Raw genomic sequence first — 144,179 nt, 5'->3', positions numbered from 1 at the left:
TCCACCTGTTTCAACTTTAGCAGGGTGAAGGATGGAGAGGATGCGATCTCCCCTCCACCGTTCGCTGTCCTATAAGGGAAAGGAGTGGGAGGAGCTTCCACTTTATTCTTAACTTGTCACCAACTATATTGTGAGACATGGGATGGAACGATTTAACGGGTTGGTAAAGTAGTTGGCGGAAAAATGGCAGTCCCAGGAATATGTCTCCTTCTTCCTTTACCTCTTCCATCAAAACAGGTATTTTCCTGTGGAGAAAGCGCCGGTCACCGGCGTTACGGTAAAGGGGTGACCTCGTAGTTTGTTGTGGGTAATCGTCGAAGTATTCGGTATGGTCCCTGGAACTTTTTGAGCAGTTTTCTCACACTTGCCTGGCACGCGAGACGGTGTATTTAGGAGAACCTCCTCACAGACCTTATATTCAATCGGGGTGTGAGTAGCAGAGTGGAGGGGAACTTGCTCTTGATCGGCCAGACTCCACTCGAAGTTAACTCCGTTACGGAGCAACCGGTTAAGCGGTTCGGCAATATCCGAAAAGCCGCGAAAGTATGTACCAAGACAAAAAAAAGAGTCTGTACATTTTTTACTTTTTTGGGGGATGGGAAATTTGAATACTCTCTGGAGTTCTTTGAGGTTCCGGGCGCACACCCTTATAACTAATGAGATTGCTCAAAACACGAATTTCGCGGGCTTCAAAAGTACACTTCTTGGAAATTAGTTGCAACGCAGCAGTACGGAAGCATTCAAAGAACTTGACGGAGCTTCTATAAGTGGTCGGTGAATGTGGTGGAAACGACGACAACATCATCAAGATAACACAAGCACATGGTCCACGTTAGCCCACGGGCTAATGAATCCATCTTGCGCTCAAAGGTTGCGGGCGCATTACAAAGGCCGAAAGAAATTACGGTGAATTAAACACCTTGAGATGTGACAAAAGTAGTCTCAGGCTTGTCGGCATCGGTAAGAGAGGTTCGCCAGTAGCTACTTCGTAGGTCTATCGATGCGAAATAGCAAAAGCCTTGCAGAGTGTCGAGCGTGTCATTGATTCTCGTTTGCGGACTACACGCATCGTTGTGGCGCTTTGTTGAGCCGCCGTTAATCAACACAAAAGCGTCTTGAAACTGTATCAAGAGTTTACAGTGTACTCGGGGTTATCAAACCAACGAAGTGTTTTGGCCTTTAGAAAAAGACAGAACGTTGGCCAGCTTGAACGTGTCACCAGTTGTTTTGGCGACTTAAAAACTACGTTCATAGTCTTTAAGCCAGTCATCGACATACTCATCTGCACTTCCGGAGAACGTGGTAGGGTCACTCCAGCTGGCGGTGTCTCGCGGTAGCGGTTGGAGCGACGCGTTCGACGGTAGGTTGATCGGTCGTGTGCCCATTTGCTTCCGGAATAGTTGGTAGCACAGTTCGGCCGCTGCGGAGCTCCAGGACGTTAGCGAGAGGTTTGAAACTTGTTCGCACCACCCCCATCCTGTAAGACTTGGGACGAAGTGATTCAACGAGGTGATATAGTTGGCGTAAAGATAGAAGTCCCAGGATTTTGGCTTCTTCCTCAACCAATTCCATCACAGCAATATTATACAATGTTTTTTGCTTTGAAAAACAACCAAATCACGTAAAATGCTTTCACTCTGATTGTTGACGGGCGTGAACGTCCCTACCTAATTTCGTTTCTTGGTATTGGAGTTTCTACAAAGAACCACCATCACTTTGTGAACTGTTTTAAGCTTTTATATGTGCTGTACAAAGGAGTGTGTAGGAAATTCTGGTGGCAGAACATGTTCATGAAAATCCTGAACATAATTGCCATTATCTTTGTACACGAATTTTTATATGTTCTGCTTCCCTTCAACACAATGGAAATACGGCGCACCGCCACAAACGAAGAGAAAACGAAAACAAAAACGCCACTCCTAATGCGTAGCACCAGACCAAAAACAAAATGGCCTGCTCGTCCTTCCAAATTGTTTTCGAATTATATGCCGGGGTTGCCACTGTCTCCTGTTTTCTCCGGTCTCCGTTTCCTTTTCGTTCATTTCTAATTTGAAGGTCGCACAAAGAGGACGGGGCACTCTAAAATAGCGTGCACCTCATTGTTTCCACTCGCTCAACAATAGGGACCGGCGGGTCGCCTTGAGCGACCCGACAAGCATTCCGCCGTCCAATGGACGGGAACAACAACCTCCCGGTCCCATCCGAGCGCAACCACAATAGCGATTTCGAGAGCGCCGCACTCGTCAATGCCCCGCCATGCGCCGAGCTGTCGCGCCCCGAAAGAGCCCCCCGAAATACGACCCGAACAAACGCGTAGCCTTCACTCAGCATCCGGTTCGAAGCGCGTGTCGGCTTCCCTGCGTTTACCCCTAAGCTGACCGTGCGGTGGAAGCTACTTGCTCGTTGGACCAATCAGGCGTCTCTATTTTGCCTCGTGATCACGTTCCCACCCACACACACGCGCAGACAGTGGGCTCAGGTGCAGTAAGGTAGGCGTTTGATTGGTTTAGCGAGCGCGTAGCTTCCACCACACAATCAGCTTGGAGTTGAAAGACGTCTACAGTTCATTCAATCTCGTACAACGGAGAGCAGAGGACGCTACCGACCATCCCAGCCAATCCAAAGCAGCGTAAGCATCACGTGACAATACGGGAGGAGTTTCGAGCGACGAGCAGGACGGGTAGTCACGTGACAAGTTCAAATGCTGGATTGGCTCAGACGGGATCTTAGCCTTCCCTGCGGTCAGTTGAACGGCGAAGTAGGTTTCGCGAGGTCCTTTGAAAACGGTTGGCGCCACACGTGTGTTAACGCCGGCTGCTCTCTCTCCATGAATTTAAGAGCGGGGAGAATTCGAGCAGCCGTACAAAACGATTTTGGAAAAAGTCGGCGTCTCGTCGTGTCTCGTGTTCCGTCCGCCTTGAACGAGCTCCTAAATGGACGGTGCGGTGTTTGCCGACGAAATTAGCGGCTCCTTTCAGCGTTCCCCTGCGCGTATAGCGCTGAAGCGACAATGGGGTTCTGCTTCGAACAGACCGCTCTGCCAAAGTGCCGAGTCGTTATTCAAAGCCGGCTTTCAGAGACGTTCGAGTTTCTTGTCACCTCCCGGCAGTTCGCTTAATTATAGTGCGTGTTAAGAATGACGAGAGGCCCCAAAACACGAGGATTATTTTTAAGGAAAACAAAAGGTCTATTCGGCGATGCCTCAAGCTGAAAACTTGTGACGGTAAAGTACAACATAAAAAAGCATTATAAGCTTTATATTTGGAGTGAACTAAAATACCACGATTATGGTATCAGTGATAAGACACAGGGTGCTTCACAAAACGAAACCCAAATTTTTTACGCGCAGAAAAAAAAATTGATTAGCGATCGGGAATACAGAACGTTTTAGACATATGCGTAGTGTTAAAAACATTGAATTGGTTATTTCTTAATTAGTAATCAACCCAACATTAGTGAAAAGAATGCTCAGATTAAGATTAACATCTTAGGAGACGAAACGAAATTAACTGAATAGGTAACCGTTAGAACGAGTTAAGGCGCGTTCACCGTTTTAGGCACGAAATAAAAACATAGACAAATAAAAAGAAAAAGTTCAAGGCTGTATTTGGGGTGTCGGCGTCTACACGATCTCGGCGGAAAGATGCAGATGATAGCAACTGACGAAATAATTAACGCGGGGCACGCCAGGTCTCAAATGTCTTCATATCCCTCCGCAACCAATAAAAATACAAGATTAGCGCATAAAAAAAAAAAAAAGAAAATTGAAGCACGAGTCACGATCCAAAAAGTGTCAACATAATAAAACACTTGATCTGCGATTATGAAACTGTCAGCGCCCACCCTCGGTTGTGTTTTCGATAGACTTTATTATATTTTACGCGCATTTTTTTGGGAAGTACGGGGTGCGGAAATAAGATCTGGCCCAGTGGCGTTTTGGCCGGGTTGACGCAAAAGACATTCGTGTACGCGAAGCTTGTTTTGACTGCATATTGTTTGTTCAATTTTAGTGAATAAAAATGATCAGTTCTAGATGTCAAGCCGTCCTAGTATACTCACAGCTATGGAAATGCACGAGGACTATTATCTATAAGGGAGGGTGGGGGGCACTCTACGTGGAGATTCCAAACCTTACTATTCTTCCTATTCTTAAGCGCGTTGCACATTATATTTTCCCCAAAACGTCAAATCGTCCGACAGCTCCCCCTGGTGTCTGCTCCAAGGCGCAGAAAGACGGGTGGGTCAAAACCTTTGATTCAGTTTTTAATGTAGAAATTGGCGGCCCATGAGTTTAATTTAGTTTTTGTTTGGGATGTTTCGTGCTTGTAGTTTGAGTTATCACTGTAAATAAACGATCTCAGAATTTACTTTGCTGCCCCTTTAAAAATGAGATATTAAAATTAAAGGAGCGGTGCAACGATATTCAATTGGAATGATTTTCATTGACGCGAGCTTACTGGCACACCTGGGACTCAAGGATACTCACACGCAACGCCACTGGCCAAGAAACTCCTTTGTTGCGGTGTAATTTCAAGGACAAAAGCGATCATTTTCATTCAATCTCTCCATTGCAAAATTTGATGACGTAACGTGGGGATCGCAGTACACTCCAGTGACGATATTTGAATGGGGTTCATAGATTAGACCTAGGGATGCCGCGAACTTTTTTCGAATCGAAGTTTCGATGATCGAATCAAGCGGTTCGAAAGGTTCGAAAGATTTCGATTTTTCGAATTGTTTATATCGTAAAATTCGACGGAGGTCGAATTTTCGAACTTGTTAAGCTAAGAAGTTCGACGCTTTTCGAACCGTCGAACTTATTACGCTAAAAAATTCGATCTTTTTCGAACTTTCGAACTTATTGCGCTGCAAGGTTCGATGCTTGTCGAACTTTCGAACTTGACTGACCAAAAAATTCGATGAATTTCGAAATTTCGAACTTATTTATCAAGAGGATTAAAAAAGTTTCGAACTTTCGATTTCTGAAAAGTCAGAAGTTCGACGAACTTCGAACTTTTAGGGTAAAAGTTCGACGTTCGTCGAACTTCGAAAGACCGGCGGACGGTTTCATTTGGTTTCAAGTAGTGGGGTACATTCGTAATTTTTTTTTCTCGAACTTTTACGCGCGGTGCTGCGTTTCTTACGAAAGACAATGCCATTTATTTCAATGTTCTGGCATGCTTAGGTTTAAAGAAATAAATCCCCGAAGGGGCGAGGAAGGACGACGGGTTTTGGACGATTATCGTTTGTGCCAGATTTGAAGCACGCTGCAGCCGGAGCTATTTATGGTAGATATGTTATACTTTTTTTAAGAATGATCTATGTATAGCCTAGGTAAGTGCCGTCTTAAGATGTGATTATTGTTATTCAACGTGAGTTTCGAAGAAATGTCCAAACGTGTATCGGCATACAATTATAACCTAAACTTGATATTTATTTTCGTCGAAGTTGTTTGAGGTATCGCATTTAAATTAACACCACAGACAGTACATATCATTGCCATCTGCAGAATACGAAATAATATATTTATTGTTTTTTCATGTTAAGGAATAAATTAACTCATGGGAGAAGATTTCTAATAGTGTTCAAGTTCAGCACGTCATTAAAAGAAAACTTTTTTTTTTTTATCGCTTCACGTTCCTGGGACGTGTTTCTTTTAGTTTGTGCACATTTTGGTAGAAGAAACTTGTTTCGAAGTTTTGAACCTCTGAATATGCAATAATAGAACTCTTCCGACAAATTCTTGATAGTTTTTTTTTTTTCTCCTGCTTTTTATTCCCGCATTTATTCCTTTTTTTTTTTTTTTTTTGTTACTATCGGCACAGGTGTTTAGATCGAAAAGACAGCTTTGAACTTCCGAACCACTAAGCATGTGACGAGCAGTGCCTTCTGACAACGAGTTTCTAACAATGACCATCTACGCAACCTTTTATGCAGTGAAGAGCGACAGTAGCTATACATATGCATAAATAATTTCAGATTAAAATAAGCACCGGATCGGATTACTACCAGCGTGCAAGAGGTGGCGAGCTAGTTTGCCGGGTCGCTTCAAGGTTTCTCTGAGCCTCAACCTCCTGCTCGCCCCTGGCCGTTTCGAACTGGATGAGTCTCGTAATACAGTGTGTTCGTGCAATCACTACTGCGTGATAAAGACACCCCCTCCCCCCTCCCCCCGGGGCTGGCGGTCACAATTCTGCACTGGCAAATATTCTAGCACGTCCGGGACACTCGTCGTCTCATTTAATTGCCTGACCAACTTCGCAGAATCTAGATATCACACCCTAACTTTTCTAAACTTGATTTTGTGAAAACCAGTGAGTCGTGAAAACGTTATTTGAAACCAACTGTGGAGGAACTTGAAAACCGTGCTTCGAACTTTGAAAACTTGGATTAGAAAAAAATTCAAAATCTTCGAATTTTTTTTTTTTTTTTTTTTTAATTTAGCGTTAGAAAAGAATCGAAACTTTCGAACTTTTCGAACTTTATGCAAAAAGAAATTCGAAATCTTCGAATTATTCGAACTTCATGTCTATAAAAATTCGAAGCGTTCGAAGTTTTCAAATTTTTTTTACAAAGAATTTCGAAATCTTCGAATTTATCGAACCTGAAGTAAAAAATATTCGAAATATTCGAATTCGAAATTTTAGAAACCGTGAAAGCTTCGAAATTTTCGAATTCGAAACTCCGCAGTGGACAAAAGTTGCGAATTTTTCGAAATCGAACCTCGGTCGGTACGAAAATATCGAAATTTTTCGAAATCGAACCTCAGTTCGCTTCGCAAATATCGAAACCTTTCGAAATCGAACCTAGGGTGGTTCGCGACATTCCTAATTAGACCCGAGCATTGCGTGGGCACTCGACTTGGGCTCGTGATAATTGCTAGCTCGAGAAGTATTCGGGTAGTGACCCGTGTCCAATCGCTGCAACGACGACAACAGTCGAGCCATAACAATGTCTGGAACTCAGAGCGTGTCCTGCGCTTTGCCAACCCCAGCGCGTGGCTATGATCAACACTGGCGGCATATAATCGGTTCCAGATCACGTGGCCGCTTGTTCTGGCTGCGAGTTGAGGGGGTGAACGCTGCTGGTTTTTCTTTAATTTTTTGGGGGGACTTCTATTGCGTGGGGTAAAAAACGAACGCGTGTTTCTTAGGTAATTAACGCTGAGGATCCGTTTTACGCGGTATTTGCGCAAAGTACAAAATTGTTGCATCGCTCCTTTAAAGACCACATTCTTTGCTTTCGCGCTGTGGCGGTCGGCTTCATTACTTATCATGTTGAAGGCAGAATTTTTAGCTGTTTTGGCAAGAAGAAAATTAGTTCCGCTCATAAAACCACAGTCTGTACGCCTGCAGGTACCTTTTTATGTTTCAGAATATCTGAATTGCCTACTGAACAAGACGTCTTATGCGCTTGTGTCGGAGTCAGTGTCACAAACGCGGACTGCTTTTATTTTTCTTTCTAAGTTCTAAATCTAAATTTAGACAAGACATTCACTGCGCTTCCTTAGTAAAGTTGAGCGACCAGGAAGTTTTCCTAGACCACTTTTCTTCCTTCGTTATGAAATCGGCAACGGAGACGCCATTATCCCGCATGTGCGCCCTTCGTCTTGTCTGCAGGACGGCGGTAACGATCTCCGAATTCTCCATGTTAAGCAGTTTTACAACAGCGTTCTGATGACTCCGATATTGATACCCGATACTCCGCCCACTCCTTTGAGCATGCATCGTATCGTTATCGGGTATTGTTATCGGGAGTATCAAACGATCTACTAAAACTCTCTATAGCCAGCTGGCAACAGCCAGGTGTCGCCATCAGAGCGAGAGCCCACGGTTATACTCTGCCTCGTTGTAACTTGAGAAATAATGAACGATAGGCCTAAACATTGTGTGCCGACCGGCTCGATATGCTCTACGTGTACGAGCGCAACGCACGTAGGTTGGGGCATAACGCAGTGAAAAGCATGATACTTCTTCGCAGTAAAAGCGCACTCCGGTTATTCTTAGTCACGTTCCGAATGGCGCGCCAAGGCCGTAGCTTCCGCAGCATTTCTTGCTTCTGTGTCCTGACACTAGGCTCAGCGGTGCCACGAGAGTAATAGCTCACGTTTGAACAATGCAGCCGCCACTACCAAGGATACCCAATATTTCTTTCTTCAGTCTTCAGTCCAAACCAGACAGCATTGCAGGTTGGCTATTTACCCTCAAGTGTTTTTTCCAGGAAAGTAGACGCACAGGAGTTTTTACAATGTAGAGTTGAGTGGAATTGCCGTCTTGCAGTCTTAGTTACAATCGCTGACACGCTGATTTTAGGACTCCAATTACTCATTTCTTAAAGGATGTTTTCGGGTGGTTTTGTATTTTTCTTTTGGTTTTTACTCTTATTTGTATGTTACAGCGCCCCGCTCTTCTCTGCAATGCACTTCGGCCCTGAAGGGGAAATAATAATGCAGTGAGTGTTGGCGGAACTTGGAGTTGTGCGGTAGCCATTTCAACTAAACAAATTACTTGTAATCAATCACTTTTTAAAGTAATTTTCATATCACTTCATTACCCTTATTTTATGGGAATATCAAAATTAATCTTATTACTTTTAAAAGAAATTAAATCACTTATGACCGTTACTATGCTTTCCTCCCATTTCTAAGGGCCCCTTTGGTTTCCACAGTTTCCTAAGAACTAATCAACTAGCCAAGTACTCTAACCATCCTGAATGGCGCGATTTGTTACGAAGAGTGGTTAATTTAAAATATTGTTGTGACGAAGTAGCGCCTGCAAGGCAGCGCGTCTTTAACCGAGACGGAGCTCGTGTTTTAGAATCCACCTTTAGTGATCTCGAAAACCATCTCTCTTTCCTTGTTGTAGAACTAGAACAGGAGGGATCGGTGGCCGAGTGGGTTGGCGCACACCAGCTCGCAGCACGTTGAGCGAAAGCTCGCGCTGCAGAACCCAGGAATTCCTCGCTCAGTTCCCATCCCTGCCCGTTTCGATCTGGATGAGCATCGTACCGGTGTGCGGTTGTGTATCACTACTGCGTTGTGGGCGTTACAGACCCCAGGCAAGCGTTTCTGATGCCCCGGCTAAATTTCTCATTTACAGCTGAGAGACAAGTCGCCCGTTGAGGCAGACTAAGTTCAGGTTGTATAAACATTCGCATACGCCAATATATATATATATATATTCACGGGCTGTGCACTCGTTACCTGATGAAGAGCGGTCCCCGCTCCAAACGTCGTAATAAACTTCGAATTAGTAACTGCCACAGTAAGCATTTTTGACTTATTAACTTTTCCCGGTCCATTGTTTTTATATTTACCATACTTCACCTATATTTAAATATATATAACTGAGAAGAAAAAAGCCTGAGTGAAATGAAAACATCAACAACGGACGATTTATTCTTTACGTTTATATATATATATATATGTGTGTGTGTGTGTGTGTGTGTGTGGTGTTTTCTTAAACTTAACATATTTCTTAAAAAAAAAACCGTGAAAGTTAGACTTATGCCGCTTGTGGAGGTGAGTTATACTGCCAGGGGGACATATTATAGGGGGCTAATCGTAACAATCAGTCGACTAATTTACTAAAATTCGTTAATTAATTTTTTAATTAATAAAAATAGACATATGGTCCCAAATAGAAACTTGCTCAGCGTCATCGACAACCACTAAATAAGTCATTTTCAGAAAGACTTGGAGCGCGTGAGAAGCATTGTAGTGCACTAAATTTACCACTCGTGGAGCAGGTACAAAGCCAGCGGTTGCGATAAGGCGCCCGCGCGATTTTTCCGTCTCTTATCAAGCCCCAGCCTTCTACCTGCTTCACGAATGGTAAATTCAGTACAATACTACGCTTCTCACGCGCAGAAAGTCTTTCTGAAAATGACTGAGTTAGTGGTTTTCGATGACGCTGAGCAAGTTTCTAATTGGAACCATATGTCTATTTTCATTAATTAAAAATTTAATTAACAAATTTGAATTGATTAGACGTCTGATCGTTACGATTAGCCCCCTTATAATATGTCCCTCTGGCCGTACAACTCACCTCCAAAAGCGGCATAAGTGTAACTTTCACGGCTTTTTAAAAAAAAATATTTGTTAAGCTAAAACAAAAAAAAAAAACCTGTATATATATATATATATATATATTAAAGAGCGGAACACTTTTTTTGTTTGATAGAGGTGCGGAACTGACTCCTCCAACTCGAGTGCCTTCAATGCCTCTAGCTGGGACGCCACCCGTCCTAACCTTCTGGTGGCGCCGACCTGGATTTACGGGACCAAACTCTAGACATGCTTGGTATGGTGACGACATCTACGTTTTTTCCAAGTACCTCTTCAACACGCGCACCCAGACTGCCTACTCCAACCCTGAGGACCCCGATTCCATCCGTCCTACAACATTCGGCTCTCCTCTTGCCTCCAGCATCTACCATTCTAGGTACTTAACCTTCGGTACTCCTCGTCTGCTTGCCTTATCGTCTCCGCGACCCTCGAGTCTTTTCGGTGCTCGGTGTTGAAGACATTGAGGAATAGGCCGACTACTACGCGGGGGTGTGTCTTCAGAACCACTGGGACGACCGAACAAAGCTGGCGGACGTCATGTTCTATCTGAGTGATGTCGCCAAGACATGGTTCCATAACCCACGAAACAGAAATGCCCTCCTGGGAGGCATTCTTTAATCGCAAAAGAGAACTATGTCGCCGCCCTGAAGACCATAAGGCAACTGCCCGAAAGAAACTGGCTACACGGTCATAGCGTCCTTCAGGACGATACATCCTCCATTGAAAATGTTCTCACCCCTTACATAAAAAAATTTAAAAAAATTATCCAAACACGCCAGAAATTGAAAAAGTTAGACATGCGCTCAGGGGCATCGTGGATGAAGCCGTGAATCATTTCGTACTTCAACTTCCCGCCGACATAACTGCAATCGGGACATCTCTCAGTCACTGGAAGCAGCTCGCAGGCAACGTGTTTTATCTAGTATTGCTGCACTTGTTGATGCCAACGTCATTTGCTGCCTCCAAATGACACTACATTGCAAGAAACAAATTTTCAGATTTGTCCGCGAAGAACTTACTCGATTCTTTCCAACCCCATCACTGATGCGATGGTCGCTTAGCAACGAATTCGGAATTTAATCCGAACGGAGCTTACACAAGCACCTACAGTATCGTGCGCACTTTGAAACCTACCATTCCCATCAACGTGTGCTGAGGTTCTTCGCCGCGTACCTACTCCATTGTCAGCTCCAACGCAACAACAAATAGAACAGCCACAATTCGCTGTTGCGATGACAGACCCTCTTCATGGCAATGTCCCCAATCATGCAACGTGGCGGACACCAAACAACCATCCTATCTGCTACTTCTGTGGAATAGGTCGTGTGTCTTTTCCCTCGGAAAACTAATATCTGAAGTTTCCGGAGGTGGAAATGCTAGCTGTCACTCGCAGCCGAATCTTCCATCTTCATCAAACAACCTCATTAACGATACAATTGATCAGCACCAGATCACAGCACTTGTAAAAGCCGGAACGCTCATGTGTCCCTTATGCACCATAATGTATGTAACAGTTTATTTCAAGTCAAAGCACCTCCAAAAATCAAGGTACTGAGAGGTGCAGGAACCAATTCCACAGAAACGACCGCCTGCTGGACCACTTGAATAGCAATCCAAGTACAAGTACACATTGTCAAATTCCTCATTCTACCGCAATGTACATACGATATCATTCTTGGCTGTGACTCCTTAAGGACAACTCAAGCTCTCGTTGATTGCGCTAACTGTGAACTACAAGTGACCCTTTCGTCCGAAGATACCACTCTGGGTACATTCCTCGAACTCTGTGCAACTGACGACAAAATACTTTTACCACAAACAACTCTTGTTGAGATATTGGCTTCGTCAAACACTTCCGTCGATGCCCTCCTGAATCCACATTACGAACCACTTTGACATAATAGATTAGTTCTTCCTCACAGCCTTGCATCATACAGCTGGGATTGACGACTATCCTTCTCACTTACAACGTAAACAACACTCTTTTTTACCCAGAGGGTTTTGTCTTGCCCGAGCTCAACCGTTTGAGGAATCAAACATTGCTGCTCTTGTTCTAGATCCATTTACGAACCATTCGAAAAAAATGCTGTCATCCTCCTCATTCAGCGAAGTTTTTGAAACTATTGACAAATCCGTGGCGGCAGAACAGCGCCAACTTCACGCTCTTCTTGAACGCTTTCACGACAAATCGGTTCAGGCCTCATTTTACGTGAGAAAAGCCACTGCCATGGCGCATCATATCGAAACCAGAGATGCAGCAGCTGTCCACCGCCGGCCACATCGTGTATCCCTTAAAGGGCATGAAAAAATTCCGAGGACACCTAAGCATTTCTTAGAAGTTGTGAATGCTACAGCATGAACGTTGTTCTTCAGTTCCCTTAGTCCGTTCTGCGGTGTCCTGGCGTGGACGGCCACGTTTCGCTGCTGCCAAGGTTGCCGAGTTCGCGCTCTTGTGAACCCCTTCCCCCCCCCCCCCCCCCCCCCCCCCCCCCCTCGGCAACGCCTGCCACGAGAGCGGCGGCCGAGCGCGAGCTCTCGGGAAACGGCCGCCAATGGCTAGCTAGGAGCGGTTTCGCTCATCTAATAAGAAATTAAAAATTTGTTTCGTGTTTTTTTTTTTCTTCTTTTTTTTTTGGGGGGGGGGGGAGGGGGCAGGGGGGGACGTAGAGACGCCGTTGGTTTCGCTCCATGGCTTTTACGTACGCAATACGCAATAGTATAGCGTACTCTAAAAACTACCCGCTCGGACCGATTTTAGTTGTGCGTTACGTTTCCGAGTGAACACCTCGCATGATCTTGGTTAAATTTGCCAGAGTCGCAGAATTCCGCGTGCTTATAACGCCACCATGCTCCTGAAAATGAATATCGCAAATGAAAACGTGTCCAATCTTTTTATTCAAAGTCAAACCAAGCCGCAGCCGCCTCGTCCAGCGCCCTTTTCTGCGGGGTACAGAGGCTACGGGTACGGGTGCGTAGCCGAATTCGATCACGGAGCCTCCGTCACTAGTCCCGTGGAAATGCCACCTTTCATCAATGCTATCGCGGAATGAAATCCATGACCTACTGAAGTCCAGTGCATAGCGAGAACTTTGGCGACTTCTTGAAGAGTCGATCGTTCGTCGACGATGAACTGAGCGAATAGGGGGCATTCACTTAACGCCATATTTGAGGGTGTTGTTGACAGCGCATGCTCAGAACGAGCTCACATTAATAGGCTGCTAAGACCGGCAATCTTGACGGTGCGGAATGCACGTTACAAAAGAACTGTGGAAGCTTGTCATCCACACGCGCTCAGCATTTGCGCACACGGCTATGGCCACCAGTGAATACTCCCTATAGGCCTAGCGTCAAGCAGATTGCAGCGTTGACGCACAATTCGAGCGGTGAGCACTTTCACTGTGCACTCTTTCAGCTGCACGGCGATCTGATTCGACCACGGTACGTCCCGGAAAGAGGTGCCGCACTGAACACTACGTTATTTCACCGTTCGCGTAACACAGAACTTAGAGAACACCACGACGCCCTTGCTGCGTCAGTCAAGGTAACCGCCATCTTGAAACTGGCGCTCTCGTTGGGCCCGAGATCTCTCGAGTGCTTCCCGCAAGGATCGCTAGCCCGCAACGCAACATCCCCAACGTTGCGTGTGTACGCAATACGCTAGTCCTTCTACTGCGTTCTGAGCATACGCACTCACGACCCGCAATTTCCTTGCGTACGCAAAGCTATAGCGTACGGTCCACTAAAACTGTCTAATAACTCAAGAACACGTCAGGGATATGCTAGGGAAAGGAGTTGTCCTGCCATCTTCCGGTCCCTGGTCTTCACCAGTAGCACTCACCATAAAAAAGACGGCTAATTTCGTTTCTGCGCCGACTACCGCAACTTAAAGAAGGTTGCCCGCAAGAATTCTTACCGGTCGCCTGACACTGATCACGCTCTGGACACATTTCAAGGGTTATACTTTTTCTCGTATCTTGATTTGCATTTTCGATATTGGAAAACCCCGATGGCTAAGCAACACAAAGAGAAAACAGCCTCCGCTACACCAGATGGCCAGCATGAACTTAACGTCATGCCTTTTGGTTTCTTTATTGCACCAGCTACATACAAAAGGATGATTGACTGCGTTTTATGGGGCATGAAATGGACCACTTGCTTATGCTACCTTGATGACATCATTGTTTCTTCTGCCAAATTTGACGAACATTTATCACGACTGTTCTAATTTCAAACTTGCGCAACGAACACGGGCCTCCAACTAAATAAAAGAAAGTATACTTTTGCGACCAGAAACGTCAAAGGGCTTGGTCACGTTGTCACGCATGTTGGTGTAGCTCTAGATTCTAACAATATTGGAGCAGCCCTTGAATTTCTATGCCCGAAAAAAATTAAGAAACAACTAAATTTCTTAGGACTCCTGTCACACCTTAGTCGTTGCATTCAAGACTTCGCCACCAACGCCGCACCTTTGCATTATCTGCTTCGCACTGACATATACTTTGACTGGACTCACGCTTGCGGCCATGCCTTTATCTCTTTTCGCAGGGCCCTGGTGTCACCACCAATCCTGTGCCTTTTCAACCTGCATGCACTGACTTACATACGCACAGACGCCAGCGGCTACGGTTTGGGTGAGTACTGCATAAAAAAAACCTTGAAAATAACCAAGAGCAAGTCATCGCGTATGCAAGCCGCGCCTCAAGACAAGAGATGAATTACTTTACAACAGAACGTGAGCGCCTCGGTGTTGTTTGGGCAATTACTAAATTTCGACCTTATCTTTATTGATGAAAATAATCCCTGGAGAAGGGGAACAAGAGGGACAAGGGACAAACACAAATCCCTTGTCCCTCTTGTTCCCCTCCTCCAGGGATTATTTTCATCATTATTGTCCAGCTCGCTTGCCCCTTTGCATTTAATTGCATTATAATTATCTTTATTGCCGCCATTTCGAAGCTGTAAGTGACCACCACGCTCTCTGTTGGCTCTCGTCACTTAAACATGTCCGAACGCCTCGGCCGATGGACGCTTCTCCTTCAGGAATACGATTTTACAATTCGATATAAGTCAGGATAGACTTCATAGACTTTAGACTTTATAGACTGATAGATTTTACCGTTGCCCGTTTCCCTAGGAAATTCCAGAAGATTTATTACATCACAATATTGACCGATTTCCAGTACTTGCGATGCTCAATCTTGACCAATATTGAAAAATTTGACTCTGGGCAAAGATTCGATACTTGGATTTGGCCAATCATTGCGCACATTAACGGGACAATCCCTTCCAACAACCGCTGTTTTTTGCATAAGACCCGTGACTTCGAAATTCTCAACTAACTCTTGTACAATAATAACTATGCACCTGATGGAAACCGTTGGTTTCATGTCGTTTCAGCTTCAAAGCGCAAGGAAATTTTACTATACTTGATGATAACCCAACCGCTGCTTATCTTGGAGTCTTCAAGACTCATGCGAGATTTCGACATCGTTATTTTTGGCCTGGAATTAATCGTACAGTCGCCAAATACGTCAATTCGTGCCATCAGTGCCAACATCCGCATCATCTCCCAACGATCTACATAACCTCTCCAGCTACTACGGCATCCTTTCGAAGTTGCCGGTATTGAGATCTTTGGACCACTACCTTTATCGACAGCAACACCGATATACTATTGCGGACATCGACCACGTCACCAGGCACGTCAATACTGCACCCCTTTCTGATGCCACAGCCGAAACCATAGTACAGTTCATTCTTCAGAACGTCATCTTACACCTCTGTGCTCCTCGGGCAATCACCAGCGACCGTGGAAAAGCATTCTTGCCTCGAACTGTGGAAGCCTTGTTGCAAGCTTCTAATTTGGATCACCGATTGGCACCGCCATACGACCCCAAAAAATCACCTTACACAACGCTTCAACAATACAATCGCAAACATTATCTGCATATACATTTCCGAGATCAGCACCGATTGGGACCTTCCGTCACCTATGCCTATAACACGGCTTCCAGTTAAAATTTTGTACTCATGCACTTCCCTAATCGCCAAAATGACCGTTCTGAGAAGCTCCTTCCGAAGTACCAAGGACCCTACCGAGTTATTTACCAAACTACACATGTGAACCACTTAGTGGAGCCTCAACAACCTGCGCATCATCAGCGGGCCCCTCGGTCGTCACGTCGTGCTCATCGGTCGCCTCAAGCCAGAACACTCCACGCGACATCAACTTTAACTTACTGCACCCAACGCTTCGCCTCTTCTCTGAAAAGGGAGCATCTGTGGCAGCGAAGTGTCGGGCGCAAGGCAGCGTGTGTTTGGCCAAGACAGAGTTCGTGTTTTAGAATTTACTTTCGTTGATCTCGAAAACCATCGAATATTTTTCATCATTTTAGAGACAAAAATACCCCTGTAATATGAGTAGTTTCGAATCCGGTAATTCTAGTCACGGAGAGCACAAAAAGCTCGTGTTAAAAACCGGCAGAAAGATATGCGGCTTTTAATATCTGGAATAATAGAAAAATAACTATTACTTTTTTCAAGTATACTTGAAAAAAGTAATAGTTATTTTCCTCTGAACTAATCAAGAAATCTATTGAATTATTGTATTGAAGTATAGTAGTATTGATTCAAAAGTACTGAATTAGTAATTCAATACTTTTCTAAACCAAAGTAATAGTATAGTACCTAGAAACGCGACCCTGAAGCGTGTTCACCGCGACCAAAAAAATGGTCCTTCGATTTCCACCTAATGACATAATCATTGTCATGCTGTCGTCGACCGCGATTCTGGCGTTGTCACAATGGTAATGGTAGACGCGGTAGGCGCCTTGTCTACGGTACGTCGCTTTCCAGCTTGAGAGTCCACGGAAGCTTCACTAGAGAGAAGTTAGGACCCCGCTACGGACAGCGAAACACGAGTTCTCTCGCGCTTCTGCCAGAACGTCTACGACTAACCGCCGAATCGTGACATCCAACCGTATGACACTCCGGCTTCTGTAACGTCATTTTTTCCCATTCCAGCGCCACTTTTTACAAATGCGCAAAGAAGGACGCTGCTGCGATCGGCAACAACGGCGACGACAAGCCGTCAGCAACCTTGATTCATCGTCTCATTTTGCGCTCACGGGAGCAGTCAGCTGAAGCGCTCGATTGACGTCATGGTTCAAACTTCAGTCCGCAGAACAAAGGAAGTGTCGTCTAACTTTTTACCACTTAAATAACGTGGCCTCAAAGCATCGAACCGGCCGTATGTCTTCCCTTCTTGGAACTCAAGTCGAGATATTCAAGCAAGTTCAACCCAGCGAACCTTGGACACTGCGAACATTACGCCAGTATCTCGTCGAGCCCGCCCCCCAAGACAACTGGAAAGAAGTACCATTCGAAAAGGAGTGTGTCATCGAATGACGGCACCGAGAAAGACGATCTCTTCGGTGCGGTGTGCGTAAACGTGTGACGTCACCTGGACAGAGAATTCTTCTGAAAAGGTGTCGGTGATGGAGACTGGTGCACCACCGCGATTGGCTGCCACCTGACTACATGTCAACCGAAAGACTTTAAAAGGAGCGGACTACCGCTGCTAAGGAGCTCACCTAGATCAAGACTTATTGCTGCTAGCTTCTGTAAAGTCATGAGAGCGTCATGAGTGCTCATTGCTCTCATGACGTTTATATGTGTAAATAAAGCGGAGTTGTAATTATCGTCATCGTCGCTTGCTGAGATTCCTGTCCGGAACTCTGTCCGGATCAGGACCTCAGGCGAGCCTGGTCCATCCTGGAACCCACGACGGTCACGGTAACGCTAAACACCCCAGTGGGAGACACGTTCTAGGCACTGCATGCATAGTAATACTAAAGTTAAAATCGAGTCCCTTTTAAAGTGATGTCTACAAGACGGGCGGAAACCACATCGAACGGCCTCGACTCACTGGCTCTGACGTGGACGTCCCTGCTCCCGACGGTGCCGGCGGAGTTGGAGGCGAGGCAGCGGTACGTGGCGGCGTGCACGTCCTGCCTGTAATCCTGGGCCCGGAACGGCGAGAACACCAGCGTGCCGTCGTAGCGCGCCGCCAGGACTCCCGGGACGTCCCGCACGGGGTGTCCCGTCGCCGCACGCACCCAGTGCACGTCGGGCCTGGGCTGTCCGACCGCTGTGCACGGCACCAGGGCCCCCGTGCTGTTGTAGAAGGTCACACGCGTCGGAGGCTCCACCGAGAACGAGGGGCCCGTAAGATGCTCTGGCGTCGTCAGGGCCCTACCTGCAAGCGGTTGGAACGGGAAAAGAATGGAACTTCGTACCGTATTTTTTGGACTATTATACGCCCACGGAGATTGGTCTGCAAGATCTAATGTTGGTTGATAACGAAGTGGTTCTTCCTTAGCTACAGTCAAAAAAATCTGAAGTTTGCCCTTCCCCACAAAGCGCTTGGTAGAACCAATCGCTGCAATCTACGGAGAAAACTCAACAAATTAGAAAACTCTTACTATAAATAGACCTAAAAAGAAAACGGTTCGCGCTGTGCCATTGAGCATGGTGTTACACCGTTATCAGTGGAACGGCGCAAGCTGTTTTTTTTTTACGTCTAAGCATAATTTCGGCCTCTTCATTTGCTGAGTTTCTTCGGTAGATTGCTGCGATTTGCTCTTCCATTTGTTTTACGCAAAAGTAGACATACCCGAACTTTGAAAATGTAGGATAAAAGTACGTCAATTTTTTTTTTAAAGTTGTTGCTTTTGTACGCGAATCGCGCTTTACGACTTGGAAACTCAGAAAACGCAACCAAAAAACACTGTCCAATAGGCCGCTAAAAAAGAGGCAGAGAAAAAAAAAAAAAAAAACTCAAACGAGTCTCAAAGCACGCCCGCTTGATCACTGTCGCATTGACACAGCCTGCCGCTTCAGAGAGAGATGTGTAAAAGAAGTGATCCCAGCTGAGGTTCCCGAATTCGTCGATGGAGGCTCGACCCGGCGGAAACGAAGTGAAACGACCGACGCTTTTGCGTTTCTCGGACATCGCGCCGCTTGCTCTTATTCGCCACCGCCAGCCGCTGTGGCCGCTGGGCAGTAAAAATATAAAGTCCTTCGATACTTTTTTTTACAAGAAATGACCACCAACACAAATGCCAAAGCACATTCCGCTGGAACAAAATGGCGTCATTCAGTTCAGACCTCTGCTGTGCTCCGTCATTCGCTTCCTAAAACCTGCACCGTCACGCAGTCGGCGCCTCAAAGGATGTCGCTACTTAGGAAGCTTTTCTTTAGGGACTTTATACCAATAGTCTGAAAAGCGCTCGCTGCGGCCAGTCGAAGAACTTTCGTTTTCCCGGGCAAAAAGAGCCACTCGACAGGCCAATCTCGGCAGAGCTAGAACCACAATCCGGGGACAGCGCACGAAGGCACCAGGCGTGACCACGGGAGACTTTATTGTTAAAAAAGGGAAATATAAAAAGATTAGCTACATTTTTAAGACGTTTAGGTAGATTGTTTTTGTTTATAAGTTAGTTACTTACACTGGTATTATGGAAGGCGTGACAAACACGCTGTAACCGAATCTCACTAAGACGATATCGGATATTGTTTTATTACACTCCTGTTCGGATAATTTCAATGTTATTTATGACTGTCATTTTTTGAAAGTTATAGGTGATCATGGACTTAAATATATTTAGAATTGTCTACAACATTTAAGATGTACAAAAGTACCACTCAAGCATAAAAACGTGCGTGAATATATATATATATATATATATATATATATATAACCACAATTGTATAGTGAATATAAAATTAAAAGTACAAGACACATAGGCCACAACGTTTACGACTCAGACAACACTGACATGTTGCCAAAACTTAAGAGCCTACCTATCTGAACATGCGAAACGTGCGGGCCACCCTCGAACGTTTCTTAGTTCCGAAGTGTGTCGGTACACTAAGCTTGCCTTTGTTTAATATTAAACTACCTCACATCATATTAGATTGCACCGGGTCTTCTTGCTTCACAGGCAACTCAGAGACTTTAGAGAATCGCACATTAGCTCGGGAAAACCAAAGTGCGCCTGCCGCATCGACATGTGCTAGATGGTGGATTCTCTAAAAGCCTTCGTTCCGAACACTTTTGAGTCATACATCTACATAGCTATTATATCTCCAAAAACAATAATAATATATAAAATTATTCTCCTAAACGTTCAACCCAACAACCGCACCCCCAGGTATAATGGCTTTTTTTCTCCTACAGAACCCACACGATCCTAAAAAGAAGAAATGTTCACAACATATCTTTGATATTGAAATCAAACTCCATAGCGCAACGTTCAAGCCTTCATGTCTTTTGTCTTGTAGCTCTTTTAAGCACGAAAAGAGACTTTGACATTGCACATGTCTTAAAACACACAGAGCACGTTTGCGTAGCGTCCGTGTTGATTTCTGTTTTGATGTGTTGATCAGGGTACCTAGGTTAGACATTTACATGTGCGTTTTAAAAGGTCACGAAAGAGACGTACTCGCGTCCGATTGGTAGAGGTAATTGTCTCCACCAATCATAGGCTAATAGGTCACTTCCGTGACCCTTTAAAACATACATGTAAATGTTCAACCTAGGTACCCAAATAGAGCTTTTTGGTGCCGAGTTTTCAAGGAGCTTGTTCTCAATTAACGCAGCGACATCAGAGAGAATCGTCGATTAACCACTTCAACGCGACTTCGTATCGCAGTCCAACGAGCGTAAGACGGCGAGTGCCGTTGCGGTCTAAATGGACTTCTTACGTTCGAGTCGCCATCCGGGAACCATTTAAGCTTCACCGAGAGAAGCAGTTCTCAGGCTATATCAATCGGGAAAAGGGCCTGCGCAAAACCGATAGCGGTTATGACGCAAGCCATTTTTTGCACCCTTTTCATTCCACCTCGCGGATACTTTCCCCCAAGCCGTTTGCGCCGATTGGAGGTGGTAATCCACAAAAACCGCACACATGTAATCGAACCGCTGCGCCGCCAATCTCTTTTTCCCACCCACACCAAGATTCTCTCGAGGAGCATTCTACTACGTTCAAACGCTTCCAGCGCAAGGTTATTTATTCTTGTTTTATGTTATTTTACCGGGCCTTCGTTTCATCGCGGAGCTCGATTTCGTCGCGTTCCGGGCATCATTTAGAGATTGTCCCACTTCGCTACTTTCGACGATACCGATCGTTACAAATTGCCGAGCTTAGGAACGGCCTTCTGGCTCCCTATCCCCCCAAGAATCGTCCTTGTCGAAGCCATCCGCTAAAACAAAACTAAAAAACACAACGATATAAACAAAAATACCGGGTAGGATCAGGGATAACTAGGGGAGAACGTGGGGAAATAGGGATTTAGGGAAGGGGAGGGGGGGCGTAGGAGCAGCGCGAACCTCAGAGCCCCCCGAGCGTGAAAATCGGTCGGGCTGCATTGGCCCTTCCATCGCGGAGCAGCCGCTTCTGTCCCGTTTTCCCGCCCGCAAGGCTGTCCGCCTTACTGGCTTCGCCTTTCTCGGCTCGTCGACTTTAGGGTCTTGGGGAGTTTTGTAGACGATTGTGCGCTGCTGATGTTTGTTTGCGCGTTGGCTGGCTGGGTTCGTGCGGCGGACTATCTGTGCCTGCGCGGTGGCGTTTTCTTTGACCAAAATTCCGACCGAGGAGAAAAGGAGGGGAGGAGGAGGGTGGAGGGAGGGGAGGGGGCTGAACTAGCGTCGGGGAAGCCTCAAATCTAGCGGATAATCCGATTGCGGTCTTGATGAATGACGACGTCCTTGCGAATCTGCCGACCGCGTGTGCACCCGCGCTGGCTGGGTTAGGTTTTGGTTCCAAGTAGCGCGGTTAATGGGAACAACCGGAGTGAGTGGTGTTTATCAATCCAGTATATTTGTTTTCTTAACAAATATAGTATAAAGGCAGTTTTTTTTTTCTTTTGAAGTGCTTGTTTTATGTTTGCGGTGAGGGCATCCGGTTTCTTCTGACCAGCAATCAGCGAATTTAAAAGGAGTATTTTCGTTGCGAAGTATCTCTAGTTTTATGGCCTTGACTAAAGCATACGCTGCCTAACGTTTTTTGCAGTATTGTTGAGTTATGATTCGAGGAAGCAGTGATCTCTGGCTGGAGAGTGAATGTTGAAACACCCTGTGTATAACAACGGGGTGGTTCACCAACGACGGCAAGAATAATAAAAAAAAGGCAATTGAAATAAAGAAATGCCTTCTATCGATGGCGGCAAACGTCAGGTCGCGACTGTAAAGTGATAACTAGAAGAAAATGAAACACATAAAGTTCACTAATTAACTTGAAAAACTATTCGCCGCAGGTGGCAGATTCTAATTAGAAATTTGTTGTTATAATCAAAATCTGCCATCGCGTTTGTTAGAATTCCGACAACTAAATTTATTTCCGCGCTATTCCCGGAAAACAAAATTGTAAGCTGCAAAAGAGACTGAGAGATTTAAATTAAATTGATATTACCAACGAAATTTCCACCCGGAAGCAGCCTGTCTACGCATCTAGTGTGGGTAGTGAGTCAGTGCAAGCCTAAAATTAGTCATATTCAATGGGCCGTACGCTAAAGCTTTCCGTACGCGAATAAGTTGCGGGTCGGGAGTGCGCATGCGTAGAACGCAATACAAGTGCTAGCGTATTGTACACTCACCCAACGTTGGGGATATTGCGCTGCGGGCTAGCAAGCTTTTGGAAGAAGCTCTCGAGAGCGAAGTCTCTGACCCATCGAGAACACCAGTTTCAAGATGGCGGTTACCTCGAATGCCGCAGTATGGGTGACATTGCGTTCGCGAAGTTCGGTCATACGTAAAATTACGTGGTGTTCATTTCGGCAATTCTATCCGGGACCTACCACAGCCGAGTCGATCGCCGTGCGGCTTGCAATGAGCGTGAAAGCTGCGATCTGCTCAACGCTAAGCCTCTTCGCGCCATTCATCGCCGACGCACCAACCATACTCCAAACAATGGCCCAAGTTTTCGCCGTGCAATGGACATCAGTAGGTGATGGATCTCTTCACGCGAGAGCATTGATAAAAGGAACCGTTTCTCCAGGACGATTGGAGAAGGCTCTAAGATTGAATTTCGATACGCACTCCTACTCGTATATATATTCTCCCCACTCGACATAAAAGCGCTCTTGTTCACGCAGCTGTGGCTTGGGCTAATTTTGAATTAAATGATTGAAAGAGTTTTTCTCTTCAATGTTTCTTCGGAGGAGTATTTTTCCGTTGTAAGCACGCGGAACTTTACATCTCGCATGAATGCAAGATGTTTCCTCGCCAACGTTTACAGAACGCACAACGAAAATCGGTCCGAGCAGGTCTACCTTTTACGGTACGCTATACATTTGCGTATTGCGTACGTAAGAACTGGTAACGCTATGCTGAAACTGGCCGATAAAGAGTTTTATTAGGTCGTCCCGGATAACAATATCCGATAACGATGCGATGCATGCCTGAGATCATTTTCGCCTCTAAATTTAGGGAAAAATTCACGCAAGGACGGAAAAACTTTTGGGATTGGGATATAGCGCTAAAAAGTATTTAATGTTTTAACATATTTTTGCTCGTCAGTTTTAGCACCTTCCGTATTATTATTATACCTGATCAAGAAAATTTCGGAGGATGAAACATAATGTGGACGTTCTACACAATCCAAACACTTACCCTTGTTATAAAAGAAAATACGGTTCAGAAGGATTTTCAGGGCCTAGGTGTGGGCAGCACGATAAGCCCAGATTCATAGTCCAAGCCAGAGTTTGTGTTCGGGCGGCAGATAACTCAGCACACCTCTCGGTCAGTAAAGGATCAGTACACCAACGCGCTGAACTCAATGTTTGGGTTCAATCCCCACCCCTGCCCGTTTCGATCTGGATGAGCACCGTACCGGCGTGCGGTCGTGTATCACTACTGCGTGGAGCACGTTAAAGACTCCAGGCTAGCGGTTGTACCGCACTGGCTAAAATGCTCATCTACAGCTGGGAGAAAAGTTGCCTGTTGACGCAGACTAAGTTCTAGGCTGTATAAACGTACATATATACACCCCAATTTTTTTTTTTTTTTTCAACTCAGTGTTCATGTGTAAACGTCTAGCTCAGCAGGTGTCATCGCGGAGGGCTTTGTTTTGTACGGCCAGCGGCTGAGCCAATACCACCTGAATAGCAAGTCCAAAATGCTGAAGTTTTTACGTCATCTACCAAGGGCCAGCGCGTATCACAGATTGGCAACGAGTGCTGTCTGTACGAGTGTTCAGTTGAGAGTTGTGTTCTCGCCGACTAAACGCGAGTCCCAGCCGAACGATGACGTAGCAATCGCGTCCAATAAGTGCCTCGCGTTTGCCCTCTATAGGTGACGTAAAAAACTCAGCACTATACATTGTTTCGTCATAGGTTTGGCCAGGGTCAAAGGCCCAAACACAAACAAAACGACGACACAAATACTAGAAGATCAAGTCAGCGGGCATTCATTTCGCTTTATTTTGTTCCGCAGATGTCTGTTCAAGTGGAGAAAAATGTCGATCACCATGCTGTTGCGCTTTTAGCGCTGTTTGTCGGGTGCCACTAGGGAGTTTGTGTAGATCGTTTTCCCAGCTCCGCTACGGGGGGGGGCTCTCCGGAACAAAAGGACACTACTGCTCATGCGCGACGCTAGCCTTGCGTGCAGAGCCACGAATCTCGTAGCGGGTTGCGGAAAACGTTGCAGGACAGCGGAAACAATCTACGAAAACTCCGTATTAATTCCCGGCGTCCGCAGCGCTCGCACTAAAGGTGAAACGAAGTGCAGGAATTTTTTATTGAGAGCCAGTCTCAAGTATGCGCCCACATTAGGGCCACTTTGTATGCGCGCCGACGCGATCGAGCAGAAGAGAGCCCCTAGACGACTAACCGCTCCTGGGATGGCCGCGATTGTCCCAGTGGGCACCGAACCCCAGGCGCGAGCTCCGACATGCAGGCGTTAATGAACATTCATTAGGGAAGGCCCACCAAACGGCCCAGGAATTTTCCCTATCTTGCCCGACATCCCACGCGCGCACGCACGGGAGCCCAAACTCTTTCCTTCCGCGGACGGAGCGGCAGTTCCGCGGGCGCTCACGTGACCAGCAACGCCGGAAGTGAACCCGGAAGTAGTTCCCCCCGTGGCTTTTCCCAAAGCGGGAGATAGCTGCCAGTGTGACCCCCTTTCCCCTCCGCCGACTGCAGGGGGCATACGCAGTCCGGGAACTTGGCAGGGCGTGAGCGTGGCGTGATGGAACGTTTCGCCGGTGTTAAAAGATAAACCGACGCGCGAAACGCACAAACTATGTGCCAGAGTCGGGCTGAAGAATCCCGAGCTTGAAGAATGCGCTAACCGTGACTAATTTGTGCCCGTGCCTTCGTAACCGGTTACGAATCTTGCGTGCGTTGTTGCTCGGTGCGTCTCACTGCCTGCGCCGCGCACTGCAGAAGCGAGTCCTGGCGCGAGTTCAGCCACGAATTCCCCGCCGCTGGCATCTGCCACCACTGCAGCGAAGGGCGCGTCCTTCGCCGCGATGCTTCAGAATGCCGTGCGAACAAATATCTCTATTAAAGCTAGAAATTGCGACATTTTTTGTGGCGTGACGTACTATACTATTCGCGCGATGCTGTAGGTATAAATGCTGGTGTGCTCTAAGCATGTTTTTTAAGTGCATGCTGTAACAATTGACGCGGGATGCGGACAAACGTTTCTATTCCTCGCCTTCTCTTTGATTATATATATATATTTAGATTATGTTACAATGTGAGCAGCAGTTTTAGAGCTAACACGACAACGGCGCTTTCTTTATTTCAATTTACTGATACTAAGTATCAATAAGCACCAAGCATTAGCGCAAACGATACAGCTTTGAATGAGAACTTTCCGCCACACAAAAAAGCTTTTATGGCAGCCGTTCACGTTTAAGATAAAAAAATGCTAAAAACTGGAGAACGCTTCTTCGGTTCAGCAGTGTCGCGCTCTGTGAGAATGCCATCCCAAAGTGGGCCATAAAAAACAACGAAGGACGAATTCTAATACAGCACTTACACTTGAGCCGCAGATGTTCGGCTCAAGGGCTTTTGTCCGCGGTTTAACGGGTGCGCTAGCGATACTAGAGTCCAAGTGAGGTCGCCCATTGGGTCGCCAGCCTCAGTTGGGCCAAGTGACTTCCGCGCTTCCACCAACCAAGGACAAGATGGCGGCGTCTATTGCATCGCCGACGGGAAGCGGTGGCGACGAACTTACACTTTCGGAACGCAGAGGGGGGAATTCACACAAAATCGTAGCATCACATATTGTAGGAGGGGGTATGTTTAAGGGTTGTAGGGGGCTGACCATAACGATCGCAGCCAGTGTTCCAACACGTCATGGAAGCGAACACTGTTGAGTGCCGTGAGCGCAGTCATCGTTGATGCAATGATCATAGGCTCAACCTACGTCTTCTACGTTGGAATTCGTCGTAAAGGAGTCTTGAAACGCTTTTCCAACCTTTTCCTGTTTAGCTTTCCTTCTCAACTCATAAATCGCGCATTGTACCAAACAGTTCAAGAAGGCGGAAAGGGGGAGTCCCCTCTTGCTGGGAATCTCGCTTGTGTAGCCGGACACAGCCATTGTCTCCCTAGAAGGTTAGCCCGTCGCTCAAAATTCAGACAAGTTGCTTTCCCCACCTTGTTCACCCCAAAGCTGACAGTGCTGTGGAAGCTACGTGCTCGTTGGGCCCGGCCACACGTTTGCCACGTGATCGCTCTCCTTCGCGCATGCCGACCCGCAGAGAATGAGGTGAGGTGATGAAAGAGAGGCGGCCGATTGGTCCGGCAAGCGCGTAGCTTCCACCATAATGTCAGCTTAGGGGTGAAGAGATTAAGTGAGGTCCGGTGCCTTGTCACGTGCGTTTGGGCCCGATGACGCGCTGCGGGGTCCGCGGATGTATCACAGTGAAAAGGCAGAGAGCTTACGAAGGGAAGGAGGTACGAAATAGTCCGCTATGTTTTCAAAATTTTTGTACCAAAAGTCAGGCTTCTGACTTTCTACCTTTGTCCTTCTGGCCCACTGAACGATGCGCTATTAGTAAAATCCCAATATAAATTGATTTATTCCAGCCCAAAATTCGTTTCATGGGCCCTTTAAGCATTTCTATTTTCCCTTTCGTTTTAACAGGGATGAAAATAGTCATAAAGAATCTGCTAAAAACGTTTCAAAAGACAAGAACGGTTAGTTTTGATTTTTATTTTTGTATCCTTTAAAACAAATGGTTCTCTTTCGCTAAACTGAGGTCGACTAATGGCCCATGTAACTCTAGGCAATTACGTTAAGCTGAATGACACTTTGGGTGGTGCGGAGTATCTTTCGCTCAACGACACTTTTTGTTTTGGTTGTTGTTGGCTTTGCTGGTTGGCTTCGTTTGCTCAAAGACAACGGTATAGTTTATTTGCAGCGACCCATAATACAAACATTTTACAGCCGGTCGATTTTATATTTCCTAAGAACCCCAACAAATTTGCCTTTCCTAAGCCTCTATAAATATAAAAAGAAAGATAAGGGACAAAGTTAAAATACAAACACACGAAGTGAAGTAAAATTCCGCACCGAATTGTCTTCATGGCCAGAACAAAAAGATAATACCCTAATACGCGAACTTTCGCAAACAGCCATAATCCCACAACCGCCCCAATCGTTCCGCTCTAAATCGGGGTTTAAAAGCGCATCCCACAATGGCTCCGAGCTTTAAGAACTCCGGTCGCTCGTCAGAACAACTTCGCGGGTGGCTAGCTTTTCCGCGGTTACGAGAACGAGAACCGCCTCTTATGTCGGCGAAAACGCGCTCTCCCCAAACGAGCAGCGCGCTCAAAAGCAACGACCGAACGTGATGCGCCCAGCGGAACAAACACAAACACCCACGTGACCGCGTGCCAACAAATACTCATAGCCCACGCGCGCCCGCACACAAACATTAAAGAACGGAACGTACTGAGAGTTCGCCTTCAACGCAGCGGGCTCAGAACGCACATCAAAGAAGCAACCAGACTGCTCAAAATAAAATAAAATAACCACTCGGAGCCGAAATGAATTCCCGCAAGGGATGAAAGAGGAGGGGGGGGGGGGGGGGGGGCGGAGCAGGAAGAGTTAGCAAGCTCGTCTAGCGATGCTTTAGCCCCCCCCCCCCCCCCCCCCCCCCCCCCCCCAAATTCTCGTTCGGAGGGTAGCCCAAACACAGATAAATATGCTGCCTCTCCGTTACGTCTCCAAACCCGTGTTACGGGCCTTGGCGTTTTTTTATTGTTGTTTTTTTTTGTTGTACTCCAACCCTTTCCCTTGGTGCTGCACTTACACTGAGCAAGAAAAATGGATCCGGGGCTCGACGTGCTTTGTAACCCGCCGCCGCTTTCGCTTTCGGCCCGGGGTTGAATGGAACTGCGAGGGGAAAAAAGAGAGAGGCTCTCTGGTTCTGCGTGCGAGCCGAGTGTCGACCGTGCGCGAACCTCTGGAGACGCTCAGGCGAGGAACCCCGTTCCGTTCCTTGAGAAGATCCGAGGCTTCGGACGAATGGCAGTCGCTGCGTTCGCGTCCGCGATGGCGCGTCCCTACTAAGACCAAAGGTAGCACCGGATCAAGCGAAATGAGACCGCGAACTTTGAACGTGGTGAGTGAATTCGTTCGAAGCTCGAAGGCGCCGCCGACGATCTAGATAAGCGCTTTACTCGTGAACTCTTGGGTTAGGGACTACGATGAAAACGGGACACATTAAGCGTATTTTACATGTTCAGTTGGTATTTTTATTGATCCATTGTGAAAACACAATTCTATGCGTTTTCTACTGGGAGCTCTCGAAAAAGCGCTCTTTGATCTTGCTTCCTTTTTTTTGTGCGAAGAGGAACCATCTGCCGAAGCGCCATGGTCGAAGCCGCAAGTCTTTAAAAAAGTCATAATAATATACGAAATTAAATTATTTAATTTTGTTTTTGTAGTGTTGCATAAGCAGACTGTCTCGCGAGGCGAACATGGTCTGATTGTTAGCGAAAAATTAAACACGCAGAATAATCGAGGACAATACTTTCTACTTCCGAAAACTTGCTGACATGATCGTGATTCGTTCATTCACAAAAGGGACCAAAGTTTCGGCGTCTGAGGACGCATACATTTCGCGGCACGTACTTCCACGCATCGCAATACATATAAAATGCATTCGCGCAGCACATCTTATATACTGATTGAAAGGGCGCGTAGGTGGACCGCCTAACACGAGAACCTGAGTGGTGCATCGCCACAAACAACGCCGTCCCGTGCTCAATCGCGCCAAGCCCCCTCAGCCACCGACGAAACCTTTGTATGGAGCCGGCGAATGAGGCCTGCGCGACCGCGATACCGCCACACACGAGGCCAACCGTCGCGAGAGTCCGCAACGCTGGAAACCCAACAAGGTGGCTCCTCGCGCAGTCGCCACCAAAACGCTCTAGGCCGTGAGCAGTGAGCCGTACCCGCGGCCGTATTTCAGCCGAACCGCTCCGGTGTCCGCGCGCTCCGAAAATGCGTCGCCTCTGCCGTCCCCGTTCGTCGGCCAAGGGGAGACAGAAAAACCGCCGCAAAAAAAAAAAAGGGGGGGAGGGGGAAAAAGAAGAAGCCGTCGTTTCTAAATAAAATATTAGGCCGGCCATTTAGAAAATTACTACAGCATTGCGCGCTATCCTCTGGGGCGGCCGTCATAAATAACGTGGCAGCGAAGAAGAGGCCTCCAAAATATCTTTTTTTTCGGGACCAGCTCGTTGCTGCCGAACGAAAAGCCAACGCCTCTGGCTGACGGTGCCATTGTTAACGGCGCCGCAGCGTTCACCGACCCTTTCGCCCCCCCCTTCTCACCCTTTTTTCTGTCCCCCCCCTCACCCGCACGCCCACCCCAATTTCTCTCATGGCTGCCTTGGCTGCGCGGAGAAGCCAGGCGCTAATTTGTCTTCCCGAATTTTCATTTTTACTTAGCTTCTTCCCTCAGAGTTCGTTCCGTCGCGATCTGTAAGTTTAGTCGGGAGTAGAGCTGTTCGCCTAGGCGCCTGCTCGTGATGCGAGGATGGGCGGTTGGTTGTCTTTCTGCGGTGCTGGCGACCCCGGCAGCTGACATCGTCCTCGTAGAGTTGGGCACTTTCTGCGCAAGCGCGCGTCTCGCGGGCGAGAGAGCCCAGCGCTCACCCCCGGTTTTTGCTCTTCGCCTGACTGGGAGTTTGGATCGGGGGAAGTTTGAAACGCTGTGAAAAAGAGTTGCTGCCATACTTCAGAATGGGTTGTAAAACATGGATCAAAACCTACTGAGATATTTATTTTTCTTTCAGAAATTCAGAACCGTCGTGGTTATTGAAGCGTAAACCCTGTAATCGAAGTTACGAAAATTCAATTAGCAGTGCAGGCTACCGCGTTTCTCGCTTTAGATGCACTCGAATTGCCGCAACACACGCGCACACACAAAATGAACTTAACTCGAGTGCATTACTTATGGGTTTCAGCACATGTATTTAGTTTTACTTGCCAAACAGTACCAGGAAACGAAAAGTATGGAATAAGTACTTTTTTCGAATCAATGCGTTCAGAAATAGAGTTTTGATTTTTATATGGCAAAGAATGGTAGATGATTTGTTTGTCTGCCACTGCCTACGAAATGTTTTCATCATTTAGCATTGTTATGGCTTTGTAGATTTGGAAAACATCTGACGAATAAAAAAAAAATGCAAAGCACTATTGAAACAAAATTATGGGCGATGCAATGATTATTGTTTTTGGTTACGTCTAAAGTTTAGGCGTCTGTAAAAGGAGCGTATACGAATTCCTTTTTTATTATCTAGCTCATTGTGATTATTATACCATCGAACTTAATGTATTCGGTTCTGCAAAGATTATATCCGAACCATAGTTACCAAACTAAAGGTTCACCATGTTTCAAATGTAGATATACAAAGGTTCGCCTACTATGCCAATGTGCCGTCGTCGTGTTAGTTTCATGTCCCTAAAACACTGAAATGTTTCGTTGCTGTCTGTTGCAGACCACCATAGTACGCAATGTGATGAGAAAACACCTTTTGTTTTAGGTATGGTCCTATCAAAAAGAGTAAACTCCACGCCTAATATTAGCTTCTTCCCGAGGAAGCTTGAAATTCCAAAAAGCGTATCCTATGAATTCTTGCAAAACTGTAAGCTTAATAAAATTACTACAATAAGATAGGCGGGGCCTGGGACCGGAGAAAAAGAGAGAGGGGGGGGGAAGGTAGTGCTTGAGTCATAGGGCATAAGAATCAACTGAAATTGTATTTTAAGCCTATTTTATTGCGGCATGCACTGCTAAACCAAATAAGATTAAAACACATTATCATTAAAATCATGCGTGCAATAACGTTTTAACTATAGAGTGCAGTGGCTTAGATAATATTCTGCTGAATTCGAAAACACATAAAATCCTTAATTCTTCAGTAAATTTGAAATTTTTTTAAAGTTTAAAGTATACAATTCTTTATAGGCACAAATGAATAAAGATACATAGTTAGAGCTACTCTTTTGGTGGTTAGGAGATATAACCTAAACTCTATAGTTCGTTAAAGCCATAAGACGACCATATGTTTTGAGCTACAAATGTTTCTATTTTCAAAATTGCTAGAATAAAAGGATATCTAAAAACAAATTCCTTAAAGGTACAGTTCATATATTTTGCTTGTTTCAGAGACTTCCTACATACCTTCTAAAATTTACTTTTTCTTATATTGCGCTCGGAACAAAACGGTCACAAGATTATTATAACATCATTCACTTTCTTTTTTATCATCTCCTTTCGCACTATTCCTAATTTCCCAAATAGAAGCTCAAACAAGAAAACAGTCGGTTTTTATTGGGTTTTTTCGTTGTCTTATATGACCCTCTTTCGTGAGCCCTCCGCCTTTTTCATCCGAATATCTATGTACATTGGGAGCGGTCATTTTTCCGCGTACCCTCGGCAAAGCGGAAGGAAAAGGGTGAAATTAGCCCTAAGCCATTCCAATTATTCAGCGCATATAAATGACTTTTTTTCTTCTTCTTCTTAGCACTGTTTTTACTTCTCCCTACTCTGTATCTTCCAGCCGAACGCCTTAGGCCCTCTTTTTTTTTTTGTCATTAAGAAGAGCTGCGGAAAAAAAGTTGGTTCACGACGGATACTATCACTTGGATAATGGTCACGTGGGCATTTCGAGCGGGTTTCGGATAAAAGCGATCCCGACAATCCTTTAACTTGTTGGGTAACTTTATAAAGCTGCGGTCACGACCGCTAACACCACTGGCCAATGCATCATATAGAGAAGATACAGTCTGTAGTCACTAGAGAGTTTTAGGGAACCGTTTCTGCACTTCCGATACGGTACCATGCGCTCTTCGGTGCGCACTGCGCATGCGCGAGTGTTCCGCAGTAGCGCATGCGCAGTTCCTACTGGACAGCCTTATCGTACGGTATCGGAAGTGCAGAAACGCTTCCCTAAAAACTCTCTACTGGCCGAGGCGTGTTTCTATCGTGTATTTTAGTCCTGTATTGTTGGTCATGCAAAAAGCTGTCTTTGAATATGTTTTAATAATCCATGAGTATATAGAACAAACCTGTTTCGAACGTCCTCAAAGTGTTTTCGCAGACATAATTCTGTCGTCATGATTTGCAGTAAACACCGCATCTATTGTATATGGTGTATGAGCAGCTGAATTGCGGCCCGAATGTAACGTAAAGAACAAAAAAAGAAAAAAAGAAGCTCGAACATTTTGGTGATCGACGTCTTTGCGCTTAAATGCAACGAGAGTTACGCGCGTGGAGTCTTGTTTGATAAACACCATTTTAGCCTAATCGAGGCCTGCTGACATCCTTCTCTTCCACCACGGACCGACATCCCAGTCGTATCTGGTGCCAACTCCGGGATCGGACCCGAGCCCTACCGATCCCTGCCTCAGCGCTCGCGTCCAGTCTGTGTCTTCGCTCGCGGTCTCAAAATGAAGACGTCAACATTCTAGTGCGTAGACTTTGATCATTCTACAGGATGAAACAAGGAGACGCCAGGCTCTTTAAATCGACCGGAAAATTCGGTTTCTTAACCTATCGCGCTACGACTTTGTGCAGCGTTGCCCACAGATGGTGCATTTTTTTTTTTTTTGTAAAATTTGCAAAGAGCGAACTTACCGGAGGAAAAAGTAAAGAAAGAAAAAGGCTTAGCTCCTATGGAAATGCAGCGGCGCCACCGGTCTTCAAAGAGCACGGCGCCGTTTCGCACAAGACACAAGAGATGGCGCAAAGAACGAGCATACGGCGCCGAGAGCCAGCGTCTTTAGCAGACAATCTTTTCAACTCAAAAGCGGCGCGCGTTTCGCAGGCGGTGACAGTCGCAGAAACAAAAACAGGCGCGGTAACAACAAGGAACTGCAGTTCCTTGTCTGCTAAATACGCCGGCTCTCGGCGTCGTCTGCTCGTTCGTTGGCGGCAGTTGGCGTCGTGACCGCTTGCGCCGTCTCTTGTCTCCCGTGCGGAACGGCGCCGTGTTGTTTGAAGACCGGTGGCGTCGCTGCGTTTCCATAGGAGCTAAGCCTTTTTCTTTCTTTACTTTTTCCTCATGTAAATTCGCTCTTCGCAAATTTTACAAAAAAAAAAACACCATCTGTGGGCAACGCTGCACAAAGTCGTAGCGCGATAGGTTAAGAAACCGAATTTTCCGGTCAATTTAAAGAGCCTGGCGTCTCCTTGTTTCACCCTGTAGATGGTGGCGGATTTATGCCTCCCGTAAAGGGCACTACAAATAAAACAGAAGAAAGCCAAGTCTTCTGCAAGAATGCATACTATATTACTCCACCATAAGGAGGAAGAATTACGGTAACTGCATTAGGCCACGCACGCGTAGATGTAGTTACTATGCCAATGCGGGGAGCAAGTCGTCTGCTTCTTGCACAGGAGTTGCGGTGACGTCAGAAAGACGCCGAGCTGTGATTGGCTCTCATTGAAAGATATAGGGTAGACCTCAGAGCAAGCTGCCTTGAGGTCTACCTAATATCCTCTATTCAGGACACATCGGAGCTCGGCGTTCTCACGTTACCACAACCACTGAAAAGGAAGCAGACGAACTTGCGCTCCACACAGGCGTCATTAAATCACAGTCCTTTCAGTATCACGCATAAATATATGTATTGCTCCTGGGTGAGGATGATGTACGTGGCTCGTGAATTTGGCATGATGAATGCGTCACACATTTGAGAAATGTGTACATACAAGTGATGCACAGACACGAGCTTCCATTGCAATTTGGCAGAATTTCTATTGGACGAACTCCAGAGTGGGCTGCGTCCGACAGGACATTACAAGCTCGCGTCCACATCTAATCGCAAAACGAGCGTACTGGTAATGAGAAACACAGATTTAGGAAGGAAACATAAAGGGGGTGGGCAAACACGAACGCGGATTTTTGGTCTGTCCGTCCGTTTTACGGCATGTTTCAGTGTCTGGTTTCTATTACCAACACGTCCTCTTTGGTTTTAACAGTGCGTCACCGCTGGGGATGAGTTTCTTCCAACCAGTGACTCGGCGAATAGGTTGAATCTCCTGTTCACCAACCATAGATGAAACTTGCTAAGCAATAATACTTAAAAAAAAAAAACAAGCGAGCTGGTGATGATTCATGGAAATAAAACCCGAGACTCAGGAGCACTAGAGATTTCTGGAGAGCACCCCATACATTGCGAGATACAGGAAGTGCGAACTTGACACCATCGTGTTTACGTCTTGGACTTTTAAATGGTATCAGCGCACGTGAAAGTTTACCACTTCGGTGTGTTTCTCAAATAAGTACTTTACGTGGTTTCACCTTTTAAGTCAGAGCGCAGCCAAGGCAACACGTCCCCTGATACACCCGCCGTTCCGCACTGCGGGACTTCGAAATTGGCGTAGGGGGAAGTCTTCGGTGGTTTCTCCGGCTGAGATGCCATCCTGTGGCGACGTAGTGAACTCTATAAACGTCTGCTACAACCTCGTCAAGGGTCATCGGGTGTACCAGGGCAATAATGCTAACTCAAAGAAAAGGTCGACCGTAGTGTTGTGCGAATATTCAAATTTTCCAATGGTAGTTTCGAATATTACGCTGATTGATATTCGCTTCGAGATGAACTCTGATATTCGTATTTGTTTGAAATGTTGACGTCGGCTGAATAGCCCCCTTCAGTGCGCTTCTAACCGAGCATCGGTGCACTGCGGAAAAGCAACGCTCGCGGAGCCCGCTTTTGCTGGTGTTGCTTCTCTGCAGCGCACCAGTGCTCGGTAAGAAGCGCACTCAACGGGGCTGACCCGCCGCGATCAACACTACGAAAAGTACAAATATTGCAGTCACTTTTTTTCAGATGAAAGCACACTTTAAACGCGGGACGCTGCACGCGCGCGCGTAGTGTGTGTAAAAAGAAACGGAAACTTTGTGAATGTTGATACCTACGCTACAGTAAAGTTTTCAAAATTAAATTGCGGCTATTATGCAATAGTATATGTTTGGCAGAGGTGCCCCGACAATTTACGTTCATCCTTCAGGATTGCCTTTTTAATTTTTTTTTTCAAACTCTAATGTTGATAAAAAATACTTGCATATAGCAAGATAATATATAAATCTCGTCGGTTAGGTAAAGCTGGGTATCTCTATAGGTTTAATTTTATGTCAAATGCATCGTCACATGACACATGACGCATGACAAAAAGCGCTTCTCAGAGCACCTGGAGCGAAAGGTCACGAAACCCAAGAATCCTGAATTCAATTCCTACTCCTGTCGTTTCGATCTGAATGCGCATCGTACCTGCGTCGTGTATCACTCCCGCGCCATGCTCGTTAAACACCCCAGGCTAAAACGGTTGCACCGCACTGTCTAGATTTCTCAGCTAGAGCCGAGATACCAGACGCCCATCGGGGGCTGACTAGCTTCGCGCGGTCCATAAACACAATTACTTTTGATTTGGCGCAAGCGAGCCTGTGCGGTGCAGAGCGGCTTAGACGCGGATTACACCCCCAACGTTACGGATGGTGCCGGGACTCTCGTGGCATTCCGAAGTAGTCGGGATTAGCGGACTTGCGGATGAGCGAGGAAGCCCGGCATTGTACGTGGCAGCGTCCCCCCCATCGGAGCGTCCGCCAATTCTTCCTCGTTACTCGCGTATAGCTTCTGCCGCGGCAGCTGCTGCCAGTGATGAACGCAGTGACCGGCTGACCTGCACGCAGCGCCATTTATGGTTCCGGATATCGCGCGCCGACATGCGCCTCGCCTTCTTTCATCTCACTGCGCCGTCCGTGGCGGAGTGCATCGCTGTGGAAACGGTGATTGCCCCCTTCGCGCGCCAGATAAATGGACGTGGGAGGGTCACGGGAGCCGAAACAAGGGTGCCGTGTCCACTCAATGACCGCCGCTGCTGTCCTAGCGAGCGAGGCGCCGATAACTGGCGTTCCCGGCGAACTTTCTACGATACCGTACTTGTCATTCTGTACGGACAATAAGTATATAAATACACCGCAATGTAGGCGAATCATTAATATTGAAGGTGAATTATTGTTTTTTTTTTGTCTCTAAAGTACTCTAGATGTGAACACGTTTCTTTAGAGTTTAAATAGTTTGCGTTCAAATAGTTGGAGCTGGAATACGAATATAATACAAGATCGAATACAATATATTTTTGCGTCTTAGAATATAATTAAATCAAAGCCCACACTAATAACTGACAGGCGGTCTTGAAATGGTGCCTTACAGCCTCAAAATATACTTACGTGTTATGAATATATATATATATATATATATATATATATATATATATATATATAACGGGCATGGTGGCGGGAGGCCGAAGGCGTGGGTATAAAACTGAGAAGAAAAAACCCTTAGTGAAAAACAGCAACAACGGACGATTTAATCTTCGACGTTTCGGCCGGAGTCCGGCCTTCGTCATGAAGAAGCAACGATATATATATATATATATATATCGTTGCTTCTTTGTGGTTCAGGGCTCCTGGAGAGTTTGCACAGTCCGTCAGTATATGAATATCCGTAGAGGCAACAGTTTGTACTTTGCTCTTGTTCGGAGAGAGCAATGTGAAGTGCATATTGTTATTGTCTGTTACCTGCTCATAGATATATCATACGTTTTAGATCCGCGATTATAAATAATAGTTATAAAAAAAATATTCTCCTGCGATTGCAGAATATGCCAGTTCTAGTCGACCTTAGAAACCGCTGGAGCCTTCTATCGTCATTATTTGCGTTCCTGGTTTGTTTTTGCGGTAACGGACTTCGCAGTGCGCTTTCGCAGGAGATGGATAAGACACTTTATGTTGGCAGACCTTAAATCATAAAACAAATATTACAGATTTAACGATTAAAAAAAATATTCGCGTTTATAAACGTAGCAATACCCGAGACTGGTGACCACTGAAAAACGACCGGAAGAAGGAAAGAAGTTTCAAACAGCTTTCGTTGAACCGAATGAATGCAGATAGTTTGCGCGTAGTCCCCACAATTAATTAATTATGGCATTTAACGCCGTTGCACTCCTACGGCGTTAAACAGACAAAAATATAAGGTTGTTCCTTACGCAGTTTAGAGTTTTTTTAGATTTTGTCACTTTAGTCGTAATTTGTCAAAACATGGTGTATCCTCGGCAACACAAACAAAATGCACGCAAAATCTCTCTTCGCCTTAACCATACTAAGTTTCTCCTTACGAATTTCATGGTTTTGATTTTCACCTTACCAATTTCACAGTTTCACAATTTCACAGTTTCACTTTACACGGCATATCACAGGCTTCGGTGACTCGTAGCGTTCTTTAGGGTCCATCGTACGGCGAAACAGGGCAGACCAGCTGACAACGCCGTAACTCTTTAGTTTCAAAAATGACCGGAACAACTGAAGCCGTTCTCGTACGTGTCTAAAAAGAAGGACCACTTTATTCGAAACGTTTATTATCCGGAGGAACAGACAGCGGAACATGAATTCCGGTATTCACTCATCATTCATGTTTGCAACAACCCTGGCTGCGCAAAATCCTGCAATTCTAGAAAGCCAAAACTTGAACTTGGGTTCTTCGCCCTCTCAAAACAAGCGATAAAAGTCTTTAGAAACTGAAATTATATAAAAAAAAAACTTTTTAAGACATTAAGTATTTAAGCTCAGTTTCAGGAGCAAATAGATCGTAAGTATCAGATAAAGAAAACCATTCTTCAAAGTAACCATAGCTGGGTTTTTAGAACCAAACACATCGTATATTTTAGAAGCAAACAAATCACATCCAAAAAAGATCCCTCAAGCGACACTGATCCAGCTAAACCCATTTCGAGGCGAAGATCCCCGCGAACGTATTTACCCCGCCGTTGCCTTCGACACTCGCTGCGTTAAAGAAACGATAGGTAAGAAGACGCAGCCCTCCCCATAGGCGAGGAGTAGAACCAATATCACCTAAAAAACGAGGCCCCTGCACCTCCTTCCCCCCCTTCCCCCCCCCCCTTACGTCATCACTCGTGGACCCGCGCAATGCCGCCAATGCGCAGCGCAAGTTCGTCTGTTTCTTGCACACGGGCTACAATGATGTCAGAATGCAGAGCTCTTATTGGCTGAATGAAAATAAATAGTGGGTAGACCTCGATGCAACTAGTGTTGAGGTCTACCCACCATCCTTTCAATCAAAGCCAATTAGAGCTCGGGGTCCTTCTGACCTCCCCGTAGCTCCAAGAAGCAGACAACTTGCTCTCCGTATACTTTGCGTCAGCGTCGCCGCCAGCGCGTCTCGTAGAGTCTCACAACGAGCGCGACGCTAGCGCGCGTCGACGCCAAGACGGACGCGTCCGCCGTTTTGCGGCGTATCTTGTCGAGTTTCCGCGCGCTTGCCGGTTGGGGCGGGTCGGGGGCACCCACTAGCGATGACGTAATAGCGCAGGCCTTTTGTCTTCTAGGCGATATTGGTATAGAAGGCGACGATGGCGTGAGTGATAAAGGATAACCCTGCCCGAAACGACGGATGACCAGAAAGGCCCACAAACGAGGAACGTCGAGAGCCTCTATCCGCGGGCCTACACTACTCTCATACGGGCCAAAAGTGTGTGTGCGCGCCGACGACGACCAGAGGGGAACCGATATCGTAAAAGAACGGAAACAGAAAAAAACAAGATTAAAAAAAAAGGAGGCCGGAATGAAAGTGAAGCTTCTCCGTGTGTGATGGCGACGGAGGCGCTCAAAACAGAAAATAAGGTTCAAGTGGGGGCCCGCCAGGGGAAGGAAGAGGGCGGAGGGGGTTACTATTGGCCGACGGTTGCTCTATTTGTGGAATCTCTCTCACCACGTCTTTTTCGGGTGTCTGTTTCACGTTGGAAGACATCGGGCACTTTCCCGATAAGACTCCACCTCCTCGTCTCCTGTGTTTTTTAGCGTTTTTTTTTTATTTGCGCGTGTGCGAAATATAGAAAGACGAGCTGGCTCACGTTGTGGAGAAGGAAGGCACACATTGAGGATAGATAGAGACCTTCGCCTCCCTTTTCCCGCGACCCCCGTTAGCCTACAGAGGCGTGCGGGGGGAAGAAACGTGCGATAGATGAGGGAAAGGCACACACACAATCGGGCGCCGAGGGCAGAACCAATATAGAAATAAATTTCTCGCGAAGGAGAAGGAGGCAAGTTAAATGGCGGTTCGATTTCTTCTTCAATCACCGACCTCCCTCGAAGCTGAGACACTCCGATGCCCAGTTTATTTTAATTATCTTTTTTTCGCAGCCATCTTCGCCTTCGCCATTATTTATCGTCGAAAACCCCTTCCGTGCAAGTATAAAGAGCAAACGGACGAGCATGATATCTAAATCAAAGCAATAAAATCGACGACATGGAAGTCTAAGAGGGGAGAAAAAAGGGAAAGTGACGGGAACCATTAAAAGTGCGCAGCGCTCGCCGAAGGGGTCCAGCCCTCGTGTGTTTTCTGCTCGATACACTGTTAATGATCCGCCATAAAGCGCCGGCCGTACGCTTCCCGTCTTCCAGGAATAAGCGAGGACCGGCCTCCTTCCATTTAGCCTCGTGAAAAAATAAACTAAAAATTAAATAAACAGGCCGAGGCGTTTCTGCTTTCGATGTTTAATGTACTTCCATCCACCGACATGGCCAAGTTTAAAGATGGCGAGGAAAAGGGGGGAACCCCCTAACCCCTCTCTCTTACCCTCCTTCCATTTTTTATTGGAATCCAATGCCGCCTTGTTGTTCCGGTAATTTGGGGGAAGTTGACGACGCTTTGAATCTCTTGTTTAGAACTTTTTCCTAGTCGTGTTTGCGGCGTTTGCTGCAAGAAGAACGGACGCCTGTTCTTGGCGGCTTATTTGTGCCCTTGATTGTCCCGCCCCCCCCTCCGGTTTGTGTGTGGCTTTTTTTAAACGCGCCCGGGGCCCGTCTTAATGGCTTCGTGGCGAGGCGCACTCTGTCTTGCGCACTCCGAACACACGCCGACAGGACCCGCGACAAGAACTGTTAAATATTTTTTCTTCATCTTATTATTTTTTTGCGTTTTTTGTTGCTTCGCCACTGTGGTTCCCGGGACGTGCTCAGAGCTGCGTTTATGCGTTCACCCCTCTTTTTTTCTTTTATTTAGGCCCGTCTTTAGAGGTCTGACGAGTCTTGAAAGAAAACTTTATGGGACAATTATTACCTCAACTAAACTGGCGTCTTTGCCGTGGAACACTTTTTAATGCGTGCGGGACTTGCCAATTAACAATAAATGCGTCGTGTTAACTTCGTGGGAAGCTCAGTCATCTATTTTGAATAAAACTTATGAATGTGCATGTAATAATTATTACCAAATTCTTTTAGAAGCACTCCTTTTTTTTGCGAAGCGTTATTGTTATTTATTTTAATTGAGTTCTTTAAGGGCTTGAGAAAACTCGTGATAAGTGAATCTAGGTTAGTGTCGCAAACACACCTCTCTAGACTCAGGCGTTTCGCAGCGATAGCCGTTAGCGGCTCTTCCCACCAATGGAAATGACGTCCGGCGTTTGACGTTGTAGTTTTTAATGTTGCCTTGCAATTGCCGTCGTTGTCGATGTTCTAGTTGATGATTTGAAGCCTCCATCATCGATGTTGCCGAATCCTTGAAAACGATCGCCCGGCGCCTGCGGGAAACCGAGCAGGGGTCCGTTGCGCGCGAAGCGGGGGCGTTATTACTCAGCTAAGCAACTTTTGTCACAACAAAACAAGCTTATTTACGTGTTGTTTACAGACATCCTTGCAGTAGGTTCCGGAAGCATCATTCAAGGCCAAACAGAAAAATAAATCAGAAAATGACGGGTGGATAGCTCGTATGGAAACGTTATACAAACCGTAGAGACGAATACGAAATATATATCTAAAATCAATTTAATAACTACAAAAAACACACACACACACAAATATTTTATGGCAAATGGCTGTCACACAAACCTGAACTGCTCACACCAGACTGGGCGGAAATGACTGACAAGAAACGCAGTCGATACAGTATGAGACAGCGTCAACGGTATACTATCGATAACAACACTCTCAGAAAAAAAGGTGTATTATTACACCCCTTGTCCCATATAATACACCCCAAAACTTCAATTCGACGTACAGCACCCCACAATCGAACAGGCGGCCCCAAAGTTTACGAGGGGCTTGATAGCCGTGTTGTACAACTTATTAAAATAGCTAAAGTACGTTTTACTGACCAGAACAATAACAATAGGGGTTTCCTTGGCCCTACTGTAAAAACTCAGTGCTTTCTCTCTTCGGTCTTTGATACGTACTTTAGCAATTTAATAAGTTATATCGCACCGTTATCAAGCCCCTGGTAAAATTTGGTGCCGTCTGTCGGACTATGGTGCGCTGTACGTCGAAATGAAGTTTTGAGGTGTATTATATGGGACAGAAGGGTGTAAGGTGATACCCTTTTTTTTTAGAGTGAAGCCGCTTTAAACGTGGGGGTATGGTAGTACCCAATGCACACTGCACGCTCTCTCTGAGGAAAAAACAAATAGCCGATAACAAAATGATGTTGTTACACTGTCAATGCCAAGAGCCCATGCCCGAAAACGTATTTTTCACGCGCTCCTGAGAAAAACAAATGTTCAGAACAAAATGGTTATATGTTTATTTTGTTCCGAACGCTTTTGTTCAGGCACGACCCCAGGTCATGGGCGTCGCGTTTGCGCACCTGGGGCACGACCCCAGGTGCGCGAACGCGACGCCCATGACCAATGACTTCGCCGCCGCTTCGTGTCGCACTATCGCTCTGAATGCACTGTGGATTAACGCAGGACTGATCAATTATTGATTTAGGAAAATTAATTTTCCGAAAAATTCTGAAGTGTAATCATTATACTCTTCACGAAACAGATTAAAAACAAATCTGCGTTTTCAGGCAGCCCGAGGGCCCGAACAAAACACAAAGAGTAAAAAGCAAAACTTGCAGTTAACTCTGAAACGCTCTCATCGCTGCGAGTCGAGCTCCAAACATGCTCGGTCTTACGAGAAGAGAGCGGTGCTCTTGTACACTCCGAGACGAAGTTATCTCGCACGAGCAACCGACGGTTTTCGCTGTATTTCCCTGAATGTCGAAGGACCGTCGTCAAAACTACTATAGTGGTTGAAAGTTCTCAGTTGGTGTGCTAACCTAAGCGGTGAATTCTCAAGCCCCCTTGTAGCTTTTCAAAGTAAAAAAAAAAACAAAAAAAAACACTGAAGTCGTGGAGGCGCTAATACTGTCGCGAAAAGTACCATACCTGGTATTGCGACTGAAGCTTCTTGGATTGCCGGTCGAACGGATCGCCATACACCGATTCTTTTACGGGTGCTTTACCTTCTCTTCGAAGCCATGCACTAGCGAAACGACAAGGGGATCTTTTCCCCGCGTGTCTCCCGAAATATTCGCTGGACTTTCAGATTAAACTTCGTTCACACACTTGCAGCCGAGTAAGACCGGCTGAGACGAGACCGGTTTTTAAGCCTCTTGCGACGACTCAGGACCTGCCCCGCTGCAGGGAATCTGGTCTCACACCGTCGCAAGAGGCTGAAAATCCGGTCTTGTCTCGCTCGGTCGTACTTGGTTGCAAGTGTGAGAACGGGCCTTTATGGCGGGAAATGTCCTATTCCTATGCGGCGGTTTCACGAAATACACAGTCCACAATCAATCCTTCGGTTTCTCAAAGTTAGCTCGCAATTACCTCGTGCTTGGTGACTCCTAGTTGTTCAGTGAATTAAACTGAATTAGTCAGAGTAGCACCTTAGAATAGTGCGTCTCGTATGTCGCCCGGGCGGCTGGCCGTAAACGTTATTCAAAACACTTAATACCCTGCTTACACGGGAAACCTTAAATGCAGTTACGTGTTACCACGGTCATTAGTAGTCGAGGTCCCACCATATTTAAGTGTAACTCTGGCTAAGCCTTAACCACAGTTTAGTCTGACCTAAAGGATGAAGCTTGTGCATCTCGTCCTAAAATGTCGCCGCTAGCGAATCCACCCAGAGCTGCCTGACTTCCGTCTGCATCGCGGCTAGCGCATCCTGCAGCAGCGTCTCAAAACGAGCACGACGTTAACACGCGGCGACGCCATGACGGACGCGTCAGCCATTTTGCGACAACTCTCGTCAAGCTTAAAGGGCAAATACCGGTTCATACTTTCGATATTGGAATTATGACTCTTTTTAGCGCAGTCAGCGTTCCTGAATTGCAAGGTGTAATATTTTTTTCCCTGTTATTGCGCATAGTTTTAAAGATATCGACGCCTTAAAATTTTGTTTGGGGCGCGGCCAACAAAACCGAAACTAGCCGCTCGAGGCCCCAGCAACACTGGAAATCAGCCGCTATGTGAACATGACGTCAGGATCGTTCTCGTTCAACGAGTACGCAGGCCGAGCGGCACCTACCTCTGTTGCGCTAGCCATCTAAATATAGAAGGTCAGCTGATTTTGTTTTAATTCTGTATACGTGGTAGTTATCCAGCGTATGTAGCAAGAGTTATTGCGTATACCCAAATCCTATAGCGACTGAAAAACCCGTGAACTCGTTCGGTGCCGTACTCGGCGGCCGTCGCCGTGCGTGCGCTATGCCGTACTCTTCGATTGTATACCCAAAAGCTAGCGACTGTAAAACGAGTGAACTCGTTCGGTGCCGTACTCGGTGGCTGTCGCCGTGCGTGCAATCTTCCCTACTCGTCGCTAGGCCTAAATTGCCATCCGGGCTCCGTGGATGGAGCGGCGTTGCTCTACGCCGCGCTGCGAGTGAGGTACACCCGCCGGCAATACGAAGGTGAATACCTTACCTAAATTTCTTGCCTGTTTTACGGCTCCCTAAAGCTATATTAGCTCTCAACGTCTCAAATGGTACGTAGCTTGGGGTCTAAACTTTGCGTTCTAGCCCACTTCTGGAAGAGAGCTTGCTCCAAAACTTACAGGAGCGTCAAAAACAAGAAGAGGTCTGTTCACCTTCATATCGCTCACGGGTGTACAGTACTGGGGGCCCTCTCGCTTTCGCGCTGCGGGTCAGTCCTAGACACGAAGCTCTGAGGCTCTCCGTCGTGGGCCACGGCGCCCGAACACACGTGTGGTTTTTCATTCTTTTTTCCTCGGGCGCGTAAAAGCCGAAGTCTAAAGTCCACTCGTCGAACAGCGTTCACCCACACCTTCTTCGATTTCCGATCCTTTGGAAACTTGTGAAAAAGCACCTCCGTGTTGCGCAGCGGGTTGTTTGAGCAGCCCACAGCGCTACAAGTTGTACTCGGCATCTTTCGAGGAACAGCTGGGCAGTCTTGGGCACACCGAGTTGCTCTCTAAAACGAGTCTCGGAGTCCTCACAAGCAAATAAACAAAAGGCTATACGGAAGCTACACGGGCTACAGATAAAGGCAACGGCTAAACACGCCAGTCGCAAGCCGAAGTAGCGGTGGTAGCGGCTCAAAGAAGCGCACTCCGCGCAACGCCCGGACCTGAGGAAAAAAAGAACACGACAGTGACATCACGGCCCAATGTTGCTTTAGCGATCGGCAACCCGCTGGCCACCCGCTAAGGAGCAACGGCTCGCATTTTTATTATCGGCATTAGTTGAGAATGCGGCGTCCCCCGGACGTAATATTTTGGCTGGGGTCGTATTTTGTGTCCTTACAGCGATACATGTAATTTATTTCATTTTGAGTTTCGGCCGGAGTTGTCCTTTAAGCGCGTTTGCTCCTTGGGAGCCGGGGCTATAGTCGGGAGTACACCAACGATGACGTAATACGTGGGCCTTGTCTTCTAGGCATTATTGCGCTTCTCGACTGAAAGTTTAACTTTGTCCGCCGCACCTCTTATCAGATGGAGAATCGGGCGTCGAACCATTCGCGTCTGTTTTCCTCCGGGCCGGTGAGACGCATCACCAGGCCGACAGCTCAACAGGGCGCCCCTTGTCATATCGGCGCACTCAACGTCAAAACCTTCAGAATCGGGAAAAAGCCAGTCGACAGCCTCCCGCACACATACCACGAGCCAGCAGTATATACTAGAAAGGAAAAAAAGCAAAAAAGAAATACTTTACATTTGGCGCGCTGCATTTTTTTGTTTTGTCTTTCCCATTTTCGTTTTTTTTTTATTGGTTTCTCGTCGTTACATCAGTCTTCGCTTCCCCGCACTTGGAATCGCACACGTCGCGAATCGCCAGAGTGCATAGACGCACGCACGGACGTAGCGCACGAACATTTCGGGCCGCCGCCTGAAAGCATTGTTTTATGTCCAGGCTGAAGGTCTGTTCCCGTCTTTTTTTTTTTTTTCCTTTATTTTTTCTCCATTGGCCCTTCCCGTCCTTTCTCGATTCGGGTTCTTTATGATTCCCTGCCGTCTCAAATCTGACTCTTTTCGGTCGAGATGGTGCCTTTGCCGGGAAGACGCGCGCGCTCGCCCCGGGGCAGGGAGTGTATTCGTGCGAGCATCGCTGAACAAGCAGCCCCCCTTTCTTTCCACTCCCCCCCCCCCCCCCCCCTCTTCTTTAGTTTCCTTATTCTTTTCACCCAGCCACCGCTATAAATTACACCCGTGGCTTTCAAGTTTCTTCCGTGGATTTGTTTTTATTTTATTTTCTTAACTCTGTTTAAAGAGCATTCGGTGTCGGGCACGCCTTGATGTCGCCCCCTTCCCTCCCCCCGTTTTTGATGTTGACTTTTTAACTCCAATCTTTGAATCTCTAGGGTGCCGCCGATGTCGAGCTCTGTTTGACGTATTTTTTTTCGTTTCTTCTCCCTCTTATATCTTTGAAATGTAGTAAACAAGACATCTTATTTCGCGCGCTTATTGCCAATTTTGATTTTTTTGTTTGTCGTGTTTTCCAGAGCAGTGTCGTGATTCCCAGCCTTTAACTCGCAGTGAACTCAGTTTAGATATACTCCGCATCTTGCAACGGGTCTGACACATCCGTCCATTACATTTTTCCAAACAATACTTTCCGATGTATTTGAACGATGCCTTCGAATATTCACTCCTCTGCCTACATCGGATCGTGTGACGTGTGGAGTGTATGCCTTATTGCCCCTTATATTAAATCATGAAATTCTTATTAACGGAATCCGCTCCATCCCACAATTTATTACCCTCCAACCTTCTGTGCATTTCTCTCCAAATTTAGCGGGAAAATGTATGTCACGGGACCTAAACACCAATTCCGCTTCCCCGCTAAATTTAGCGGGCTCAGGTCATGAGATCTAAGACAAGAGGACAGTTTCCCTGCTAATCTTGGCACTGAAATTATAGTCCCGTGACTTGCTGCCGACACCTAAACACGAATTCAAACTCCCCGCTAATTTTGGCGGGGAAATTAATGTCACGTAACCTTACGTCACGTGACCCATACGCCAATTTAGTTTTCCCTCTGAAGTAAGCAGACAATACGACGTGACATTAAATGACGTCACGTAATCTGCACGTATATATATTAGTGATGCCACGTGAGCTATACTATAGTAGACTGTATGTTGCATTCTGAACAAATTAAAACGATCGTTAACTACGTATATGCAGCATTTCATATATTATAGTACTTAAGAATAAAGGTTGTTGATATTTTTTTATTAGTGATGAAGTGGCTTTGTAAATGACGAGTTTATAGCACGCTGAGTCACCAGCTGCTTCAGAAACGGATGGCATGGCTAATTATATTCACGCTTCTTGCTTTGTGATTAGTTCTCCCGCGTTCTAATCGGCTTTCTTTGCAATCTGATTGGTTGCGGAGCGATAACGAGATGATCGGCGTGATTAATGAGATTGTTTATTTCCTTACCCTTCTAAGCAAGTTTGATTCCGCTTTGCATTTTTTTCTAACTATCATCAGGCAGTGCGGGATATTGCCAAAGTGTTTTGACTCAGTTTCAAAAAAAAAAAAAAAAAAACGATGTTACCATGATTTTAATGAAGACAGTCAAATTTAGCGAATAAAATATAAAGGTAGTCGGTAACTATGTGTGGGACCCCAGAGGCCTGCCTGCCTCCGTGCTCCACCGCTTGTGGCAGCCGGAATATGTGGAGAAATGGCGGTCCATTTCCTTTGGTTAGTATGTGTACTCTATGGCTACGTTAGCCCAGCGCTGCGTCGTCAGAAACCCACACGAATATTTCACGTTGTTATTGTTCCCATGGGTTTAGTTCTCAATTTAGCCGCTCGGGGCGCAACGGTTGTATCTCTTCTCCAATTGTACGGTTCATCGACAGTGGTCCTGAAGGGTCAACAAATGACGTCACAGAAAACAGGGTCTCATCCTGTCGGATGTCGCGATCCTAGCGATTGGCAGTAGAAGTTCAGGAACAAAGAGCACCAAACCAACAAACGCGAGCGTCGCTGTCGTCGCGGAGTCCTAACTCCCGCAGGCAGAAGAAACCTCCGTGGGCTGCCCAGCTGGAAAGCAACCTGCAGCAGAACAGGTGCCTGACACGTCTACCACCGCTGCTCAGATACCTCCAGGATGGAGGCTGGTGACAGCATGATACTTTTATGACGTTGTCAGGCGAAAATAATCGAGGGACCACTTTTTAGGACGCGGTAAACACACCAGTCGGAGACTCGATCCAGGCACCATACCAATGCGGAGAGCAAGTCGTCTGCTTCTTTCGCAGGGGTGCAATGACGTCAAAACAACGCCGAGCTCTGATTGGCTTTGATCGCAAGGATAGTGGGTAGACCTCAATGCTAGATGCCTTAGCACCTACGATTTCGACCCCCTATTTTTTTTTAATCAACCAACTAGGCGTTCTGACATGTCTCTGATTGGCTTTGATCGCAAGGATAGTGGGTAGACCTCAATGCTAGATGCCTTAGCACCTACGATTTCGACCCCCTATTTTTTTTAATCAACCAACTAGGCGTTCTGACATGTCTCTGATTGGCTTTGATCGCAAGGATAGTGGGTAGACCTCAATGCTAGATGCCTTAGCACCTACGATTTCGACCCCCTATTTTTTTTTAATCAACCAACTAGGCGTTCTGACATGTCTCTGATTGGCTTTGATCGCAAGGATAGTGGGTAGACCTCAATGCTAGATGCCTTAGCACCTACGATTTCGACCCCCTATTTTTTTTAATCAACCAACTAGGCGTTCTGACATGTCTCTGATTGGCTTTGATCGCAAGGATAGTGGGTAGACCTCAATGCTAGATGCCTTAGCACCTACGATTTCGACCCCCTATTTTTTTTAATCAACCAACTAGGCGTTCTGACATGTCTCTGATTGGCTTTGATCGCAAGGATAGTGGGTAGACCTCAATGCTAGATGCCTTAGCACCTACGATTTCGACCCCCTATTTTTTTTTTAATCAACCAACTAGGCGTTCTGACATGTCTCTGATTGGCTTTGATCGCAAGGATAGTGGGTAGACCTCAATGCTAGATGCCTTAGCACCTACGATTTCGACCCCCTATTTTTTTTAATCAACCAACTAGGCGTTCTGACATGTCTCTGATTGGCTTTGATCGCAAGGATAGTGGGTAGACCTCAATGCTAGATGCCTTAGCACCTACGATTTCGACCCCCTATTTTTTTTTAATCAACCAACTAGGCGTTCTGACATGTCTCTGATTGGCTTTGATCGCAAGGATAGTGGGTAGACCTCAATGCTAGATGCCTTAGCACCTACGATTTCGACCCCCTATTTTTTTTAATCAACCAACTAGGCGTTCTGACATGTCTCTGATTGGCTTTGATTGCAAGGATAGTGGGTAGACCTCAATGCTAGATGCCTTAGCACCTACGATTTCGACCCCCTATTTTTTTTAATCAACCAACTAGGCGTTCTGACATGTCTCTGATTGGCTTTGATTGCAAGGATAGTGGGTAGACCTCAATGCTAGATGCCTTAGCACCTACGATTTCGACCCCCTATTTTTTTTAATCAACCAACTAGGCGTTCTGACATGTCTCTGATTGGCTTTGATCGCAAGGATAGTGGGTAGACCTCAATGCTAGATGCCTTAGCACCTACGATTTCGACCCCCTATTTCTTTTAATCAACCAACTAGGCGTTCTGACATGTCTCTGATTGGCTTTGATTGCAAGGATAGTGGGTAGACCTCAATGCTAGATGCCTTAGCACCTACGATTTCGACCCCCTATTTTTTTTAATCAACCAACTAGGCGTTCTGACATGTCTCTGATAGGCTTTGATCGCAAGGATAGTGGGTAGACCTCAATGCTAGATGCCTTAGCACCTACGATTTCGACCCCCTATTTTTTTTTAATCAACCAACTAGGCGTTCTGACATGTCTCTGATTGGCTTTGATCGCAAGGATAGTGGGTAGACCTCAATGCTAGATGCCTTAGCACCTACGATTTCGACCCCCTATTTTTTTTAATCAACCAACTAGGCGTTCTGACATGTCTCTGATTGGCTTTGATCGCAAGGATAGTGGGTAGACCTCAATGCTAGATGCCTTAGCACCTACGATTTCGACCCCCTATTTTTTTTTTAATCAACCAACTAGGCGTTCTGACATGTCTCTGATTGGCTTTGATCGCAAGGATAGTGGGTAGACCTAAATGCTAGATGCCTTAGCACCTACGATTTCGACCCCCTATTTTTTTTTAATCAACCAACTAGGCGTTCTGACATGTGTCTGATTGGCTTTGATTGCAAGGATAGTGGGTAGACCTCAATGCTAGATGCCTTAGCACCTACGATTTCGACCCCCTATTTTTTTTAATCAACCAACTAGGCGTTCTGACATGTCTCTGATTGGCTTTGATTGCAAGGATAGTCGGTAGACCTCAATGCTACCGACTATCCGTAGCACCTACGATTTCGACCCCCTATTTTTTTTTATCAACCAACTAGGCGTTCTGACATGTCTCTGATTGGCTTTGATTGCAAGGATAGTCGGTAGACCTCAATGCTACCGACTATCCGTAGCACCTACGATTTCGACCCCCTATTTTTTTTTAATAAACCAACTAGGCGTTCTGACATGTCTCTGATTGGCTTTGATTGCAAGGATAGTCGGTAGACCTCAATGCTACCGACTATCCGTAGCACCTACGATTTCGACCCCCTATTTTTTTTAATCAACCAACTAGGCGTTCTGACATGTCTCTGATTGGCTTTGATTGCAAGGATAGTCGGTAGACCTCAATGCTACCGACTATCCGTAGCACCTACGATTTCGACCCCCTATTTTTTTTTTAATCAACCAACTAGGCGTTCTGACATGTCTCTGATTGGCTTTGATTGCAAGGATAGTCGGTAGACCTCAATGCTACCGACTATCCGTAGCACCTACGATTTCGACCCCCTATTTTTTTTTAATCAACCAACTAGGCGTTCTGACATGTCTCTGATTGGCTTTGATTGCAAGGATAGTCGGTAGACCTCAATGCTACCGACTATCCGTAGCACCTACGATTTCGACCCCCTATTTTTTTTAATCAACCAACTAGGCGTTCTGACATGTCTCTGATTGGCTTTGATTGCAAGGATAGTGGGTAGACCTCAATGCTACCGACTATCCGTAGCACCTACGATTTCGACCCCCTATTTTTTTTTAATCAACCAACTAGGCGTTCTGACATGTCTCTGATTGGCTTTGATTGCAAGGATAGTCGGTAGACCTCAATGCTACCGACTATCCGTAGCACCTACGATTTCGACCCCCTATTTTTTTTTTAATCAACCAACTAGGCGTTCTGACATGTCTCTGATTGGCTTTGATTGCAAGGATAGTCGGTAGACCTCAATGCTACCGACTATCCGTAGCACCTACGATTTCGACCCCCTATTTTTTTTTAATCAACCAACTAGGCGTTCTGACATGTCTCTGATTGGCTTTGATTGCAAGGATAGTGGGTAGACCTCAATGCTACCGACTATCCGTAGCACCTACGATTTCGACCCCCTATTTTTTTTTAATCAACCAACTAGGCGTTCTGACATGTCTCTGATTGGCTTTGATTGCAAGGATAGTCGGTAGACCTCAATGCTACCGACTATCCGTAGCACCTACGATTTCGACCCCCTATTTTTTTTTTAATCAACCAACTAGGCGTTCTGACATGTCTCTGATTGGCTTTGATTGCAAGGATAGTCGGTAGACCTCAATGCTACCGACTATCCGTAGCACCTACGATTTCGACCCCCTATTTTTTTTAATCAACCAACTAGGCGTTCTGACATGTCTCTGATTGGCTTTGATTGCAAGGATAGTCGGTAGACCTCAATGCTACCGACTATCCGTAGCACCTACGATTTCGACCCCCTATTTTTTTTAATCAACCAACTAGGCGTTCTGACATGTCTCTGATTGGCTTTGATTGCAAGGATAGTCGGTAGACCTCAATGCTACCGACTATCCGTAGCACCTACGATTTCGACCCCCTATTTTTTTTTAATCAACCAACTAGGCGTTCTGACATGTCTCTGATTGGCTTTGATTGCAAGGATAGTCGGTAGACCTCAATGCTACCGACTATCCGTAGCACCTACGATTTCGACCCCCTATTTTTTTTTAATCAACCAACTAGGCGTTCTGACATGTCTCTGATTGGCTTTGATTGCAAGGATAGTGGGTAGACCTCAATGCTACCGACTATCCGTAGCACCTACGATTTCGACCCCCTATTTTTTTTTAATCAACCAACTAGGCGTTCTGACATGTCTCTGATTGGCTTTGATTGCAAGGATAGTCGGTAGACCTCAATGCTACCGACTATCCGTAGCACCTACGATTTCGACCCCCTATTTTTTTTTTAATCAACCAACTAGGCGTTCTGACATGTCTCTGATTGGCTTTGATTGCAAGGATAGTCGGTAGACCTCAATGCTACCGACTATCCGTAGCACCTACGATTTCGACCCCCTATTTTTTTTAATCAACCAACTAGGCGTTCTGACATGTCTCTGATTGGCTTTGATTGCAAGGATAGTCGGTAGACCTCAATGCTACCGACTATCCGTAGCACCTACGATTTCGACCCCCTATTTTTTTTTTAATCAACCAACTAGGCGTTCTGACATGTCTCTGATTGGCTTTGATTGCAAGGATAGTCGGTAGACCTCAATGCTACCGACTATCCGTAGCACCTACGATTTCGACCCCCTATTTTTTTTAATCAACCAACTAGGCGTTCTGACATGTCTCTGATTGGCTTTGATTGCAAGGATAGTCGGTAGACCTCAATGCTACCGACTATCCGTAGCACCTACGATTTCGACCCCCTATTTTTTTTTAATCAACCAACTAGGCGTTCTGACATGTCTCTGATTGGCTTTGATTGCAAGGATAGTGGGTAGACCTCAATGCTACCGACTATCCGTAGCACCTACGATTTCGACCCCCTATTTTTTTTTAATCAACCAACTAGGCGTTCTGACATGTCTCTGATTGGCTTTGATTGCAAGGATAGTCGGTAGACCTCAATGCTACCGACTATCCGTAGCACCTACGATTTCGACCCCCTATTTTTTTTAATCAACCAACTAGGCGTTCTGACATGTCTCTGATTGGCTTTGATTGCAAGGATAGTCGGTAGACCTCAATGCTACCGACTATCCGTAGCACCTACGATTTCGACCCCCTATTTTTTTTTAATCAACCAACTAGGCGTTCTGACATGTCTCTGATTGGCTTTGATTGCAAGGATAGTCGGTAGACCTCAATGCTACCGACTATCCGTAGCACCTACGATTTCGACCCCCTATTTTTTTTTAATCAACCAACTAGGCGTTCTGACATGTCTCTGATTGGCTTTGATTGCAAGGATAGTCGGTAGACCTCAATGCTACCGACTATCCGTAGCACCTACGATTTCGAACCCCTATTTTTTTTTTAATCAACCAACTAGGCGTTCTGACATGTCTCTGATTGGCTTTGATTGCAAGGATAGTCGGTAGACCTCAATGCTACCGACTATCCGTAGCACCTACAATTTCGACCCCCTATTTTTTTTTAATCAACCAACTAGGCGTTCTGACATGTCTCTGATTGGCTTTGATTGCAAGGATAGTCGGTAGACCTCAATGCTACCGACTATCCGCAGCACCTACGATTTCGACCCCCTATTTTTTTTAATCAACCAACTAGGCGTTCTGACATGTCTCTGATTGGCTTTGATTGCAAGGATAGTCGGTAGACCTCAATGCTACCGACTATCCGTAGCACCTACGACTTCGACCCCCTATTTTTTTTTTAATCAACCAACTAGGCGTTCTGACATGTCTCTGATTGGCTTTGATTGCAAGGATAGTCGGTAGACCTCAATGCTACCGACTATCCGTAGCACCTACGATTTCGGCCCCCTATTTTTTTTAATCAACCAACTAGGCGTTCTGACATGTCTCTGATTGGCTTTGATTGCAAGGATAGTCGGTAGACCTCAATGCTACCGACTATCCGTAGCACCTACGATTTCGACCCCCTATTTTTTTTAATCAACCAACTAGGCGTTCTGACATGTCTCTGATTGGCTTTGATTGCAAGGATAGTCGGTAGACCTCAATGCTACCGACTATCCGTAGCACCTACGATTTCGACCCCCTATTTTTTTTTTAATCAACCAACTAGGCGTTCTGACATGTCTCTGATTGGCTTTGATTGCAAGGATAGTCGGTAGACCTCAATGCTACCGACTATCCGTAGCACCTACGATTTCGACCCCCTATTTTTTTTAATCAACCAACTAGGCGTTCTGACATGTCTCTGATTGGCTTTGATTGCAAGGATAGTCGGTAGACCTCATTGCTACCGACTATCCGTAGCACCTACGATTTCGACCCCCTATTTTTTTTTTATCAACCAACTAGGCGTTCTGACATGTCTCTGATTGGCTTTGATTGCAAGGATAGTCGGTAGACCTCAATGCTACCGACTATCCGTAGCACCTACGATTTCGACCCCCTATTTTTTTTAATCAACCAACTAGGCGTTTTGACATGTCTCTGATTGGCTTTGATTGCAAGGATAGTCGGTAGACCTCAATGCTACCGACTATCCGTAGCACCTACGATTTTGACCCCCTATTTTTTTTTTAATAAACCAACTAGGCGTTCTGACATGTCAACACTAGGCGTTCTGACATCATCGCAACGTCTGTGCAAAAAGCAGACGAACTTGCGCTCCACATTGCTTGTCGCTCCGTGCTGTGCAGGTACACCCGCCGGCAATATGAAGGTGAATACCTTACCCGGTTTCTTGCCTGTTTTACGGCTCCCTAAAGCTATATCAACTCTCAAAGCCTGAAATGGTACGTGGCTTGGGGTCTAAACTTTCAGTTCTCGCCCTCTTCTGGAACAGAGCTTGTTCCAAAACGTGGAGGAGCTTCAAAAACAAGAAGAGAGCTGTTCACCTTCATATCGCTCACGGGTCTACCGCCAATACAACCAAGAAGACAAGGTCCACGCATGTCGTCACCATTTGTGGCTCTCTGACACACCCCAAGTGGCAAAGACGCTGAAGGTCGACGAGAGACTCCGCACACATAAAGTTCTTATAATAAACGTTAGAGATTCAAGTGGCGCTAGTGTCTATGGGACTTCCTGTTTCAAATTGAAGCAGACAGAACAGCAACCAGTCCACTTTTGCGGCGCTCATGTGCATTCCTATGGAAAAGCACGCGTGCATTTTGTCCCTTCACCGAAGAATAACAGAAATTAACTTTGCTACTTGGGTTGTAACGAATAGTAGGTACCTTTATTAACATTATAACACTAAAAGTGCTTCAGTGACAACATTTTTCTGATCAGTGACGCGATGTCTATCTTCTCAGTACCCTGTTCAGTCCCACGTTCCACGGCAAATTTGTAAAGACAAGCGACGAATCTAAGCGAGAATAACACTAGAAAAGAACGCAGGACCTGTTCAAGGAGTTTTAACATCCCGATGAGGTTGATACTGATAAGCTGCGAGATTTATATGTCACTGAAACGACCCCCCCCCCCCCCCTTTTAAGAACAGTTAAAACGCGTAAAACAGTTAAAGTACGCGCACCATAAAATATATTTCTCTTTTTATTATCGTGCTGGATTTATCGGGCGGTAAGAGTTTTCTCTATTTTCTTCATATTAAAAGTTTCCGAACATGCAGATATGAGTTTTGAACGTTAGAACATATTTACCATGAGCAGCAGAGGAAATAAAACGAATGTTTTTTTTTTTATAGCAAATCGCACTCAATACTCCGCTTTACTTTATTTTGATCGTCGCCTTGCGTAGGTAGATACTAACCTAGCGTTAGTGCCTAGCTCTTGACGTCTTCTCTGATTTTCGAGATACTCTTCGCCGCTTATGCACACAAAACCCTGCAGAAAAGCGCCCATGCCGTGTCGGCGCTAAAAGTGCCGGACAGAGTACATTTTTATAATGCAATTAAATGCAAAGAGTACATTTACGAAGCCATTTTAGCACCGTTCTTAACGCCATAAATTTGAAAACAAAAACAAAACCCCGGAACTGACCAATATTTTGTTTGCGTGACTGAGAAATGTTTCAGGCTATTTAAGTACGCACGAGTTATTTCTGATATTGGCTCTTATAATCAAGTGCAGGGAAAAAATTCACTTTTTCACATAAAATTGTATTACAGGAACTCAATTTTATACAGGTTGCTGTCTGCTTCAATGTGAAACCACCCACCTGCGCTAGTTGAACCTCTAGCGGACATTATAACTAATAAATGAATAAATGATGATGATGATAACTTTGACGTCATGATGGCGCTTAAGACGAGGACAAAAGGGAGACAGACAACACGGAGCGCTACTTCAACTGTTTATTTTTGAACAATAGGGGGGGGGGGGGGACATGTATACACTCACACCGCTTCACCTCAGCCAATCCCGGGCCTCACGGTCGCTCGCAAAAACGCTATCTCTTTGTCTAACAGGTCAATGGAAGCAACGCTGACGCACTGTGCTCCAGACTGTTTTATCAAGTCTGCTTCTATTATTTCCCTGACCATCTTATCCTTGTGTCTGGCTAGAATCGCGCACCTGTTGAACAAGGGCTTGCATCCGCAGTCGTGGCAATGAACTGAAAGATGACCGTCACGGTGGTTATTAACATTCAAATTGTGCTCCCGTAACCTATCATTTAAGCATCTGCCTGTTTGTCCGATGTACTTTTTGTCGCAGGACAACTGAATCATGTGCACGACTCCCTCTGCGCAACCGACAAACGGGTTTCTATGCTTCTATGCAGGCCCTTGTTCAGCACGTGCGCGATTCTAGCCAGACACAAGGATAAGACGGTCAGGGAAATAATAGAAGCAGACTCGATAAGACAGTCTGGAGCACAGTGTGTCAGCGTTGCCTCCATTGACTTGTTAGACACAGAGATAGCGTTTTTGCGAGCGACGGTGAGGCCCGGGATTGGATGAGGTGAAGCGGTGTGAGTGTATATATGTCCCCCCTATTGTTCAAAAATAAACAGTTGAAGTAGCGCTCCGTGTTGTCTGTCTCCCTTTTGTCCTCGTCTTAAGCGCTATCATGGCGTCAAATTCCCAGTACCAACTAGCCAAACAATCTGCAATGATGATAACCTTATGGCCGCAAAACTGCAGACGCATCCCTCTTCGAGTCTCCGCGTGACAGCATCACGCTCCCTATAGACGCTGAAAAACGCGCTGGCAAAGATGATGACGCAAGCTAGACAGGTAAAAATTATCTCGGGAAAATCAAAAGGCGCACAACTATCTAACACAGCTGGGGACAGGCGGAACAGAGGAAACTTAGGACTCCCTCCAGCGTGGCTCTTGCCCAAAGTCTCAACCCTCTCTCCCAGTGGGCCCGGTGTTGGAGTAACACCGACCAGGTTTGATCAGAGGAACTGTATCACGATCATCTGGTGGGTTCGTCGGTTGATCATTATGTGGAGTTAACAGCGCAAACACGAGAATAAGGGATAGACGAGGGAGACGGGATAGAGCGCTGTATCCTGTCTTCGTCTTCTATCATTCCTTCTTGTATTTGCGCTGTTAATTCCGCATAATGATCGGAGGAAAATTGGCGACTCCCTCGTCGGGGAGAAGAGGCAGGATGATTCTTTTAGTTTTTTTTTTTTTTTTTTTTTTTATAGCGGTGATCTTAGGAGCCGGTTTCCGCCTTTCGAGGCGTCGCTTTCGGCGTAGCCGCCCCGCTAAATTTAGCGTCAAGTTGAATTGGTATTAGGGAGTTTTCGTAGATCGTTTTCGGCGTCCCGCAAGGCCCTCCGCAACCCGCTACAATAGCGGGAACTCGACAGTCGAGGCTATCGGCGCGCAGGCGCAGTAGCAACTTTTTCGTTGCGGAACGCTTAGCGGAGGGAGCAGCGCGGTCTACGAAAACTCCCTATTGAGGTCACGTGACGTCCATTTTCCCGCTAAATCTAGAAGAGAAACTGAATTTGTTTATGGTGACGTGACACGAAGTCATGTGACGTCATTCTCCCCGCTAAATTTAGGGGCAACTCAATTGGGGCTGAGGCCACCTGACGTTGATTTTCCCTCTAAATTTAGCGGGAAAAATGAACCCGCTAATATTTTCCGGAAACTTTTTCTGCTTAATATAGCGGGGAAATTTCCCCGCTAAGTTTAGCGGGCTGAGGAAGAAGGGGGGAGGGTATGGAGGTGCGTATCCTCCTCTCCTTACCCTTGCTTCCTCCTCGGATGGCGTTGCACGTTAAAGGGGTACTCGGCGATTTTTTGAGCTACCTCAACTAACTATATTTTCTAAACTCCCCGGCCTTTACCGTTTCCGGTATGCTATTTAGTATCGCGAAATTAATAATAGTTATTGCAAAATCGTCAAATGAAAAGGATGCAAAAACCAACATTCAAATATACCCGCACTTTTCAGTGCCGTGACGTCAATGGAGAGCGGGCTTGCCAGTCGAGCGAGCAGTCTAAAAAATAGAATATGCCAATCATTTGTTCCTTGCTGGAGCGCGGGGACTGGAGCGAGCTTCCAAAGCATTCATTTGACACCATGAAACTGCTTCGAATCAGTTGGGAACAAATTCTACAGTCCATAGAATGAACCCCTGCACTTCCACTGACGTCACTTTTTCGTTGTTGCCAGTAGAGACTTTCAGTTTGAAAAACACGATGAGGGCCCAAAATTGTAAATTCAATACGTTCGTGAAAAAAAATTATTCTGACCTAATATTTCCTATACCATTTTGGCAAAGTTGTTTGGCGAGTTTAGCCAAATTTCAAGCAAATTGGGGACCATGAAGAAATTGCCGGGTACCCCTTTAAAGGGGTCATAAAATGAGTTTTTTAATTTTGCCTAATACTACTTAGAATCCCTCCTTAACTTAAATAACGTAATAGACTTGCCTTAGGTTTCCTTTCTAGGCAAAGGAAGTCGCCGAAAAATTCGAGAAATATGAACATCATTCATCGCTGCGGTCTAATTTATCATTACAGATATTTGTAAACGCCTCTCATTTTTTCCCCGATCCCCCAGAGGTTTTTCTGATGATATCCCAGAAGTCTTGGTGACAGTTAAAATCTTACAGAGGGGAAGCAAATTTGCTTAGGCGGGCGGAGGGAGGAATTATACTTTTGGTTTTTAATTTCTAGGCTAGGCGGCGCAAGCGACCGTCTGTTGTAAAGGGCACAGCCGTTAACATCCATCTATTCATCCATCCAGCGGCGCTGCATGGATCCAGTAGTGATGACACTTGAGGGGGGGGGGGGGGGGGGGAGGAGGTAGGGGAGGACGCATTGGTACAGTGCCACCGATGGTGTCACATCTAGGGCCTCATTTGCCTGATGGGCTGGTACACGACTCTCGGTTTCTAAAGAACCCTTCGGCGGGGTTCAAAATGGCCACCCGGAAACACGCATAGTCGGCCATGGAAGGGTGCTCCATCTTTGGAGCATAATTTCGGGCTGTCCGAGGTTTCTTTGCACCGCGAACCGAGGGTCGGGCTGCTTCAGACAGCTCCTCTTTTTCCCTCAAGACAGATGAGCCGGAGTCTGCTGCCACGCGCGCGCCCAAGAAAGCAAAACAAACGAGAATAACTCCCGCTCTTCGTTCCGGGTTCCTTGGAATGTTTGCGTGCCGAAATGGTTACTTGATAGCGCGGGTGCGGATTTGTTATTTTTGTTTTCTTACGGCCGTCGCTGGTGAGGTTTTGTAGCGTGTGTTTTTACGTGTGTATTCATCGTGGTGCGCTAAATGTAGCAGGAACATTTATCGGCTAGATTTAGCGGGGAATCGGAATGTCGTTACATTGTGACGACACAGTGTCGCGTTACGTCATGTCACACGACGTCACATTTTTACCGCTAAATCTAGCGGGAATTTGGCGTCACATGACTTCACGCTGCCATCATAACGTCACGCTAAACGCGCGAAGTGAGCGTGTACATACACCAACTAATCTCTCTGACGTCATCCCACGCCAGACCAGGGCCGGCTTACTAGAGAACAGAGTTTCCAGTCGAGATTGGGTGCAAGAAAGCACTGCCAGAGCCAGCGCACGAGCTGATCGGGACTCAAGCTGTGTCTCAAGACGCTCGCGCGCCCCAGTTTTTGCAGTTCTTTCTTTCACCCAGTCTCAGCTGGCGCCGCTGTTTCTAACGAGCCGGCCACTGGTGTGGGTAAATGCGGGCTTGTTTGTTCACGGTGTGTTGGTTCAGACTCGGTCCAGACTCGAAGGTCAATAGATGGTGAGCTGCCTCCCTCTCTTTGTCATTATGATCACGCTTGTGCAAATATTTATTTGTTTGCTATATCGCCGAACGTAATCACATACTTCTTTCGAAATGTTTCTCTTCGGCGAATTTTCTATCTATGTAAAAAAAAAATGTATCTTCGTTTCGGTGTAGTACATTGAATATGCATATCCCCTTTACGCAATTTACTCGAAATATAAACCATATATTAAATAAATAAAAAAAGTAAAGACCATGAAAGGTGATTTCCTTCCTATCTGGAGAGTCATGGCGTGACTGAATACAAGCACAATGCGCCACAGACCCCGCGAAGTGCAATCGCGGAAAGGGATTGTTGGTTTGCCATTGAATACGCGATTTCCATAACACGCATACTTGTTTTATTAAAAGTACAGACGCAGCCGACACTATACGAGCTGTTGAGATCAATCAGACATCGTCAAACGCGCACCATCGTGGTGTTCGTCACGTTCCGGTATACGTGTTCTATCACCGCTGAACGAATCTCAGTGACGTGCGTTTTTGACACTGTTTGATCGGTGCCATTAGCTTGTAACGTCGGCAGCACCTGAACTTAAGCTGAAACGAGGTATAGCAATTCAGAAGCAAAGGAACACGCCACAACGACAACGAAACAATCGATGCCCAACTCTGAGCTGCGTTTTTGCCGGTGACCGATTTATTGTCAGAATCGGCGAATAAAAAAAGAGGCAATGCAAGCAAAGCGAGCGAGGAGAACTGTATCGAACGCCATCGATTAGAAAAGCACTCGGCTCGGCGGGTGTAACCAAACAGGATGCCGACTAAATACGGGAGACTTGTTTTTCTCTCTCTCTGAAAACACAGCGCTTTGCCGCATGACTCCGGAATGCATGGCGAGCTAAGGGCCGTAAGCAAAGTTTGCGCCACCACGATTTCGGCGCAAACGTAAAGTGGGATTGGATTGAGCGATGGGGCGGTTAGAAATGAATCAAAATTATGTAATAAAAATTAATTATTCTGGAGTACTTATAACTTTCACGCGGAATTGATTGATAACGCCGGAGCGTCTCTTTCGAACGCCGGACCTCCAGCGTGTGCTGGTTGCCTTCCACCATGCTTTGGCCGCGCGTGTGCCCTCAAGCCTGACGAGATGCCGGAGCGCTATGAAAGGCAAGACGCTCGTGCTGCGTGCGGGACTGCAGAAACTCATCCCTGTCGCTCTTATCCTGGCAGCGACTATAGGCATAACCTCCCATATAGGAAGTATTCACTGGCGGCCATAGCTGTGTGCGCCAATGCTGAGCGCGTGCTGATGGCGAGCTTCCACAGTTCTTTTGCGACGTGCATTCCGCACCATCAAGAGTGCCGGTCTTAGCAGCCTATCGATTTGAGCTCGTTTTGAGCATGCGCTCTAAACAGCACCCACAAATATGGCGTCTAGTGAATACTCCCTAAACTGACAAAGCCTGGCAGGTCGCCAGGAGAAGCGGCCGCCGAAGCGGAAAAGGTGGAGTGCAGACGACGGTTGAGATGAGATCGACGTGACTGGCGCCCCGGTGCGGCGAGACGCCGTAACGCACTTCTCCCGAGCGAACAAGTGTGTTTCGGGTCGTCGCCGCTGCAAAAACTGTGCACTGACGTCCAGGTTCCCCGAAAAATGGCTCTTTGATGGTCTGCGCTTTCAAATCCCCACGATCCAAATCTGCGACCGGGCACTCTGTGGCTCAGTCGTCAAACTGCCAGGCTTTGCGAGAATGGAGGAGGCTAGGCTATGTTATGGGCCTATTTATATGTGTTTTTGTTACGGATTCAAGTGTAGCCGGGCATTACGTACTGTCAGTACATGCTCCGACAGATGTGAAGCTTCCGGTGGGTGTTTTGCGCCTGTGTAAGATTATGTTTCACATTGCAGAATATCAGTGTAAGATATTCGGAAGTGATCCGTCGTCACGACATATGAAAAAAAGAAACTGTATGTACATATAATTGTTTGACGTCGCGCCGATATGAAAATGTGAAGATGTGTTCATGGAACTAGTATTAGTGTTACCAAATAAAAATGTATAAGTTTAACTCGGTTAATTGACAAACTACTACTTTCAAAATCAAGTGAGATAACTCAAGTACGCGTCTTTATGTGCGTCTATTTGCTCGTGTTTCTCTAAGTTTCTAGCAAAACTTATATTTCGAAATATTTGGTCAAGCAGTTGGCGTCGTTCGCTAAGCCCCGAAAGCTTTTTTTTATTATTATCCACTTTTATCAAGGAAAGTATTTTGCTGAATGACGACTCAAAGCTCCTTACGAAAATATACGCGACGCATAAAAGAGATTAAAAAACAAAAAGTTAAACGAAGAAAGCTTTGATATAAGAGCAACAACAACAAAAAAAGCTATAACACACAAAAAAAGTTTAGTACCTCTGTATATATAAAACCCCCCCTCAAGAAAAAAAAACACACAAAAAAACGACATTCTAAGCAATGACAGATAACCAGTCTGCCACGCAGCGCTCCACAGAGGTGATATTGAACGAGGCTCGCGAGATTTCCAATAACCACGAACGCAACCCGCTTTTGCCACTCCCGCCTCGCCTCTGATTCGCGAAGCACCTTCGCGTTACCTGCACAAAAAGCTGAGCACAGAACTGGAAACCAAGTTTTCACATCCCGATATTAAATCAGTCGCGCGCTCTTTCAGAAAACCCAAAGACGAAAAAAAATAAAAAAAAATAAAAGAGGAAATAAAATATGGAATGTTTATTTTCTATATACCTTTGTTTTTATTTCCCAAGTTTGCTTATTTTCAAGACGAGCTTTGAGAAACCCAATACAGTGTTGAAAGAGGGAAAAAAAACAAAAAAAAAAACAACATTAAAACATTTTTTGACTCGAAGTGCTCTGAAAGGATCTAGGCGAGCAGACACACCCGCAAGGTTTGGTGTGTGGCGTGAGTCAAACTAACACATAATGCAACGTTTTTTTTTTTTTTTTCTAGTCGATTTTTGTTTTTATAAATGTGTGTGCTACCTAGTAGCAGCTGCATCGATTGTCCGAGCCCACCATTGTTTGGGCACGCAAGCTGGGCATGCCTTGGACGCGAGGGATCTGTCAGCGTTTATATCAACTCGGCTCGGCTAGTATCGAAAACGACTGTTTCAGCGTTCGGCGAAGACTCGGATCCATTCACACCAATCGGGCTCAACGGATGGATGAATAGCATTGGGGGTGCCTTTTGTAACTGACGGTAGCTTGCGCCACCTAGCCCTAAAATATGGCGGCCTCCAATGTAGCTTGGCAAGGTTTTTAAAAGAGTGTAGCGCAGCTCGTCCATACTGGAAAATACCACTTTCAGACATTTCGGCAACGTTACCGTCGTTCAATTACTGCAGTACTTTGCAACAGGCTTGTAATTGTCTAAGCGAAATTTTTGTTATAAAATTCCAGCCCAACGTTTTAAAGGTCATATCACATCCGCAAAAGACGGGAAATGTTTTAATAAGTTTATTTTAGACCCTTACTACTGCCTTGAAAGCTGGAACAGTTATCAACCGATCAACGTTTTTCTTGTTTTGTTTTGATTTGATTTAAGGGAGAGTGATTTTGTTCGATTTTTTAGCGTTAAAAACGACAAGTTCCTTTTTTTTTTGCTTAAAGTATTGACGAGCACTGATATTTATCTATGTTAGTGCCCTGAATCAATATGTTGTGCTCAACTCAAGTAGTTCCTACGTCAGTCTTTCAATTCTACGAAAATTAACCAAAAAACGTCAATAACTTATTCAGCACTATACCCCGTGGACCCTTAAGCTGGGACATAGAAGCTCCGCCCTCAGCGCAACCTCGACGAATTCCGCAGTGCTTCGGTTGCGCGCGCCCGCAGGTTCACACTTGTGTTGGCAAGGGTAAAACGCTCACGCTGAAGGCGGAGCTTCTATTCTCAGCTTAAGGGGGAACGGAGTACAGCAGTGTCGTGCAATGTACCACCGAACTAGTAGTGCATACTACTAACCGAGAGGCGAATCTGGCTTCGGAGCAAGTCTAGTTTTCCAATGCCCTTTGCAATATCATCCCTTAGCGGCGAAACACGCTTCGAGCTAAGGATAGAAGCCACGGATAAAGTCCTCGCCATAATTCACATGGTCGGCGAAAACAGGGAATATAACTTGTTAATGGTGCAATTACCCACGATAATGTCAGTAAATCATAGTAACAAATTCGATCACGGCTTGTTGCGTGAGAAACATCGGAAGTGCTGCGCAGTATATAGAGCGGGATTGTGACAAGAAATATTTGTGCGATAGGAGGGCATCACATATAAATATAGGATGCATAAAGCAGGAGGCAGTTCGTATGCGAACTCGACGCTGAATCGTAAGTAGCCCGAAAGAAGCTTCGCGTAGAATAGCAGTCTTATTTAATCAAAGTCGATGCCGCCTGTATCCCCTGAGATTTTAAGAAACGCAGGGTCATGACTTATTAAATTGGCGGTTCTTGCATTGTGACTCACTTCTTGACGTTCTTATCTGTCAATGCCGCTACCTCCCTGACTGCGGAGCAATCGTTTACGTTGTGCCACACTACAGACAGCTGTTTTCATGGGCACAAAAATAAAGCTACGATGATGTGATGATGATGATAATGACGACGATGGCGATGACGATGGTGACGACGACGACGACGATGACGATGCAAACAAGCACAGGACCCGCCAAGGCCTGCGCTTCTTAATTTGTCAGAGAATAAAACATGTTTGATCTAATTGTTGTTTTTTTTTTTTTTTTATAACAGCTTTCGAGACGTCTTAAAGTAAAAACATATAAACAAAACGCAAAAATGAATGATTTTGTGTTTTAATAAACTTCGTCGCCTGCTGCGTGTCCTACGCTTTTTTATTCAATAGCACCGTGGTGTTAGATCTTTAGTTGTTGTTCTTAAAGTTTCCTAATAACAAAACGAATTATAATTTTTGGTCCTTTATTTTCTTTTGTTATTTTTTTGCTGGGAAGGGGGGAGCTTCCCCATTTGTCGACACTCTTTTGGCGGCGGCGCAGCGCTTAAAATCTGGTTCTTGGTTTTACTACGGTTAGTTTCCGTGACATGTATTATAATGATATGCCTCGCTGCCATTAATTATTTGAACATTAAAAGAAGAGTGCGAGTCACCAAAATTGAAGTCCCAATTAATAATCTTGTAGGAGCATGACGGCATGATGAATCAGGAGCACCTGAATAGAGTAAACAAAATTGCGAGGCCATCGGTGGTCCCAAACAAAAAACAAAGCGCATAAAAAAAAAGAGCGATAGAACAGGTGAGAAAGAAAACAGTTGCCTGGAGAGAGCGGGAGGGGGGTTAATTTTGCCACCACGCCTTGAAGCTCATCAGTCGCTTGTCACCTTTAGTTTTTCTAGTCCCAATTCCTTCCATCGCTGTCGTTTTTTTTTTTTGTTTTATAAAATTATGAATGATGCTGCAATTGCTTTGGAAGTTACATTTTCCCAGTTCTCCACGTTTATTAAAGCGACGTCAGCAATCTGTTTCCAAGGCGTTCACCGATTGATGTCCTGCCGTTTCAAGACGGCTGAAGGCTTCTGAAGATAAAAACAAAATGTTTCCTCTCAATTTATTATTAAATTATTTTGTAGCGTAAATAAGACGGTAGAGAAAAAATATAAATACTATGGTCATATGTAAAAAAAAACTACTACGTAAAAACAGTTCTTTTTTATAATTAGAAATCGTGTTCTATACATCACTACAAATTGACTTTGGAGAGGAACTGACGTTTTCCCACGGATAATAATTTCATTTCATTTATCAGAATTCTTCGAATATTAAGCAGGTCTAAGATTAAACTCTGCTCCGAAGCTGCCTCTTCGGCACTACAAAATGTGTATAAATAAAGAAAAAAAACAGGTAAGTTAAATAATTAAACGCTGTTAGGTCGAATCCGCCCGGCAAATGTTTTACTTTCTCTAATGACTTTAAACTGGTACAAGTTTCTGGCATGCAATAATGACGGAGCGTGCTTCCTTGATGATTAAACTCTCGGGGTAGATTTCGTTTTTGGGGAGAATATTTTCTGTATGTGGGTAGGGAAAATATACAGACACCGATTTGCTGTAATATTTCACCATGGAAAAAAAAATATTAAAATTACAGTAACGAGCTGCAGCGATGGTTTTAGAACAGGATTATGCCTCGTCAAAATCTAAACTGTCATTTTTTTTTTAATTTTCCGTTACGAAGATTTTGTTTTTTGTGTTTTCGTGGACATGCAAAACTAAACACCTGCACAAAAAAAAGAGAAAAAAAATGAAAGCCTTTTAGAACTCCCTGCAACGCCGAATTGGAGCGCAGCTCTTGAGGAGGAGGAGGGAAGGGTACTGAGGGGAGGGTATATTCCTTCTCGCTCCTCCTCCTTCGAGATCCTGCCTGCTACTCCTGAACGAAAGGGCTCCGGTTCGAAGCCGGCCGAGGAACGAGAGATAAGAGTCTTTTAAAATCGTTTTTCGGAGTAATGAAAATTCGGATTTGTCCCCCCTGCTCATCCTCCATGCTCCCCTTCCCCTCACGAAGGTCACGTGATCTCGGGGGGGGAGGGGGGGGGTTATGTGACCTGGGGGTGTCGCGTGACTTGGGGGGGAGTTGACGTGACCTCACAGTTACACCGACGGCGACGGCGACGACGCTCAAGCCGGAAACGGCCGCCTAAGAGCTGCGCTCTAAAAAGAAGCTCTTTGTGGATTTAAGACGACGTTGTTAAAATGCTAGAGCGAGAACGAAGTACACACTACAATCCATACGAATAAGAACCCTTTCAGATCAGTCACTATGAGATGAAAGTCGTAGAGCCCTTGCACTTCACGTAAGGATGGAGGACCAGCGAAGCTGTTATTTTAGTGACGTCTAGGACGATGCCTAGAGGACGACGTCTCGGACGACCGCAAGGACGACTTCGTGGATGACCTCGAGGACTACCTTGAGAACAACGCCTAAAGAGAGACGTCAAAGACGACCCAAAGGAAGTCTTCTAAAACCACCTCGAGGACGACGCCTAGAGGACAACCCCTAGAGGACGACATTAGGACCACCGCGAGGACGACTTCTAGGACAACCTCAAAGACGACGTCAAGGAAGACCTCAAAGACGACTTCTAGGACGACCTTGAGGACGACACCTAGAGGACGACGCTGAGGACGACCTCTCGGACAACCTCAAGGACGACTTCTAAGACGACCTCAAGGACAATGCCTAGAGATGATAACAAGGGATCAGGACCTCACTATCTAACAACGCCAAGGAAGACTGACTCACGCTGGTTTCCGCCTCTTTCTATTTTTATGTATTCATACTTGCCGCGACCAATGGGGAGTTTTCTGTCAACATCCCCGGACGCATTTTCCCCCAGATCTTAGCGCTTAACAGCTTCGCTGTAATATTGGCGAGCGTACTGAATATGAAAAATTCAAATTTCAATCACCAATTAAAAAGCACATCAAATTAGTTGTTAGTTGTTTATACAGTAGGAGGTTAGTCTGCCAGAACATGGCGAAATTTTTACCCACTGTAGATGAGCAATGTAGCCAGTGCAGTGCGGCTGCTAGCCTGGGGTCATTAATGTGCACTACGCAGTAGTGTTACACGACCGCACGCCGATACGATGCTCACCCGGATCGAAACGGACGCCTAGGGCTGGGTATTGAACCCAGGATCCCTGGGTTCTGCAGGGCGACCTTTCGCTCCACGTGCTCCGAGCTGGTGTGCGCTAGCCCACTCGGCCACCAATCCCCCTAAAAAGCACATCAAGGTCAGAGCCTCGGTACCTTGACAGCTCAATCGTCTTTTTTTTTTATTTTGAAGAGCCACAATATATTACAGTAAGAATATAGCTTGCGTACAAGCGTTTCATTTTTAACATTCACACACCAAAACAGTATTGCCGCACAATTAGTACCTTTCAGTCAATCGGAGCGGTCAATTCGTGGCGGTATGTCCGCAGAGGGCTGGAGAAAATAATAGCAAGTTTTAGAATAGAGGGCCCCAGAGCTTTGGGTGCCCCAAACAGCTTGGGACACCCAAAGCTCTGGGGCCCCCTATTCTGAAACTCGCTATTGTCCCTAATTGTTATTAAATGCTCGTTCACACAGACCCGTTCTCTTACGTCACGTTACGAAAAGTCATCCGGAAATCTGTGCTTTGTATTAAGCGAAGCTGGCGATTCAAGGAGATAGCCTGACACATCGCAGTGGTGAATGCAGGAATGTTTTGGTGACTTAGACCACGGCCGGACTGGAAGCTCGCGCTCCCTTACTCTTCTTACGGCCTTTGCAGTCGCCCGGGAGTTAATGGCATTTTTTCTTCGTATGTAGTTCACTTGCTTGCCGCCAGGGGCGCAACAACCTCACCCCACTTCACCCCACTCGGAGAGTCGCTTCGAGCTGCTTTGCGCTGGTGTTGACAACGAGTAACAGAGGTGATCTTCTGTTATTTACTCAGAGAGTCCCTTCGAGCTGCTGTTGACTACAAGCAACAGAGGTGATCCTCTTTTCGTCTTATTGCAAGGCCAAGATAAAAGCGGACTTCAGTATCCAAATTCTAGGTTCCTTGCACTTTTGAACAACGTTGTTTTTTTTTTGTTTTTTTTTTTATTTTTAAGGCTGTTAAGCACCTTCCGCGTTCAAATATGCACGAAGTTCTGCAACTACTCATTGCACCCTATCTTGAAGACGCGCCAATCCTAAGTTTCCCAGACGGCATTGACAACAGTCACTCAAAGCGCTTGGCTGGTTTAATTTGCAACAAGTTCCTCAGTATACTTCTGAGTAACTATGCAAAGACGGTCACGGACAGAAACGAAAAGTCATCTGGATATGTGCACAAGCCTTCGAGGAAGCACTTTACGCTGTAATGTGCACTATGTGAAAATTGTACAGACTACTACACCCTCGTCTAGAGCAGCTGACCGACTTCATGTGCGGCCTATGAAATGATGATGCAGACCACGGCAATATATAGATCGGGCCTGCTTACATTTCACGAGAGTGTACGAATTATTTATCATTTAAAGTTCCTCCACGTAGAAGGGGTTCTGTATCCTCCTGTTCTTGAGTTGCAGCAGAAGTCCTGGAGGAAAAGACGAGTATAGTTTTTTCCGCAATTGCATTCGCTGTCTCTACTTACTACTTTTTAATAAAAAATGTCTCGGAGATGTGCGTCAAGTATTCACTGTTTTGGACTCATCCGAAGCGCATTCGATAGCGGATGAGGGTCTGAACGTAAGGATCAGGTGTCAAAGGCTATAAACATCTCGGCCGCAAGTTGCGACAGCGCTGAGATACACTGTCAGACGCACTTTGTGCAAACGGCAAGGGGTAGTCCAGGGCTGGCCCAGGGGTGAGGTGACTGCGCCCCCCGCGAATTGCGGCGGGGGGTGGCGATTGCCCCAATGGCAAAGACCGTAAGAAGAGAAAGAGAGCGCGCACTTCCAACCCGGCCATGCTTAGACGTAAAGTAAGAAAACGGTGCTGTGTGAAAAGTTGAACCGAGCTCAACTCCTTACGTTACGTTACGACGAGCCTTGTGTCCTTGGTTACCACGATAACTCACCGTCCTAGCTCGTCGATACCGAAACATTCGTGTCTCGAATATCGCGTGCAAGATATACCTCCTTGAATCGGTAGCCACACGCTTAATACGAATCACAGGTTTCCCGGTGACCTTTCGCAACGTAACGTAAGAAAAGTGGGCAGTGTGAACGAGCCTTAATCCCGTCTTTGCTTAAGCTACCATAGCTAATAAAACAGGTGTATATATGAATGCCCAATACTGCTCTTAAACACATTTATTTGCACGTATGTCTCTATTATTAAATAAATATTCCTACATTATGGGAACCTCTTCTGCAGTCGCAATGACAACTTAGCGAGCTAATTCTCAAAAGCTCAAAACACACAGCGTACAATAATTCGAAATATTCTTGCTTAGTTTTATGTACTTAATAAGATATATTATATATATCTTATAGCAGGAAGTGCATACATTTTTCGTGCCCAAATTAGGATCCGCTCTAAAGGCCCGTTCACATTCTTGCAACCGAGCACTACCAAGAGACACGAGATCTGTTAAAACTTCTTAAAATTTCTTAGGACAAGAGGACACACTGGCACTCTGGTGCCATGTATGCGGCGACCCTGGTACTGAATTTCACAAGAGCTAAGGTTTTACGGGATTTCCGAGGTCAAATGGGCGTAATACCTATAAGACAAGCTCGTTTATAACGTTGACATAAGTTTTCCGAGCCAAGAAAGAAAGGATAATGCGCGAGAGAAATAGAAAATATGCCGGACCGCCAAGTTTACACTGCTACCTAATAGATGGCGCCATTGTGTCCTTTCGATGTAAGAGATATTAAGACGTTCCACGGCACCCGGCTCTAAGAGGTCGCAAGTGTGTGAACGGGTCTTAAGAAAAAACGAGTGTGCCCTCACACCCTTTGTCTCCTTATAATACGCCCCAAATCTTCAGCTCGACGTACAGTGGACTGACGTTGAACTGACGGTACTAACTTTTACGAGGGTATTGATAACGGTGTGATAACGGCGAGATTAAGGAAAGCCGATAGAACTAACTTTTTGACAATTTCTCAGCCGCACCCGGTGGGGAAAATGAGCCTTCAACTAAGCGTCGTAAATGATAAAATATGGTCAATTTCACCACTACAATATATCAGCGTTATCTGCAAATAATAGCAACCGAAAAGTCACGAGGTGAAGTGTTGATTCTCGAAAGAAAACTTTCACCCACCAGCGTGTGTAGCCCACGTTCAGGGATCATATACAGCGTTAAGTTGGGTGTGCGACCCATTCACGAAATCTTCCCAGCACACTCGAGACGATGGCGGCGGGAAAAGTCTTTTCGCTTTACGGACGGAACTCACTGCCACCGGCGGTCTTGGTCAATTGGAAAGCGATGGAGTTTGAAGACATTGGAGCCGCAGTTGCCTTTTCGGATCCCGTGCGCAATACAGATGTTCTTCGATAATATTTTTCACTTTCGGTTGTTGTTCGTGCGGCCCATTTCCGAACATTGTTGTCCCGATGACCAGGGGATTGTCGTCATTGAATGCCTTAGCTATAATATAAATCTAGAAGTAAAAAAATAGATTAAAGAGAATGCCTTGGACGCTTGGGTTTGCTTGAACTTGGAGCAAAACACGCGTCCAATGCGTTCATTCAGATCTTCCGCTCGTTCCTGACCAACCAGCAAGGAGGAAAGTGCCGGCAGCCCTTCCTCTTTTTTTGTTTTTTTTTGTTTAGCCCTCATTCAGTAACACGCTCTCCGATGTGCTGTCCATAGGGCGAGTTCGCAAATGCTTCACCTTCCGCAAATCTGGCTTTTGCACTTTAAAAAAAGAAAAGAAGAAAAGGGTATATTTTGACACCCCTTGCCACATATAACTTGTACAACTTATTAAATAGCTAATCTACGTGTGACTGACTGCAAAAAAAGTATTCGGGGTTTTCTCGGGCCTACTGCAAAACCTGAGTGTTTTTTTTTGTGTGTTTTTTGTTTTGTTCTGTAGTGTTTGATACGTGCTTTAGCTGTTTAATATGTAATATCGCAACGTTATCAACGCCATCGTAAAAGTTGGGGCAGTCAGTTCGACGTTGTGCGCTGTACGTCGAACTAAAATTTTGGGGTGCATTATATGTAAAAAAGAGTGTAAGGCTACACTTTTTTTGTCCTTTTTATTAGAGTGTGCACGCGCGTAGTGCCTAACCCATGGCGTGAGCAAACACGGGCTTGCTTGTAAACAGCCAGTTGGATTGCAGAAAATATCCTTCCAAGCAAATAACGAAGCACAGAAGTACATTGTGATAATATTAAAGGGAAGAAAGACAAAATCAGTGCGGCTTATTGAAGGAATACAAGAAGTAAAAGGCAAGAAGTCCGCCATTAGACGGACGAATAAGCGGGGCTCTGGGCTAAGACTCGTTCGGGTGTTCGGAAGAGAATGTCCCAAGGTGGAGAGAGGGGTGTCGTCCTGGCTTTCGTCCTTTCTCTCACTTTCGCGCAAACAGAGCAGCGTGGCTATCGTTTCGGCCAGTTCTGGCGGAGATGACACCCCCCCGATGCGCCACCATTCTTGGCCGAGATTACACCCGGTGCACGCTGCTCTTTCTTTCTCTTGCACCTACGTGGATTCGTTGCCGATATCGATTGTGCCGAATGTCCGAAACGCCCGTCATCCTTGGTCGCGCGTGTTCCCGCCTGACCGGCACAGGATTGTGAGTTGTTGGACTCCAGAGATCGAGCGGTGTGGCCGGGGACACAGGCGGGACACGCGCGCAAACAGTGGTGTCCTGCCGGCGACCGTAATCCTGGCGGCGGCTATTCGCGTTGATTGCGGGAACGCTGTCTTGCCGGTTTCCCGTGCGATTGTGTGCGCGCGTGCGCGCGTATGTGTGTTTGTGTGTGTTTTTTGTGCGTTCCGCGTTGTTTATGGTGATAGGAAGATTCCGCTTGCCTTGTACAGAGTACAAGCTTTTCTGGCTTGCTCGCCTGTTTCTGTTTTGTTGGGGAGCGTCGTGTTCTGCGAGGTAGGAGCACGAAAATGGAGAGGAAACGGTGTCCATAAAGGAGAGAAAGAAATGAAATTGGAAAAGTGTTGGTTGGGAGCGTTGCTCGAAAAATCTATTTGGTTTCCAGATTTGGAGAAAGAAAAACAGCAAGGAATGCTGTTTAAAAGAATGAAAAGTGTATTTCCTAAATTTGGCTTCAATGGCAAATATTAAAACAAAAAAGTCCGGGAAAAGGCTGCTGAGCTGTCATGTTTTTTTTTTTTTTTTTGTAATTTACCGTGGAATTTTTATACTAAGTACTCAACCAAAACAACTACAAAATGTGGCACTCCCTAAAATATATATAAAAAACACCTCATATACATTAATAAAAACAAACAGAGATCATTATGTATACATGATGATTGAAACCTGAGACTGTGGTTTGAAAAACGGAAGCTCGTGAAGTAGGAAGAAAAAGGGACAGACAACGTCTTTTTCTTTCTACTTCACGAGTTTCGGTTTTTCAAACCACAGTCTCGGGTTTCAATCATCATGTATAACTTACACCAGCTCGCCTGCACTTTAGCCGTTTTTTCATTGGTCATTATGTATTTATCATTTATTTGATCAATTTTAGAATAACCGTATAGACTGTTCGACTAGGAAGAGCGGAGGAAGAAAAAAATGCCTTTCCCTCTCGCCCCTCGCGTCGTCTGCTCCGCTAAATAGGCTGTACCTAACATCCGGCTGGCGTTCAAACAAGGTTTAAAATGGCGTCATTTTGGGAATATCAAGCGCAGATGCGCGGATTTCGATTTGAAAGTTATCGTGTATTGCTATGCTTCATAAAAAGACTAACCGGGACCAATTGCGCCTGTACTTGCGTGCAAATAGGGAAAAGAAAATGATAAAACTGTGTCAGGGGCCGGTGTCTCTTGCGAAAAAAAAATTAAATCTGTTTGCTGTAGCTTTTTTACCATAGAAAGTTTGTTCTGGTGTAGGTCTTTAGCGACAGTGAGTGGAAGTGTGGAATAATGAAAACAGGCTCACCTGGCGCAATATACGCAGTGGTTGAGGACAGTAGTGCCGGCTGACTCCACTGCTATTGAAGTAACGAAACAAAAATACATGCTAGTTGATCATTTACTGAAATAAAACAACTGAGCGCTGTAGGCTGATTCTGGAGTAGGCATATATATTCTAAGAACGCGAACCGCTTCACAACGGCAGCCACGAGCGAGAGTTCGATGTTCGGTACAGCCCGCCGGTACAGCCCAAAGATGGAGAACGGCAACCTCCTGGTTTGTCGTCTGCTAGCGGAATTGGGCGCGTGCCTTCTCTTTCGTTTTACCCCACCAAACCTGAGGAACTTCCCGGATGTCTCGAGAGGGCGCTGCGGTCTAACATAATGGCGCCACCCTGAGAGCCCTACATGGAATAGTCTATATTGTCAGAAATCCCATAAAAAAAAGAAATCAATTGACAAAATAACGTCAATACATGACTTGAGTGCTCGATTTGTTCAAAAATGGCGACCGTTCCCATCGAAGTGTTTCGGAATTCGTAGTGGAGCTAAATTGGCGACTGCGAGATACCCGACCGAAAATACCAAGCCAAAGTGTTTCTATTCCCTTTTTCCACGACCGAACAATCACTCGAAACGAAGTCTACGCAATTGCTCTGCACTATTTGTTTCCGCAGAAAAGATCTGCCGTTCAAGGTTTAAGCTGTATTACACTGTAATTTATAATTTTTTGTTCGTACTGCAAGCGATCGAAACCTGTTGACGTGGTCACTAATCTTTGTTTACTATTTCAGCTGCCCTTTAGTTTATATATATATATATATATATATATATATATATATATATATATTTCTTTACATAGTCTGTTGGATTATGCATGACGGGTGAACATTTTCTCCCCAACTTTCTTCAGCATCATGAATACATAAACGACCTCATCACCTCTCGAAAACGCGCAGATCATATGAATTCCGCCGCTTTATTCTCCCACTCAGTTCCTGTAAAACAACGAGGCACACGACGGTTTTTCAAATGCGCCGACTAAAAAGAACAAGAAGATGGAAAGAAATAAAGGCGACAAAGTAATACGGGTTTCATGAAACTACCGTCCGCTCTTTCCCAAAGATAGCCCTCGAAATAAAGTGATACTTTGCGCCCGAAACTCGCGCGAGCTGCGAAAGGGTGCTTCAACCGCGCGTGAGAGTGCGATGGTGTGTGCGGAAAGCCCGCGCGCGCGAGCTCACGCGCTGAAGCTCCCATTGCCGTGTGCCGAAAGGTTTCTCAGGGGGAAGACTGTGGCGACTGTCTTTCGCTCGCATCTTTGGGGACGAAGATCGGTTTCTCAAAAAAGGGGTACACATCACTTTGTTTTTGTTTTTTTGTTTTTTTATTTCAGCCGACGCGTTCGTTCCTATCTCCGCGAGCCAAAGCGGCGTTCAATTTAAGGAATTCTGGGGAGCGCGCGTTCGCTCGGCCGGAAAACGCGATGAGGAACAACGCGGAACCAGGAGAAGGAGAAGTACATTCTGGTGGGTTTTTACGAGGAAATGGCAGAAAACAAGAAGATGAATATGCGACACATTGTAGGGATTCGAAGACGGCGAGAAAGGAATTCGAAATCCAGCGTCGGCGCGGCGAGTTACTCGGTTTGTTGCTTGAGGAATGAACGGACACCCCATTTTGTTTTCTTTTTTTCTTTTTAGAATCAAAGCGCGTGTTATAGCGCGTTATTTTTTGGTTTCACATAAACGGTTCTTTCCGACTTCAAAGAGTGAGCTTCGGGTGCATTACCAAGCACAAGATTGTGTTTTTCTTAAATTTCATTCATTGTACTCGGCGTATATGGTTCGGTGAACAGCGCGGAACTCGAAAATCGTAGTGCTCTTCATGTCTTCAATCTTTCCCTCAATATTATTTTCACGTTTAAAAATAAGCATATGAAAGTAACACTAAAGCTAAGCATTTAGTTTTGGGACTATAAGCTTTGAGAAAAATATACCAGCATCTTCGTCGGCGACGGAAAGAGGACCGCCCCGAACTGCCAGCATAGACCTTTTCCGAAACGGGCACCTGGTCGATTCCATTTTCAGTGTTTGTGCGTACGGCGTGTGCTTTGCTCACTTTCGAAAGTGACGAACATACGCGTGCTGCACTGAGGAGATCGCACGCTGGGCTGAGGATTTGTAAATATTGTAATGGTGTATACCGCTACATTTATACACGCGGTCAGTCCAAGACAATCCAATCCCGAACACATGGTGACAGCAGAGATTGAGGTTCAACTTTCCAGAAGGGTACACAATTATAAAATAAGACAGAACTATGCAATAATCGAGTCGAGCGGGGAACGCACCTGGTACCAACGCGTGGCACGCGAGTGAGTCACCAACTGCGCCACAAGCGCAGCAATATTGGAGAGTTATAGTAGATGGTATTTCAAGCCATATCCTCCTATCTACGAACAAAGCCTAGCAGATCGCCACGAAAACCGGCCACCGAAATGGAAAAGGCGAAGCGGAAAACAATGGATGAGAGGATGGCCACGTGACTGGCGCCCCAATGCGGCGAGACGATGAAACACACTTCTCCCGAGCGAACAAGTGTGTTTCGGGTCCTCACCGCTGCAAAGGGTGTGGGCTGACGCCCAAAATCCCCGAGATATGACTCGTTGATGCTCTGTGCTACCAGATCCTCGCGCTCCAACTCTGCGACCGTCCACTCTATGGCTCCGTCGTCGAGCTCCCAGACTTTGTGAGTATGGAGGAGGCTGCGGTATAGGCCTCTTTATATGGGTTTTTGTTACGGATTGAGCGCACGATTTACTAAAGCTCTGTATTAAGGGAAAGCGTTTTAACCGTATAATGCATCTAGTGTTGAGCCCACCTTCGGTTAACATCGGTCGTCATACTAGGCAGTTCAATCGCAGAGCCTCCAGGAATATTTACCATTATTATGTAATGTTACTTAAAACAAAATGAATGGTGATTCTTTCTTTTTGGCTTGCGTGACGTAAAACAACGCTCATTCTTTTTTTTGTGATGTTAGGTTATTATATTTGCCTAAAGTGCGAGAGTTATAAAGTGTACCAAAACAACTGTTTGACAAAAAAAAAAAATGTTCGCCGGAATCAGACAGCAATAAAAATATCCGAAAATTTACAGCGTGGTAATAATCTTTAAAAGAAAGTCATCTTTTAAGTTGCTTTTCATTTAATCTGGTAAAACTAGCAACTTGTTAAATACTGTAAATAATTATATTTTCACGGGCTCGATATTTTGAGAATTTCGCGAACATAAGGTCCCAACAAAAATTAAGTAGTTTGCAATGTAAGCCTCGAGTAAAGTAAAAAGAAAAAACACGATGAATTGCATTGCAGAGAAGTCCAGTTTTTTTTTCTCTATAGTTTCAGAAATTTTTAAAATACATGAACATTTTTTAACTGCATTGAAGAAAACGTTTTAGCAGGAAATGTACTCAAGGTAAGTTTGCATGCAGGGAAATTAATGTCTTGTACGAAATACAAAGCAGACGTGAGCACTGCGATAGAATTAAGACGAGCGGTATGGTATAATAATTGCATCCGAATAGTCGCGGGTAAATTGATGTTTGAAGGTTTATGAGAATAAGATTGCGATTGTATTGTTTTCTTTAAAACGCAATGGTTGTTCATTCGCAGTGTCTACTCTGTGCAGCGGTTGAAGGTGTTTGAAACTTCTTTTTTGCAATATTTATTTTATGTCTATAAATTTGTTTTTATAATAAAATACCGCACAGCTGCAAACGCACCTTATTTTGCGCTAAGGGTCAAGAGGTCCAACGAGTCAAGAGGTCCAACGAGTCAAGAGGTCCAACGAGTCAAGAGGTTCAATAGCCACGTGACTGCCGAGTCAAGAGGTCCAACGAGTCAAAAGGTCCAATTCGAGTCAAGAGGTTCAATAGCCACGTGACTGCCGAGTCAAAAGGTCCAACGAGTGAAAAGTTCCAATTCGAGGCAAGAGGTTCAACGCGTCAAGAGGTCCAACGCGTCAAAGGTCCAACGCGTCAAGAGGTCCATCGAGCCTTATTTTTATCTTCTCTGTTTATAATTATATTGCTATTAATGGATGCTTGTGACGGTTACTGACTGTTCGACCTATATGAATAGTTTTTGAAAAATACAACTACTACATATCTAATGGCGACAAATAGACATATACTATTTGCCACAAAGTTTATGTATTTGAGTGTTGAATAATAGATTGTGCCTGGCGACATATTTTGGACTTGTAGAACTTAGTATTTGTGTACCACTCTCTCTGCTCTAGGAGACATTTATGCCGTTTCTACAGAAGTGTCTCTCAAATTCCTCGAGATATAAGGTACAAATGTACCTCAGCATCTCGCGTTTAGCCTTCCTTTTCATGTATCTCAGTATTTGTAATTGCAAATACTTCCTTGGGTAACTTTGTCCAGTCCCTGGTCCTCGTATGTTATATTAAAAATATGATGCGGTACTATATTATGCTTTAGTTTTTAGTCACTGAGTTCACCGAATCACTAAAGAGGTAAATAACACAAACATGGGAAGAAGCTCAAATATCACTGGAGGGCGTCTTTAAACGAGCCCAAATTACGTCACTTGGCGTCAAATAGAGTGTTTCAAATGAATGCGAGCATTGTCTTCTTGAAATGTTATACCTAGTGCAAGCGGGTTAATCTGGACCGTTGGCTTAGTCAAAAGCACGGAGCAGCCACAAATACTTATGCTAGCAATATGTAACTCCTTTACTGGTCTTTATCTTTGAGAATGCTGTTAAATATACCATGAAACGGAACGTTTCATGATTAAGCATTCTTGACACGAATTACCGAACACTTCTCTGTCGATATTATTTATTTTTAATTGAAATTACGCGATGTGTTAGTCGGGTGGAATTGAAAGATAGTGGGTTAGATCACACACCAGTGATGCACTACCGAACCTCGGTACGACGCTCATCCAGATTTACGTGGAGAGACATAATCCAGGATTCCTTGTTTTCTGCAGCGCGAGCTTTCGCTCCACGTACTCCAAGCTGCGGACCACTATCCCCATTCTCAGGTTAAACAACATAAACCATAACCATCGAACTACAGTTTAGAGAGAACGCCGCTCGACTCTCGAATAAAATCACCACGGGGCTCCAAGTTGCGCACTCGGCGAGCAAGTCGGCGAGATCGACGACCGACACGATTGGCTAGCGCCCTCATGCAGCGCGCCGATTGGGTGGCGCCAAGGTCAAGCGTGGCGCCCGACCAATCGCGGCAGACGACGATCTCGCCGGCTTGCTGGCCGAATGTATAAGTTTAAAGCATCACTACCGCTACTGCAAGCGACTTAACGGCGAGCGGTTTTGTCGAAACGCTTGCAGAAGCTAACAAGATGCCGCACGTTCAATGTCACCTGTCCAATTTCAGAAATGAAGCGCGGGTCAGGAACACGCTCCGGGCGACAAATCCCAGCGGACCCGCGATCCTGTCAGAAGGACATACAGGGACCACGAGGTCGACACGAGGCATTCTCCGTCTTTCTTAAATTCCGAAGTAGGAGGATCGCGCGAGCAGAACAGAAATTCTATTCCCACCCGGGGCTTTCCCGTCGTCTCCACGCCAGTACTTTATTTTTTTTTTCTGTAGCTTTGCTTCGGGTTTTTATGTGGCGCAGGAAATTGTTTCGAGGATCCTTTTCTCTTCTTTCTCCCTGCTCTACTTTTGACTTTCTTTTTATTTGTATTTTTTTTTTTTCGAAGATGCAGAGGAACATCGCAAATAAGAGGACGAACCTAAGGAAGGACTAAGGGCTGATGGAAAGAATTATGTTTAAAAGGAATACAGCGAGAGGGAAGCATGAAATAATCAAAGCAACACGAAGTAAAACGCACAAAGAAAAAACAAAAATGCGGGCGAAGAAAATATCTTTTTATGAGAGTGTTGTTAAGGAGTATTGCGTAAGTACAAACACTTTCCCTTGAACATAAACTGCAGTTCAAGTTTATTTATTTATTTATTTGACAGCGAAAACATGTACAGCTTTGTCACTGTCGCACTCTTGTTTCGAAGCCGCTTGAGGCGATATAAACGAGGTACAGGTGCTGGCACGCTGTCCAGCGAACGCAGGGTCATTTATTTGTTGCTATATTGTGCCGTCCTTTACGTTCTCGCGACTTCCACGGATGTCTGTTTTTTTCGTGTACTTGGGAGGGGTCGTGAAAGCGGCCGCTATGAAGGATTGTCGAGGATTTAACACCGCGCAGCCTCGATTAAAACGTGACAGCCTTCGTGTACTATCGATCGGGGGCAAAAGTACAGGTGACGGACGGGCTGCTGCGGTAAACGCCCCGGGAAAGGCGCCGCGGTCTTTGTCGCAATTAATTACGGCGCGTTGCAGAAACGCCAAGAGCGTTTGTAGGCAACACACGGCTACGTGTTGTTACATATTCCGTAGAAACGCTTCGTTGTGTGGCCCTCAGCAATGACCGGGGTTGTGAGGTATGAACTTCGGAAACATCTAGGTAGCCAGAAGGTACCCCCCCCCCCCCTCTCCCGCCAATCCCCCTCGCCCCCTTTTCCAAAGAAAAGCGGAAACAATATTTTCTTTACATATCAAGAATCAAGAATCAAGAGTAATTTTTATTAGGTGTCCAGGAACGACCATGCGGTCTTGGTGCTGGCACACCGAAACTTACACACTACAAAAAAGTAGGAAAAAAACATAAAAAACTCAAAACATTGAGTAAAAGATATGATACATATAACGCATGCTGACACAAAGATACGATATACACAACAAGGAAAGAACGGAACACAGGGTCCGAACGCAGAGTAGGAAGACTACCACAACAACGAATATACCTTCTTAAAATAATATATAATAACATCACAATCACCGACAGGTTCAGAGAGACCCATACAAGAATCTGAGAGATCTGACAAATTCAGTCACACAAAAAATATCAAGATCACTTCCAATGCCATTATATGCCCGACACATACGAAACATCGGGTCCAAGATATTTAACGTTCGAGGAGAGTAAAAAGACGTTGTCAAACGGGTCGCTGTCCGAGGAACTCGCAAAGATATCTGTGAGAGCAGTTCTGAACAGTCGGCCATACCATGAAGGACTTTGAAAAGGAAAACCAGATCTGCCTTTTCTCGACGGTGATATAAGCTGTTCATTTGTAGGACGTATATATATATATATAGAACAATGTGTCAGTTCCATTTCGTGTCCTTGTTTATTAAAAAAAAAGATTTAAAGAGTCACTAAAGTGTTTTTCGAGATCCTTGTTTTATTGTCATTAATTCAAACTACGAGCTCTAAGCATTCTGAAAACTCCCAAATTACATTAATTCGCGGCCGATTTCCATAATTAAAAAGGGATGAAATATTCTGACACTTAGAGACGGTGCAGAACGACAGATAGCGCTACCGAACCTTGCTGTATATGGTCCAACGATGGCCGGCTCTTGCCAGCCACTCGCAGGTCGGTCACAGGCGTCGTTTGTCGTTCGATTATATTCGGTGATAGACGAATAGATGCGGCTGAACGCTTTGAATCGGGCGGCGACCTGCGCCACCTAGCCAGTGTTTTTTCCCCCTTAACATTTATTTCAAGGTACCATGAAATGATTTTTCTAACTTGTTCCTCCTTAGCTTTCCTCCCTAGCTCAAAAGCGGAATGAGAAATCACGTGGTCCTAACGTGCATGGGCACCGGATGTGATGACTCCAAGCTTCCACCGTGCTCTTTAAGCACACCATGGAGCTTGTCATTAGCAAGTGATGATCAGTGCCGTCACAACACCCATTGGCCACGAAAGTGAATCCAAATATTCGTCGACGGATCGATTGTTGACGGTCCCATAGGTCCGAGTGACGCGGATCTCGTGTTCATATCGTGAACTGGGTTCGGCTGACGTCAAGTTAACACAGCGGTTGCACCGCAGTAACAATGCAGAGAGCTTTCGAAGGAGAGGAAGTAAGAAATAGTCCGCTATATCTACAGATTTTCCTACCGAAAAGCAGGCTTCTGACTTTCTATCCTCTTTTTTTTTTTAACCCACTAAACGATGCGTTATAAATAAGTGGCTGCACAAAACTTATGTATCCCAGCCCAAAATAATTTCATGGCCCCTTTAACAGCGAATATTACGCCTAGAGATTCATTCTTAAAAGCTATATACAGACCGTACGGCGGCGCCGCCTCTATGCCACCGGGTACCCACATCTTCCACCCTACGGGTCGCCCGGAAGGGAACAAAAAAAAAATGAATCCTTTCCTCGACCTATGCCACCAGTCAGATAATATTTCCTTGGTTATCTCCACCTTCCCCATGTCTATTTTCCTCTTATTATTCCTAAATTGCTGTGCGTTTGTTAAATCAGCCGCCTCTTCAGCCACTTCAGGGTGAAGCCCCCTACAGTAAAGCATCAGGTGATCAGCCGTCTCCTCCTCCTCCCCGCAAGCTCCACAAACCGTATCTACTTCCTGATATCTAGCTCTCGGGGAATTTCAGGTAAGCTCGGTCGACCATGTCCGGTGACCACTTTTAATTTTACGAAAAAAAGATATTTTGTAGACTTAATGACCATCAGAAAAAAAAAAAAGCGAAACTTGTTTTGAGAAAATATGTTTGTTGTTGGGGAAAAATATTAGAAGCACACTCACCGAGAAGCGCTATCCGCGTATCACGCCAAGTTTGCATTTTGGGCACCTCCGCCAAAACAGAGCTGTCATGTCTACATGTCTAGAAATATTTACTCACTGTCTACGTATAAGGAGGATGGACTCAAATATTTATCATGAAAGGCGCACTAATTACGTTTTTGAGATCGTATGTTTATGGTGATAACCCATTTTACGGAATCTCAGCATCCCTGAAATCAAAAACTTATGCTCGTGCCACGTCTATTTTCTTTCTAAAACTGTGATCGAAGTTCGTGCTGTGCCCCTTTCTGAGCGAAAGAAACCTTTATTTGTATGTTTTGAGTCGCTTTGTTGCCGTACAGACGCTGAAATAAACAGTGTGTAAAGAAATGCCCAGAACAAACGCATATGCGGCCCCGCAGGTTTTTATCGCCATCCCTGTGCTGGCGAAAAATTGAATATCTGTCGACAAAGATCTCCCAGCAGAAACCTATGACTGCCCAATACGCATCCGAGAAAGCTAAACGTTATGACTTCAAGCCGCCTCGGTGGCTCCGAAGCCAGAGCGCCGGCTTACGAATACCCAGGTGGCGGGTTCGAATCCCGACCGAGGTGCCCGCAATATGACGGAGGCTTATTGCGGAGAAGTCGCCGTGTAACCGAGCTTTCGGTTAGACGTCAAAAGATCCCCAGGTGGTCGAAATTAATCCTCAGTCCTCCGCTGTGGCGTGCCAGATGCCCGTCGTTGGTTTGGTACGTAAAACTCCCAAATTTGTCATTATGACTTCACATGTCGCTTGGGCAACATCATCATGTTGAACGTTACCCTACGTCAGCCATGTTGCGCTGCCGTATTTTTTTGAGAAAGCTATCGTTCGCGAATTATTCACCAAGGCTAAAATGGCATCGACCTGTAACGACGGTTGGAATCGAAAGTCCCACGAATCGTTTTGCTGGATATTCCAACAGACTATATTTTAAGCAGTACCCTTCCAGTGGTTCACGGAAAATACCAGGCTCAAACGGATCCTGCGCGGACAGCATCATCAGTTGTCTCCAGTGTAAACGGTTATAAGAATTGAAAGATCGCAACCAGCTGCTTTGTAGTCAGCTGGGTGCGGAAATTTACCCCATCTGTAAATATCTCTACAACAGCCGAGTTGCTCGAGGTCATCGAACATATAAACTACAGATTTCAGCGACCAACGTTTATAGATAAATGTTAACAACGACTGGGCACTTTCGCATTCCCACCCATCGCGTCGAACGGAAAGGCGCTAGTTTCAGTTTGAAGTCGGTACTTTTCTTACAACATAGATGGCGACAGCATCAGTCTGCACTCGGTACATTTGGCAAGTTTGTGAGGCCAGTTCTCTGTGCGACACTCCGCGAGTGCGATGCATTCTGGGAGAGAACTCGAACGGTGCCAGTGCGTGTGAAGCGAACTTGCTATTAGTAATCTCCTCCTTTTACTATCTGTACATTTCCAAGGCCGATTTAGTTCAGTTCAGTTCAGTTCAGTTTATTTTACCTTAAAGGCATTTCAAATGAAATGCATTACATGAGGGGGGATCAAATGACATTTACAGATGGCAAAAAAGTGACGACAAGGTAAATTATACGAAAACGCGAAAAGAAAACAAAAGAACTACAAACTAATTGGACAGATATCAGAACATAACATGTATAAAAAATAATTAGCAGATAAACATGTTAAGGATCAACGCTTCTCAGGTGTGCCTTGCATAGTTCACGGAATGTCTTAGGGTTAGATTCACGTACTATGGATTCAGGAAGGGAATTCCAGTTAGTAACAGCGAGAGAAAATGGGGAATTTTGGAATTTATTAGTTCTGGCGAATAGAGGTTTAATTTTTAGGCTGTGGTCATGACGCAAGGAGATGTGAGGTGATGGGTGACAGTTGGTGTTTCGAAAATCAGAAGAGGAATAGTAAGTCTTGTGAAAAAGGACAAGACGAGCAAGTTGAGATCTATGAGATAGAGGGCATAGGTCGAGGTTGAATTTTAGTGCAGTTACGCTTGACGTTCGCGAGTAGTCATGTGTTATAAAACGTGAGGCCTTGTTTTGCACCGATTCGAGTTTAGTAATGAGATATGATTGATGAGGCCACCAAATAAAGTTGGCGTAGTCCAATTTTGATCGGACGAAAGTCTTATAGGCAGTTAGTTTAACACAACGGGGAGTGGGGTATAGGTTTCGTTTGATGTATCCTAGAGATCTGCATGCACTAGCCACTACATTTTCAATATGAGTATTCCAAGTTAGGTCATCAGAATATGTTACGCCTAAATATTTGTAAGTTGGTACTTTTTCGAGAGGCAGCGTTAGTAAGGTGTAGTTACGTACAATAGGAGATCGCTGACCAGTGAATGTTAAAAGTTTGCTGTTGGTTACATTGACCTAGTATGCATGCGTGCTTCCCACATTTTCCATCTGAATTTATTGAACTCCCCTTTTGACTTTTATTTCCTCATCAGCCTCCTGCTATTGCCCACATGTTTAGTTCTTACTTTTCTAGTCCGCTTTCTTTATGTTTTTGTGAACGCTTCTCGTGTGTAAATAGAAAAAAACTCTTCGTGACCATCCTTCTGCATCTATTCCCCTTAGCCTATCCTCAAATTCTATCTGACTGCTAGCTTCCCTGCCCTCGAATGAGGACCATTCCCTATCGCCCTATACACCTTGGTTCGGTGTTTTACCATGTGCTCCCTGAGCCAATCTACCTACTCCACGTTGCTTTATTTCTAGCCTAGTCTGCACGTCCAGTTTTATGCTCTGACTTTGTTTCGTGACTTAGTGAATTCAAGGGGTTCTAAAACTTCCTGGCTGCCTTTCTATCCCTTTTTTTTGCATTAGACAGCCACTGTGTCCCCTCCCTCTGAATTTTTTTATTTATCATTCAAGATACCTCCCGTTTAGTCTAATGAATCTATCCTACTCTTTGTTTACCTCACTTTCTGGTTCCTCATCGTGCTTGTTGGCGTTTCTCGATTGCCATCTTTACATCATCAATCCACCAGCTCTTAGGTTTGCGTCTTCGTTTTCCCCTTCTTGTATTGTATACTTTAGGCACATCTTTTCCGAATCGCACATTTAGCCTCTGATCCCTCCAATTCGTGTGAGTAACCCCATGAATTATCTCCTCTATTTGCTTAACGACTATTTTCAACTGCTTCTCTGTATGGAATGTTTGGTCGGGTTGTTTGTCTTTCTCTGTCCCTGCGTTTCCTTCCCAGAAAGGTTCCGTAGCGCCATCTGTCGTTCTGCGACCACGGCAATGTGTCGGAATCTTTTACCACTTTTTTTAATAGGAAGCTTGGCAGCGCATGAACGTAATTTAGGTTTCATTTAGGATGCTTACAGCTTGTAGATCGAGTTATGACCATAAATCGAGGGTATCAAAACGCACTTAAGTGACCCTTTAAATCGTCACCTATATTTCTTTGGTTAAGGTTACACGATATTACTTTGAGATCAACTTAGTTATGGCTTTTGAAACGTCTTGATAAAGTTGGCCGAAACGTCGGCCAACTTTACCAATGGTATGTTTTAAAAACTCCAACAAGCGTCTCCGGGTGTGTTTTCTTCCGTATATACTTTTCGTCATCGTGCGCTACGTTTCTCTCTCTCTCTCTCTATCTCTCTCTCTCTCTCTCTCTCTATATATATATATATAGATATAAACTTTTGGTGGCCTGCTATGTTGCCTAAATGTAATAGCTTTAAGTGCTCATATTGACGAAGGTCGAAAATGAATATTAAAACGTCGGATTACAATAGAGATGTGACTCTAGAACTTTAAAATATTTGTTTTCTGTGAATCATGTTTTATTTTGTTTTTCTAATAAATGAACAATTTGAAATAGATTGTTACATATAAGCTTTAGAAATGAACAACTTCGTAAATTAACTAGAACGAACAATATACTAAATGGTACAAAGGTTGGTTCTGTCAATTTGAGTTAAAAGTGTTCTTACTGATAACAATTAGTGAGTTTCGCTAATATAATTGCCCTCGCATAATGAATGCTTTGTAACAATGTAGAAAGCATAACTACCGTATAAATTTTGAGTAAAAAAGCTAGCGGTTTCCCTCCAATACGTGCAATTTTCGCACAAAATAAGGACACCAAACACGAGGGGCAGGCCCATTAAGAATCTAATTTTCCTCGCAGGCGGAAACATCGCCGTGGGGCGACATTATAAATCACCGAATCCCACATCCGACTAAACAAAATACCGAAGCCTTCATAGAAAGAACAGAAAGTGAGGCGTACATGTTAGTAGGGAAACAAGTTAAAAAAAAAAAAAGATAAGTTCCAACATTTACTCGAATAAGCGATAAAAAGTAATAGGGCCGGGACTTGGTAAACGAAACAGCAGAAACTCGGTTCCATTCGCATGTTCGTTTGTAACCTTCGAACTTCTTTTAGTCAGAATACGGCTAGAAGTCTTCGCACCCCAAAAGCAACAGCACCAACACGCGCGCGCGCTCCTTCATTAATGAAATCGGACGCAGGCAAAAAATCTGGAAGCGGGCAGCTAATTTCGGATGAACCGCAATGGCTCCTTTTAAACAGAAAAGTAGAAATAACCTAGAGTAACAAGCCCGCGCGTCTGGATGCTAATGAAATGGAAAAGTTAATGAGGTTTCGTGGAGCATTCCTTTCTCCTCGCGTCGTCCCTCTCCTCCTCCCACGCTCTCTTGGTCTGCCCTCGGGTAGTCTTCGCCGCACAACACCTGCTGCTCCGCCTCGCTCAAAAACTATCTTCTTTTTTTATAGTCGGGTTGTTTTGTTGACTTACTTTCGCGCTTTGCAGGGAATTCCAGTGATTACCCGCAGGGTCGGCGAGTTTCAGTTTATCTCTGGTGCAATTGTGTACCGCTCGTACAGTGAGGACCATGGGTTGGAAACTGCCGCTCTAGTTGTCTTCTTTTTGTGTGTTTTTTTTCCTGCGCTGTGCAGGAGGAATGTGTGGAAACGAATGGGGAGCGCTTTATCGGGTTGATAGTTTGTCCCGATTGCGCACAACTAAAGTGGACGCGATGTTAAAAAGTGAGAAACCCGAGTAATGTTACGCGTCCGTGTGCGAAGGACAATGAAAGAAGGTAGAAATCATGATGGGCTATTACCCTGAGAGTAGGAAGAAAAACGACGACTATGAGAGGAAAAACAGGAGATTTTTTAAAGACTTATTGTTTTCCTCTTCTTCGTCGTCGTCTTTCTACCTAGTCTCAGGGTTAGAGTGCATCGTGTTTATTTATCACCAGCTCGTTTGCGCCCTAACATTCTGTTCAGAATTCGTGAACTAGTTTTGATCAAAGAAAAGAGCCGGAAAACAAGCAGGCAAGTAAGTATTTTATCTCTTTTCATGGGATGATTTAATTCTTCTTTGATTTTATGTACATACAGACATACACACAACACCATCGGTTATGAATCGATCTCGATGTAGGTAAGAACAGTTCAAAAGAAACCCACACTTGCAGATTAATACTTCAGCTGCATGAAACAAAGAGTTTCGTTGATACCCTCTGGAAAGAGCGACCTCCCTTGATTGTTTACAATAGTTTCTTTCGCACTAGAGGGATACTGGAACGGCGTTGGAGTGGCCGGGATGCGTGTAACCATCTGCACTTGTATGGAGTTACAAATCACGCGCTTACAGTTTACTTTATTCCAAAAATTGATGTAAAGCGTTGCCCTTCATACACGTCGTCCACGTCTGTGTTGTGAAAGCGTTTAATGTTTACTTTGTTTCGGTTCATCAAACTTTTACCGATTAACCGTTTGAAATTTTTAATCGCGATTTAGACATTATTCGATTAAGCGGTAGGTAAATCGATTAAATGCCCAGCCCTAGTTATAACCGGAGCCTAGGTGGAACGAGATTAAGGACGTAGCGATTGTAACTGGATGCTTGTCAGGAGCTCTAATGACTTCGCTGATAGGACAGAGCCCCCCTGGGGAGATTGATGCGATATCGAATGTCATGTTTTTTGTTTGTTTTTTTGTAAGTGCAAATTAGTCTTGCTTTCCCAATGCAACGTAACTACGAAAGCAACAAAACGAAAAATAAAAAAGCGAGGGTGCTTACAATGCGAGGACTTCTTATACAGGCATGCGTGTGCCTGATCCCCATTACATGCGACGCGGGGGTGAACGAGTTTTTGCGTTCGCTATGAGGCGGCGCCATTTTTTCTTTTTACTTGAGTTTTGAGATCAGTTTTTGCGCTTCCAGTGCGAACTTATTTCCCTGGTGCGCGCAGTCCCGCGGGAAGTAGTTTGTCATCGTGAACGATGAGAAAATCACTCGCCTTGCGCTCGCCGAGGTCCAAGTCCTGAATAAGATTGATCGTGGTGTGACCTTTCGATATTTTTTTTGCGTATTGATTCTAGGACACCCAATTGATATATAGAGAACACATCATATTGTATATTAAAAAAGTAATTGGAATAGCTTAACTTCTTCGTTGATAAATAAAATACGGTGAAAGTGAAAAGGTGACATACACCCCTTGTTTTGTTGACGAGAAGTGCACCGGAAAAACAAACCGGCTTGAGCTAAATTTGAGTAAAACAATAGGAACCAAGAGTTTACTCCCGGTAGTGCGAGATTTATTGCGTTTACTCGTGCTTGTTCTTCTTTCTTTCTATTGTGCATTCACTACCTTCAGCTGCTCCTTGCAACATAATACCCTCCGAAAAAAGCCATTGAAGACTCAGTAAATGAAATGAAATGAATGGAAAACCACACGTAATGTTGTAAACGCGCAAATGCGTTTGCGTATTCTAAACACGTTATTAAGTACTCTATCCGTAATCTCGTTCAAAATATATTACATGAATGCTAATATTACACGGTCTTCCACCGAGCTGAAACGAATTAACTTGTCACTTTTATATAGGCAAGCATATCTTTCTAATGTCGGGCCGAATGCTTTGATGGCGTCGATAGCACCCTGGTTAAGTTAATATAGTAGTCCGCTATTTTGGTTAGTGCTGTCAGACCGCCTAACATAAAAACATACGTCATAGCCCGAGCGGTACCGAGAGTTTAATTTATCACGTGGCCGACACGTGAACCAATTAGACTATCCTTACTCTAAGTCGTAATCTTAAACTACGAACGTAAAGAAATGCCCTCTTCTTACAGGTAAATTCATGTTATCTGAAAATACCCCCAAAACGAGGACCCTCAGTTTAACAAAAAGTTACGTGGGGTTAGTTGGTTCATAACTGGAAAGAAGCGGCGAAGGACAGGTACAAAGTGAAGAAGTTGTCGTCACCTTCTTCACTTTGTCCCTGTCCTTCGGCGCTTCTATTCATCCCTATAGTTCTCGCTGCTACCTGCGGTTTAAGCAAAACTGAACTATATACCCGTTCCCTCCAGGCGCGAGCGTAGCAGAAGTTACTTGAGCAATCTCCGGCGTTCCAGCGTTCCTGCTAAACGTTTAAACATCGTTGAGAGCAACATACTCCTGCTTGTAGCTGCCGCTTGGCTAGCACATAAAGTGCAACAAAGGGTAGCGTCTTTAGAAACTGAACGCGAAAAATCGCACTGCGTCGTATACTTCCCTCCAGCCTTCTAGATTCTTTTCGCCAGTCGGCTATCTTAAAGTAATTATATTAAGGCAAAAGCCCTATGTGTCCCATTACGAGAAAAGGCGACAGTGTTGTTAACGAGGGAGGGTCACGAAAATACGTCATCAAGCATGCGCTGCCCAAGGTCAAAGCAGACGCGCCTCAGAAATAAAACATAAAGAAAAGCACAGAAACACAAATGCTTCGTCACGGAAAGCGTGAGGCCGGCGGGGTTCGCCGCGCCTGCGCAGTGAGGGAGCGTGACGTCACCGCCTTTGCACCGTGTGCAAAATGAAGACATGGCGCGTTGCTTGTAGGAATGCGCTGCATGTAGGAATGCTTTCGCATTCCTACACGGAAGCAGTTTTAAAGATCTTCCTTCGTTTTTTTGTTTCATCGTAAATTAGGGCTCAGTCAGTCAAAAACACGCAAACACAAACAAAAGCGCTTGATTTGCTTCTCCCATAGCAGCACCGGGACGAATAGGTTACAAATGCCGTGACGTTGAGCTTCTGAAGCTGCGCGGTTGCTCATATCGGCTCACAGCATGGACTTCGCTCTACCCAAAAGTTAGAACAAGTTTACTAAAATAAACTAAGGATTAAGACCGGCATACCCTCAGCCTGAGCATGCCATTCTTCCGCGTATTAGTTCAATAAGAGCACGCGCAAATACTAGCGCCCCATTACCAGTCGCATTAACCTTGAGCGACAGAGCCCAACTCACGCGCTTACATCCCATGGAACAGGACAGGCCGGTACGGCAGCAGTCGAACGCGTTCTACGGCCACCGACAAGGCGGGAACGGCCGAAACGAGCTTCAGTTGTCTCACCTTCTAGCGCGAGCTTCGTACTTTCGACAGCGCCTCGTCTTTTCCTGCCCCTCGAACGCGCGCGCCCACCGAAAGCACGAAGGAAGGCATGGAGAACGTACTTGGGACCGGCCGTTCGAGAGATAAGCTACCGACCTCGTTCTGTCAGTGACTATATGGCTACTGACAGGCCAAGAACGGCAGGGCGTCTCTATCGAACAGCCGACCTTAAGCGTGCACTCCATGCCTTCCACCGTGCTTTGACTGCGCGTCCAAGCTCGATACTAACGAGACGCCGAATCGCTATCGAAGGTAGGATGCTGGTGACGCAGGCGCTACAACTGAAACTTTTTTCTGTCGTTCTCATCTTGTCAGTGAGTATATTGCGCTTTGCTTAATTCGAATATTTTTTTTCTTAAGTGGGTGCGTTAAATATTAGTTTTACGGATGTCGCGAGGAGCAAGACCACGCATGCTCACCGGCATCGACGTAGCCGTGGAAGATTATCCAGAGTCCCACGACGAAGATCCTGTGCATGTTCGCTGATCGGATCCCCGTCGCCGGCCGACGCAACACTTTGTTCACACGGAAAGACGCTTGCGAACGGAGAACGACACCGGCGAAAGTGACTCGCGTTTGGCGGGCACGGCCGGAGCCCGAACTCCGAGGCGAGACACGGGCAGCGTCTGCTCCGACTGACACGGACCACGCATCGCAGCTCCGAGTGAGCGACGGAGCCGGACCCCTTTCCCCCTCTCCCTTTTTTCCGTCTGCCCTTCGCTCCTTCCGCTTCCTGTCTTTCCTTCCGGTTCCGGTCCCGCTCGCCCGGGGCTTCTCCGTTGCCTCGGTTCGCTCGAACTCTGTGACGTCACGACTCCCCGAGCCGGGAAAGGGTTAAGGAGGGAGCGAGTTTTCCTTTCGGTTTTGGGGACACGTGCGCCTCTGAGCTCCGCTCGCTCTGCATAAATAACCCTTCCTTCTTTTTGTCTCAAATTTTGGTTGAAATGATAGTACGATTTAACCACTGCTTGAAAAACACTTCCTCATGTAAGAGGCACGGTTTAGCTTTAGTCGCTACGATCATCAAGATGTCTCTTAAAGTGCCATATCGTATTCAACCATTTGTTCATTACAAGTATAGACTGTGTGAAGCGAACAGAATAACCATCGAGTCTAAACTAAATAGGGCCATCTCAGCCAGAAATCAGAAATATCTAAATTTTGAGAGACGTTATTCAATTCATCAAGCCATAAAACAGAAAGAAAAAAATCAGCCGCAACAAACTTCTAGAGATGATGTTAGATTGTTTTAAGATTCAATTCAAACTTCTTTGGTTGTGGTCATGCTGACCAAAACGTGGTAGAGAGACAATGACAATTTTTTTTTTATTCCAGGTTACTGTCATTTCTTTTCAAATTGCAGTTGTAGCCGTTGTGGTGGCGTATCACTGCAGACTCGTGTATTTGACTTTAAAATACTTAGTGATTGTTTTATTCTGACCCGAGATTATGAACTATTTTGTGCCAAAGAAAAAAAAAAGATAATCCCATATACCCTTGATGAATTCGGGTGGTCTCATCTCTCCTCTGACCTTGATTCAACGGAGCGCCCCATCCCCGCCGCTAGAGCTACTCGAGATTCTTTTCAGCCGATCACAACTGCTGGACAGAGAGCGCTCGGATATTCCCGGACCAGTCCCGGATAAAACTCCGTGACATTATTAATGTATAATTTTTTTTTTTTTACAGCGTACAATGTCGGACTGAACTAAATTTACGCTCGCAACGTTATGAAATAACGGTTGAGATGGACTAAAAACTATTCTACGCATCAACATGTTGTTACAAAAAAGAAAAAAAGAAGCGGCATGCGAATTGATTTTTGGAGCACGGAACGAAAACTAATGTTTAGAATTAGCTGTCAAATGTTCGCGTTTCGACAGTGAACGCGCTGCGATAGCGGTCATGCGAATGGCAGAACAAGCAAATATGAAGTGGTTAATAAAACGCATTTTTCTCACTACGGAGTATTGTTGCAAACATTATTCACAGTACATAGCACGTATCGCCATGTGACACAAATCAAAGTGCATTATAGACGACTCTTCCTTTATTTTAAAACACAAACCTTTGAACGTGGATTTGCCAAACCTGAAAAATACTTTGAAGCGTCCACAAAACACGGTAAAACAGCGGCGAGTTCTGAGAGCTGTTTCTTCATCAGCTACGTCTAGCGTGCACGCTTTTACGATATCGTTCATCTAACGGCGGTGAACATATTCACCACGGTAAGGTGAACTATATCGTGAAAGCACTGGAAATACTTCCAACGACGAGTTTTCCTTTCACGGTAACAAGCGAATGTCGCCCCGTATGTGGTAAGCATCGCACCGTAGAACGCACAAGCACTTTGTAGAACCAGATATTCATCGCCGTCATGCCGGACCCCGCAGACCGCTACCGGCCATCGTCAACAAAACCACGTGATTCCCATCGATCTACCAAGTGACACCTGCGCCGTTCCACACTCCGACAGCTCGAGACGGAGTGCTACGGAGCGCTCTGAGAGAGAGCGGGGCGCCCTCGGAAAGAGCAGCGGATCAGGCCACCGCACTCCCTTTCCACCACAGGAACTCGCGCGCTCTGGAAAGAGCGCTCGAGAGCGCGCAGAAAGAACCACGCGGATTCGCCATCTGTTTCATATCCTCCTGCCAGCGCAAATATCTCGATGCTAATGCAGTTCGTAGAAAACTTGTTTTGTTTCGCCAATGAAGAATGGTGTCTTTTGCTCCTTCGTGGCGCTTTGAATACAAATATGCTGGAGGGTACTAGTCTTCGGGATGGTTTTGTTGGTTTATTCACCTCAAACAATGCTCGACGTCGACACTGCTTGATATTTTTGTAAACAATCATGGTGATTGTTTCTCAGCAATCCTAAGTTAATTCCCCACGTATGACCCTTTCGATTTGAACGAGTACTGTACTGGCGTGCGTTTGGGTAGTCACTCTTTAGTGATGCTCATTGAAGCCCCATCAGAAGCAGTCCTACTGTAATAGCCAAATAGCCAATTGAAGGCAAAAAAATGCCCGTAAGCCGTCTTGTATCCCGCTCTCTCAGCATTAATACAACGAAGCTGTCTGTTAAGTACACACAGAAAAAATATGGTGTAAGTGAAATAATTTTTGCGAATTTCACGACTAAAATTATTGTGAAAACGTAGTTTATCCCTCTTTAAAACGAAAAAAAAAAAACATTCCGCTTATAGTTGCGAAATTTGGTGCCTGAAAATGTTTTTCCGAAGCTAGCACTTTCCGAAATTCGCCACAATATTGAGCCCGCGAATAAACAAGTCGTTTCAATACAAACAAAAAAATTACCAAGAGCAATGTATTTTTACAAATGCGTTTCGGTTTTAATAATGCGATAAGTGAATTAGGGCTTTTTCTCGTAGCAACGGCCATTGTCCGTGAATCAAACGGCAATACAAGATTACCTCTCCTTATATTTGAAGATATAATTGTATTAATTAGACACATACCGAGGAATTTCCGGCCGAGTGTTTTCGTGGACCCACCGTTTCCTCGTACTGAGGCTAACCTTTCTGTCTTTCTTTCTTTTTTCTTTCGTACTTTCTTTCTTTTGTTCAGGAACAACCCCAGACTAAATGCTGGTACACACAAATACACTCTTAAAATAAACTGAACCAACAAAATAAAATAACCACACACAAAAAACAGGGCAATTTTAAATGAGCGTCCGCTATCGAAGATATCGCCCCCTGCGCTAAGTGTGTTAAAACAACTTTGAATATGCAAGATGAGGAAAAGTGAACATAGAGCTTCCACATAGACGTGTTGGGGTTGCGACTGTTCAGGTGTGGAACAGATTAAGAAAGCAGAGGCACAAACTCAGAGCAACCTAATGTTCCATGCACGACTTTGTGTAAAAATACATAGTCTCAAAAATTTCGCCGAGCTACAAAGGCGGAAAAACGGCCCTCGGGCGTCTTGTATCCCACCCTCTCAACATAAATACAACGAAGCTGAGTGCTCAGATACACACACAAAAAAAAAAAAAAAAATTCTGTAAACGACATAATTTTAAAGAATTTCCCGGCTCTCGAAGTTTTGGGAAAGCTTAGTGTCGCAAATTTATTAGCCCCTTCAAATGAAAAAAAAAAAAAAAAAAAACTTGTCTCTTCAAGTTCTAAAATTCGTGAGGGCAACACTTTTCCCGATACCAGAACTTTCCGACATTTGCCACAATATTGAGCCCGCGAAAACAGGTCGTTTGCGATAACAGAAAAAAAATATATATCTGCCTGCAATTTATTCCGCGCAAATTCTGCTATTCATTTCGTGCAATTCATTCCATCTGCAAATTAATCCAATGTAACATCAACTCGTCTTGGCTCTTCTTATTTAACCGACTCACGGGTATTTATCGCACAATTTTAATTGAGCTGTTTTTCTACCGGAGTTTGCAACTTATGTAGCGCTCAGACTTACAATCATTTTAAGAGCTCGCCTCCAATTCGTACAGACGTCTCTTATCCTTCTATCACTATGCAAAGGTATCACTATGCAAAGACATTTTTTCTTTAAATTTTCATACTTTACATAGAATCTGCGTTTTTAAACCAAACAATTTATTCTCAACCAATAAATTTTAGTTTAAGGCTTTTTACATACGACTGGGAAACCACCTTAATCAGTGTTCCCTAAAATTTTCACTGCCGCTTCAGAACGGAATTCTTTAAAACAACAACAAAAGACTAGGCTTAGAGCGCAGATCAAATATTTCTCTTTTTTACATCCTTCTATTTGTTGATAAGAGTTATCTTTAGATCAGACGCCGCCGGTCATGAGGTGGTTAGCTTTTCGCACCTGATTTTCATTATGTGATCATAATAGTATTCTTATTTTTAATAATGGCACATGTAAAAGGAAGTATGGCAAAACAATTGATCAAAATGACCAAAAAATATCTAAAACACTGCCGCTTCAACACACAATTCTTCAAAAGCATGGTTTAAAGCGCACATTATAAACTATTCTGCACATCGTTTTATTTGTTGACCATATTTCTCTATATGCCAAACGCCGCGGGTCATAAGATGGCCACATTTTCGCATGATCAAAATGTCCAACAAAATTAACTAAAACACAGTAAACTTATATATATACTTAGTTAAGACTACAAAGTTCACTCAATCGTCTAAAAATAAAATAATACCTACTATCGCAAGTGCTTTTACACGGACAATTTTTCCACGTTCCCTAGCATATAAGTAATATGGACTATTGCAAAGAAGCAAAATTAAAGTTTTTATTTGAAAAAAAAATACAAAAGAATGATTTACATTCCGCACATCACTGGATAAAGAAATGTTTCAAGTTCGAAGTTTATTTATCCTTGAAGGATTTGCACTCAACATGATTACTGGGTGGTGCGCGAAAAGCACCAAAGCCGTAGTCTGTATTTGGCAGAAACGAATCAACTCTTTCATATTCTTTTTTTGTTCGATAACTCTTTAAATATTTCTTTTTTTATTGATGTGCAGAATGTTTATTCGGCTTTTACTTTTTGTTTAAAATAACAATTTCGAAATTCGCTCATTGGTTTTGAAGAGCCCGGTATATTTCTGTCTTCGCTACAAGGTCATAGATAGAGCTTTTACATTAAGAAGCGGTACCTTCCAGTAGGAAAACATGTTTATAAAATGATTCCCAACGGCTTCAAAAGCTCACCCTCAATGCCTTATACTCAAAGACTATAAACTACAACATAGTTTTTTCACACTACACAAAATGAAAAATATGTACAAAAAAGGCGCATAAACATGTAGATTTTTTGGAATTGCATCATCGCTTTTCAATATACACTTCGTTTTTTAGCCTAAAAAAAGTACGGCGAGTGCGCTCGAAACATACTTTGTGCTAACTTGGGCGAAGTAGGATTTACTGCCAGCGCGCTCAGCAGATTTTGTCCCTGCAAATAGCTCTCAAATCCTTTTCCATACCCGGAGAGTTCCGTGAAGCGGATCAACTGGCTTCACTACCAAACGCTCTTTGAAGATTTTCTTTAGTAGGTTGTTCAATGGCGTAAGAATTTATGTGGGCTTCGTGCCCGTTATCTCCCAAACGCTGATTCCTAAGCCACAAAGCGGCCCTAAATCCTCCTCTTTGCCGTTTCTCTCTGTCAACCTGGATGGCATACTCGTGGAAGTTATTGATGCCAACAGTGATCAAGGCGACAATAATAACAGCAGAAGGTAAATGGCGGTCATTCAAGTGTTCTCAGAGTTGCCTGTTTTATTGCTCATAGATATTTTTGTTGTTTCGGTTTTTTGATCTGCGTAGCTTTTTCTCTTTATCAAGTGGCATTTTGTAATATACTTCAATAGTACCGTATTCCTTAGAAAATATTCACAAACATCCTAGACAGAGTCATCGCACTCTCTTGAATATCGCACATTAAAATTTGATAAAAATCTTACGTGGCTCATAAGCGTTTAATTTGTTTGATTGTTTGGAGTGCTATCTTGCCTGAATACGTTTATTATAACAGTAAAATTTAAGTAACCGTCTTGAATAATGAAACAATACAAACAGAGCAATTGACTAGGTTATGCATAAGAGAATTGCTTTTGCTATGCTACGCCTAAGCTTTTAGAGTTCGCCGCGGCATGATTTGATGATCCTGTTTGTGCTCAAATTGAATGTGGTTTACCATCAAAAATAATTTATTACCCTAGAGTGTTTTTTTACTTCGGAACGAAAACATAAGTTTAGAGTGATTAATCTAACATCGGCCAAACTTTTCATGTGAAAGTTAGGTATTCCAAAGCAATAAAAAGTCACCTTTAATTGACCCATTTACCGGGGTATACAATGCTTAGGACAATAAATGCTTTTACTATTTTGCAATACATTTTAATCAGTAAAAACTACCATATACTTCCAATTAGAAAATGAATACATATTGGGCGTTATAAAAAACCCATAAGTCAGTTTTATATTAGTTACGTGGCCATGCCCAAGAAATACATCTAACTTAAGCACACCCGTCCTGTTTTTTTTTTGTTTTTTTTATTCGGATCTTGGCTCCACCAGCATTGCACATATACCACAAGTGGCGATTCACCACCACGCATTCCACGCCCTCCATGTATTCTTAAGATTGACTGATTTAGTTGTTATGTATGACGCCCAGCAGGTTTCTAATTGGAAACAATTTTACTAATCAAAAAGTTAATTAGTTCAACGTAAGCGTATTTTACAGCACTCTACCTTATGGGGTTTATCATAAAACGTTACACACACAATATTAACTATGTACTTAATTATCCGATACTCTATGTGCTTTACTAAACTAGCCTTCAAACGTCAAAGTACAGCATGAATTGTTTTCCTCTGTGATGCGTAGTTTTTGAAGAAATAGTGTGCCCGGTGTTCGTTGAAGCACAGCATATATTCGATTGTCCAACAAGAGCTTACTTTGCAGTCAAGCTGTTAAGAAAACATGCTTTGCAAGTCTTTGCTTCTGAAGATATATAGGTTTTAATTACAATTAAAGTAAAACTATTACGATTACTATAAATTTGCAATGCATTTGATCCCGACTAATGGGAATATATATGTGTTAAAGTTTCTTTTGCACCATTCGGCTTCCTACGCAATGCCATGTTTGATATAGAAAAAGAAAAGTCAATGAGAAGAAAGACAGAATCGATTTAAGCTCGTTTCAAAAGCAGACGCAAGTAGCAAAGTTCTTTTTGCATAAAGTATGTTTTTTGGCGTGAAATATAGGGCCTTAAAAAGCTTGAAAAAGTCAAGGCGGAGCTAAACCTTACCTTCTTTGACCAGTGCCGGGGTATCATGACCCTAAGTCGCCAAACAAGTGCCGAAGTAAGGCTTCACTTCTGTTAGTTTGGCTGTCATCTAGCATGTTTGGGCTTAATTCGCCAAACAACTGGTGACGTTAGGTTTTAGTGATGGTTGTTCGGTGTTCATGTGGCAACGTTGGAGCGAGAATTGCCAACAAAGTGCCAGGTTGAGGTTTCACTGCTGCTTCTTCAGTTGAGCCAGACTACCAACGTCTCTGTCGTTACCTAATTCCTTTTTCCTTGGAAAATATCTCGTTTATGTCTTTTACAGCAGAGCTCTTAGACGCGCGTTTCCGGCTTCAGCGACGTCGCCGTCCGCGTAGGCGTAACTGCGAACCCCCCCCCCCCCCCCCCCCTTGAGGACCTCGGGTACCTTCGGGAGGACCTCGAGAGGACCTCGGGTTCCTTCGGCTGGACCTCGGGATACATCGGCTACCTTCGGTGACCTCGGGGAGGGGGGTGGTCACTTGACCTCCCAAGCTCACGTGACCCCCTTTCTGAGGTCATGTGAACCTCCCCCCACCCCCCTGAGGTCAAATGACCCCCCCCCCCCTCAGTACCTTCCCTTCCTCCTCCTCAAGAGCTGCGCTCTAATTCGGCGTTACAGGGAGTTGCAAACGGCTTTCATTTTTTCACAAGGTTTGTTACTCTCATATCCCACACTTCGCTCAACATTGTTCATAGAACGATCGTACATGTCATCATGAACAAATCACCGGTTAAAGGTAGGCATCCCCATTGCAACACTTCCTTACTTAATGCCTCATTTCTTCCCCCAACCCCGATGGATTTGAACCGCCTTCCCGCGCCCATAGTCTCAATAAAGTGACTGTGCTAATGTCAAAATTGCGATTTCTAATTTTATTTTTGTTCTTAAGCCGTTGTTCCTATTTTTCCCTTGCTCGTTGATATACTCGAATATTCTTTGTGTAAAGATTCATTCCTCTCTATAATGCATTCGGGCTGTGAAAGAAAATAAATGAAATGAAACGAAATGAAACGGATCAAGGCTGGCAATTAGGAAATCATGTGAGGAGCCAGAGAAAAGTCATTAATTCCAAAGAAAAGTATTCTAATACAAACAACGCTTTGGAGCAAAACTGTATTGGGCAATATTTAGGCCCGTATGATTGCCGAGTTATTGCTTAGTCACACGTTTCTGTGACATGCTACCTGGGGATTTATTTATTTATTACAGGCTAAGAAGACGTGCTAATGCAAAAAAAAAAGTGTATTTTGGAGCGGATGAAGTTTCGTTCATACCGGACTCTCAATTCAAGCTACAGCCCCGTTCACTTTCTTATAATCGCAATTCTGTCACTGATAGTATCGTTTTACCCCGCCGCTAAGCACGGGACTACATCGGGGCGTAAAAAAAAAAAATAACAGCTGAAAAGCTTGAGCTGCTCAATTCAAACAAGGACGCTTTCGGCTTCGTGTTTTGAAAAGGGAAATCACAGATGACCGCCTAGCGCGCTCGAAAACGTCAGACAACGAACAACTTCGGGAGAAATTATTTTCAGGCCCGTGGCTTGCGTATGCCCTCGAGCAGGCATAATTACGGCGTCAGCTTCGCCTCCCCAAAAGGCTCGGGTGGATGATGGCTAACAGAAGGTAGTGTGCCCAGATTTGGAAGGGCTCCCAGCTGCTCTATATGGGCAGCACGGTTTATAGGTCGCGTTTGCAACGCGGAGAGTAAGTCATCTCCTTCTTGCGCAGGGGTTGTGGTGACGTCAGAACAACGCCCAGTTCTGATTGGCTTAGAACGAAAAGATAGTGCGTAGACCTCAATGCTAGATGCTTTGAGGTCCACCCACTATTTGTTTTTCCAATCGAACAATGAAAGTTTAGCTTTCTGACATCATCGCAAGCCCTGTGCAAAAAGCAGGCGAACTTTCCCTCCTGATTATTATAGACGCTGAGGGAGAGGAGGAAACAAGAGCGCTCGGGGCCTCCAGGACACTAAGCTCTCGTTGGAATGATTAGTGGGCAGACGCAAGGCTAGCCGCCTTTGTCCCTACTCACATTCAAACGCGTTCGAACGCCAAACGCCGGCATCCGTTGTTTGGCTTTCACATTAGAACGCTTTGAACGCCTTCGAATGTGACTACGTAACGCACGCTCAGAAGCAAACAATCTGCGCGGAAGGTATCCGCCATTAAAATGCGAACACCTTCCATGGAATAGGTTCATAAATTTAGGCTCTTTAAAAGAAGGTAGCAGCCTAAACTCTCTCTAATGAGAACTCGATAGAGGTAATTGCTCGGAAAAGACGCTTCTCTGGCACTCTGCCGCAGCCATGCTGTGTCGGGGTGGAGATTTTAGCTACGCGCTTTACATTTTGTTTCTCAAAATCGATTTTGTTTTTATGTTGACGATTAGAGACCGTTGGTAATTACGTTAGCTAAATTCGATTTACCAGAGTCGCCAAGTTGACGTCGCTTTCGTGGTATATTTATTGGGCAACGTAAACATACCGACGGTTGGCGCCATGTTCTTGAATAGAGAATGAAGGAGGAAATCGACAAACAAGACGATTAAACTAAAGAAAATTATATTTTTTTATTGCCGGGATAAATCATGTTGTGCCTTTAAGTGTCACGGTTTGTGACTTTGTTAGTGCACGTAAGTCGATTCAAAAGAAAATTCTCAATTGTGTATTCACAATTAACTAACAGCTTTCTCCGGAATAATCGATTTAAACGTAAACGATTCAGCAGACTGGAATTAAAAAATCACCTATTAGAATGTATTCTTATTCGAATTGGCGAGTTTAATATACCTGAACAAAATGTGCTGACACTCACCGAATGCGGAATAACACGCGCATTTACATTTTTTAAGCAACGTCAATGGCATAAAATAATATACACACAGTTCAGAGTAACATTGAGGTGGTTCCTTCAATCATACTTTCATAAACGGCAAAAGACACGTCCTTTGCGAAAGCGCTCTTTGTTTCGTGTGCGAAACATAATCGTCAGCGAAGCCCCCATTGCATTATTTGAAAACGGGTACAACTTTATCAAACACGTTTAACGAGTAGATAGCTAGGCACCCTTATATATCTCGTATTTATGTTGTTTTAATAAATTTTGCTTGCGAGTGCACCTTGTCTTGTTCAACGTGTCTATAGGCAAGCTGCAATGCTGTTTCGTTTGGCGCTATCCAGCGACTGAAGCGAGAAACATTAGGTAGGCCTGGAGGTGGCGGCTGCATTTTTCAAACGTGAACTATTACTCTGGTGGCCCTGCTTAGCCTAGTTTCAGAAGCAAAAAATACTGGGTAGGCCAAAAAGCCGTGATCGCACATTACATGCGACTACAGCGGAAAGCTACGGCCACGGCGGGCCAATCGGAACGTGACTACGTATCACCGGAGTGTGCCTTTACTGCGAAGAAGTACCAGGCTTTTCGCTGCGTCATCCTCCAAAATGTGTTCATTGCACGAAATGTGGAGCTTATCGTTCAGCCTTTGCCATGTTACAACGAGACGGAGTATACCCGTGAACTCTCACTTCGCTGGCGTCAAGTGGCTTTTTGCCGGCTTGCTGTGGTGCTGTCTTTTTCGGTGCCTTTTCCAATCAGCGGTATAAACCAACTGACCCAATGATCCGATTTGTTCTAGATTTTAACGTCACGTTTTTTTTTGTTTTTTTTTGCTTTTTTGCCAAATCACGCTTACATTCCACGTTTGTTTGCGTGTTACAATTATTTAAGCTTGAGCAAGAAGCACAGGAATCTTGTTCGCCGTTTTAGCGATAATCTTTGCTTGAGGCTATCTACAATGCGGTACACTGCGGCGACGGATATTGCACAATCCTTTCGAGCGAGATTTGTTTTTTCGTTCTTTACTTTTTTCAAACAAAGTTTGGAAGTCGAACAACAAAGGAACTTTCCTCCCTCCATGTCTCTCCTCTCCTTTAATACCGGCTGCTTCTTGGGCGCCCCTTAATAGAATTCTTCACTTTCGCTCCGGGCTGTTCTCTCTTAGCTTCCATTCCTTTCGGCCCGCTCGATTTAAAGGAACGTCTTTTCGGAGAACGCCGCGAGGTGTCGTATCAATCTAGCCAAGCCGGGCCGAACAACCTTGATTGGTCAGTTTCTGATGGCCTCCCTCGCGAACCCTGTGAAAACCAAAACCACCTCTAGAAAAAAAGAACTATAAAAAAACGAATGTTTTTTTACTTGCTATTATTATCATTATATCTTTAGTTGCCTTTCATTTCTGGGAGTGTTTTCGGCATCGACCTAGAAATTCGTTTGTGTGCTGCTCGGTTTTGCCGCTAGCTTTTGCTAGTGGCTTTTCTTTCCTTCCTTTAGCGGTAAAGGAAAGTCTGGTGGGCTGACGATATTGGTCCCGAGGTTAGCGGGTTTTACTTTTGATGCGCGTTTTTCTTTATTGGACGGTAAAAATGATCGCGAAACTTGGGTGGCTCAAAGACTAATGCCGCACTCCGGAAAATTGTCAGGGGGAGGAGTTCTCAACGACCAGACACGGTAGGCGTGGAGGTTCGCAAACAAAACGTGCAAGAACAAAAGCTTGTTTTTCTTTTTATCTACATACTTTAATGAAATGGCACGCTGGTAGAGCCGGCTTACGATCGAAAGAACATTTGTAGGGGAGTTTTGAACAATACCAGATTGCTTTACAGTATCAAAAATTAGTGAAGGGGCTAACGTTTGTTCATCATCCACGGTGCCATACAAAACATTCGCGTCACCGCGCGAGTTTAAATGCCATGCGTTGCACTGCTCATTATATGTGCACAACGATACTTGCAGGGCAGGTTTGAGCCGCAACCTATTGTCTTAATCTGGGGCTGGCAAAGTGACGGCTATAGGCTACCCGTTCAAGGTTTGAAGGCGAACTTCGTAAAAATAGCCGGCCCACCGGAATAACCGTGTACTCTTTCACGGCAGAACGGTCCGCTTTTGCTTTTTCCTGTCATGGATGAACGCAGGGCCGCCTATAGCCGGCCCCTTAGGCGGCCCGTTTATTTTGGCGACCCGTTATTGAAGGGACGGCTAAAAACGGGCCGGCTAGCTCCCACTGGCTTCTCATTTTCTTCCTTTTGAATTCTCACTCCAAGGTGGACGGACGCGTATGCGCCGGTCACCCTTTCTTTCTTTGTCTTTGTTCGGGCTCGCCGCTCTGCGCGGGCGATAGAACCTGACGTCACTCCTTTGGGATAACGTCATCCAACGCGATGAATGTCGGGAAACGACTTTTGGGTTGCACATTTAGATGTTTGAAGCCTCTAATTAGCATGTGTTGATAAAATTGGAGCGTTTGCATATTTGAGAACGTGATGCTGGTTTGTGTTCGAAGGATCAACCACCGCGTTTGGACAGTTTTCATATTGCCGTTAGTTCACCCGTTTCGGAGGCAAGGTAAACTATCAAGATGAATTATTTCTTGTGCGATTACGCGGTGAATCAAGAGACATGTTTCATTTAACTTATTAATTAGTAAAATTAGCTTATAGTTTCAATCTGAAATTTACAGGCCATTACAGAAGACCATCAGTCAACTGTAGAACAATTTGAATAACACATGAAGCGTAGTGATATGCATAAGTTGTGATACAAGCGCAAGGTAGGCGGAACCAAAATACAGATTATAAGCATCGGGAGAAACATCGCATACGGGCGTATTTTTGCTATGCACGCGCTCTCAATATTTAGAAGTTTGGCTGACTTAGTTGTTTTCGATTATGTCCAGGAAGTTTCTAATTGAAACTATTATGTGCTTATTTTTAATAATTAAAACGTTAATCAAATAATATGTTAACCAGACGCCTGATTGCAGAAGCATATTTTTCATAGTGGCCCCAAAGTCGCTAATGGCAAGTTAACAAGTTTTGTGTTTAATATTTTGGACCAGCGCCTTTTATACTCCTTATTTTACGAAGCACCACTCTATATTTTCTGTAAAACTGTCCATCCAACGAAATATTGGCAAACGGGCGAATAACGGTTTTCCTGCCTCAGATGCTTCTCAAGCTCGCTTTCCTTTTCCAAGTTCTTTAAAAAAGTATTACCTTGCCTACATCGTATTTCCAAAATAGAGTACACTGCTCTCACATCGGTGGGTGCTTGAAACATAAAATAAATCGAATATTTCTTTGATGACATACTAAGCTCCAAACTAGGGGAAATTTTATCTTAGAAATGTGATAAAAAAATTACACTAAATATAGATGGTTCGTGTTTTTAAAGGGCAACTCCGGTCGATACTTTCGATTTTGGGATTATGGCTGTTTTCAGTGCAGTTAGCGCCCCTGAATTACAAGGTGTAATTTTTTCTCGTAATTGTGCGTAGTTTTAAAGATATCGACGTCTCAAAGTTTTGTTTGGGGCGCGGCCGACAAAACCGAAACTAGCCGCTCGAGGTTCCGGCAACACTGGAAATCAGCCGCTATGTGGACGTGACGCCAAGATCGTTCTCGTTCAGCGAGCAGTCCAAGCGGCACCTACCTCTGTTGCGCTAGCCGTCTAAAGATAGAAGGTAAGCTCATTTTGTTTTAATTCTGTATACGTGGTAGTTATCTAGCATATGTAGCAAGAGTTAGTGCGTATACCCAAAAGCTAGCGACTGGAAAACTCGTCAACTCGTTCGGTGGCGTACTCGGCGGCCGCCGCCGCGCGTGCGCTATGCCGTGCCGTACTCGTTGCTTGTATACCAAAGAGCTAGCGACTGGAAAACGAGTGAACTCGTTCGATGCCGTACTCGGCTGCTGTCGTCGCTAGGCCTAAATTGTCATCGGGGCTCCGTTAATGGAGCGGGGTTGCTCTACGCCGCGCTGCCAGTGACGTACAGTGCTGGCGCTTTCGTGCTACGGGTCAGTCCCAGACACGAAGCTTTGAGGCTCTCCGGCGCGTTCCGCGACAACCGAACAGACGTGTGTCAAGCTGTAGACGTCTGTTTTTTCGTTATTTTTTATTCAGGCGCGTAAAAGCCGAATTTGTAAGCTACGACACTAATTCACCACATAAGTTCGTCCAGGTAGTGAATCTTTGTGCAAATAAAAAAAAACTTGCCGCAGTAAAAAAAAAAAAAAGTTCTTTGGGCAGTCGTTTTCTTCTCAAAGCTAGCAAAAGTTTTTGTGGGTGATAAAGGAAAACAGAGAACGTTAGCAAGGTGAGAACACTTTCTTTCCCTTCCGTATTCCCACCCCCACCCACAACAATTTTTTTTTTATTAGAATACATAGGATCTTAAGTTTTCCTCCGTAACTTTTAACTAAAGCAAATTTTTTTTTTTTTGCATTTTTAAATATTATATTTACCTCCATCCGAACTCGGGCAAATTAGAGAGTTGTAACTTACAAATCCGAACTTTCGCGATTTCTTTAAAGTCCCTTGTGGTATTCACAAACGCAATGTTAATTAATACTGCTGCGTAACGGGTTCGAACGATTGGGAGGCGAATGTTTATATCGCATGAGCTTCACGCCCCGGCTGTTCGCTAGTAGTCGTTACGGACCTGAATACTACGCACGAGATAGCGTAGTAAACAAGCAGTGACGCAAAGCAGAACATTGTTTTCGTTTTCATTACAAACTTCAGTGTTTGGAGCTAGTTAATTGTTGTACTCTACATGCCCACCATTACCCATTCAACAGACCTTCAATGGAGCGTGAATGCTCAATCTTCAACACTGCACTTGACAATGACTGTTTTATTTATTGATCAGGATACTTTTATCATGTTTACCTTTCTGTACATGTACGATGGGCAAAGCGCGACGGCACGGCATCCTTTTAAGCCTCGACCCCTTCGCTGACAAGCCACAAGCAACCAACACCTGTAGGTTTCGTTCGTAACTCTCCGGCGGAAAATGATCGGAGCAGGGCTTCGATCTGGGGGTCGACGTCCAAGGCTTTCCAAAGTCCACTCGTCGAACAGCGTTCATTCACACCTTTTACAATTTCCGATCCGTTGGAAACTTGTGAAAAAGCACCTCCGGGTTGCGCAGCGGCTTGTTTGAGCAGCCCACAGCGCTTTAAGTTGTACTCGGCATCTTTCGAGGAACAGCTGGGCAATCTTGGACGCACCGAGTTGCTCGCTAAAACGAGTCTAGGAGTCCTCACAAGCAAATAAACAAAAGGCTATACCGAAGCTACGCGGGCAGGTAAAAGCAACGGCTAAACACGCAATTACAAGCCGAAGTTGCGGTAATAACGGCACAAAGAAGCGCGCGCGACGGCTGCGCCGTGCGCCCGTCCGGAACGGAGGAAAAAAGGAGGACGATGTTGACATCACGGCCCAATGTTGCTTTAGCGATCGGCAACCCGCTAGCCGCCCGCTAAGGAGCAGCGGCTCGCGGCGGGTCGCGTTTTTATTATCGGCATTAGTTGAGAATGCGGCGTCCCACGGACGTGAAATTTTGGCTAGGGTCGTATTTTGTGTCACTAAAGCGATACCAGTAATTTAATTCATTTTGAGTTTTGGCCGGAGTTGCCCTTTAAGCTTGGGTACCATCTAAAAAGAAATATGTAATTTATAACTTGATTTAATTATCCTGTTATCATTCAGCGGCGCGCACCTGCCGCCTGCACAAAAATACGCTGGTTCCCGCTCAGGGGTTCTTTTATTTTGCACTGAGCACAATCTCCTAAACGTTTGTCAGCGACGGTAGCCATGTACAAACCAAACAGTGCTCAGGCGCAATTAATTTCACTCTTGTTTCCAGCGTCTTCGTCGTTATTCTGCGTGGGGAAACGAAATACCCAGAGTAACTATATATAGGCTCTGCTTCTACTCAAGAAATTACTCTAGAAATGCTGTCATTGAAGCAACTCCTTTAGAAACGGGTTTATTGCGTCCCTTGTCAATTATACCATACCTCGGCTTAATCGCACTGAAGTTTCAGAGGATTTCCTATCCCAAATATTAAACTTTAAGGTGCCCGCGTCGCTCAATTTTACACAGAGACGCCCACACACTCACACACACAAGTGCACACAGATGCGCACACGCGGACGCACACGCACACACGCACGCACACACACGCACGCGCACGCACGCACAAACACACACACACGCACCCTAGTACCGGTTCGCAGGTTCGCATATACACTCGCGCGTACGCGCACAAAATCCCATAGAATTTCGCCGCACATGTAAAGCTGGGCTGCCTGTGACAACCGTTACAGACTCTCCTATCTTTACGCCTTATTCTCTCTTTCTATATTTACTTCCTCCCTCCCAACGCGCAACACACACACACACACACACGTACACACACACACAGGCACACACATGCACGCACGCACGCACACAACGGTGATCTAGGGGCCTCTACGGCTCTGCGATCTGTCGGTGTTGCGTTGCCGCCGCAGGAAGGATGATATTTTCCTTTAAACGCGAGAAATTCGCCTGATTGAGCATCTGTTTTCGGTCTGGTCCAGGCTTCTTTCTTTTCATGACATGCGATACTTGTATGAGAATAAGAGACCATGGCCTCCGGCAGTGATCTCTAGGGCGTGGAGCTCCATAAGCAGACGACAGCGCCTCATTGGATCTCGGCTAGATGGAAGCTGGAGCGGCGAGCCTACTGCTGGCGGCGCGCGCGTGCACAAATCCTCTTTTAGTTTCGAAAATAACAGGGAACTCCTCCACCACGCCACGTTCGAGCGATGTTACTTTTGTTTCGCGGTGCTGGGTGTAAAGATGGTGCCCTAAAGTATTACTAACTTGCTGAAGTGTATGGACCTCGAGACGTAGGACAATTGGTGACTTCAAAATGCTCACGTCAAAAGACATCAAAGGAGTACGACGCGGGCGACGCAACCAAGACGGAACATGTGAGTGATGGCTACACCCGGCCCAGCGACTTGGCCGCACCGCCGCCATTCTTGGTTCAACCTGGATGGTACCGCTACTGTGGACGCAGCCCTCTACAGCACAATTGCCTGGGTAATTATTTTCGCACTGGGTATCTATTGGCGTTGAAGGAAAGGTATTAATACTTTTTAGTCGCCTTACGTTGTCCGCTAGAGAAGACATTTTCAACCCAGACCTTGCTATTCTGCGGGGGAAATGGATATAATACCAAGCTCGAGCGTGCACCACGTAGGGTTTACCGCCAAGGATTCGGAAGGCTAGGTTATTAAGTCATAGAGCCACTGAGGAAGGGGGGGGGGGGGGGGGGGGGGCTAATAAGAACGCCGCCATTCGCTAAAGTGTCACTCGATGAAACGTCGTGGTTTCGTTTTCGTTCGCTAAAACGTCGTTTGATCGAGTGGATGTTTTCCGCTTTCATTCATAAAAAGGATGGTCGGCGTCGTTTGCTTGCCAGGGCAGTTGCCGCCGCATGGGGGAAGCGAATACTAGGATGGAAACTGCGCGCTCGCTTAGTGCCTACGTTGACGTTGCTCTGTTATGGCGTTTGGAGTCGACAAAGGCAGTCGCTTCCAAATGCGGCCATTCGCAGAAGTATCTGCGCGCTTGCGTCGATTTTCCAACTTAGATGACAAAAATGCGAAAAATAATAGATGAAACATAGTTTTCACATGATGTCAGTCTGGTTGCCATGCCCAGGTACTAAGGGTTCAATTATTACAGTGGGAAGTATGTTGTCTCGAGCTCCTTCGATCGTTGCAAATCGTGATATACGTGTGCTGTTCATGGTTGGCCACACGCGCAAAGGACGCAATGTCTAGGTACCGAGTTATGTCAGTCAAAGCTATGTATTTTAGATCGTCCCCTAACAATTGTATGAACTGGTGTAACCCCAATAGATCAGCTTAGTATTTGCTAACTTGGCCCTCAAAACCTCTAACGAAAATAAAAGCGGCAGGTCCAAGTTATTTTTATTTTTATGTCCTATTTGTTTAATTAATTATCAAATGGTGTGGAGGGTCAGTTGTGCGTGAACACCTGTTTGCGTGGGCCTTTGCCTTTCCGCAAAATTCGCGCGGCCTCCGCGCACTCCTTTTTTCCTTCTATTACGTGTAATGATGTTATATGATGGTGACAGTTATTCAGTCTACTGTCCCCCAAGCCAGATTCAGTACAGGCATGAAGACAAACGTATATATATACCGGGTTTTCTTTTTTTTGTATACTTAACATATTAGCTTAAAAAAAGCCGTGAAAGTTACACTTATGCGATTTGTGCATGTGCGTTATACGGCAAGGGGGTCATAGTATAGGGGAAACTCGTAACGATTGGTCCGCTAATTAATAAAAATTCGTTAACCAATTTTTAAATAATGCAAATTGACATGGTGCCATTTAAAAACTTGCTCAGCATCATCGAAAACCACTAAATCAGTAATTTTCAGAAAGACTTTTGAGCGCGTGAGAAACGTACCACTAAAGTTGCCACTCGTGGAGCAGGTACAATGCTAGCGACTGCGGTAAGGCGGCCTCGCGATTGGCTATACCATCACATACGTTTGGCACGTAAATATTGCGGGCTTAAGTTTTGCACAAAGTTGAACATCAATGCTTATGCCTAAGAAGTTGTTCATGTATCTTGGGGCTATTTGTGCAATCTTTCATTCAAGGCTGCATTTTTATGATAAGTGTCAGTATTTCGTAAATGGAAAGGCTACACCAAATAGATAATAACAAGTTTAATTTAAGATCGTCGCCAGTTTCATTTCATTTCATTTATTATTCCCTCAGGGCCCGAAGGCATTACAGAGGGGAGTGGGCGGTCGACAGATAAAAATAACATAGTTGAACGAGGCAAAAATAGAATAAAAAAACAAAAAACACACACACACACACACACACAGCAAAAACACGCGCTACGCATCATCTGTTAAAAAGTTGGTAATAGCATTTTTAAAATAAACAGTGTTAGTTATTGAGACTATATGTGCGGGAAGGCGATTCCAATCAATGGAGGTTTGGGGTAGAAAAGAAGCATTAAAAGTGGATGTGCTACAATGGGGAATCCCTACCTTTAGGTCATGGTCTACACGTGATGATATGTACGATGGTTCTAAAAACAATGCTTAACGGAGAGCGGGGTTAGAGTAATAAATCTTGTGAAATAAACATAGACGAGATATTTTTCTTCGGAGAGAGAGATCAGGTAAGGAGAGGGACGATTTCATGGAAGTTACACTGGCTGTACGATGATAGTTCGAGAGTATGAAACGGGCAGAACGATTCTGAATAGATTCGACAACTGATGCAAGGGTGATACCGGGGCTCCAGATAGAAGCTGCATATTCCAGTTTAGGACGAACTAGGGTTTTATAGAGGAGAAGTTTTAACGAAAGAGGAGCAAGCGAAAAGTTACGTTTGAGATAGCCCAAAAGCCTATTTGCGTTGTTAGTGACATATTGGACGTGGATATTCCAGGAGAGGTCGTTGGTTATGTGAATGCCGAGATATTTATAGGAGGACACAGAAACTAAAGTATAATTGTTAATAGAGTAGGAAGGACAAGTGTTGTTATGAGGAGATACTCTCATAGATGTACATTTAGTGATGTTAAGCTCCATGAGCGATTCCTTGCACCATTTGCAGATGTTGTTAATATCAACCTGAAGGGCGGAAATGTCAGAGTCGTTAACTATCTCTTTATAAATTACACAATCGTCAGCGAACAAACTAATAGAGGAAGAAACATGCACAGGAAGGTCATTGATATAAATAAGAAATAAGAGTGGTCCGAGTACGGAGCCCTGAGGGACACCGGAGTTAACAGGTGAGGGCGAAGAATTAGTGTCATTAGTTCGAACAAATTGGAAGCGATTCGTTAGGAATGATTTTATCCATGTGAGGACATTGGGATCTATATTAAGGTTACTAAGTTTATGAAGAAGTAGCTGGTGAGAAACCTTGTCAAAAGCTTTTGAGAAATCCAGGAATATGCAGTCAGTCGTAGAACCCCGGTCTAGAGTGAGGTGAAGATGATGAGTTAATGTTAGCAGTTGGGTATCACAGGAATAAAACTTTCGAAAACCGTGTTGAGCTGTGTTGAAAAAAGAGTTAGAGTCAAGAAAATTAACAAGATGTGAATATATTACGTGTTCAAGAATTTTGCAAGGGATGCTCGTTAGAGAGATCGGGCGGAAATTAATAGGATTATGTTTATCGCCGCCTTTATGAATTGGAATCACCTTCCCCACCTTCCAGTCACTGGGTAATATTCCTTGTTCGAGAGACTGGGAAAAAAGATAAGATAGAATAATGCTTGAATACGTTTTAGTGTTCTTTAGAAACTTAACAGTTACATTGTCGATGCCGGCTGCCGAAGAGGTTTTAAGATTTTCGATTATGTTAGCAATCCCTTCAGATTCTATAATGACAGGATACATTGGCAAAAAGTTACAAACTGGAGCTGCGGTAAAGTTGGAGGTAACAGGGCACGAAAACGCTTTGACAAAAACATCATTTAAAACAAAAGAACACTGATCATTTGGTACATCTACTCCGTCAGCCATTCTAAGCGCAACATCGGAGCTTTCAGTGGGGTTAACAACTTTCCAAAATTGACGGGGGTTGTTTATTAGCATAGATGGTAACAGAATATTAAAAAATGAGCTTTTAGCCTCTACAACAGCATTTTTGTACACGCCCGCAGCTAGATGGTACGCTGCCCAATGCTGTACGTCATCCTTCAGCTTGGCAGCACGAAACAAACGCTTCTTTTTATTTGAGAGCCTTTTCAGAGTCACGGTATACCATGGCGATTCAGGTGACGACGTTATGTTGCGAAGAGGTACATGTGCCTTCATCAGTGATACCACCTTATCTTTGAATAAACGCCAGTTGTCTGCGACTGAGCGCTCGGCAAAACAGTGCATATACCGATCTAAAAAGAGACTCATTTCATTGTTAATCACATCAAAGTCCGCTCTAGCATAATCGTGTATTTGCTTTATTTGTTTTGATTTGCGGGAACTGGGAATGTTTAATATAAAATGCAACAAGGAATGATCACTAATGCCAGGCATGTAAGTCAATGAAGTAATAAGCTCGGGCGATGTTGCTAATATAAGGTCTAAAACAGAGGCAGTTGTAGTTGTAATACGCGTCGGTTTCGTAACAATTTGTGCAAAGCTAAAGTCCAAGCACAAGTTCAAAAACTCACTACTCTCTGAAGAAAAGGGACTGAGGCTAGCACCCATATCTGACCATACTATGGCGGGGTAGTTAAAATCACCCAGCAGCATTATTGGCGTATTGGGAAAACGCATCATGACTCCGTTAATGGCGTCGTGTAGGCTTGTAACAAAAGTGGCACTTTTTGAAGGAGGACGATAACAAACGCCTAAAATATATTTTTTTTTTTTGTTTTTAACTGAAGACAAACCCATAGAAGCTCCAGTTCAGAAACAATACTGATTTGAAATGATAATACGTTTTCCGCCACCGCGAACAATACGCCACCGCCATTTTTTTCGCCTCTGTCATGACGGTAAAAATTGAAACGTTTATGACAGTTTAGTATTTCATCGTTACGTATTTTGCTTGACAACCAGGTCTCGGTGAGAACAACAACATCCGCGTCTGATGAGTCCACAATGGACGACAAGTCATCGCGGTTACGTATAACGCTTCTAATGTTAGTAAATATAACAGAAATATTTACAAGGGGTGACTCACTAATGTCATCCGAACGCTATGACAGAGCAGGTGCTAGGTTAGAACTGCCGGTTTTTCTGAGCACCATGACGGGGTCATGAAGTCCGGAAGGAGTCCCGTCTGGCTCCAAGTTCCTCTCAGGTGGGTTTAGTTCGCGAACGGAGTCTGTGCCAGGCGCGTAGATGTAACATTTGTTGTCAACGAGTAGTTTGTCGAAACGCAATTTGATGGGCTTCCCATGCGACCTGGCGAACTCTATCAGTTTCTGCCTAGCAAGGCGGACAGACGGTATATAATCCTGACTAACGGAAAAAGGGGTGCCCTTAAGCTTGAAAGCGTTTGAAAGCACCGTCTCCTTTTCTTTATAGACCATTTTTACAATAATGGGGCGATGCTTTTGGTGACTGAACCTGCCAAGACGATGCGCTCTTTCGATAGCTGCTGTTGAAAGTTGGATGCCCAATTTTTCGCGACACACGTCCAGAACAGCTTTTTCCGATTGTGCCCAAGTTTCCCTTTCCCCGTCGGGGAGGCCAAAAAAAAGAAGATTCGACCTGCGCGCTCTGCTTTCTGTGTCATCGCAGCGCGCCCTAAGTTCTGATATCTCGGAAACCGCCGATGTTATCTGGGGATCCGATATTATGCAGTTACTTGCACTTGCTTCTTTTATTGTGGAAAGTTCGTTTTCTAAGTGGCAAACTCGTGTGGTGAGGGCATTCAACGATTCATCAGTACTACTCTGTTTTTCTTTTAACTCTCTAACCTCCTGAAGTATGCTAGTCTGGCCAGTCTGCAATGACGTGACGATGGTGAAAACTTGGTTAAGTAGGTCCTCTTGCGCTTTCGTCATAGGACCAGGGTTAGTCTCAATGTCCCCTCCGAGGAGTAAAAGTGACATATATCTAGCACTTTCTACGTAGGCAGCCACACAAGCACTACCAACGCGATACAGTTCATAACATTCAAGGTACAACACTGAGCATGCCTTGGGGCCCGGCAGCAAAAAAAGACACACATTGTTGCTCTTTAAACCAAGGTGTTTAAAACTACTGACCTGTAACGATATGACGAAAAACTTAGGCATCCTGCTCGGATGGAAGCTGTCGGGCCCACTGGCGATGTTGAGTGATGCCGCCGCTTGTCTACCCAGTGGCGCTGAGCTCGCGGAGGTGGCTGATGGTGACTGGTTGGGGTCAAGCAGGGGCAGAACCGCAGGAAACACGTGCTGAAGACCGATCCACAAAGAATAGGCCGGTGATGACGGATGCACTTTAGTTGTATCTGTAGATGTCGCTGATGTGAAGTTGCCTCCGATGATGGTATTGCCGTTCCCAGATTGTGGTGACCATGACGGTGCCAGGACGGTAGACAGCAACTGTAACGATATGACGAAAAACTTAGGCATCCTGCTCGGATGGAAGCTGTCGGGCCCACTCAACGTTGCAACGTTATTTTATTTCTTTCCTATAATATGTTATTTGTACGCGCTTCCAAATGCTACCATGCCATTGAGAGCAGCACAGGTCCTTACATAACTACACATTTGCTTAAATGTTAAATTTAAACGTTTTAATTTACTCAGTGTCTGCTGTGGAACTGCAGCCAAGAATTCATTAAATGCTTTCTTGTGATCACTTCGACCAAAGGACACTCCAGCGCAAACACCTTTCTTCTTTTTTACTAACAGTCTCAATACAAAGCGGTGGTCAAAATATTGTCACGAATTAAGGCGACGAGAAGACGAAGAGTGAGCTGAAAGATAAAGGTTTAACTGCCGAACTTGTGCCAAACAAAAATAAGTAACGAAAGAGCGTCGAGGCAACAGAAAAGCGGGCGGCGATTAGGCGGCACTACAGAGCGCTAGCGAGACTGGGACTGACTCGACAAGGTCGCGGGAGCCGCTTATCTATCGTGCGTCACTATCTCGAAAGTTCGGCAAAGAAGGTTCGAGCGTCGCGCGCTCGGGGCGAGGATGAACTGGCGCTTTCGAGAATAACAAAGCAGAGGAAAAGTTACGTCTGCTGCGAGAATGACCGGGAATCTTCTAGAAGACCGTGACCAAGCGTTGCCTTCTCGGCTCCGCGGGCGGCATTATCCCCCTTTTAAAAGTGCATCGCCCAGATGCAGAACGAAAGGAAAACGGAAATGGCTAAAACAATTACGGCGAAACAAAACAAACATGCAATGTCACAATCCTAACGCGCGTAGAACGGCTTGAGTCGAACTACGTGGACGACTTCGGGTCGTGGCTGGCGGCGTCCTGATGGGCGAGTTCCGTCGGGGAGCACCTCTTAGTTCAAGTCCCCAAGGCGGCGGATGACCTTGTAGGGTCTGAAGTAGCATTTTAACAGTTTCTCGCTGAGGCCGCGGCGGCGAATGGGCGTCCACACCCATACCCTGTCTCCGGGCTGGAACTCCACGTCGCGGCTGCGAAGGTTGTACCGGCCAGCGTCCACACGTTGCTGGTCCTTTATTCAAAGACGGGCTGAGGCGATGCAGGGCGTTGCGGTGATGGCGATCGGAAACCGCGGCGGGGAGACGGTCCTGGGGATGGCGAACGGCGGAGGTATTCGTCGATGTCCCTAGGTCGCTCTCCGTAGCGTGGTCGCGGGTCGTCGGGGTGGAAGCCTCGTAAAACCAGCTGCCGGTACGGGCAACGGCGGTAGACATGATCGGCTTCCCCGCAATGGTAACAAGGCGGCCGTCGGTCGGCCGTTCGCCAGACGTCGGTCTTCCTGGGCACCCGTTGTTCTCGCCGGACGTACTGAGGGCGATCGTCGAGACGTCGGGGGTACGGTGGTGCTGGTACGTTTTGTCGTTGCGGCGCAGGAGGTTGACGGGCAGCAGGTGGCGATCGTCGGGCCATGGCGGCGTAGCTCACCGTCGGTTGTTCCGGTGCTAGCAGGTCGACGGGAGCCTCCTGCTGGAAGGCTCGCTGCACCTCCTCTCGCACTACCTCCGCCATAGAATGCGAGGCAGGGCGACGGGCAGTGGACAGAACCTTCCTGATTTCTTCCCGAACGACGTCGCGGATTATCTGGCGGAGGTTGTCAACACCAAGGCTGCCTAGGTCAAGTGGCGACGATGCAGTCGCCGAAGCAGTATGGGAGCCGGCGAGTCGATTGTAGTGGCTTGATCGTGCTTGCAAGGCCCGCTCCATGTTTGTGGCTTCAGCGACGAATTCAGCTACTGTCGTCGGGGGATGACGAACAAGGCCGCCGAAGATTTCGCTCTTCACGCCCCTCATCAGGACACGCAGCTTCTTTTCCTCGCTGGCCATAGGGTCGGCGCGGGCACTGAGGCGTAGCACGTCCTCGACGAAGCTGGTGACGCTTTCTTTGTGGCCTTGGGTCCTTGTGTGCGGAGCGTTCTCCGACCGCTGTCGTCGATGCTGGCTTGCGAATGTTCGCTTAAGTTCAGCAATGCAGGTATCCCACGATGTAAGGGAAGCCTCATGGTTCTCATACCAGTCCCTCGCTGTGCCCTCCAGCGAAAAATAGAGGTTCTGGAGGCACTGTTCCGTAGTCCATCCGTTATGTTGGGCGACACGTTGGTAGTCCTGGATCCAGTCCTCCACGTCCTCGGAGACCTCGCCGTGGAAGGGAGTCGGAGTTCGTGGAATGACGGGCAGGTAAACAACGGCGGTGCTGCTGTGGGCTGCGTCGTCGGTGAAGCCATCGTCGTTATCGTTTCCCGTGTTCTCGCCGGGAGTGGTCCGAGTTTAGGAGGTTGCCCACGAAGTCGGCGGCTGGCACGGTGCTCCGGGTCTTCAACGAAAGGTCGTCGGGAAATGGGGCTTGCTGATCGAGTTCTTGTAGGGGTACGCTGCACGGGTTTCATACCCCGCACCTCCACCAGAGATGTCACGAATTAAGGCGACGAGAAGACGAAGAGTGAACTGAAATATAAAGGTTTAATTGGCGAGCTTGTGCCACACAAAAATAAGTAACGAAAGAGCGCCGAGGCAGCAAAAAAGCGGGCGGCGATTCGGCGGCACTACAGAGCGCTAGCGAGACTGGGTTGGGACTGACTCGATAAGGTCGCGGGCAGCTGTTTATCTACCGTGCGTCACTATCTCGAAAGTTCGGCAAAGAAGGTTGGAGCGTCGCGCGCTCGGGGCGAGGATGAACTGGCACTTTCGAGAATAACAAAGCAGAGGGAAAGTTACGCCTGCTGCAAGAATGACCGGGAATCTTCTAGAAGACCGTGACCAAGCGTTGCCTTCTCGGCTCTGTGGGCGGCAATATATATTTCACGAAAACGTAAGTAAACTTGAGCATAATCTACGGCGCGGGACGCGGTTTTAACGGGCGGTTGTCCTCTCCACTTTTCTCTCTCGCACCTGCCTGCAGCACGCCTAGTAGTAAAGTATTTGCCTAAACTATGACTCCTTTGCAACTTGGAACCAATTGCACTGCGTACTAAAATGCGTCTCGCTCAGAAAATATTGCCCGAGTTACAATATTTGTTTGTGGGAATACCATCTTTTGACCTGTACTTCCTAACCAGGTTGTTTGTAGAAAAAAAAGGAGTTTTGTGCTCGTGTGGCGGTTTAACTAACTGAGATCTCACATATGTGAGTTTGTGAAGCGTTCACGCTGACCGTGTGATAGTCTTAGAACCAGGGCAGGAATTCTGAGATTTTGCTGTACATATAATCATTATGTGACAAAATTATATACAATTCGTTCAATAACTGACTATCTTTAAAAAAAAATTCTGGAGTTCTGAGTGTTTTATTGTGGTCTTTCTCATGCACAATTCCCCTGGGTGTGGTCGTCGCCAACATTATATTTTTTTGTGTTGTCAAACCAACCTGCTAAAAAAAGAAGAAAAAAACTTCTTTACAAAAATGTTTTTATTTGTATTTTTATCCTGTCATTAATTAAGGTCAAAAGGCGTTTTTTTTTCTCTCATTTTGTGTTCTAATTGCACACACTTTAGTTTCCATGAGTGGTTGGGTCTTGTTTTTGTTAGTATGGAGTATGTCAAGTGGAACAATCGGTTTAATCTAATAAATCGGTTTTTAATTGTCTGAGTCACAGTTTTTGTTCTTTCTTGCAAGACGCGTGGGCGCTGGAAAGTAGAACCGGCGGGCTGAAAAAAGACAACAAACTGGAGGGCCATCTTCAACGGGCCGGCTGAAGATGGGCCGCCTATATTGACTTGACATGTCACAACTATAAAGCCCTGAGAAGTTGGATCTGGTGTCGCGGCTGTATTGCCGTGACATAATGTCATTACAATACAGCCGTGACACCGAGATCCAACTTGCCACTGCTATAGTGCTGTTACACTTTGTCACGGCTATACAGCCGTGACAAATTGAATCAAACTTGTCATGACTATAGGCGGCCCAATAGCCGTCCCCAGACTAAGACTGCAGCTCGTTGAGGAAGGGCACACGAGCGTGCCAGACGCAAGCAAGTACGGCTATGCATCGTTAATATAGACACCTGGATTTATTCCAAACATCGTACATAGTGTCAGTCGTCCCTATTAACGAGACCAACATGGACGCATTTACCCAGTTCGTCCGCGACATGATAAGGAGACATGAGCTATCACTCACAGGCAAGACTCCAGGCCTGAAATTGATACAATATATTTACTACTTTGCACGCGGGTATATATTTTTTTTTAGATAATGCTGTTTATGAACGCCTTTTGATGAGGCGTAAACAACAAAAAGAGCACACTAAAAAGATTTTTGCATATATTTTTAAATTGCAATAAATGGTTGGGTCCTCATCGATAACGCGTGAGCCACTTCGTTTATTATAGCATTCACTAATTTACTGTTACAGTTATTCCCTATTCGTGTCATCTGCTGTGATAGAGAATCTATATTCATGAACACGTTGGTACTTGAGCTGGGTTTTGTGATAGTGTGTTTTTATTCACGTTCATGTTTCGAAAAAAAAAGAAGAATGTTTTGATTCTTTCGGCGATGTATCAATATCTGCTTTAAAAAAAAAAAAAAAAAAGGTTGATGTTTGTTTGAATAAAAAACAATATTATTTTAACTTTTTTTTCTTGTCCACAATGGTGTTCGCTCATGGGATTGACCTTGCTCTGCTCACTGTATGTCGACTAGAAATATTAAGAAATTATATAAATAATATACCTTCCTGGAGTCTTACGACTGCCAATCTCGAGTTATGACACCAGAGCTTCCCCAAAACCTTTGCTGGTGAAGCATCTTACTTTACCAGCCAAAATGTTTTTGCTTTACCAGCAAAAAGAGTAATATAACATAAACCGAATTAAAAAAAAAATCAAGCTTCAGCAATTTTCAGCGGTTAAGAAGAAAGGCCAACTCCGCTCAATATTTTTGAATTTGGGGTTATGACTGTTTTCAGCTCAGTCAGGATCCCTGGACTACAAGGTGTATTTTTTTCCACATTTTTTTGTAGTTTTGTAAAAATTGCGGCTCAAAGTTTGGTTACGGGCGTCTATGGTAAAAACGAAACTATCTACTAGAGGGATGACAAGAAAAAGACTAAAGCGGACACTTCATAGCGCAAGCAGCGCTTCACGTCGTCATTTTTCATACGGCGCTCTGACGCTGACGTCACGCTCACCACTGCGCAGGCGCGGGAAACCCGCCGGCGTCATGGCTTCAGTGACGAAGCATCTGCGTTGCTGTGCTTTTGGCCTATGGGAATTTAAATGCCGTTTTGCTGGCCAACGGGAATTTAACTGCCGTTTCGCTGCTACAAACGGTTACAGACAACCCCAGCTTCGCTCCATGAAACATTTAATGCTTTCGCATTAATAATCATGAGCTGTATGGCCGCGACGTGACGTCACGGAGTGCTGCGCTAGACGTCGCCCAGTGTTCCTCAACTAAAAGCTTACTCGCTGGCCAAACGCTAAAAAGCAGCTCGTGGCATTTTTAATATCGGTTGTAGTGGAATACGCGGCTTCACTTTAACGTAATATTGCGGCTGCGATCAAATTTCGTATAACTAAAGTTATTCCAGTCGTTTATTCTTGTTTTCGCTTCGACCGGGATTGCCCTTTAAATAACTTCGTATCACGCCTCTTTTTCTTTGTCGAGGCCTGTAAATTGTGTTTTTTGCGCGAGGCCAGTGTACTTTTCTATTTATGAAGGTTTCTTATTTCTTAGCAACGGTTTATAGCTTTAGTAGAACTCTAGAACCACCATGAATTCTTGTTTTGTCATCTTCTCTCCCGGTTGGAAAGTGCTTGCCTCCACAGTATGTCTGGAGTGTGTTACGTGTTTTCCAAGTGTTGTTTCGTGGAGGTGGTCAGTGTGGAGACCGGAACTATGTAAATCACACGACTTGGGCTATTTTCTAAATCTGTATGTTTATTATCTTTTAGCGGAATGCATATTCGTACACTTGTGTTTGAGAATTCCGTGTAGTGCGCTGTTTATTTGGTTTAAACATAAAGTAATAAAAACACTGGGCTTCCTCCTCTTTTAAGATTAAGTCTTTAAAACCATTGAGTTGTTTCGCAATGTATATATATATATATATATAAGAAACGAGTGTACATAAATATAAGCTATAATTCAATTATAGAACATCCTTGAGAATAATTACATCTAGAGATCGACCCCATACAAAGAAAACGTTTTTTTTTTGTTTTTTTTTTTAAATGAAACAGAGAAACTTTCACAAATTGCCTCAAGGCTTCCGGCGTTTTTGCAGATCCTCTTTCATTTTTTTTTTTTTTTTTTTTTGTTCTGGTGCGTTGTAGAGAGCCTAGTCTCAAAGAGATATTCTCAAGTATGATTTATTCGAATCCAGAACAATGTGCCTCGCTGCACTGAGCTGGAAAAAAAAAAGTTGAGTAAAGTCGGAACCCCAAGTTGAAAAAAGCTTGCCCAACAAAGTTGAATAACCGAAACTCATAACTAGCCCAGCAGTCGAGAGCAGAACCGTTGTGCACATTGTGCTTCCCTTTTCGTCTCGCTCGCAATTCGAGCTCTGCTGGTCAGAGGGTGGAGATGAGATACTTGCAAAGATGTTCGTGTTTCGCTCTCTTGCGAAAGACATCCCCCGGGCACCAGTGTAACAATAGAGGTTCCCAGTTGGGTGCGCTCCGCCTTACTCGTTTATTTCTACTGAGAAATTGTATTTGGGCGCGCTTCTTTGTTTGAGGTCCAGTAATACATGGGACCACTTGATGGGAATCTGAATGGTAAGTGACTGGATCATTTATCATTCCCATATATATCATATTTTTGTACTACTTTCTAGGCGGTTTCTTCTTCAGCAGAGCAAGGCAAGTAATTGATTACTTGTAAGATTCAAAAAAGGCACATGCTAAAAACATTTCATTGGATAAGAATAGGTTTTTTATGTAGCAGTATGGCGCTTGGTTAATCAAACATTAATGACTAAAAAAAAAAGGTATAGCGGTGTAAAGACAATTAATGTTTATGACTCCACACACAAGATAAACGGGAACGATATATCAATACCTCATTTACGTGGCAAGGTCAGTCTAAAAATAGGGTAAAGGTGGAAAAAATGACAGCCCAATATCAACTTTTATCATTGAACCATTTTCGGAAATCGCACGTTCTAGCACGTTTTCAAGCGAGCGCGGGAACTCCCTCGACCAAGAAAGCAAGGTGCTGACTCTATTGAGCTGCATTTATTTATATTTGGCTTTTCTGAAAGGTATCGTGTGCCCTATTGTGGCTAATCTCTTTTCTTCCAACTTCCTTCTAAGACGCTTCTTCCGTCCACTTTTAAACGCGCGTACTGTTTTACCCTGAAAATCCTCGAACCCCGTTTTCCGGCAGGTGGCGCCAGTTATTTTTAAAACGATGTTGTAGTCGTAACGGCGCCGTGTTGTTTGAAGACCGGAAGCGTCGCTGCGTTTCCATAGGAGCTAAGCCTTTTTCTTTCTTTGCTTTTTCCTCAGGTAAATTCGCCCTTTGCAAATTTTACAAAAAAAAAAAAAATGCACCATCTGTGGGCAGCGCTGCACAAAGTCGTAGCGATAGGTTAAGAAACCGAATTTTGCGGTCGATTTAAAGAGCCTGAATTCTCCTTGAATCACCCTGCAGATTCGGTTGGTTCTTTCAAAGCGCTCTCTGACTTTCAGATAGCGCCGTCCAGTGACCGGTAACGCTATGACGCATCTCTGACTTCGAAGTGGAAGCGGTGGGAGCGCGTGCTAGGGGATCGATCACGTGACTCCAGTCGGTTTCCCTGTTGAGTCAAAAGAGCTGCCCAAAGTCGTAGAGCGATAGGTTAAGAAACCGAATTTCTTGGTCGATTTAAAGAGCCTGGCCTCTCCTTGAATCAACCCGTAGTTGAAGCGTTTAATGGGCATCAGCGTTTCAGAGTGCTACAAGAGGCTGGAAATCGACCAGCCGAATACACCGTAAGTGGTAAACTTTGATGCCTCCTGGTGTCTTTATGAAGTAATTGAACAAGTGGTCCTTTCATTATTGTTCAAAAAAACATTAAACAGTAGTTTCGGGAAGTGAAGAACCTATATTTTCATCAAATTAGAGGGACACAAACAATTGGTGTGTAGGTCAAGAGAACTCCATTTCCTCGTTAAATTTGAGGGGAAAACTGAATTTGTGTATAGGTGACGTGCCGTCAGGTCACGTGACATCAATTTCCCGCTAAATCTAGCGGAGAAATTGAATGGATGTGTAGATGCTTGAAAAACGCTCCAGATTACAGCCGCCATTTCGGACCCTCTCTCGCCTCACCGAGATACCGAGCCACAGAAACGGGCGTTAACGAACCTCCGCAAAGGCTAATACTGGGAGAAGGACACGAGAGAACCTAAAATGACAAAACCCTGGCCTGCTATGGTAATGATAAAATGAAGTAAACAAAATATGAGGAAAAGAAAAAAATACTGAAGGTGGGTTATAATGGCGGACACGCACGGCTGCTTAGAAGCATACATAGCTATCGTAACGTCATCAAACGTCACATCAGTTTCCCACTAAATATAGCGGAAAATTTAAGTCAGAGTTTATGTCAATTCAAACCAATTTTCAAGCTAAATATAGCGGAAAATTTATGAACGGACGGACGGGCGGACCAAGAATATTGTGAGATCGCGGGGTTCAGTTAAAAAGCATTTCGTGCTTTAGAGTAGAAAAAAAGCGTCGAGGTGGTGTTCGCGCTAACAGTGTTGCGCTGTGTATATTAACGGGCGTTGGCTTCTTTGGATCGGAGGCATCAGACGCGACGCCAGACCGTCTGAGCACTGGGCCCGGCTTAGAGGGCGTTTCCGGGCATTGCATCGTTTTTCGAGGGTCCGGCGGACGCAGGAGGAAGCCGCCCTGTGTCTGTACGCCTTGTTCCTCCTGCCGGACCGGATCTCGGATTGCAGAGCCCGCCGACCACTCCCCGATTCTCCGGAATCTTCCGGGTTGCCTTCCATTTCCTTCTTTGCGTATATTATTTCTCGATATTTTCTTCTTTTTTTTTTTTTCATTACGTTAGTTCTCGTTTACGTCAAGGTATTGGACCACAAATAATAATAATAATTTTGCATGCATCCCCATCAAGCCGGTACGCAAGGTTAGAAAAACAAAAAGCTGAAAACTCGGCTTGGCGAACTTCTTGCTTGAGAGGAATTATATAAATGGAAATGAAAATAGCAGTCATCTAACTACGTACACTATCCACAGACACTCTGCAATAAAAACATCCTAATATATATAAAAAAAAACACATTTAGATAGCGAAATAAAGCTTCTCAAATAATTATCCCACACTATGTGATTTTTTTATCCTAAATAAAAATTAAACCGCTGCAATTTTTTTGCGATAATATTCGCATAAATATAATTACCTAAAATTTCTTGTTGATGTATATCTAAGTCGTATATCTCAATTTAAAACAAAGAAAAATCGGTAATTGGGTATGTTTATTTTTATAATTTGTTCTCCGTAAATTGTTTACACGCATAAATGTTGCGAATTTCAGTGCCACGTATGGGATATGGGACAAATGTTTCTACATAAACGAACTAATAGACCCTTTCCAAAAGTCAGAGTCACCTTATGGCAGTCCCAAAAGCTCCAATGTTGCCGCTCCAATGATGGTGATAAGAGATCATTCTCGGCTAAGTCAAGAACCCTCGATTTCATGAATCGAGGGAGACGCAACACGACTAACGGTTTTTGCCCTTTCCGCTCTATGTTTTCGAAGACGTTCGCTTTTTCTGGATTGCTAAAGCTGTGTAATACCGCTATTAGAGCGTCGGGTTTCAGCTCTGCTCAGGGTGGGGAGACTTTCGGAAAGGTTCTATTGAACAATAGTTGAGGTTAATATTTTCTTCTTCACGTAACGTTCGTTGTCCTCCTCCTTAGTACTTTTTTCGACCAGCCTATTGGGGAGAAGATCGAGGAGTAGCGCTCCCTAGCGCCCCCCTCGGGAACTAATGCTGTGTGGCAAACAAACCCTTTGACCGCAGTGTTTAGTGCATTCGCTGCAATTAAAGATTACGACGCAAGGCTCAAGAAAGATATGTGACACTATTACTTTCTCCTAAAAGCATCTAGATGAAAATAATCTAGCCCCCTCTTGTGGTCAATGTCATCGAAGTCCTCTTGGAAGGGAAAACAAGCGCATGCGTTGTAGTGACGGATCCAGGGGGGGGGGGGGGGGGGGATTTTTAGACTTATGGTACGCTGACTGCCCCATTTCTCAAAATGCCTGCGTCCGCCCCTGCACGCGCCTGTTGGACAAGCCGCGTCGTTTCGGCCTCGCGCCCTTCATAGTGCGTGGCGGGCGTGGCGTGCGTGTTTTTCTAAATTATTCACCAAACACGCACATATCTTTTCAGTTTCCCCGTCTCTTGCGAAAATCGTGGACGACATCGGCGAAAGCAAGCGGTGCCTCGTTGAAGGAGAGGACGTACTCAACTAAGATCATGCTTTCAAGTTCAGCGTTGCTCCAGAGATGACGGTGGACAGTGTCCGCATCGTCGGCCACGTGCTGCAGTCCTCCGCGCTGCATACACCCGGTTTCAATGTATGATTCGAGCACTGCGGCACGCAGCAAGTCCGCACCATATCGCTACAAAGAAATAGGCCGCTGGGGCGGAAGCAGTGCCGCGTAGGCTAGGAGAGTGCTGGCGTCGGACTTGTTTGCCACACAGCGATTGTTTGTGGTGATGATGATGATAATGAAACTGCGCCCCCTATAGTTTTATCTCCTCAGCAATAGCTGCCAAGTTGCGCCCGGATAGCAATATACTCGTTATTTTTGCATTTGTCTATCAACAAATAGTCGGCGAACGAATAAACAAAAATGCAGACAAGCTAATGATTGACTTGCATGCTTGAATTTGAGAGAATTAAAAATTAAAATATGGCCATACACACACAGGCTTGCGTATTTGTGTGACACACACTCACACACACAACACACACACGCACACGCACGCACGCGCGCGCACGCACGCACGCACACACGCACACACACACACACACACACACACACACACACACACACACACCGGACTTTGTGTGTGTGTGGGGGGGGGGGGGGGAGCGGGATGCGGAACTGGTGTTTGGGCATTTTGGGACTTTCTTCATTCTGTCGTTTTTCTTTCGTCACCGCAGTCTCGGGTTATTCTACAATTATAATGTTTACTAAGTCTTACTTTCATTTACCGCTTCATTCTACTTATTTATAGGAACTGACAACCTAAGAAACGCACGGTGTAGCACATTGGGTTCAGGCTTCTAGCTCCCTGATTATTAAGCCGTCAGTCACTACACAACTTTGCACCTCCATCGTATTACAAAAATAACCAACAGAATACTTTTATTTTTCTGTGGGGGATTTTTGCATCAGATCATGCAATGATGGTCCGGGCATATATATTTTAAATATTTAGGTAAACAAATATGTTAAAGCTATGTTCTTTGGGGGAACATTCAGCTTTATTGCGAATGCCGTAGCTAATCGTCATCCGTAGGTATAAACTTTCGAAGCTCGAGGCGTGGAGATTGCCAAGGTTTCGCTATGGTATTTTGTGGAGCCGTAAATTTCACAGCCAAGCATGCCCTTAGAAATAATGTTTTTCTACTTATATTATTAAATGTTTACGACATGCACTCATAATAAAAAAAGTGCAATAAAACATTTCTATGCAAAAATATGTACGAAACACCTCAAATAAACACGTCTTAGAGACATATTTACAATTTATTTACCATTCAATATATATCGCAATGATCACCTTTAAATTAGTTTTACGAATATATAAAAATATACTCAGGTTTTTTTATCGTCCTGTTATTAATGCATAAACGCCCCCCTCCCCCCATTCTTTCAAATAAAGCATTATTGCAGTTCAAATTATAAAAAACAAAATGCTCCACTTTCTTTAATCTCTTCTCAATCGTGTACAAAAACTTGAACTAACTTGTGATTGCAAAACATGCTGTAACACAAGAGCTCCTTAAGAGAAAAACGACAACAAACCTACAGTCAAAATTCAGCTACCTTGTCTTAGCTGAGGAACTTTTATGCAAGCCGTCTGCTTCAAGGAGACATTTTTTTACAACCGACAAGGGCTGTGCAGCGTTGCTGCTCGATCGTAGGGTATAGAAAGTCATGCTCTACCTAGCTTAGTTAGATTTATATTTGTGATCTTTTCTGCTTCCTCCATACCCCCCCCCCCCCCCCTCCCTTCCCTTTCACGGGCAATTAGCTCAACGAAAGACTGCCGGCGGACGCCACTGCTGCCGGGAGTTGAGAATTGTATGCACAGCACATTACCGTGCGGCCCGAAGCTTTCACACGTGGCAGGTCTATCACTGCGAATACAAGGCGAGGGAAGTAGTATCTGCAGAGTATAGGTATCTTGGTGTTCAACATTGTGCGGCGACAAACAAACCAGCTTACCATTCTTCTGTGTTCATGCGTTCCCAGTGGGATACAGAAAGGTCTTGATTACCACGAGGATTTTGTTGCTGGTTGTTTCCACGGCCGTTAATACGGTGATGGTCCGGGTTATACTTTGTATATTTCCGTAAAATATAGGCTATGTGGAAGTCATGTCCTTAGCAGAAGCAGTCACTTATACACACAGCTTGTTTCGCAAATCGTGGGACAAATCCTTTTTAGTAAAAACTATGCCTCGCACAGGGAAAGTGTTAATGAAATATCTGTTCCTGCTAAGGGCAAATTTTGAAAAAAAAGGTGCTTATATACCGGGTGATTCAAAGAGAGGGCAAGCTCTCTAAATCGACCGCAAAATTCGATTACTTAACCTATCGCGCTACGATTTTGTGCAGTGTTGCCCACAAGGGGTGCATTTGGTTTTGCGAAATTTGCAAAGAGCGAACTTACCCGAGGAAAAAGTAAAGAAAGAAAAAGGCTTAGCTCCCATGGAAACGCAGCGAAGCCACCAGTCTTCAAACGAAAGGGCGCGCTAGTGTTTGAATACCGGTGGCTTCGCCACGTTTCCATAGGAGTTAAGCCTTTTTCTTTCTTTACTTTTTCCTCGGAGAAATTCGCTCTTTCAAAAATTAAAAAAAAATGCACCATTTTTTGGCAACGTTGCACAAGATCGTAGCGGGATAGGTTGAAATAACCGAATTTCACGGTCGATTTAAAGAGCCTGGCCTCTATTTGGGACACCCGGTAGTTATACTCGGCGACAACTTTTCTTGGCAATGCAGTGGAAGGTACGTCCCGCGTCCCCTCTCCCATTTTGAGTGTGCGCAGGCTCTCCTCCTCCCCCATTTTCGGGGAGAGGAGGAGAGCCTGCGTACACTCAAAATGGGAGAGGGGACGCGGGCCTCTACCTTCCACTGCATTGCCAAGAAAAGTTGTCGCCGAGTATATGGTAATAATTACTTTTAGTAATTACGTTTATAATTAATAACGTGAAATGTACGATTTCAATTACAAATGAGGTGAGCAGAATATAAAACTAATAAATCGACCCATATTATAGAGATAAAAGGCATGCACAGCCTTTTACGGCGCTTCGTATAATACACCCAATTTGGATATGGGTGGAAAAAAAAAAAAAGCGTTGCGTTGCTTCGGGAGGCAAAAAAAAAAAAAAAAACAATATAAATATCAAACTAATCTAGGAACATCATAACTTTTTACAACCTTCGAGGGAGAAGCACCGCTATCCAGCCTTCGTCGGTTCTTGAAATGTAAACTTAGATTCTACGTCGTGCGGCAAAGACCCTATAACGAAGACAAGCTGCCTCAATTTGAGTGAAGGTCTGTTGTAATTCTTCTCTTAACGATGTCAAATTTTACTCAATGTTTTGCTATCACAGGTTGGTTCAAGTCGCTGTAAACGGTTAACTATAGCTAAATAAAGCAGAGTCAAGTTTTTGTTTAAATATTGACGTGCAATTTTTATACACTTCAAGAAATGAGCTGCGTTTATGTATTAATAACAAAACTACAAGCGGGTAAGCATATTTTCCATGTATATTCGTACAATGAATATACAAATAAATATTTTTATTCGTTTTGGGTCGTTTTATATAAAGTATCTCTTTGGTAAAAAGATCGTCACTGTGTCTCTTGAACGTGTTTGTTTCAAGTGTTTCGTATTTTGCTTCAGATACATTTTTTAATACAATTATTATTATTTTGTGGTAATACCGTAAATCTTTCGTAAAATAAGCATAACATTTTTTTTTTCTATCTCCTTGCTTCGGTGTGAAATCGACGGCCGTGCGAATTACCAAACCGAAACTCTAGCAATCTCCCCACCTCAAGCTTCGAAATTTGATATCTCCGAGAGCAAATTAGCTACGGCATTCGAATGTAGCTGAATATTCCTCCCAAGAACATCGCCTTAACATATATTGTCAACATAAACATAAAAAAATATGACCCGGAGAATCATTGCACAGTTTGACATAGAGTCAAATTGTGCAATGAGCAGTATCCCCGATTTTTCCTGCAGCATTTTCCCGGATTTTCTTAATCAGGTTATTTATTGAAATATGCTCTAGAAGTAGTTCTCAATTTTGTTACCTCACGTTGAGCATAAAGTTACGAGGAGTTATCGCTTTTCCTTGCAGTTTACGTTCTTAATAGTGATAGTTATATTGATATTTTTTTCGACTCAGAAGAGCCGTTGCTCAGCAAAAACGCAACTTTCTCGTGCCACGAAGGTCTGAGGAGCGGACTAGAGCAATATTGTGATGATGCAATGGTTTTGTACAGATGAAAGAAGAATGGTGACGATGGTTCAAGTGGAGCTTGTAGGTGAGAATGAGGGAGAGAAGATTAAGAATATATTGAGTGGAGATTTTTTAATAGGTGAATGTTTCACAAAGTGAAATCGTGAACATCTCTTCATTTTATATACAATGTTTAATGCTCTTAATCAAAATATAGTATGCCATCATACTGCCGAACCAACACTGTTATTTAAACGGTACAGCTAAGCGATGTGGAATGGTTAATAATAATTAAAACAACTAGTGTAAAAAATTATCGTTCTAAAAGTATTGACACTGGCGGAATTTATAAGGGAAGAGAGAAAGCTGCGAAAGGCACCTTACATTTTAGCGTCAAGAAGCAGAAGATAAATGAATACATGAACCAGTTCATAAACAAAGGAACTTGCAAATATTTTCCCCCGGCTGCCGCCACCACCTACGCGATGAAAATCGCCGAGTTAATTTTTCATTCTTCGAGAACCAAAACGTCCCGATATGTCGGCAGGTATTTACTGTTTCATCCGGAATTACTCTGCTTGGGATTTTATTTTCATCGTCTGAGAATGTCGTTCCTTGCTAAATGAGCCGTGTTTAAGCAAGACTAACTGACGTGCAATCTAATATGTGCAGTGCGTGCTGCTCTCACGTGCTGCGCCAGACATCGCAATCTTTGTTTGATCAATTGAAAATTCTCGAAATGCCCGTAAAAAAGAAAAAAAAGTAAAACTTGGAAAGGAACAAACAGCCGGCGTTCTTGATTTTGTCTTTAAAATTGCAGGGTGCTTCAGCTAAGTTGTAGTGTCTTATGCACACTACACGTGTCAAAACAGTACAGTATTTTTCACAATCCTATTGAGCAAGTCGAGATATTTTTGCGATGTGCCAAACTCGCCAATTAACACAGATTTATTAGCTCTCATGTAAACATTATTTTTTGTTTGCAAAGCCTTACCATCTAAACGCTCTGGAGCGTGCCACAAAATGTCCCATACTGTCATTTTTATTAAGGTAACTTTCGTGTTTAAAGCTTCAAACTTTAAAGAAAACGTGCGATATTGAAGAACAAATCCCACGTGACTACGGGAACTCACATCGCAAATTGCTATTAGGTAGTCACGTGGTGTTTTTTCTTTGTTCTGACCCGCTTTTTTTAAAGTTAAAACGAAATTAGAAACAGAATCAAACTTGATGTAAACTACACGATAATATGTTTCTCAACACGCATATCAACTGTAGCAGGCTTTTGACGCATATTAATACTTCAAAAGTTAGGACAACATGGAAACACCTAAAGAAATATCACGACTTGTTCAATAACACTTAGCGAAAGGGCGTTAGTTGGACAAGTGTAGCGTGCACCAGCTTTGTTAAACTATCGACACAAGTTAGTCGAAACACCCTGAGTAATTATTTTTTAGGTGAAAAATCTTGCCACATGCCGAAACCTCGTATTCTTACCTGGAGCGAAGTCTGAACATGACGGTTTAATCTAATTGTTATTGTTTGCTTACATAGGCTGTATTTAGTTTACTGTATCGGCATTAAATTGGTATTTAAATGAGTTTAAGGAATTGCATTGGCAAAAAAATTTAGCGTGCACCAGTTGTGTTTAAGTCTGAACACAAGTTAGACGAAACACCCTGCATACATATTTATATTTTAGGTGAAAAACCTGCCACATGCCGGAACCTTATATTGCTACCTGGAGCGAAGACTAAACACGAAGGTTTAATCTCCTGCTTAGTTTTTGTTTACGTATGACGTAGTTAGCTTATAGTATAGGCAATGAACTGGTATTGAAATACGTACACGAAATTACATTGAATAACACTTTATTCTTATTATCCTTATTAGATAAGCTTTTTTAAGAGAATTGTGCTTCCTCTTTACTTTTTTGTATATATTGTAAGGCTCTGGATGGATGGATGGGTTTAATACAATGAATGAAGTTTGATTAAGATGGAGCGTCCACGGTGACCGTTCGATGCAGATCTGAGAGAGCTCAGCTCGCCGCACTGCTGTCTCAGCCCCGCTTCTTCTTTCTTCTTGACAGTATACGTCCTTCGGGGAAAAGGCCGGTCCACCGGCCGCAGAATGTTATGGGACTTGACGGTAGTAGGGTTTGAGTCTCGCGATGTGGATGATATCGGTTGATTTAGAGTGGTGGTGGTGCAGTGGATGTGTAGGTGTGACTTCGTGGTTCGTAGAGGACAGCTTACAAGAGATTTGAAACTGGCCCTTGAAGCGTTTCTCAAGTTTTTCGCACCTTCCTGTCTGACGAGAAGATATCTAGACAAAAAGCTCGTCACCAACTTTCTAGGAGACGGGAGGGTGGTGCTCGGCGTGCTTAATACAGTGCTCTCTCCCTCTCTCTCAATGTACGGTAACAGCGTGTCAATGGTGGACATCGGCTCCCGTGCATATAAAAGATAGGGCGAAAATCCTGTGGTAGCCTGCCGGCTGGTGTTATGGGCATATGTTACGTATGGCAAAATAGCGTCCCAATCATCCTGGTCATCTGTAAGACACATCAAATTCATGTCGACTAGGGTGTGATTGAATCGTCCAACCAATCCATTCGTTCGTGGATGGTAGACAGTAATTATATGATGACTCGTGCTTGCGAGGCGGCAGACTTCTTGAAGAAGGGTCGCCATGAAGGGTGTTCCTCTGTCCGTGATAGCGGACTGAGGAGCACCGTGTCTTAGAAGAATGTTGTATTGAAAGAAATCTGCTACATGAAGGGCTGTGGCTGCCGGAAGCGCCTTTGTTTCGGCGTTTCGTGTTAGGTAATCAACTGCCACAATTGTCCGCCGATTTCTTGTTTCAGTTTGAGGAAAAGGGCCAAGGAAGTCAATTCCAATGTGTTGAAACGGTTGGCGGAATAAAGAAATTCGCCGGAGAGGTCCGGGAGGCGATTGTGTGGGTCGTTTTTTGGTTTGGCATAAGCGGCAGGCTCGCACATATTTGTTAATTGTTCGCTACATGCCGGTCCAGGAGAATTTGTCACGAATTCGAAAGTATGTTTTCGAAAATCCGAGGTGCCCTGCGGTGGGATCGTGAGGGCTAGCTTGGATTATGTTGTTTTTTTTTTTTTTTTTTTTTTTTTTTTCTGGGTGACGGCGTACTACGAGAAGCCATTGCCGTCCTTGGGTTTATAGTTGCATCTGCGGAGAACGTTATTTCGAAGAGAAAAGAGGCGGGCACATCGGTGAACATACTGTGAGCAAGATGTTGTGAAACCTTGCAAATAATGAATCAAGGGCATGAGAGAATTGTCAGTGACCTGCGGTGATGCCATGTCCAGATTATGAAGAGTTGCCGTAATGTCTGCTGTGTGATGCTCATAAGGAAGAGGCGCGTTGTTTGGAAGAGGACACCGAGACAGACCGTCGGCGTCGAGATGTCACTTGCCTGATTCATATCCAGCCGTAAAGCGGTGTTCTTGGAGATTCAAGGACAGCGGCCAAGGCGTTCCGATAGGTCCTTTAGGCTGGCAAGCCAGCATAGCGCGTGATGATCGGTGACAATACGAAAGAATGATCCATATAAGTAAGGACGAGATTTAAAAAAAAACTGCCCAGATAACAGCTAGGCATTTCTTTTCTGCTGTTGAAATATTGCGCTTGGCTTTCGTGAGGGTTCAGCTTGCATATGCGATGACACGCTGCGTGCGAACGAAACTGGCTGATGTTCAGCGGTGTACACCAAAAGTAGGAACTGGCTCGTAGGACAAAGAATGGAGAAGTTGGTGTTTGCTCGCTCCAATATTGAGCTGAGGAACCTTGAACTGAAATGCGACGACGGAGACGACGCAAGCATGGAGTCAAAGTATCCCTAACTAACACACTGCTTTGAAACATCCGTCTTAATTTGCAGAATGTATCCAGTCAGTGCGTGCATATCTACTTCGTATAATGTTGGTTTTGAGTTTGTTCCTCTACTCTTTGATGCAGAGCTAGTTGTACTTTTAGAAGAGAAAAGGTTCATGACAAAATGAATCAATGTTGTTCACCTTCAATGCCATATGAATGCTTATATTTAATGTGGCATTAAGACATGGCACTACCCTCATGATGGTGCATGCAGAAATTCCTTTCTCCAATGATTGAGATGCGACTATGTATTGTCAATGTGCTGTAATGTTATTTAAAGCTTTGTTCATGCTTGTGCGGTAGGCGAGACTCGTGTAGTTTGACCGAGAAACACGCCATAGATGACCTAGAAACACGGTTTCATCAGATGCGTATACACGTTTGCAAGTCCGGTCTCAGGTCGCCGCCATCTTTCTCAGTGGGGTGCGCATTTTGACGCGGCCATAATCCGATTACGATGCCTTAGCAAGGCTTCTTAATTGGATTATGACTCGTCCAAGCGCACCCCAGCCAAACAAGATGGCAGCGCCCTGAAGCCGGACTTGCAAACGTGTATACACTACACCAACAAACTTTGGACAGCAATGTAATTTCTCCTCCGTTTGAAGTGTTCACCAAAGTCTTAAATATGCATAGCCATACTGAACAGTAAAGTAACGGTCATTCGGGATGGTTTGTGCATAGTCTTTAGACAATACAAACGGTGCAACGGCGGGCGAGGCGGAAGACAACCTGAGGTGCTTGTGTTTCCTCACTGGCCTCGCCGTCGCGCTGTTTTGTTTTCTTAGGGGCGGAAAGGTGTATTACGTTCAGTATTCTAAACAACTAAGGACTAATTCGGCTTTTTTTGTGGGTAGTTTTTGAGTACGGTGCGTGCTGCCGTCACACTGTCATTGTTCGTGCTGGCTGATTTACTTCACATGCGAGTACTGTGTTTTGTTAGTGTCTCCAAGCGCCTGTATAACCACGTAATCTTCGTTGAATGGTGTTCACGTGAACGTTTTAAGATCACAAAACAAAATTAAGGATGTATTTCTTTTACTGTCCCTGTTTACGCAACACCGCTTCTGATGACAGTTTTTTTTTAATTTTTTTTTTTAAATGGAGATGACATTAAGTAACGTACAGTACTTTTTTTTAATGACAGGGACTTTCGGGCTTCTTTTTTTTAAACTGGTTTAAACGGCTTTGCGTTTAAAGGAACCGGTAATAGAACGGTTATTGTAAACACATCACTAAACCAGAACTGAACCGGAACAAAAGTCAATGCTGCTAGAAACGAACCGGTTCGACTCCCTGCTTTTAACTCACGTTTACGTTTACGTCTACTTTTTAAGGGAGGTTTCCGTAATATGCTGCTATACTCCCTTGTCCTGGCACCGTATACCTATTGCACTTTGTCAGCGATTTTCTGTTCTTGCCGCAGTGTGTGGAGATTTGGGGCCGGTATACGCGGCGTCGCTTCTAACAGCGCACTGGCTGTGCAGTTTTGCAAGTAATTGAATGAGAGAGCCAAGTAGCTTCTTATTGCGCCACGCACGAACTAGAAACCTGAAAGGTCTTATCAAACAAACAACACGCTAGCCATGTACAATGTACCTGTTATGGATACACGGTCCGTAGGGGAAACAAGTGGGTGGTTTTAATTGTTGGCCTGTGTTGCCACTCGCAAGCATTTTAAGATTGATAGCGCGATCGATGTCTGGAGTGACACCAAGTGCCACGAAGCGCTCTGTGCGACCACCGTTCGGCTTAGTAAAAGGAATGATTTAAGAAAGCTTTTGCATACTTTTTCAGGCGTCTCTGGGTGAGATAACGTCAGCAGATTTATGCGGCTTTTTTCCCGCCATACTGTGTGGCTGTCCATTCCCTATTTGTCACGTCTAGGAACTAAAGGAGTGAAATGGTGGAGTTCAGTCATTCCAGGAGTCGGAATGGGCCCAATGTTTCCATTCCAGAGTGTTGAAAGGAATGGGACTGTTGGAAGTTATATTTACTCGGTATGGAATTAGAATGAAATGGGGATGTCCATTCCACAACACGGGTCCCGTGAGCCACCGAGTTTCCTGCTACAGGAATGTGGAATGGAGGTGCTTTGAGGGTGAAGTATCCAGGGATGGTGAGGGTGGTGCTTATGGTCTCTTGAAGCAGAATGACCACGGGTGCGTCATTTTTCATCCGTTCTATGCGGAGTTTGAATTCGGCTGTTTTTAGTGCGAATATTCATGCAGTTCCTTTGGAATACGCAGGGAGGGAGTGCTTGTCCTTTCGTTGTAGGATTTACGGCGGATAAAGGAAGGGGTTTATTCATTCAGTAGGTTGGTGATATTTGCTAGAATCTCCTTAATTTCTCGAATAGGAATTTATATAGCATCTTGCTTCGCTTTTAGGTGTTTCAATCGGGCCTTGGTGGAATTTATCAAAGTGATATCGCAGGTAGTGTTCCTCGTGCCTGCCTGTGACGCGTCTGTTAGAGGGATTCCCCCAAAAGTCATGGGTGGTTTGGCGCTCTGCCAGAAGGAGAGCGGAGATGACCACGCGTTGACCGTCGGCGGGCTGCCGGAGAAGAAGTGCGTGAAGGCAGACGCAGGGGGTGTCTATTATGGGGGCTTGGTGTATTCATACTTGAACGGAGCAAGTCTCGAAGCAGTTTTGTGCTGCCCCGGAGTGTGCCGGCGGGGAGCAATTTTCTGTCGGGTGCACTCAAGTCTAGTGGATGGGTGGGGATCCTTGCAAATGCGGCATTTTGATGAAGAAATGCATTCTTCCGCGCTGTCATGGCTATGGCCGCATTTGCCGCACCGGTGCTTCTTGTTGGGGCAGTCTTCGAATTTTCAGCCCAGTTTGTGGCAAGAGAAATAGACAAGAGGACGAGGACAGTATTCAAAAACTCGGTACGCTTCCCAGAGAAAGAACACGTGCCGTGGATGTGTCTTCTCTTCGAACGCAATCAAAACAGCTCCTTCAGATTTGCCTATTATCCGGGTGGCTATGATCTTGTTTGTTTTGCATACGAATGCTTGCATCAGGCTCTTGGGCGTCTTCTCCAGCTCCTGCCCGTAGAGGTGAATGACTCCTCGAGACTGACCCGGAGAGCGAGTCATGTATGGGCGGAAATCGTATTCCTTGTTTCCCTTCAGGGATGGGGTGAAGTGTGAGCAATTTAGAGGTCAGCAAGGGATTTTGTGCCGTAACTGCAATGGGATTCGACTTTTCGTTGAGGTGTATCAGAAGTCCCTCGTGGTTACGGACGCCGTTATTTTCATTTCCGCGTGAATGCTGCCGTTGGTGAATACATCCAGCTTTTTTTTTTTACAGGTTGGTTTTAGTACTTTGGTATTTTTCGCCAGTTTGTACTAAGCCGGAAATCGGTTGGACTCGGGCCGAAACGGGCGAATTTGTTTTCGCGATTTCGCATCCGTCCATGGCGATTCGTCCAAGAATGCATGTTAACAGGGGGCTCTATTATGAAGGCTTCAGCCGCCAGGGGAATCCGTCACCTGTGGTGGGTCCTGCCGCAAACGGCGGCGGAGGTCATCTTAATAGCTGTGCGGTTTTCTCCTGTTGCAAAAATGCTTCAAAAGCTGTTTTCTGACTCAGATATTCGTTGAAAGCTACCTCAAAGCGCTGGTATTCTTCAAACTTTACGGCCGATATGGCTCGAAAGCGCGTGCCTTCGGGGGAGTTTCGGTTAATGGTGATCTTCTCGGTTGCTTATCTGGAGCAATTCTGCCCGTGGTCGATGGAAAGTGGACATCCCGTGTGGGTGCCTGCTGGTGGCTCATGTCGGATGCGTGGTTGCTGCCTTGCAACGTGGGCCATTCGTTGTAGAACAAAGGGCTACTCCGCTCTCCGGACGCTGAGGCGGACCTTCGAGGCCGGAGGTTCAGCACCGGCAAGTGGCTGTTCAGTGATGGTCCCAAGTAATCTTTGCTTCACGTTCAGAAGGATAAATTTTGTCCAGGGGTAAAAGCATCCCCAGTAGAGACTTCGGTTAGTACGCTTAATGGAGCTCTATTCAGGCACGTCTCGCTGGGCGTCGTCCTCTACCGGGAAGTGAAGTTTGGTTTGACAGGTGGCGCCATCTTGTGGGGGATCTTTGCAACTCTGAGAAGGGTCGCGGCCGCAATCATTATACCTCACCTCGAGCTCGAATGTCCGAGCGCCTTACCGAGCTGTGACAAAGTGCCCATGTCCAGTCCCTCGGTGACAAGGGCATCCCAAAGTTGCCCCACTTGGCCACCATCCGCGTGGACTACCAGTTAACTGAGGCGCCTCCAATTTACTGCCCTGGGGCGATAGGTCCGGTTAGTTGGGAACACGTATATGCCATATCACTCGTCTAAAAAATTGAACAAGCAAAACAAAAAAAGACGTGTCGTACAAGAGCGAAGAACTGACTGAGCTCGTCGGGCGGCAGAGGGGAGAACCTGGTATTTTTGTTGATGACGATTGATACCACGTCTACCCTAAATGATAGAAAGTGCTTTCGTAGCATCTACGAGGTGTCCCAGAAAACAAAATGTGTAGAAGGTTTTCTTCGACGCAAAAGTTACTCTTCATCGCCGAACGCTCATTTTTTTGCCCAAATGTGGTGCTAGCGGTTCGAACAAGACTGCGATGTTTCAGCGCTAATCGGTATTGTATTCAAAAGCTATTTGCAAAGGTTTGAAATTTTCAATGAAAAAGTGGCAGGCGATGAAGCTATATAACGCCAGTTACCGAAAACATTCGAAAATAGGCTTCATTGTACTATTAAAATTTTTAGAAAATCCCTTATAACCTTCGAATAAGATAACGGTTAATGCTGAAACATTGGAATCTGGTTCGAACCGCTGCCACTACATTTGGGCCGAGATTGAGCGCTAAGGAATGTATAATTTATTTTGCTGGTGAAAAAAACACTGACACATTTTCTTTCTTTTTAAGAGAAGGGGGTGGCACGCTGCAGAGGGCTAATCGCCACGCCGGGACGTTAATTTCGGTTCGCCATGCGGGGAAGCGCAGAACACCCGAGGGGAACTCGCAAGTGTGCAACTCTTGCCCTCTCTTATTAATATACTTATTTTTCTCTGCAAGTCTGTCGAGGCCCTGAAACTAATTTAAGCGAGCGTGGGAGATTTAGGGTTCGCTCACAAAAAATTCAAGAACTTTTTTTTTCATAAAGGTTCGCCTAATTTGTGGTCGAAATGTATGGAAATAACTATGCGTCGCACGCATGCATGTCTATTTTTTGCTTGCACTCTTTTTTTCTTGAGGGGGGGGGGAGGGTAGGGGGATGCGGAAATTGACGATTATATTTGAATTCCTGATATCCCCGTTGGATATTTTGTTTATATAAGAAAACGAAAAATTTTATCATCTTCCCACCTAAATTCGTGCTCTTTTCGAGTCATATCAAAGTTGCCTCAATTTTGTTGTAGAAGATAAAAAAAAACATTGGCTGAAATTAAAAAGCATTTAAAATTACCTAATCAACGAAGCGCGTAAGTTGTTTCCAAACTTCGTTTTACAGCAGGAAAATTATTTTCAACGATACCTACGATCCCAAATGTTTGTTCGTCCGTGCATTTTCCGCTAAATTTAGCGGGGAAAGTGGCGTCACGTGACGTATACATCTTCGAGAAATTAACGGCACGAGACATGCGTCAACTCAGTTTCCCCGTTAAATTAGCGAGAAAATTCACATTTTATGGCCGAAACAAATTCAGTTTCCCCGCTAAATTTAGCGGGAAATTGACGTCACGTGACTTATACACCAACTCAGTTACCCGCTAAATTTGGCGGGGAAATTCGCGTCTTGTGGCCTAGATATCAATCCAATTTCCCCGTGACCTACTCACCTCATCAAGTTTCCCAGTTAAATTTAGATAGAAAACATATGTAAAGTGACATATTACCTCGTCTCGTTATTTGAGACAAGCAGGTTTCTCACTACCATTACGGCTGTTTAACGTCTTCCAAACGACTGAAACAATCGCTCCTAAAAACAGCATGTCATGCATTTTAGGACTTTGAAGCTAAAATTCGCTGCCAATGTTTCATATACTTAGAAACGCCCTAACGTGGCTTGTCTGGTAGATATCTGAGACTTTTTATGATATGTTGTAAGTATTGTGATAATTTCGCCTTCGAAAATATGCATTCAAATTCAAGTGTCACATTGTTTTCGGAGAACTAATTTCAAGCGCTTGAAGGTATTAAAGCTGGCATTGCTAGAGATGCGTTGGTCTGTACCAGATGGGTTTTAATCACAATCGAAATCTACATTACGCAATTAGTAAAATATTTTCATGACGCTTGATTAAGCCTACCTCGTTTATAAATATCATTAAGGTAATATTTTCAGAAGGACCTTAGCTACTATGTGTAGTTGGTAACCTATTTTTATTATTTTATTTGTTAAATTTACACCAGATCGAAGTTATACGTAGATAATCTTTGAAGTAGAAAGCTACTTTTTCAATGGCATTAGACCCACGATCATACGTTAGTTTGATAAGCCTTGAATGCACGTAACTTACTGTCACCAGTAATTGTTATTGGATTCTTCGATTATAAATTATTCCTCCAAATTTACACCGACATGGAATGGCCCAGCATTTCGGCTTAGTAAAAACGTGTCTAATAGCACTTCTTTTTTATAAAGGCGATTTTTTTTCTTAAGCTCATGGAGGCGGATTTGGAGAATTAAACATGCAATGGTAATATCCTTGTTCTAAATTCATACTTTAATATCAATATTGTTTAATTATTCTTACTTGTTAACATCACCAAATATTTGGTTGTCACCATACAAATACTAGTCACACATTCGAGCAGGTGTTCAGCTGGATTGGCAACCTGAGCTGCACTGACAATTGAATGCATATTCCAATATAAATTAAAGTCCAGAATTTCGACTTACAAAAAACTAGATGTAGCCGCGAACTAGTAGACTGAGTTGTCACACTGACTGCCACACAGTATACACTGATCAGCCGAAACATTAGGATCACCCCTTACTCTGTGAATGAGCGTGCCTAGCTGACGCGCTCTCCGCGTTACCTACCACCTGTTGATCCAGGGTTGTAATTAACAGCTGTCTTGGATACAGAGGGATCATTTTTAAGACTACGTGTGAATGTATTAAAAAAGGCTGCTTGTTTCGGAGACTTTTAAAAAAGGGCGGGTCGTGATGGCCAGACGACTTGGAACATGAAGCTTCGGAGCTACAAAGCCGGTCGGATGTTCGCAAGCTGCCGTCATTAGTACATGTAAGACTTGAAAGAACGACGCCTCATCACTGATTGTGGACGTCGGAGGCTTTCCTGCTTGATGAAGCCATAGGCGGCTACCTGTGGCTAAACTAACAGCTATCGATACAATGCGGGTTTATGTACAGGTGTTTCTGAGCGCGCACTTCGTTGGAGTTTGTTTAATATGAGACCCTGCGGGGCACACGACCTTTGCAAATGGTAGGTGTGCCAAAGGTGTGTAAACGAGGTGTGAGGTATGGGGTAGTAATGTTTTGGTTAATTAGTGAGTAGGTAAGTTTTCAAACGTTGATTAAGGTACAACTATCCGTTACAGTGTTTTTACGAGAATTAAATCAGTTCTTTGTTTCTGTAAACCAAAGTTTGCAGTCATAAAATGCACATCGTTAAGAAAAATGATCAAAATTGTTCGGCACATGAGTTGTTCAATTTCTTTCAATTTCCATTTAATTGGCTTAGGGAAACCACGCAGCGATACTTCCGCATCAAACGCACCCAAAATAAGTTTCTTTCTAAAAACAAAACAAAAATATAAACCGACAACTAAACCCTTCACGTACGCCTGCCGACGCCCTTCTAGCGACTACTAACTCCTCACATAAGCATCGTTAGAGACGCAGCCCCATGAAAGGTTCCCGAGTTAACGCAGTCCCGGCAATCATTCCCACCCGGCCTGCCTCGGCCCGGAAGAGCAAAATTTAGAACCAACTCGTCCAGTTTGTGAATAAACTTCTCCTCCTCATTAAGCGCATCATTACACGCTGGAAAAGTTTGCGTAGTGAAAACGCCGATTGCCAAAAAACACTCCAAGTATGCTTTCGTTTTTTTTTTTGTGTGTGTTTTACTTATTGATTTTTATTTAAGCGAACATGTCAAAAACATGGATTTCGGTACCGCACCGCCGTCTGCGTCTATTTCTATCGGCTGGCCGAGCGTGTTGTTTTTGCACCCTCTAGTGATTTCAAGCCATAGCCGTGGATAACTGCGCAGCCCACACCGTACGTAGGGAAAACAAGAAATACCTTTTAGTGTATGTGCTGTCTTTAATTGCAATGTCGGGTTTTTTGTCATGCTTAATATTCACTAGCTGGTTTGCGTCCCTACATTCAGTGCATTAGAGGGCAATCCCGGTCGAAAACGAAACCAAGATAAATGACTGGTATCGCTTTAGTGGCACGAAATATGCTCACAGCCGAAATACTGCGGTAAAGTGAAGCCGCGTACCCCACTGAAATCGATATTAAAGACGCGACCCGCTGCTCTTCAGCGGGAACCAAGCGGTTTAGCTTTTAGTCTAGGAACACTGGCACAGCAGCCTTGTGACGTCACGTCGCAGTGGAGCAGCCCTTGATTGGTCGTTCAGCGTACCGCTCACCCTTGTGACGTCGGGCTTCTGCCGCACTCCTGATGATCTGTACTGTCATCCCCCTAGCAGATAATTTCGGTTTTTCTGTAGACGCCGGAAACCAAAGTTTGAGCCGTGATGTATACCTAAAACAACACATGGTATCGAAAAAGAATGTACCTTGTATTTAAGGGACACTGCTTTAGCTCAAAACAATCGTAATCCCAAATAATTTTTTTTTACGAGAGTTGCTTTTTAAACTGAGGTAAAGTAGCAAGCTGGGCAAGTTGGTAAACGTTGAAAATGGTCAAAATCGCGCAAAAAGAAACAAGGACGAACGCTGAAGAAAAACGGAACACTCGTTCAGTGTTCCTTCCTCGTTTGTCCTTGCCCCTTTGTGTGCGATTTTTACCTTGCTCTTTAAAGGTTACAGTCGACTCTGTTTGAAGAACGCTACAGCCTTCTGTTGGCCGTTATGGGATCCTCCACAATGACCGAATAAAACCGCAAAGTCATGACACACTTTATGCGTTTGATTTGACTGCAAGTGGCAAAAACACACGTACAGAAAAAGGCGATGCGCGCAGTGACGTTGCACTTTCGAGGTCGTTTGATTGGCTCGTCGGCTCCTAGCGTTGACTGCGCTCCGACCTTCGCCATCTCATGATATGACTTGCACGTTCACGATGTCAGTGGTTCCGTCATTGTGCAGAGGTTCGGACCTTCTAATAGTCATTAACGTGCACTACCCAGTAGTGATTAGACGAACGTGTGCCGGTACGAAGTTTATTCTGAGCGAATTGGGCAGCTGATGGGGATCTAACCTAGAAGATGCCGGCTATGTTCCAAATCTTACCCGAGTAACCTGCCTCCTACGTCAGCGGGTAATACCACGTGACATCGCGAGTAAACGATCCGCGACTCGATTTTTGGAACGGCCGGGATAATTACCTGGATACTATGCGGATTGGCTTTGTCTTGGGCTACGACAAAAAGAAAACACAGCAGCGATGGCAGAAAACAGCAGACGATCTTTTTTATCATCAAGGAAGCACTCGAAGAGACGATAATAATTATGACGACGCGGTGTTTTTTGAGGTGGATTCACCAGCTCCTTTTACTCACCTTCTTTTTCAGCTGTATATTGAAATTAAAATTACTTACTCCTTACAGTTAGACATTAAAAAAGTGCTTTATTAGTCTGCACGATTGCCCTAAACGCATATATTCCACGCATTGTAATTTGCATCGATCATGTTTTGCAGAAATTGATTCCACACGTTGTAATGGTGCAGCGCGAGGGTGCTTTCTCAAGAATGATATGAAACTTTGACGCGAATATGATTACAATAAAATCTTCGAAGCCTTCACTGCTTTACAAGCGTTATCCTCTCACTACACACACTCTAAAGAAAACAAAAATACTACCTTATCATTTACTGCGTTCAAACATTTTCAACCTTGAACGTGAGAATACGACATTCCCTCCAACGCCGAGGACGATAATGATGTTGAATATACCTGAGCCTGGGGTAGAAAAGAACATAAAGGTCGAAGAAACAGAAAGGGACAGGACGACGTCTCAAACTCAGCTACCAGGTTTATTTAGTCCTCCTCCTTATATAGTTCACAAACAGCCCACCATTAACACAAAGGGGCAACTCTAGACAGTTCAACCGCCAGACCCTCCAGACAGTCACTACCAACACAAAGGGACAACCTCTAAACAGTCCAAACGCCAAACCCTGTAATTCGAAAGTAGCGCTATGGACGGCCTTCATGCCGATTCACAAAGATAAGTGGGCGAGAATGCGGAGAAGCTCCTGTTTACGCTCGCACTCTGATAATAACAAGTATACCCTCCCGGGGAAGGTGCACGGTCTGGATGTAATGCAGTCAATTCGTGCGTTGAAAACAGCAAATCGCAATAACCACAGATGCTGCACCTCATCCTTTGCAATTTCGAACGTCCGCCACCTAAACCAACGGAGCAAGCGAGCTTTGACGGCTGTCGGCGCAGAAAGCAGACGACGAGCAGATCACGTGACGTATTTACTCGATTTGAACCGACGTTACCCCCCGATCGAGGAGGGTAGCGTGTGTAATTACTCCGGAGTAAACAACCGCTTCTGGAACGCGAGTTCTGACGTCATCGAGTAAGCTCGAGTAAGTTTTGGAACGCCACGGTACGAAACCTTTACTCCGGAGTCGGATCGAGTAAATTT

The sequence above is a fragment of the Ixodes scapularis genome, unplaced genomic scaffold, assembly GCF_016920785.2.
Source record: "Ixodes scapularis isolate PalLabHiFi unplaced genomic scaffold, ASM1692078v2 PGA_scaffold7__128_contigs__length_106722199, whole genome shotgun sequence".
Taxonomy (NCBI): Eukaryota; Metazoa; Arthropoda; class Arachnida; order Ixodida; family Ixodidae; genus Ixodes; species Ixodes scapularis.
This window is presented reverse-complemented; position numbering follows the sequence as displayed.